Below are 144,179 nucleotides of genomic sequence, written 5' to 3'. Positions count from 1 at the left end.
TCCATGTAAGAGACAGGGACGGCGTCAGTGGCTCGACGGCAGCCGAAGACACAGCAGGCAGCCTTCGAGCTGCGAGGGAGGCTGAGGCTATTTGGCCAGGGGCAGGGAGAGGCAGTCAGATAGCCAGTTTGAAACTTAAATTTGTAATTGCAGAATGGGTGCTGCATTGTCAACACCACGGATTATGCAATGGTTCGCCAGCAATTCATTGCATAGGAGAGAATTGATTAGAGCTCACCGCACCAGGAACATCGTAGCCCCTCGGCTGATAGGAAGGAGACCTTACTCACGTCGGCAATATCGAACCAGGTGCTTGTACCTGGACATGAGCGAGGCTGATTGTGTCAAAAGGCTGCGTTTCCGCAGAGAAGTTGTCGTTGAGATCTGTGATATGCTGAGAGCAGATTTGCAGCCCAGAAGCAGAACGCCAACAGCCTTGTCTGTTGAAGTGAAGGTAACAGCTGCACTTGCTTTCTATGCCTCGGGATCGTTTCAGGCTACAACTGGAGATGTGTGTGCCATCTCTCAACGTGCAATACATGCCTGCATTTACCAGGTCACGGCTGCACTGTATGCGCGAAGGAATGACTTGATCAATTTCCCAATGACCGCGTAAGCGATCCATGAGAGGGCTGTGGGCTTCTTCAGGATTGCTGGCTTCCTAAAGGTACAGGGCTGCATTGATTGTACCCACATCGCCTTGCGAGCACCTGTGGAGGATTCTGAGCAGTACAGGAATAGAAAAGGTTTCCACTCCATCAATGTGCAGCTCGTGTGTGATGACATGCAGCGCATCATGTCAGTCGATGCGAGATACCCTGGCAGCACCCACGATGCGTTCAGCCTACGCGACAGCATTATATCTGACATGTTTGAGCAGCAGCCAGAAGAGCAGAGTCGGCTACTGGGAGACAAAGGGTACGGCCTGACCACCTGGCTCATGACGCCCCTACGCGTGACATGGACAGAAGCTGACCGTCAATACAACATGGCGCACATTGCGATGCGCAGCATCATTGAGAGCACCATTGGCATATTGAAACAGCGTTTCCGATGCCTGGACCATTCCGGAGGCCACTTGCAATACTCTCCTCAGATTGTCGGTCACTTCACTGTTGTGTGCTGCATGCTCCATACCTTAGCCATCATGAGACAGCAGGAGCTGGTAGTGGAACCAGAAGACCCACATGAGAGTCCAGTGCCCGATGATAGTATTTTGGAAGAGCAGGATGAGGATGATGACAATGATCAGGAAAGCATACAAGTGCCTGATGCCGGAGCACGAGGTCGGAGGAGGGCCGTCCATCGTGCTCCTTTAACGATTGCTCGAGCCCTGCGCCAGCAGCTCATCCGTGAACGCTTCAATTACTGATGCCTGAGGGCTGTGCGACAACTGTTGCGCATGGACATGTTTATTCTTTGCAGTTGTTCCTACGTTGTGTTGTGTTAATGGAAGATGATTCAGTTTTAATGAAAAAATATTTTATTGAAAAGTTAACGTCACTATAATAAAATATTTGTTGTATCAAACTTTACTTTTTAATATGACTCTTGAAGATCACTTAAAAACTTTAAGATCACTTATTAACTTGTAAAGTTACAGAACAAATTCAATGTGAAAAATCTTACACTCTTAAGATCACTTAAACTTCAAGATCACTTTTAGGTGCAAAATTTAATAAGTTACAAAAATTGAGAGCATTTACACTATAAGATCACTTAAAAACCCTAAGATCACTTATAAATTGTAAAGTTACAAAACTTACAAAACAAGTTCAATTTGAAAAACGCTACTACAGTTACATCAAGAACAAGAACAAAAGCAGCAAAGAAAGGCTGCAACCATGTCTCATCCATATCTCAGTTAATGTTCACTTCCTCATGGGGGTGTAATTTGATTGGCTGGGCTGTGTGCCCTTATTGCAGCAGCTATCTCCCTGATGGCCTGTGCCGTCGATTGCACTCTCTCGGACATTCCCTCCCTAAGTTCCCGTGTCATTACTGCTATTTCTCCCATCAGGACCGTCAACTCTTCACCCACTGCACTGACGCTACCGATGAGTGATCGGGTAAGCTCATTGGTCTCCATACCCAATGCCACAACCTGAGTCGCATCTGTTTCACGCTGCATCTCAGGAGAGCGTGTCTCCAATCTCCTTCTCCTCTGCCTGGGTCTGCCTCGCGGTACCACTGCACTGGGAGGCGCGGGCTGGGACGGTGGGACGCTCGGTGTTGCAGACGGCACCACTCGAGTGCGAGCCGTGGGCTGGGATGATGGGTGAATGGGTGTAAACTGCTCCATGATATCAGCAGCAGCACTGGGACCCGCAACGTCGGAATCAAAACCATGGAAGGTGGAACCAGAACCTATGCAAGGGGTTGAAACTCTGATGCCCCTTAATGGGGGCTCATAAACATTAATTTGGAAGTTCTCCCCTGTAGACATTTCAGTCATCGCCACCATCACCCAGACTGGATCGTCCGCATCTGGTTGTACTGGTTCTTGTTCTGTATCTTCAGGATCCTCAGGGTTGGCATCATCATCATAATCATCATCATGTTCTGCAAAATACATCAGAACAGTCAAATGCTTAACAGCAAGAGAGGGGGCCGGATGGGTGGCATGAGTACTCTCACACATAGCAGGCCAGATAGCAGGTTGATTTGAAGGGCCGCGGTGCATTTTCAGGACTTACTCTCTTCCTTGCGTGTGGGCCCAGCTTGTGCTGTACTAATTGCTTTTCTCCATGTACGACTCATCATAGCAGCTACCCTTTGTTCCAAGGGTGTCAGTGGATGCAGATTGGGCGTGCCTCCTCCTGTTCAAGTTGCTTCCCTTTTGTTGTGGGCCAATTTCTTCTGCAAAGAGTAAAATATAAATTTTTACAGAGTGCGTCTTTCGGCAGGGTGGGACATACAGATAGCCAGGTTACAATTACGATTATATTAAAAAATGAAAATATTACTTACACTAACTACTTGACCAAGGTCGTGCCATTTCTTTTTACACTGGCTTCCAGATCTCATGGTATGGACCACTGCGCAGTAATCTTCTGTAACTTGGTTCCAACGTTTCTTCATTTCTTTAGGTGGCACTTTTATGCGACCTCTGCTGCTAGTATCTAGCTCCTGCCATCTCTGTTCAATGACGTTGACTAATATTTCCACTTCCTCATGCAAGAAATTCTTTGTTCCTGGTGGACGTTGTTACATTGCTGTATTGAATTGACACTCTTATTTTTCAAAACACACAGTCTTTAATTTGCATGCACCTATGCAGCACCTGTTCTGGAAGTTTAGCAGTGAAAAGCAGCACTCACTGATTTCAGCAGATGATTTATTCAACAGTGCTGCTAAAAGCACTCCTTCAGACACCAAAAAATCACCAAAATTCAATCCCAAGCCTTTCCAGAGGTCCAAGAGACAAATCAGCACTTTTCTTTACGTTCCTTTAAAAATGGTCGAGTTCCAATGCTTCTAGGCTGCTGTGCGTGCGCGCGCGCTTCAACGCGCACGTGCAGGGCTGCCGGCACGACATTCCCACATTTGACATAGCCCCGCCCCCCTCCACTTGCAGAATCGGCGTGACTCTGTAGCTCCGTCCCCCGCTGCTGTCTGCGCGCCGCACCGAGCTCCCAGGGACCAGCAAGGAGCCCGAGAATTACGAGGTAGATTTTTGTCGCGCTTTTAGGTGCGAAAAACGGGCGTCCATGTCGGGGCTGCGCCATTCTAGGCGCGGTCCGAAACTTGACCTCATCATTTCTGCCCAGAGGTGTGACTCTATGAGCTGAATTTGAATTGTACAGTCTGAGCATGTACACTTTACTGAGATAAAATTCATACTTTTAAAAAAAACCCACATCATACCATCAACCACCTCCCACAATAAAGATAGAGACAGAAGCAGAATAGAACATACAGAGAAGCAAGAAGAAATATTAATGAGAGGAGATATAGCAGAGAAGAGAAAGAGAGAGTCAGAAGTGTTATGTACATTAAATGTAATAGTACAATGGTGCGCCACAGAGGGCGCTGTGGTGGGAGACCTGAAAGTACCTGCAAGACAGAGTATAAAAGGCTGCCCACCACACCTGAGAAGGCACTCTGGAGTTACCTAATAAAGGACTAAGGTCACAGCAGTTACTACAACACGAGACCGTGTGGAGTCAGTGAATTGAGTGCTACATACATCACATTGGCGACAAGGACACGGGTGAACTTCACGCTACTCTGGGCTCGTTAAAGGATTTTACGGTGGGCAATGATCGGGAGGCCTTCACGGAAAGGCTCGAGTACTACTTCACAGCAAACAACCTGACGGGGAACACTGACGCACTGAGAGAAGCGTAAAGCGATATTGCTTTCCAGTTGTGGCGATGAGGTTTACTGTCTCGTCAGGGATTTGCTGGCACCCGAGAGCACCAGGGACAAGTCATATGAGGAGCTGATTTGTGACCAACTGAAACCGAAGGAGAGCATCCTCACGGCCCGGCACAAATTCTACCACCACTGCAGACCTGAGGGCTAGGATGTCACCAAATATGCTGCGGACCTCAGGAGACTCGCGACGCCATGTGATTTTGGCACACAGGTTGACGCGATGTTGCGGGATGTTTTTGTTATGGGGATTGGCCATGAGGGTCTACTTCACAAGCTGGTGTCCACGGAACCTACAGTCACCCTGAAGCAAGCCATCACCATCAGCCGGGCGTTTATGACCTCGACTTACAGCACCAAGCAGATGATACACACAGTTTCAAACCTGGCAGGCACTGTCCACAAGATAGCGCCCACCATGGGCAAAACTGCAGAACGTGGCTGTGAGCAGGGCAGAGAGCATGGACCTCAGGGTCTGGGAACTCAGAGTCTGCCGAGAGGGGCTAATCGAGTAGCACCATGCTGGTGCTGCGGAGGAAGCCATGGGGCTCACCGGTGCAGGTTTGCGGAGTATACGTGCAATACCTGCCACACGAAAGGCCACTTTCAGCGTATGTGCAAAAGAAACCTGACTCACCGTCTGGCTGAGGAGATGGTAGATGATCCACCATCCAGTGAGGAGCAGGCAGAAGAAGATGAGGTGCTGGGACTGTATACGCGTACCGACGATTCGGCCCCAGTGATTATGGAAGTCAAGATCAACGGAGTCCCTGTGAGTATGGAAGTAGACACTGGATCGGGTCCATTGTTGATGAATCGGAGAACTTTTGATAAACTGTGGGTCAACCCAGCTGCACGACCCAAGCTGCTCCCGGTCACGGCAAAACTGCGTACCTACACCAGGGAACTGATGCCTGTCCTTGGCAGAGCGGATGTGCAGGTATCTCACGGGGGCGAGACGCATGGGTTACCATTGTGGGTCATTGCAGGTGATGGGCCAACGCTACTCAGCAGGAGATGGATGGGGAAGGTCCGTGGTAGCTGCGAAGACTTCATCCCTCCACAGACCGCTGTCCCCCGGGTCCCCAAAGAGCAGCGCCGACCGAGCTGGAGGAGAAAGAAGCCGTTCATTGGCATTCCAAATCCCCACACAGACAAGCAGACCTTGGAAGAGCAGGCATTGATCGGGAAATCCGCCGACGGGCGAGAAATCGGGGGGGGTCCACGCGGAGAGAAAGTCAGGCGGTTGTCGCGGCTACGGTGGAGGCCGGGACGGCGGCGGTGGTGGGGGCGACGGCAATGGCAGGAGAGGAGGCTACGGTGGCAGAGGAGGCAGCCAGCATAACTCGGGAGAATGCAGCAGCTACTCGGGTGGGTACAAGAGCCAGAGCGGCGGGGACGGCAGCAGTTATGGTAAGTAAGGAGACCACAGGGACTATGACTGATCGAATCGTTCTTGGCCATTTTTCCTCCCTCCTGCAGTTATCAGAATGTTCTGCACAGAGCTGCACCTACAGCTATATCAGTATTTTCTGCAAGATCTTGAAAATATATCCACCGCCAGCCATTATTGAATGCTGTGCGCTTCTCTGAATCAGTGGCACAAACGCCCTTATTCAGAACCGCCATTTCAATAAGAAACATCAATAGCTGTAGTTGAAGCATGGGGGAGGGTGCAGGGAGAACGGAAGGTTTCATATCATCCTGCTCATCGGCAGGCGCTAATCCTGACTCGACAAACACCTTGGGAATCAGTAACCTGGGTTAAGGTAGATGCTGAAATATCATGAACAAACTTCTGAAAAATTTTTTTTTAAATCTAATAATTTTTAATTTAATGGAGAAATAACAAAATAAAGTGATCTCACTGCCAGCGAGCTCAAGATGGTGGCGAGCCTCGGGCTGCAAAGAACAAAGGCAAGCAGTACAACTAAAATGGCAACGCCTAAGGAAAGCCTCGTGGTAATCTCAAGATGGCGTCTTAAAAGGGAAATGCACCCGGGAGCCTTAAAAGGGCCTTACACCGTTTGCGGTCCCCACAAAAAGATTTTTGCAAGGCAAGAGCGAGTCTAAATGTGTAATATGATTTGTATGATGTAGTGATTTAGGATAAGAGTTGATATTTTGATGCTGAATGGTTACTGTGTTTAAAATGTGATGGGAATGAATGATTTACGAAAAGAGTCAATACCACGAGGTACAATTAAAAGGGTTAATGGGTCCGTGACTAACATGCCTAAGGGGCCAATGTGATTTCCGATATTATGTGATTCATGCAATGGTTCAGCGGCTGCAGATGAGCCACTGAGGCGACTACTGAGAACAGAGGCAACGCACTAGTTGCGATACCCTGTCTCAGCACAGCCCATCACCTCGGGCAAAAAATGGGCAGTACACTGCCACCATATCTTACCCAGTGGAGCTGGGATTAAATAACTGTTCAGTGCACCTGCAACCTTTTGACATAACATCTGTACCACATATCATATATACCATACAAATGTACTGTCTATGTATACCTGCTTTCTGTTGGAGGTTATACTTGTGTACTTCATCACCCATGTAAGGACTGCAAATACCACATGCTTGCACCGGATCGCAAGCATAATCTCTACATGGGGGGGAAGAAGGAAGTGGATGGTCATGGACTCACACTCACAAATCAACCAGGCCGAACAAGGCCGAGGTTACCAGCAATGGCTTTTAGAACTGGGGGGGAGTGAGATGTTATGTATTGTCCAGGTACATTAAAAGTAATAGTACAATGGTGCGCCACAGAGGGCGCTGTGGTGGGAGACCTGAAAGTACCTGCAAGACAGAGTCTAAAAGGCTGCCCACCATACCTGAGAAGGCACTCTGGAGTTACCTAATAAAGGACTAAGGTCACAGCAGTTACTACAACACGAGACCGTGTGGAATCAGTGAATTGAGTGCTACATACATCACAAGAAGTGGAATAGGACAGTCAGAAAGAATCAACAATTCAAAGACATCAGAGACTAAAGAGAGGCAACATATTTTCCAACTTACCATGTGTAATGACACAGGAGATTGAGTAGTAAATTTAGTAAGCTTTTAAAAAAAGTCTTGTAGCACTGTCAATTGTAGTGTATGTCATCATCATCATCATAGACAGTCCCTCGAAATCGAGGAAGACTTGCTTCCACTCTTAAAATGAGTCCTTAGGTGGCTGAACAGTCCAATATGAGAACCACAGTCCCTGTCACAGGTGGAACAGATAGTCGTTGAGGGAAAGGGTGGGTGGGACTGGTTTGCCGCATGCTCTTTCCGCTGCCTGTGCTTGATTTCTGCATGCACTCGGCGATGAGACTCGAGGTGCTCAGCACCCTCCCGGATGCACTTCCTCCATTTAGAGCGGTCTTTGGCCAGGGGCTCCCAGATGTCAGTGGGGATGTTGCACTTTATCAGGGAGGCTTTGAGGGTGTCCTTGTAATGTTTTCTTTGCACACCTTTGGCTCGCTTGCCATGAAGGAGTTCCGAGTAAAGCGCTTGCTTTGGAAGTCACGTGTCTCGCATGCGAACAATGTGGCCTGCCCAACGAAACTGATCAAGTGTGATCAGTGCTTCAATGCTGGGGATGTTGGCCTGGTTGAGGATGCTAATTTTGGTGCGTCTGTCCTCCCAGGGGATTTGTAGGATCTTGTGGAGACAGCGTTGGTGGTATTTCTCCAGCGACTTGAGTCCTACTGTACATGGTCCATGTCTCTGAGCCAAACAGGAGGGCAGGTATTACTACAGCCTTGTAGACCATGAGCTTGGTGGCAGTTTTGAGGGCCTGGGCTTCAAACACTCTTTTCCTCAGGTGGCCGAAGGCTGCACTGGCGCACTGGAGGCGGTGTTGGATCGCGTCGTCATTGCCTGCTCTTGTTGATAAGAGGCTCCCGAGATATGGGAAATGGTCCACGTTGTTCAGGGCCACGCCGTGGATCTTGATGACTGGGGGGCAGTGCTGTACAGCGAGGACAGGCTGGCGGAGGACCTTTGACTTATGGATGTTTAGCGTAAGGCCCACGCTTTCGTAAGCCTCAATAAATACGTCGACTATGTCCTAGAGTTCAGTCTCTGTATGTGCGCAGACGCAGGCGTCGTCTGCGTACGGTAGCTTGACAACAGAGGTTGGGGTGATCTTGGACCTGGCCTGGAGACGGCGCAGGTTGAACAAGTTCTCACTGGTTCTGTAGTTTAGTTCCACTCCAGCCGGGATCTTGTTGACTGTGAGGTGAAGCATGGCAGCAAGGAAGATTGAGAAGAGGGTTGGGGCGATGACGCAGCCCTGTTTGACCCTGGTCCATACAGCAATGCCAGTCTAGTTATGAGAAACCATTTTGTCCTTCCTGATCTATTGCATGTAGTAAGGCATTATCATTAAAGAAACAGAGACAATATAATGATCTGAACGAACTGAGAAAATGAGTGTTAAATTTCAATGGGGGCTTCTCCATAGCTGTGAAAACCCCAGAAAATCGAGTTGAATGCCATTTTCACTTTTTTCTGAGGTTTCTATGGCTCGTCCACCAAAGTTACAGAAGATGAGCATGAATCCACTTTGAACTGCAAAGTAGGCAGCATGCAGCACAACACTCTGATACAAGACACCCTGGCTAGACTATAATTCAAAGCTCCCCCAGAAGCATTACTTCTGAACAGCAGTTGGCTGCATCATAAGCCTCAATGTATCAGTATTCACGTTGAGAGCCAAGGAATCAGACTGAAGTCATAAGATTTCAGAGTGGGCATTGGAGACAATGAAAGATAGTTTGACATTCCTGTAATCATTCACTTTCATTGCTGCTGCATCAATTCTATTCATTTGAACTCAGCAGGGATCATTGCCAAGTTAAGCTGGTGGATTCCACTCTTGAGGAAAAGGGGTAGTCAGTTTGACGAAGTGCTGACACTGGAGTCAAGCTTTTAAAAACAAGGAGAGCTGCAAAAAATGGGGAGTTTCAGCCAGAAAAGGGCTGTGAGAAAGATGGAACACAGGAACTAGAGGTTAGAATATTAGCTTTAATTCAAGCAAAACTGCCTACTGAAGTGGGGTATCATAACACATTCAGTACTTTTATATTATGCAATGCCAAGTTGGGGGTAATTTTCACTTCTGACAGGGGTAGAGAACTGATGATAAAGAATCGATGGCCCGTTACACATCTGCCTGAATTTCCTTTGCACTGACTTCAGTGGAATGGAAAATCAGATGGGGTGTAGAACAGGCAGCTGATCCACAACTGTCAGTTTTCTGGCCGCTGCCAAAGTGTAAATTACATACTGACATAAGTAAGTGAAACTGATCACAAATGTTGTTCTGCATGTTCACCTTAATGTGAATAAAGCAGCTCAACAAATTGGATCAATCTTCACCTCACCTAGTGGTCACTTAGTGTACCATTGGGGGAGATTAAAGAAATACATGTGTGAAAGAGATGGGAATCTGGTCCAGATCACAATCTATTACTGCATGGTCCAGAAGCAAAAAATGGTAGGAACTTACACTGCTGACATATTAACAGCATTTAAATATGATTCGTATTGTGGGAACAGCGGGGGAGTGGGGGTTCTCTGGCTGCTCTCATCACTTCCAGAGGAAAAATCTGTCATGCTTTTTGGGGGCGAGGATTCAGTCACAATGCATTTTACTGATTCATTTTTTTCTTCTGGCCATCCTGAAACCACACAAAATCAGGCAGCAAAACAAAGGAAAAGCCAAGACAGAAAGAAAAATATTGCAGATACTGGAAATCTGAAACAAAAACAGAAGATGCTGGGAACACTCAGCATGTTGAGCAGTATCTGTAGAGAGAACAGACAAGTTAGCGTTTCAGGTGTGGGCCCTTCATTAGAACTGGAAAATCCAGGCCAACAGTTTTTCATTCAAGCCAAAGACCTAAAGTAGATTTCATGAATTCCAGGTTTTTCAAATTCATGAAAGAACCAGCATACTTTGTGATTTGTGTAAGTTATCATTCATTTACTATATGTGTTAAAGATCTTTACCCGGAAATGTAATACTAACTATAGCTAAAATACAGATAACTAACTGCACTTTATTATCAATGAACAATTGATGGTCTACATCATGTGATGTGTTTTACTACAGATTACAACAGACACTGTATATTAAGTAAAACGTGGAATAGGTTTATCCAGACTTTTCACTCAATGAAAATACTAGACCTTACAGTAAAAACAAGGACATTTAGCCTTGAAAGAGTTAAATCATAAATTCCAGTGAACATTCTCTGCTACAGTATCTGACACTTCCATTTACTGTGTTTAACCTGGTCTCTCAGAGGTGAGATTTCAGAATTATTACACTGCGAGTTTATGCCTATTGAGGATTACATTGAAAATGGCAACTCAATTTATAAGACCTTTACCAGTCACAAGGTGAACTTGTACTTTCTCCTAGAAGGAATGTAACCTTAACCTTTTGTAAGATAGAATTTTCAATCAATGCACACTACATCATATATATAAGGGTTGATGGCAAACAAATACTGCTCATTTAAGATTCCATAAGGCTCTGTTTACATTTTCTCCAAAAGACATCACTTTTCAAATTTCCCGTTTATGTATCCAGAGTATAAGCTACACTTTTATGTTGCTGTTTATTTTTGTATTGATTTTATTTTGAAAGCTAGAACAATTAAAAATCAGCAGCTAGTACAGCCTGCTGCTGTGCTAGGTCATGGGTTCACACTATTGATTCCTCAATCATTGAATTTGGAATCTCAAGTGCATTATCAGTGAGCGATGTTGAGTGAGAAAAGATGTTTCCCCACATAAAGGGAGAGATAATCAACAAGAAGTCACTCTGAGTTGCACACCAGCACATCCTAGTGGATGGTTCGAGTGGTATTAGCAGGTTATCTGGCTGACCTCAATTGGAGAGTGCTATAGTGACATAAAGATATTTTTTTACAACTACATAGAAAATGACTAAAAAACAGGGTTTAAAATAATTGCCATTGCTTCTTATTTTGGAAAAAAAACAATTGTGCTATAAGCAATATATTGTATCTGTTCTTATGATATAGATAGTTCATTTGGAACCCAATGAAGCACCCCACCAAATTATGGCACTATGTATTGGTGCAACGCTCATCTATATTAACAGTTACTGCGATTAAGGGCTAGATTTTACACTTTTGTGAAAATCACCCAAAACATGGGCGTTATTTCCGTCGTGGGCAGTAAAAATGGGTTTTCAGATCACCGGCTTCTCGGCCATTCTCAAAGCACCTAGTCTCCATTTTTTAAATTGGGCGTTACCGCGAGCGATATGAAATGGGCGGTAGCATTAAATCTCGCTGACCTTCTGCCGTAAAGTCTCGCTGTCCTTAGCAACGGCATGGCAATGCTCAATTCCCGCGATTCAGGAGGTCAAGGGTCATCATGACCTGCGCAGAAGAAGAGACAGAGAGAGAGGGAGCTGAGAGGGACTGAATGCGTGTGTGGGTGTGGTGTGGCTGCTCTGGGAGGAAGGAGGGAGAGTTTAGAGCTTTACAGCAAATAGGGAAACAAAAATGAGCTGTTACCAGCCACATATTTGCCGAATTTGGCCTATAATGGAGGGAGAGGAGGAGGCATCACAGCAGGCTGTAGAGACTGATGCTGGAGAGAGCAATGAGGTGGGAGAGGAGCATATTGGAGGGCGCAAAAGAGCGAGGAGTTCTCAGACAAAGGCAAATGCCTCCCTCCTGCAGGAGGTCAAGTTACGCTGGGGTGATTTGACACAGGGAGGGCCAAAGGCCTACCAGAGGATATGGACTGAGATAGCAGAGGTGATCTCGTCGGCGACCAACAAGGTACGTGAGGGCAACCAATGCCGCAAACGATGGAACGGCCTTTTGTGGGATCCTCAAGAGTAAGTATTACATTGAGTTACATGTACTTATGTATTTATATAATTTGATTTGTAACAGTCATGAGTGACTATCAACAGATGTGAGGTCTTTCACATTTACCGGAATGTTTTACTCAAAGCCTGCGGTCACGGTGCAAGTCTTTAGGTAAAGCATGATAATTATCATAATAATCATGATTACATCTGTTGGTTATGTGTTGTATCAGTCTCTGTGACAGTACCTAGCAATGATATCACGCAATGATCTCATACCATGTCGTCCTGTCACCTTTTACAGAAGCTATCGATGATGAGGTCCATGCAGAGGCGAACGGGTGGGGGGGCCACCGATCCCCAGCGACATCACTGAGATGGAGGAGCGGGTGCCTGCACTCGTGGGGAAGCACACCCGGACAGCCACGGAAACATCTGCAGACTATGAAATGATGCCACGTGAGTAAAGCTTACACCATTGCATGATGTAAAGTCAATAGATGCCACACCCGCTCATATCCGAACAATCATATATGATAGATGATTTCTAAAATTGTCATAGAAATAATGCTGGCCTAATGAAAATCATTGTAATGCACAATGTGTTGATGGTCATGGAATGTGATGTATTTGATGATTTTGAGAGCGGTGGTACTTTTGTCATGCATATGCTGTGTGTAGTGCTGGACTCACCTTGTGACCCTAGCACCCCCCCTTCTCTAATAACCTAATTTGTGTTTTGCAGCTCAGCCAGCAGCACGGCCCCAGGCAAGACCACAGAGGCCAGAAGGTGGGGGCGGGGGATCCAACTCTCCGGGCAATTATACATCTGGTGCTGAGGAGCTCCGATTCTCACCCATCAATCAGCTGGATCTGTTCTCTATGGATGAGAGCGCGGACTTCGAGGAACCTGCATTGCCAGGCTCCAGAAGGCATTCGACTCGAAGGTCATCTAGTGGTCCTCCGGTCATTCCCGCCTCCACTCTGGAGGTACCGGCCCCAAGCACCTCGCCACAGGGCACCCCACTTGTCCCCAGGATGGCGCCGACCCCGCGGAGACCTCATGGACGCGGCAGGTCTGATCCATGAGCGCCACATGAGAGTGGTAAGATGGTACAGTTGTCCAGGTAGATTGTAGACATTGGTGACCAGCTCATTGAAGCATTGAGGGGCATATCCCGACAGCTGGCCACCACGACTGAGTACGTTCTGCGGATGGCGGAGGCCCTGGATGCAATAGCCAGGAACACTGCAGGCACAGGCCTCCCAATGATCCCAGAGTGCGGCACTCCATCCCCAGGTTCCGCACCACCACTGCAAACGACAGTTGAGAGCAAGAACCAAGATCTTGCTTCTGCATCAGAGAATGTTGCCCCCTCGGCACCCCCCGCATCTGCCTTCATCCCTCCCAATGAGGCACCGCCTAAGGAGCTCCTTGGCCAGGCACCGTGGAGTGAGGAGGGGAAGGGGTAGAGGTGGGGAGAAGAAGGAGAGGGGGGAAAGAAAGTGAGGTGCATGTCCGCAGGTGATGGCTGTGTTATATCTCCATCTGGGTGTATGCAATTTGTTGTAATGTATGGGGGCTGGGGACCACGCTCTTGCTTTGCATTTTTATTCTGTGTTGTTGGACATGTTGAACATGTGATTGATGTCAATGGTGGAAAAAATGGGGTGTGGGTGTGGGTTGGGTGTTTTTGCCCGTGATACTTATGATTTCAGGCCAATGTTGGTATAAAAAAAATGTTATTGAACATAACCTTGTTGTGCATTGTCTCAGATAGCTGGACTGTCACACACAGGTGATTCCTTAACATGAAAGGGTTAAATAAAACTTAACTTCAATCAACGTAAACTTTAACTGGCACCAAAGTGATGGGCACCATTGATTTTGGACCTGCACACATACAGCAATGTGTCAGCGTTGTCACTCACAGCAACGTTCTTTCAGGCAAATCGTTCAAATATCAGCTCCTTACAAGAGTCTTGCAGCTATGTAGCTACCACAAGCCATTTCCTGTGGTCTGGAGGGGTGGGCATGGTTGCATAGCCAGCCTGATTGTCTGGCCCTAGTTCAGCATCCAGCCCCTCGTCATCCTCTTCCTCTCTCTCCTGAGGTGGACCATCAGTCCCTTCTGGCAATTCTTGTCCCCTCCTGATAGCCAGGTTGTGCAGCATGGAGCATGTTGTAAGGCTGTCTTGCTCTTTTCGCTTCATTGCTTTAAACGTCGAATTACGCACACACTCAGTTGTACTAAAGGCAGGATCGGGTCTTTGATTTAGATATTCATACTAAAGAAACCAAGTATATTTCACAAGCCAACTCTCTGCTTGCAAAGGCAGCTCTCCAAGAAGTGACACACCTTTGGAGATTCCAGTGTCACTGGTGTCTGTGTGTGTGTGTGTGTGTGTGTGTGTGTGTGTGTGTGTGTGTGTGTGTGTGTGTGTGTGTGTGTGTGACAAAAGCCAGTTCTATCTCTTTATATCTAAAAAGCCTTGAACTCTTATTTCTTTGCATTTAGACAATCACGGCTAACTGCTTTCTGAATTACTTTACACAAACCAGGTTATTTAACTTACAGATGTCATCAAATAGTAACAAGTTGTACTCAAATACTTAACATCGTTTAACATACAGATGATGTCATCAAATAGTAACAAGGCACACTCAAATACTTAACATCGTTTAACATACAAATGATGTCATCAAATAGTAACAAGGAACACTCAAATACAGACATACAGACTGTTATATATGAAAACTTGTATTTACTCTGTACAGCCACCAGAGGGCTCATCCTATGGAGTCCCAAGGGATCACATAATCCCTTTGGAGCACAGGTATTCAAGGAGGTCTCACAGGTGGGAGAGGCACTCTGGAGACCTGAAATAAAAGACTCAGGTCACACTTTACTTTGAGCTCACTGTGTTCAGTCTAACTCTTTCTCCATACGTAACAACTGGTGACGAGATACAGACAGCGAACCCAAAGATGCAGAGAACAGTGGGTATCTTGCAGAAATTCTCGGGGGGGAGATGATTGGGAAACTTTTGTGGAGCGACTCGACCAATACTTCATAGCCAATGAGCGAGATGGAGAAGAGAACGCTGCCAAATGAAAGGCGATCTTCCTCACTGTCTGTGGGGCATCAACGTACGGCCTCATGAAAAATCTGCTTACTCCAGCGAAACCCATGGAAAAACCGTATGATGATTTGTGCACACTCGTCCGAGAGCATTTGAACCCAAAGGAAAGCGTTCTGATGGCGAGGTTACCGGTTCTACAACCACAAAAGTTCTGAAGGCCAGGAAGTGGTGAGTTATGTCACTGAGCTAAAACGCCTTGCAGGACATTGCAAATTTGAAGGACATTGGGAGCACGTGCTCAGAGACTTTTTCGTACTTGGCATTGGCCACGAAAACATAGTTCGCAAACTTTTGACTGTAGAGACCCCTATCTTGAGTAAGGCCATAGCAATAGCCCAGGCATTCATTGCCACCAGTGACAATACTAAGCAAATCTCTCAGCACACAAATGCTGCTACAAGTATCGTAAACAAAGTGGTTGGTTTCAAATCGCAATGTACAGGGCAGGTCACACATACCTGCAGCTGCATGTTCACAGATGTCTCAGAGTCCACCATCAAGGTCCTGTGCAGTCAGATGGCAGATTCAGGTGAATTTATAATGGGGAACAAAGAAATGGCAGACCAATTGAACAAATACTTTGGTCCTGACTTCATGAAGGAAGACACAAATAGCCTTCCGAATGTACTAGGGAACAGTGGGTCTAGTGAGAAGGAGGAACTGAAGGATATCCTTATAAAGTGGGAAATTGTGTTAGGGAAATTGATGGGATTGAAGGCCGATAAATCCCCGGGGCCTGATAGTCTGCATCCCAGAGTACTTAAGGAAGTGGCCCTAGAAATAGTGGATGCATTGGTGATCATTTTCCAACAGTCTATTGATTCTGGATCAGTGCCTAGGGACTGGAGGGTAGCTAATGTAACACCACTTTTTAAAAAAGGAGGGAGAAAGAAAACGGGTAATTATAGACTGGTTAGCCTGACATCAGTAGTGGGGAAAATGTTGGAATCAATCATTAAGGATGAAATAGCAGCGCATTTGGAAAGCAGTGAAAGGATCGGTTCAAGTCAGCATGGATTTATGAAAGGGAAATCATGCTTGACGAATCTTCTGAACTTTTTTGAGGATGTAACTAGCAGAGTGGACAAGGGAGAACCAGTAGATGTGGTGTATTTGGACTTTCAAAAGGCTTTTGACAAGGTCCCACACAAGAGATTGGTGTGCAAAATCAAAGCACATGGTATTGGGGATAATGTACTGACGTGGATAGAGAAATGGTTGGCAGACAGGAAGCAGAGAGTCGGGATAAACGGGTCCTTTTCAGAATGGCAGGCAGTGACTAGTGGAGTGCCGCAGGGCTCAGTGCTGGGACCCCAGCTCTTTACAATATACATTAACAATTTAGATGAAGGAATTGAGTGTAATATCTCCAAGTTTGCAGATGACAATAAACTGGGTGGCAGTGTGAGCTGTGAGGAGGACGCTAAGAGGCTGTAGGGTGACTTGGACAGATTAGGTGAATGGGCAAATGCATGGCAGATGCAGTATAATGTGGCTAAATATGAGGTTATCCATTTTGGTGGCAAAAACACGAAGGCAGAATATTATCTGAATGGCGGCAGATTAGGAAAAGGGGAGGTGCAACGAGACCTGGATGTCATGATTCATCAGTCATTGAAAGTTGGCATGCAGTTACAGCAGGCGGTGAAGAAGGCAAATGGTATATTGGCCTTCATAGCTAGGGGATTTGAGTATAGGAGCAAGGAGGTCTTACTGCAGTTGTACAGGGCCTTGGTGAGGCCTCACCTGGAATATTGTGTTCAGTTTTGGCCTCCTAATCTGAGGAAGGACGTTTTTGCTATTGAGGGAGTGCAGCGAAGGTTCACCAGACTGAATCCTGGGATGGCTGGACTGACATATGAGGAGAGACTGGATCAACTGGGCCTTTATTCACTGGAGTTTAGAAGGATGAGAGGGGATCTCATAGAAACGTGTAAGATTCTGACCGGACTGGACAGGTTATATGCGGGAAGAATGTTACCGATGTTGGGGAAGTCCAGAACCAGGGGACATAGTCTTAGGATAAGGGGTAGGCCATTTAGGACTGAGATGAGGAGAAACTTCTTCACTCAGAGAGTTGTTAACCTGTGGAATTCCCTGCTGCAGAGAGTTGTGATGCCAGTTCATTGGATATGCTCAAGAGGGAGTTAGATATGGCCCTTACGGCTAAAGAGATCAAGGGGTATGGAGATAAAGCAGGAAAGGGGTACTGAGGGAATGATCAGCCATGATCTTATTGAATGGCGGTGCAGGCTCGAAGGACCGAATGGCCTACTCCTGCACCTATTTTCTATGTTTCTATGATGAATGCAAGGCCAATAACACCTTGTTGACGCTTAGGGGATGATCATCATTTCCATTCATGCCGATTCAAAGGGTACGTTTAGAAGGGCTGTGGAACAATGGGACACCTCCAATGAGTGTGCAGGCGAGCTGTAAAACCTGTGAAACCTGCAAACCACCATGTTGCAGAGGAGGACAGATCCACGGACGATCATGATGAAACAGAGTCTCAGATAGAGGAGGCAGAGGTACATGGGATGCACATATTCACCACGAATTGTCCCCCGATAATGTTGAACTAAATGACTCCCGGTATCAATGGAGCTGGACAAGGGTGCGAGCCAGTCCATTGTGAGCTAAAAGACTTTTGAGAAATTGTGGTGCAGCAAGGACTCCAGGCCAGTCATAACTCCAATTCGCACGAAACTAAGAATTTACACAAAGGAACTGATTCCTGTAATCGGCAGTGCTACCGTAAGGGTCTCCTACGATGGAGCAATGCGCAAGCTACCATTCTGGGTCATATCCGGTGATGGTCCCACGCTACTCAGCAGGAGCTGACTGGGAAAGATACGCTGGAACTGGGATGACGTCCGAGCGCTATCGCCCGCTGATGACACTTCGTGTGCCCAGGTCTTAAACAAGTTCCCTTCGCTGTTCGAACCAGGCATTGGGAAATTCCAAGGAGCAAATGTGCAGATCCACCTAATTCCGGGAGCACGATCCATCCATCACAAGGCGAGAGCAGTACTGTCCATGATGAGAGAGTGTAGAGATCGAGATAGACCGGCTGCAAAGAGAGGGCATCATCTCACCGATCGACTTCAACGAGTGGGCCAGCCCGATCGTTCCTGTCCTCAAGGGAGATGGCACCGTCAGAATCTGTGCTGATTACAAAGCAACTATCAATCGTTTATCCCTGTAGGACCAATACCCACTACCAAAGGCTGACAACCTCTTTGCAACACTGGCAGAAGGAAAGACATTCACGAAGCTGGATTTGACTTCAGCCTACATGACGCAGGAACTGGAGGAATCATCGAAGGGCCTCACCTGCATCAATATGCACAAAGATCTTTTCATTTATAACAGATGCCCATTTGGAATTCGATCAGCGGTGGCGATATTCCAGAAAAACATGGAAAGCTTATTGAAGTCTGTCCTGCACACCATGGTCTTCCAGGATGACATCTTGGTTACAGGTCGGGACACAGTCGAGCATCTGCAGAACCTGGAGGAGGTTCTTAGTCGGCTCAACCGCATGGGGCTCAGGTTAAAATGCTCAAAGTGCATTTTCTTGGTGCCTGAAGTGGAGTTCCTGCGGATGAGGATCGCGGCGGATGGCACCAGGCCCACCGATTCGAAGATGGATGCAATCGAGAACGCACTGAGGCCACAGAACATGATGGAGCTGAGATTGTTTCTGGGACTCCTGAACTACTTTGCTAACTTCTTACCAGGTCTCAACACACTGTTAGAATCAGTGCACGTCTTACTACGTAAAGGGGATGAATGGGCATGAGGCAAAAGCCAAGAAAATGCCTTTGTAAAAGCTAGAAAATTGTTATGCTCAAACAAATTGCTTGTGTTGTGTGATCCATGTAAGCGTTTGGTGCTAGCATGTGATGCAACGTCATATGGCATCGGGTGTGTATTGCAACAAGCTAATGATTTTGGGAAATTGCAACCAGTTGCTTATGCATCCAGGAGTCTTTCTAAGGCTGAGAGAGCCTACGGCATGATTGAAAAAGAAGCGTTAGCATGTGTCTATGGGATAAAGAAAATGCATCAATATCTGTTTGGGCTAAAATTCGAATTGGAAACTGACCATAAGCCACTCATATCCCTGTTTTCCGAGCGTAAGGGGATAAATACTAATGCATCGGCCCACACTCAGAGATGGGCGCTCACGTTGTCCACACACAACTATGCCATCTGCCACAGGCCAGGCACAGAAAACTGTGCCGATGCTCTCAGTAAGCTGCTATTGCCCACCACTGCGGTGGAAATGGCGCAGCCCGCAGATCTAGCCATGGTTATGGAAGCATTTGGGAGTAAGCAAACACCCATCACTGCCCAGCAGATCAAAACCTGGATGAGCCAGGAATCCTTATTGTCCCGAGTCAAAAACTGTGTGCTTCATGGGAGTTGGTCCAGTGTCCCATTGGAAATGCAGGAAGAGGTAAAGTCATTTCAGTGGCACAAAGGTGAAATGTCTATACAGGCAGACTGCCTTCTGTGGGGCAATCGAGTAGTGGTTCCCAAGAAGGGCAGAGACACCTTCATCAGTGACCTCCACAGTACCCACCCGGGCATCATAATGATGAAAGCGATAGCCAGATCCCACGTGTGGTGGCCCGGTATCGATGCGGACTTCGATCACTGAGCGCACAGAAGTAATACATGCTCGCAGTTAAGCAATGTACCCAGGGAGGCGCCGCTAAGCTTATGGTCTTGGCCCTCCAAACCGTGGTCTAGGGTACATGTCGACTATGCAGGCCCATTCTTGGGTAAAATATTACTTGTGGTTGTAGATGCGTACTCCAAATGATTTGAATGTGATATAATGTTGGCTAGCACGTCCGCTGCCACTACTGAAAGCCTGCAGGCCATCTTTGCCACTCATGGCTTACTTGATGGCCTGGTGAGCAACAACGGGCCATGTTTTACCAGTGCTGAGTTCAAAGAATTTATGACCCACAACGGGATCAAACATGTCACATCTTCCCCGTTTAAACCAGCGTCCGATGGTCAGGCAGAGAGAGCAGTGCAAACCATCAAGCAGGGCTTGAAGAAGGTAACTGAAGGCTCACTGCAGATTCGCCTATCCCGAGTCCTGCTTAGCTATCGCACGAGACCACACACACTCACTGGGATCCCACCTGCTGAACTGCTCATGAAAAGAGCACTTAAGTCAAGGCTCTTGCTAGTTCACCCTAATCTACATGAACAGGTAGAGAGTAGGCGGCTTCAACAAAGTAGATACCATGACAGCGCAAATGTGTCACGCAAGATTGAAATCAATGATCCTGCATTTGTATTGAATTATGGACAAGGTCCCAAGTGGCTTCTCGGCACTGTCGTGGCCAAAGATGGAAGCAGGGTGTTTCGGGTCAAACTTTCAAATGCACTCATTCACCGGAAACACTTGGACCAAATCAAATTCAGATTCACGGACTATCCTGAGCAACCCACTTTGGATCCTACTGTCTTTGACCTTCCAGCACCAATGGCAACCGGCACTGCGGTTGGCCAAGAAGCAGAACACATCATCCACAGCGGCCCAGCAGGACCCATCACACCAGGCAGCCCAGCAAGGCCAGCTGTACAGCAGCCCAGCGAGGGCCCAACAGTTGATTCACCAAAAACAGCTTTCACACCGAGACGGTCAACCAGGACAAGATGGGCCCCAGATCCACTCACCTTGTAAATAGTTACATTGTTGACGTTGTGGGGCGGGGGGGGAGTGTTGTTATATGTGTAAACTTGGATTTATTCTGTACAGCCACCAGAGGGCTCATCCCCTGGAGTCCTAAGGGATCCCATAATCCCTTGGGAGCACAGGTATTTAAGGAGGCCTCACAGGTTGGAGAGGCACTCTGGAGACCTGCAATAAAAGACTAAGGTCACACCTTACTTTGAGCTCAGTGTTCAGTCTGACTCTTTCTCCATACATAACACAGACAATGACCAGCTACTCATTATCCCAAAGTCAATTTTCACTGTCATAAAGCGACTCCCACCATGAAGTACTGTAAACATCCAGATGATCAGAATGTCACATTTGAACGGCTAGGTGGCTCTGATCGTCTAGCAGCCTCTTTCGATCCAAACTTCTAATCTTCCTATTTTTTAATCCAAACTTCAATCTTCCAACTTTCAACCCTTCCGATCTCCAGACCGCGCTGAAGCAAAGAGTTCAGAAATGTGGGCTTGTGCTCCCACATTCCCCCACTTCTTCTCTTTGCCTCTCTGCAGGTGTTATCTGGATAACCTTTTCCAACGTTCTTACTTTCCACCGTGTGATGGTTAATGTCCACAATTGCTTAATTCAAACTCTGTAGCTGTTGAAATCTTGTACTCCATTTCCACACTTCCTTCTTCCAAATAGCAGCACGATTAGGTTCCAAGTGGGGTTGCTGCAGACTCAGATTCTGAGGATGCCATTTTAATGTCCATTGGTCTGTGATCACCATATCCATTTTCACTTAAAAATCAACTTTCAATTTTTGATGTTTTCGACTGAATTCCATGCTGTTTACATTCAGAAATGTAAACTCGCAATCGGTGTCTTCGACCAAGTCTGTTGTCCTCTGCGCATGTTTTAATAATTTTCTCTGCTTTATGGGAGAATTGTAACAACATAGAGTGAAGATGACGGAAATGCTGAATAGTCAGTCGAGAGTCCCAGTTCTTCTGCTGTATTTTCCTCTTTCAACATTTGCAACGCTCCAACTTCTATTTTGCATCATTTAAGATCATGTTTATAAATCCCACATTTGAGCTTTTCACTGAACATCTCACCAGTTCTGAGACAGCCCATTCTTGCAGAAATTTTAAATGCTTCTGAGCAAGCTTCTCCCACTGCTTTCATCTCTGACTGTTCAGTAACTGCTCCTCGTGCATCTGGGGTGTTGGGATACTGTCTTTGAAGAGGGGAATCCCTTTCCTCCAGAAGCACCTCAACATTCATTTGTCCAGCAGACCCTGTGTCCATTACCTGCTGCCCTTCCACACATGCCTCGATAAGGGTATGGGCACTATTATCCTGAAGTAAGGGTCCGAAAGAAATGAGGTGTGTGGTTGAGGCGCGGCATCCCTATAGGAATCCTCCCTCATCTGCGGAATCTACCTCCGACCTCAGCAACTGAACCGAGGTATCATTCCTGTCTGTGACTCTAGCTTCTCTTTCCTGATCCTTCAACTTCTCTTTTAACTTTTCTAATTCTTTAGCCAGACTATCCCTGTCCTCGATCAACTGCCAGGTCGGGATCCAGGCACCACCTGGTCCTGTTCCTTTTATGCACTCAAGCCCTTCTGCTTTCCATCGCTATAAGCCCTGTCTTATTTCCATGACTGAAGTTCCTCCAGCTCTGTGATACAAGCTTTCTAGCCTTGCCAACCATTTATCAAAGCTATCGTCCCCACCCCAGGTATTTACTTCCAGAACTACTGAAGTGGGTAGGAGAGTCAAAATGATCTCTCTATGTGTATCATCCCCGTAATGACTGATATCAATCCAATTACTTCCCAAACTTTTACACAACTGGAATATACATTCCCCCGCTTCCCTGAGTCCTTCCCCTGGTAATAATGCAAGCTACTTTATTAACTGTGGCCCTGAGTGAGCACCAAAAATTGCAGCTATTATTCTACCAAGCAGGGACCTGGAAGTTGTTTCAAAACCTACTACCTTTCCCCGGTGATTCCCTAAAGCTCGCAGAACCAAGTGAACCCTCTGTTTCTCTGATATGGTCCCTGACTGCCACCATCCCAGAATATTACACCACCACTGGGCAAATTTATTTAGATCCTGAAGCGGTGCCGGTCCCACTTCACTAAGGATAGCTCTCATGCCCTGTAACTTTACCCCTCCTCTCTCATACCAGGAATCTCCAAAACCACTTAAGGTACTGTTCCCTTCATAAGCACCATAGGGAGCAGAGGCATCATCCTACTCTTGCCTTGTCCGCCCGAAAGTGCTTCCCCCACTCTCCACATTACCGGAAGGTCTTGTGTAATGTTATGGAGTGTGAAGCGTCTGAGGAACTGAAGAGGCATCTAACTGCTCCGCCTCCGTACCTAACATTGCCACGCGAACCACACGGGTTCGAGGCTCCGAAGTCAGATAAGGCAAAAGAGCTGTGGAAGCGAACGGTGGGCATTCTCCATGTGTATTAATCCCCTTTTCAAATCTAAGACCAGGGGAATCCTCCGAATACCACCCAGTTTTATCAATTGCTGTCTCCACTGGGCAATCTAATACCACCAGCTGCTGCAGCTTAGATATTCCTTTCTCTAGATCTTGATTACTGTTTTGTTCATCAACAAGATACTGATCCAACGTCAGAACAGTCCTGGCTGCCCCGAATGCCTGAAATTGGCAATTCTCTACTTCTTTACTCACTGCTGTTAGCTGCTCTCTGAGACTTCCCTATTTCTACCGTCAGCCTCTTCTCCTAACTTTTGAATCCCCAGCATCAGACACTGCAACACGAACACTTTTCTCTTTTTATCACTTTTTAACCCAAACACTTTAATCTTTTTTAACTGGACACTCTCCACTAAGGACTGCCGTGTCTCTCTCCATCCTCTCTCTCCATCCTCCTGTCATCGTTTCCTGTCCCCCTTTCGACTCCATCCACTCATTAAGAAATGACCGAACCTCATCTGGAATATTCCCTAATCCTCCCATTACAAACTGGAGATCCCTTTAAGTCGCGTCAACTATGAGACTGCTCACCCCTCGAACTGATGTGTGGGAAACACTTCTTCGAACAACTCAACCAACGAAGTTTTGAAAATCACGTCGGGTTTAACAAAATGTTGTAAATGGCTGTCTTGCTCTTTACGCTTTGTTGCTTTAAATGTCGAATTATGCACACATTCAGTTGTAGTAAAGACAGGATCGGGTCTTTTATTCATACTAAAAAAAACAATTATATTCACAAGCCAACTCTCTGCTTGCAAAGGCAGCTCTCCAAGATGTGACACACCTTCCAGTGTCACTGGTGTGCGTGTGTGTGTGTGACAAAAACTAGTTCCATCTCTTTATACCTAAAAAGCCTTTGAACTCTTATTTCTTTGCATTAGGCAATCACAGCTAACTGCTTTCTGAATTACTTTACACAAACCAGGTTATTTAACATACAGATGATGTCATCAAATATTAACAAGGTTCACTCAAATACAGACATACAGACAATGTCCAGCTACTCATTATCCCAAAGTCAATTTTCACTGTCATAAAGCGACTCCCACCATGAAGTACTGTAAACATCCAGATGATCAGAACGTCACATTTGAATGGCTAGGAGGCTCCGATCATCTAGCAGCAACTTCCAATCTTCCTGTTTTTTAATCCAAACTTCAATCATCCAACTTTCAACACTTTTGAAAGCAAAGAGTTCAGAAATGTGGGCCTGTGCTCCCATATTCCCCCACTTCTTCTCTTTGCCTCTCTGCAGGTGTTATCTGGGTAACCTTTTCCAAAGTTGTGTGAACGTTCTCACTTTCCGCCGTGTGATGGTTAATGTCCACAATTGCTTAATTCAAACTCTGTAGCTGTTGAAATCTTGTACTCCATTTCCACACTTGCTTCTTCCAAATAGCAGCACGATTAGGTTCCAAGTGGGGTTGCTGCAGACTCAGATTCTGAGGATGCCATTTTAATGTCCATTGGTCTGTGATCACCATATCCATTTTCACTTAAAAATCAACTTTCAATTTTTGATGTTTTCGACTGAATTCCATGCTGTTTACATTCAGAAATGTAAACTCGCAATCGGTGTCTTCGACCAAGTCTGTTGTCCTCTGCGCATGTTTTAATAATTTTCTCTGCTTTATGGGAGAATTGTAACAACATAGAGTGAAGATGACAGAAATGCTGAATAGTCAGTCGAGAGTCCCAGTTCTTCTGCTGTATTTTCCTCTTTCAACATTTGCAACGCTCCAACTTCTATTTTGCATCATTTAAGATCATGTTTATAAATCCCACATTTGAGCTTTTCACTGAACATCTCACCAGTTCTGAGACAGCCCATTCTTGCAGAAATTTTAAATGCTTCTGAGCAAGCTTCTCCCACTGCTTTCATCTCTGACTGTTCAGTAACTGCTCCTCGTGCATCTGGGGTGTTGGGATACTGTCTCTGAAGAGGGGAATCCCTTTCCTCCAGAAGCACCTCAACATTCATTTGTCCAGCAGACCCTGTGTCCATTACCTGCTGCCCTTCCACACATGCCTCGATAAGGGTATGAGCACTATTATCCTGAAGTAAGGGTCCAAAAGAAATGAGGTGTGTGGTTGAGGCGCAGCATCCCTATAGGAATCCTCCCTCATCTGCGGAATCTACCTCCGACCTCAGCAACTGAACCGAGGTATCATTCCTGTCTGTGACTCTAGCTTCTCTTTCCTGATCCTTCAACTTTTCTTTTAACTTTTCTAATTCTTTAGCCAGTCTATCCCTGTCCTCTATGAACTGACGGGTCATGATCCATGCACCATCTCGTCCTGCTCCTTTTATGCGACTCCTCGTGGGATTCAGTTACTCAGGCCCTTCTGCCTTCCATTGCTATAACCCCTGTCTTGCTTCCATGACTGAAGTTCCTCCAGCTCTGTGATACAAGCTTTCTAGCCTTGCCAACCATTTATCAAAGCTATCGTCCCCACCCCAGGTATTTACTTCCAGAACTACTGAAGTGGGTAGGAGAGTCAAAATGATCTCTCTATGTGTATCATCCCCGTAATGACTGATGTGAATCCAATTACTTCCCAAACTTTTACACAACTGGAATATACATTCCCCCATGTTCCTGAGTCCTTCCCCTGGTAATAATGCAAGCTACTTTATTAACTGTGGCCCTGAGTGAGCACCAAAGATTGCAGCTATTATTCTACCAAGCAGGGACCTGGAAGTTGTTTCAAAACCTACTACCTTTCCCCGGTGATTCCCTAAAGCTCGCAGAACCAAGTGAACCCTCTGTTTCTAAGATATTTTCCATGACTGCCACCATCCCAGAATATTACACCAACACTGGGCAAACTTATTAAGATCCTTAAGTGGTGCAGGTCCCACTTCACTAGGATAGCTCTCATGTCCTGTAACTTTACCCCTCCTCTCTCATACCAGGAATCCCCAAAACCACTTAAGGTACTGTTCCCTTCACGAGCACCATAGGGAGCCTTTGTCTTTGCCTTGACCGCCCAAACGTGCTTTCTCCACTCTCCATATTACCGGAAAGTCGTGTGTAATGTTATGGAGTGTGAAGTGTCTGAGGAACTGAAGAGGCCTCTAACTGCTCCGCCTCCGTACCTAACATTGCCACGCGAACCACACGGGTTCGAGGCTCCGAAGTCAGATAAGGCAAAGGAGCTGTGGAAGGGAACGGTGGGTATTCTCCCTGTGCCTTAATCCCCTTTCCAAATCTCAGACCAGGGGAATCTTCCGAATACCACCCAGTTTTATCAATTGCTGTCTCCACTGGGCAACCTAATACCACCATCTGCTGCAGCTTAGATATTCCTTTCTCTAGATCTTGATTACAGTTCTGTTCATCAGCAAGATACTGATTCAACGTCAGAACAGTCCTGGCTGCCCCGAATGCCTGAAATTGGCAATTCTCTACTTCTTTACTCACTGCTGTTAGCTGCTCTGAGTTCTGAGACTTCCCTATTTCTACCGTCAGACTCTTCTCCTAACTTTTGAATCCCCAGCATCAGACACTGCAACACTAACGCTTTTCTCTTTTTATCACTTTTTAACCCAAACACTTTAATCTTTTTTAACTGGACACTCTCCACTCAGGACTGCCGTGTCTCTCTCCATCCTCCTGTCAGAGTTTCCTGCCTTATCCGATAAGGTCCCCCTTTCGACTCAATCCACTCTTAAGAAATGACTGGACCTCATCTGGAATATTCCCTAATCCTCCCATTACTAACTGGAGATCCCTTTAAGTCACATCAACTAAGAGACTGCTCACCCCTCGAACTGATGTGTGGGAAACACTTCTTCGAACAACTCAGCCGACGAACTTTTGAAAATCACGTCGGGGTTACCAAAATATTGTAAACGGCTGTCTTGCTCTTTACGCTTCATTGCTTTAAATGTCGAATTACGCATCCACTCAGTTGTAGTAAAGGCAGGATCGGGTCTTTGATTTAGACGTTCATACTAAAAAAAACAAGCATACTTCACAAGCCAACTCTCTGCTTGCAAAGGCAGCTCTCCAAGAAGTGAAACACCTTTCGAGATTCCTGTGTCACTGGTGTACGTGTGTGTGTGTGACAAAAGCTAGTTCCATCTCTTTATACCTAAAAAGCCTTTGAACTCTTATTTCTTTGTATTAGGCAATCACAGCTAACTGCTTTCTGAATTACTTTACACAAACCAGGTTATTTAACATACAGATGTCATCAAATAGTAACAAGTTACGCTCAAATACTTAACATCGTTTAACATACAGAAGATGTCATCAAATAGTAACAAGGTACACTCAAATACAGACATACAATGACCAGCTACTCATTATCCCAAAGTCAAGTCTCACTGTCATAAATCGACTCCCACCATGAAGTACTGGAAAAATACAGGTGATCAGAACGTCACATTTGAACGGCTAGGTGGCTCTGATCGTCTAGCAGCCTCTTTTAATCCAAACTTCAATCTTCCTGTTTTTTAATCCAAACTTCAATCTTCCAACTTTCAACCCTTTCGATCTCCAGACCGCACTGAAGAAAAGAGTTCAGAAATGCGGGCTTGTGCTTCCACAGAGCACACGACCACGAATTTACCTTTTGGATTGTATTGTAGCTCCCCTCCTGAGTGGTCCAGACATCTGAAGCGCTGCTTATGTCAAGTTATTGTTTTGTAAACCACATTGTATGTGTCTCTGTGGCTCTGGTTGTATCGCTTCTCAGCCTCGGTGTGGGAGTCACGCGGGGTGTCATCAGCCAGGTGGCTAGGCCATATCGGTTATCACCAAGCATCCAGCAATGTCCTTGCGGCTGACTCTTAAAGATGTCACAGACAGCGGTCTCACGCAGGATGTGAGCCTCATCGAAGGTGTCCGGACATTTGGCATTCACTGCCATGATGATCTGGTTGTGGTCGACAACTAGTTGGACCTTCAGGGAGTGAAATCCTTTTCTGTTACGAAAACGCTCTGGGTCCTGAGAAAGTGGCCACATTGCGATGTGAGTGCACTATATTGCTCCCTGCAACCTGGGGAACTTAGCAATGCGGCAGAATGCTCCAGCCCTATCACTCTGAGCCTCCGTGGTCATGGGGAAGCTGATAAAGTCCATCCTTCTCGCGTACAGGGCCTCCATGACCTGTCCAATGCAGCAATGGGTGACATGGTGAGACAGAGGGCAAATCTCGACTGCAGAGGGCCGAAAGGAACCGGATGCATAGAAAGACAGTGCCATGATAACCTTGATCTCAACTGACACTGATGTCCTGATAGCAGGCTGCATATGTGGCCTGATGAGCTCACATATTTCATTGATCACCACCTTGTGGAAGCGCAGTCTCCGAAGGCAGGTGTGGTCGGACACGTCAAAATAAGACCTCTTTTCCCTTGTAGGGGAGGACGAAAACACCCTCATTTTACCCAGAAGGAAAAGAGCTGTAGGATCTGATTGTGCTGCAATGTGAATTGAAACCGAGACAGTTTGACCTTGGCAGAGCAGTGATTGGACGGGGTAGGACACCGGAGGGCCAATGGTGGGATAAAGTCAGCCCAAAGCATGGGGCTTTCAAGCCAATGGGAGAGCACTTGCTCAAAACCTGTGGGACTGACTCATCGCCATTATCGTGCTATTGTCTTCCCCATGTTTACACTATGGAGGGAAATTATGCAGACCTTCAGAAAACTAGAGAACCCAAAACAACCCAAGGGCCTACTCAATGGCTACAGGAGACCAACGCAATCAACACCTACTCAAACCTTGAGTAGGTTAACATTAGTGGAAAAAAACCCGCAATAATCTAAAACTGCTGCATTTTTCAAAATCACAAAGCCCACCAATGGGAAGGATCGATTTCAGCATGAGAGGCGGACTGGATAATCTGGCTATAAAAAGGGGTTTCTGACCCAGTGTGTGTGTGTGTGTTCTGCTCTCGTGATCCAACAACCAGCAAGCCTCTCAACACTGAAGGAAAACCAGTGTCCGAAGACACCGAAGATAGAAGAAACAAACCACCAGACTGCAGAAGGCACAGTAGTGAGTATAACCTCTAGACCCCAGAACTCCCAACTCAGTTAGGCCAGGAAAGGTGGGAGGTTGGGCATTGTACTGCTAAACTTGGGTAAAAATTTTCGTTGTGTCCGTTTAGTGGGATTTAGGGGGATTGTTTTGTTGGTGTATTGCAGTTTATTGAGATACACCTTGTCAAATAAATTGGAAGCCTAAGTTCCTCTTGGAATCACCTTGTCTCAGTTCTATTGTATTACTTCTCCTGATCGTGAGTCTTATGTCAGAACAGTATAAGGGAAGCTAGGAGCGCCTCGACAACGCTCAACTGTGTGTCACAGGCTAGGGAAGAAGGGGTTAGGAGTGTTTGACACTCACAGGTGCCTCACAGGCTAGGCATAAGCTGTGGGGATGCACGAGTCTCAAAACCCCCTTCATAAGCTGTGGACACAGTCTCTCCAGGGATGCTCTTGCAGCACTCAGGGTACCTCACAGGCTAGGCATAAGCTGCGAGGGCAGAAGCCCAGAGAGAGACACCCAAGGCACAACAACACTCCCCGAGAACCCCTTACACCCTGTACATGCGGGGTGTGTATGTCTGGCCCTCCTCCTCATTCTTGCATGTCTTAAATTGGGGACATAATGATGTGCATCACACATTGCGCCATCTGCACTCTGCAGCATCTGTGTATTAATCGATGTAGGCTGAGAAATGGCTGCCCCCATTGCAATGAAAGTATAATAGCGATTGATCAGAAGCAATAATTTCCTCACTAAAGTATACCTAGAGTAAACCCCCAATAGTCCAGAGTCTGAAAAGATGTCTGTTGAGATTGTCACTTCACCTGAGAAGAACTCCAGCGTCAATGCAAACTCCCCCGAAGTTGAAGCAGCCTTTGGAATGAAGCGACCTGCGAATTTAAAAATGGCAGCCACACTGCTGGCTTTAGTTCAGAACAGTTTCACTTTTTCTGGGCATTTTTTTGGGCGAGCGATATTGTGGGCGATATGTGTGCGAGGTGGTGAAAGTGACAGTGGGTGATCTCCTGGGTGTTAGTTTCGCCGAATGTGCTCTTTACGACAAAAAAAAAATGGGCGGGTGGTATTTTTGAATCTTGGCGTTAATTCCGCGCGGAAAGTAACGCTGGGCGATATTATGGGCTTTGATTTCGCCCATTCTGATGATTCTGCCCAAAAAATGTGGGCGGGCGATATTATTTTTTCCCGCTTTGTGCACATTGGGAAAGTAACACTCGGCAATAAGTTTCCGAAAAATGCCCGTCAGTTTCCAATTTGTGGCTAAATGGGTGATATCTGGGCATTATACATCATTTCAGCGGTAAAATGGACGTTAAGTGGGCGCTAAGCATACGAAAAATGAGGAAACTCTAGCCCTTAGCTTCTGGGGGCATTTAAGCAGGCATAGCACGTAATTCATAATATCAATAGTATGCTGTGTGAATTCTCTGAATAGAAACACTGTAACAGCGGGAGCAGCGGGAAACTTCAGAAAGAGCGTCCGAGACCAGCGCCGAGAGCGGGAGCAGCGGCTGGGAGCAACGCAAATGCACCCGTGAAGGGGAAAAAAGAATCAAAGTGTGACATCACAAGAAAGAAGGTAAGTGATTGGTTGGTGAGTATTTCTCTCTTTTTTCTAACCTTGGGCATTGGTTTAAATTAAGACCCATGATTACAGATTAAAAACTATACATAGATAATTGATATTTCAAAATATGAAAACCTAATTAGTTAAATAAAGTGCAATCAAGATGGCAGGGCAGGCGATGTGTTGCAGCTGCACCATGTGGGAGCTGGTGGACACCAGTGTGATCCACGGCGACCACATCTGCAGTAAGTGTTGTGAAGAGATCGCAAAGTCTCTGTTTAAAGAATGGATTCAGTCGAGAATATTTTGTGGACTTTATGGGTTTTATTCTCTGAGGGTACTTTCGCGGTGATGGGGTCATTCACCCTATACAGATACGTGAAAAGGCTGGTTTGTTAAAACTCCAGAGACCACATGGCAGTTGGCTGTGACAAAGAACTGTCAGTCATCCAGAATGTACAGGTTCGCCTTAGCAAATGGAAAGGGGCTCAGATATCTGAGGCATGCATAAACTATTGGAAAATCTCTCTAATATGCAAAGTCACTTCTCACCTCCATCTCAGAAGAGAAGCAGAACAATGGACCCACGAGCCTGGCCAGACCAAGAGGGGCCAGTTCTTCCCTACACAAAAGCCGAGAGATGTCCCAGACCCAGGGCTATCAGTCCAATACACATGGGTCTGATGGCCCATCACCGACTAAGCACCACAGTACTTAGAAGCAAAAGGATTTCAAAGATCGGCGGGAGAGATAAGGGCAGCAGGACTCCTTTAAAGATAAACTCTTTTCCACCATTCTCTAGCGTTCTGGAGCGTTCTCGTGTCCGCCTCTCTCTCTCGCTCCACCAATACTGATGTAACAAGAAGAAGGACCAGCTGAGCAATCGAGACCAACTGGTGAGCATGGTCGCAAGTGTCCCAAGCCGGTAACCAGAGAACCAGGCGAGCTGTGTGGGGTGTAAAGGGCTTAGAGTTTTCTTGGAGGTGAAGCTTTCTCGGGCTATTCTGAGGAGGGAGCTTCATGTGACTGGGTAATTCGCTGGTAGCGGGGAGTTAGATTCCACCATAGCAACAAGGAAATTACTGAATGTCACTGGTCCTCAGTGTTGTACTGTATGTTGTTTTAACCTGGATCTTATTCTCCACAGAGACAGTGATTTTGTTTAGTAGTGCATGTTGTAGCCAGTGTATGTTAGACCAAATAAATAAGTGTGATTTTTTTCACCAAAGCATTCCTGTCCGTGACTTATCACAGTTACACTCTGAATAACAATCCCCGGGTATAGAATTCTCGTAAGGCGGGGCGATTCGAACCGTCCATCTAGCCATTGGGCTTCGATGAAAACCACTTACATCTCAAGGCGACCACGAATGGACCTGGGTTAAAAGAGTGTAAATCAGTCATGGATAGCGCTTCTGGCGAATAATCCCAAATGGAGGAAAGGATTTTTTCATCTGTATTTAAGAAGGTTAACATCACTAAGAAGTGAGTGCTAGGTTTGTTGTGTGCTGAGCGTCCAGCGGACGCATTGGCAGAATGGACAGAGGGCAAGGAGCATAGGCGCAGCATTGAAAAGGCGATATGGCTCGTCTGTCTACAAAGACAAGTCCAACTGCTAGATGAGCAAGTTGGTAAGTTAGAGACAGAGCTCAGGGAGTCCGAGGCACAGTCAGACGCAAGGGCTGTAATAGGGAGCAGGTTATGCACACAGCTAACAGCTACGGGATGAGAAGAGGGGAAGAATAAGCCAGAAGGAAACTTTCCGTAATCATAAGGAATTCCTGCAATGTCAGGTAACTGAGGCAAAGGGGAACGAGAGGGCGGTTAGGGAGGAGAACGTTTGTTTGTCGAGTGAGATAAAGGCGCTGGAAGAGCAGTTGAAGGATATTCAGGTGGCATAGAGTCGCCAGCACAAGAAGGTTTGATACGGGTAAGAGTGACTTCGTGGTCCCGTATACGACCCCCCAGCTGCAGGCAATGGTCTCTAACCTGACCAAACTGACCAGCAAATGGGACCCATCTGTCCATTTTACAGATGTGGAGCAGTTGGGGGGGATCAATAATTGTAACGAAGCTGAATCAGCCAAATTACTTTTGTTTTCCCTGGGTAGTCGGTTGTACCGGTCACTCTCAGCAGGTAGCAAGAGGCGGCAGGGTACTTTAGAGTGGATAAAGAATGACATCCTAGAGGCTATGGGCCTCAATGACGGAAGTTCCTTCTCCCGAGTGGAAAGGACACTGCAGTTAACTGGGGAGGCACCGCAGGCTTTCGCAGACAGGCTTTGGCCCATCTACCGGAGTGCCTGCACGGGGGTGCCTGACCGGGCGCAGCTGCAGGGGGACCCTAGGGCTCACTGGCTGAGGACCTTGGTGGCAAACAGTCTGCTCAGGCTCAAGGCCAAAGCAGAGAGGTGGTTCGATTCCAGGGATCCCCAGGCCACAGAAGAGGGGGGTGATCCGACAGTTAACTCTCTTTTAAGAATGGTGGGGATGAGGATGATAAACCAAAGGGCAGAGTACACGAATTAAAGTCAAATGGAGGCAACATTAGAAAAGAGTGGTGCCTGGAAGGGGGTAGCTCAGAGAAGAAGCAGGGTTGTTATGGGTGCGGGAGTAAAGGGCACTGGAGGAAAGACTGCCCAGTCCCTGACAAAGGCAGCGGGAAAGGGGATCCCCCAGCGCCAGCGTGGAAAGCCGCAGCTGTAGCGGGAAGCAGCACTGATCCATTCGCGGTATTAGTGGCTGCTCTCCGCGCAGTCTTTCCAGCAGGGCAGGGTAGGGTGGACGAGGCAGCAGGCAACGTACTCCCATCTGCCCTGAACAATCCTGACCCATGACTAGGGGCTTCTCAGCCCGTTTACCTGTGCCCACTATGTTATGATGCTTGGAAAAGACTGTGCGTGAAGATGGGGGTGGAGAAGGTGTAAGGGACCTACCTGCTGGACACTGGAGCTTCGAGCACTATTGTCTATACGGATACCCCGGCCACATCACCTCTATCGAATGGGGTCCCATGTAACTTACTAGGGTTCACCGGGAACGAACGAACTGGGTCTGTCTCCATCCCGTTAGCCATCGATCTGGGGACACTCCATACGGAGTGGAAATGTGTCCAGATGCGGTGGGAGCGGGAGGGAATAGGCATTTTGGGGGCAGACTTCTTACTGGCCCACAAGATATTGGTCGATTTCCGGAATTACTGACTATGGGGGGCAGTATGCACGGGAAAGGAGAAGGAGGTGGTAGTTATATCAGGGAAGCAAGGCAAGTGTGTACAATGAAGCCCAAAGGTAGTTATAACCTCGAACCTTTGGTCACTTCTACCCCGGCGGAGTACAGAGTGGATGTGCGAGCCAACCTCGCTGCATTGGCTACACACAAGCATGACTGTGGGAGGATAGCAGGGGTGGAGGTCAGAATAGAAGGAGACCCCATGGCCTGACCACAGAAACAGTACAACTTCCCCAGAGAGGTAGAGGTGGATTTAGAGACAGCGTTGGTATCACTGGTTGAGCAGGGTGTGTTGAGACCTATAGCGACACATGTGAACTCGCCGATTTGGCCGGTTAGGAAACCGGACAATTCGTGGAGAGCCACTTTGGACTATCGGGTTCGTAACAAGAACATCCCAGCCTGTTCCCCCAACGTCGCAGCCATAGCTGACCCGATCGGGAATATCCCAGCATCCGCGAGAACATTCACGGTGCTGGACATTTCGAACGGATTCTGGAATATACCTCTCAAAAGGGAGGACCAGTATAAGTTCGCATTCACTTTCAAGGGTTCAGCAGACCACAGCAACTTGTGTAGTACGCGGACGACCTGCTTTTGTTCTCCGACAAGGGGAGGAGCATGGCCCACTGCTGGCTGAGCTTCTGAGTCTGTTAAAGGAAGTTGGGTTCAAGGTTAATCCCAGGAAAGCACAGATCGGACAGCAGAAAGTAAAATTCCTCAAGCTGACCATGCGTGCTGGGGAGAGGGGCATCGATGAGGCGAGGAGGAAGGCGATACAGGAGCTACCTGACCCAACCACAGTAACGGGGGTAAGATCCTTCCTGGGACTCACAGGGTACTGCAGGGATTTCATAGAGGACTATGCCGCTATGGCAGCCCCTCTAGTCTGGCTCCTCCACAAGGGAGTGGGCTGGGAGTGGGATGAGGACTGCATGGCAGCTTTTAGTCATCTGAAGAGAGATCTGCAGACCGCACCGACTTTAGGAGCAATTGATGGAGGAGAGGAGTTCTTTTTGGAGGTAGGTGCAGTTATGTATGGAGAAAGAGTCAGACTGAACACTGTGAGCTCAAAGTAAGTTGTGATCTTAGTCTTTTATTGCAGTTCTCCAGAGTGCCTCTCCCACCTGTGAGGTCTCCTTAAATACCTGTGCTCCCAACGGATTATGTGATCCCTTGGGACTCCACGGGATGAGCCCTCTGGTGGCTGTACAGAGTAAATACAAATTTACATATATAACAACACACCCCCTCAAAGTCAGTAGTGTAATTATTTACAATGTGAGTCGATCTGGGGCCCTTCTTGCCCTGGTTGATTGTCTCAGTGTGAAAGCTGGTACTGTTGAATCATTTGTTAGGCCCTCGTTGGGCTGTTGTGCAGAGACCATGGTCCAGAACTTAAAGAAGGGTAACTTTGAAGGTATGAGGCGTGAATTGGCTAGGATAGATTGGCGAATGATACTTAAGGGGTTGACTGTGGATGGGCAATGTCAGACATTTAGAGACCGCATGGATGAACTACAACAATTGTGCATTCCTGTCTGGCGTAAAAATTAAAAAGGGAAGGTGGCTCAACTGTGGCTATCAAGGGAAATCAGGGATAGTATTAAAGCCAAGGAAGTGGCATACAAATTGGCCAGAAATAGCAGCGAACCCGGGGACTGGGAGAAATTTAGAACTCAGCAGAGGAGGACAAAGGGTTTGATTAGGGCAGGGAAAATGGAGTACGAGAAGAAGCTTGCAGGGAACATTAAGGCGGATTGCAAAAGCTTCTATACATATGTAAAGAGAAAAAGGTTAGTAAAGACAAACGTAGGTCCCCTGCAGTCAGAATCAGGGGAAGTCATAACGGGGAACAAAGAAATGGCAGACCAATTGAACAAGTACTTTGGTTCGGTATTCACTAAGGAGGACACAAACAACCTTCCGGATATAAAAGGGGTCGGAGGGTCTAGTAAGGAGGAGGAACTGAGGGAAATCCTTATTAGTCGGGAAATTGTGTTGGGGAAATTGATAGGATTGAAGGCCGATAAATCCCAGGGCCTGATGGACTGCATCCCAGAGTACTTAAGGAGGTGGCCTTCGAAATAGCGGATGCATTCACAGTCATTTTCCAACATTCCATTGACTCTGGATCAGTTCCTATGGAGTGGAGGGTAGCCAATGTAACCCCACTTTTTAAAAAAGGAGGGAGAGAGAAAACAGGGAATTATAGACCGGTCAGCCTGACGTCAGTAGTGGGTAAAATGGTGGAATCAATTATTAAGGATGTCATAGCAGCGCATTTGGAAAAAGGTGACATGATGGGTCCAAGTCAGCATGGATTTGTGAAAGGGAAATCATGCTTGACAAATCTTCTGGAATTTTTTGAGGATGTTTCCAGTAAAGTGGACAAGGGAGAACCAGTTGATGTGGTATATTTGGACTTTCAGAAGGCTTTCGACAAGGTCCCACACAAGAGATTAATGTGCAAAGTTAAAGCACATGGGATTGGGGGTAGTGTGCTGACGTGGATTGAGAACTGGTTGTCAGACAGGAAACAAAGAGTAGGAGTAAATGGGTACTTTTCAGAATGGCAAGCAGTGACTAGTGGGGTACCGCAAGGTTCTGTGCTGGGGCCCCAGCTGTTTACATTGTACATTAATGATTTAGACGAAGGGATTAAATGTAGTATCTCCAAATTTGCGGATGACACTATGTTGGGTGGCAGTGTGAGCTGCGAGGAGGATGCTATGAGGCTGCAGAGTGACTTGGATAGGTTAGGTGAGTGGGCAAATGCATGGCAGATGAAGTATAATGTGGATAAATGTGAGGTTATCCACTTTGGTGGTAAAACCGGAGAGACAGACTATTATCTGAATGGTGACAGATTAGGAAAAGGGGAGGTGCAACGAGACCTGGGTATCATGGTACATCAGTCATTGAAGGTTGGCATGCAGGTACAGCAGGCAGTTAAGAAAGCAAATGGCATGTTGGCCTTCATAGCGAGGGGATTTGAGTACAGGGGCAGGGAGGTGTTGCTACAGTTGTACAGGTGAGGCCACACCTGGAGTATTGTGTACAGTTTTGGTCTCCTAACCTGAGGAAGGACATTCTTGTTATTGAGGGAGTGCAGCGAAGGTTCACCAGACTGATTCCCGGGATGGTGGGACTGACCAATCAAGAAAGACTGGATCAACTGGGCTTGTATTCACTGGAGTTCAGAAGAATGAGAAGGGAGCTCATAGAAACGTTTAAAATTCTGATGGGTTTAGACAGGTTAGATGCAGGAAGAATGTTCCCAATGTTGGGGAAGTCCAAAACCAGGGGTCACAGTCTAAGGATAAGGGGTAGGCCATTTAGGACCGCGATGAGGAGAAACTTCTTCACCCAGAGAGTGGTGAACCTGTGGAATTCTCTACCACAGAAAGTAGTTGAGGCCAATTCACTAAATATATTCAAAAGGGAGTTAGATGAAGTCCTTACTACTAGGGGAATCAAGGGGTGTGTCGAGAAAGCAGGAATGGGGTACTGAAGTTGCATGTTCAGCCATGAACTCATTGAATGGCGGTGCAGGCTAGAAGGGCTGAATGGCCTACTTCTGCACCTATTTTCTATGTTTCTATGTTTCTATGGCCTTGCTGGGCTGCCTGGTATGTTGGGTCCTGCTGGGCTGCTGTGGATGATGGGTTCTGCTTCGTGGTCAACCGTGGTGCTGGTTGCCACTGGTATGTATGTTGGGGGATCCAAAAAGGTCGGGTCCATGATGGGTTGCTCAGGAGAGTCCGTGAATCTGAGTTTGATTTGGTCCAAGTGCTTCCGGTGAATGAGTCCATTTGAAAGTTTGACCCAAAACACCCTGCTCCCCTCTTTGGCCACGACAGTGCCGGGAAGCCACTTGGGACCTTGTCCATAATTCAATACAAATACAGGATCATTAATTTCAATCTCGTGTGACATATTTGCGCTGTCATGGTATGCACTTTGTTGAAGCCGCCTGCTCTCTACCTGTTCATGTAGATCAGGATGAGCTAACGAGAGCCTTGTCTTAAGTGCAATTTTCATGAGCAGTTCAGCAGGTAGGATCGTAGTGAGCGAGTGGGGTCTCGTGCGGTAGCTAAGCAGGACTCAGGATAGGCAAGTCTGCAGTGAGCCTTCAGTTACCCTCTTCAAGCCCTGCTTGATGGTTTGCACTGCTCTCTCTGCCTGACCATTGGACACTGGTTTAAACGGGGTAGATGTGACATGTTTATCCCATTACGGGTCATGAATTCTTTGAACTCAGCGCTGGTAAAACATGGCCCGTTGTCGCTCACCAGGACATCGAGTAAGCCATGAGTGGCAAACATGGCCCGCAGGCTTTGAGTTGTGGCAGCGGACGTGCTTCCCGACATTATCTCACATTCAATCTACTTGGAATACACTTCTTCAACCACAAGCAACAGTTTACCCAAGAACGGGCCTGCATAGTCGACGTGTACCCTAGACCACGGTTTGGAGGGTCAAGACCATAAACTTAGCGGCGCCTCTCTGGGTACATTGCTTAACTGCGAGCATGTATTACATCTGTGAATGCTGGACTTTAAGTCCGCATCGATACCCGGGCCACCACATGTGGGATCTGGCTATCGCTTTCATCATTACGATGTCTGGGTGGGTACTGTGGAGGTCATTGATGAAGGTGTCTCTGCCCTCCTTGGGGACCACTACTCGATTGCCCCACAGAAGGCAGTCTGCTTGTATAGACATTTCATCTTTGCGCCGCTGGAACGGCTTTATCTCTTCCTGCATTTCCATTAGGACACTGGACCAGTCCCATGAAGCACACAGATTTTGACTTGAGATAATAAGGGGTCCTGGCTTGTCCAGGTTTTGATCTGCCAGGCAATGGCAGGTGATTGCTCACTCTCAAAAGCTTCCATAACCATGGCTAGATGTGCGGGCAGCGCCATTTCCACCCCCGTGGTGGGCAATGGCAGCCTACTGAGAGCATCGACACAGTTTTCTGTGGCGGATGACGTAGTTGTATGCAGACAACTTGAGTGCCCATCTCTGGATGTGGGCCGATGCATTGTATTTATCCCTTTTCTCTCGGAAAACAGGGATATAAGTGGCTTATGGTCAGTTTCCAATTCGAATTTTAGCCCAAACAGGTATTGATACATTTTCTTTACCCCATAGACACATGCTAACGCTTCTTTCTCAATCATGCTATAGGTTCTCTCAGCCTTAGACAGACTCCAGAATGCATAAACAAGTGGTTGCAGTTTCCCGAAATCATTAGCTTGTTGCAATACACACCCGACGCCATATGACGACGTATCACATGCTAGTACCAAATGCTTACATGGATCATACAACACAAGCAATTTGTTTGAGCATGACAATTTTCTCACTTTTACAAAGGCATTTTCTTTGCTTTTACCCCAAACCCATTCGTCCCCTTTTCATAGTAATACATGCAGTGGTTCTAACAGTGTACTGAGACCCGGTAAGAAGTTACCAAAGTAGTTCAGGAGTCCCAAAAATGGCCACAGCTCCGTTATGTTCTGTGGCCTCGGTGCGTTCTCGATTGCCTCCGTCTTCACGTTGGTGGGCCTGATGCTGTCCGTCGCAATCCTCCTTCCCAAGAACTCCACTTCAGGCACCAGGAAAACGCACTTCAAGCGTTTTAACCAGAGCCCCACGCGGTTGAGCCGATTAAGAACCTCCTCCAGGTGTTGCAGATGCTCGATTGTGTTCCAACCTGTGAACAAGATGTCGTCCTGGAAGACCACGGTGTGCGGGACTGATTGCAGTAATCTTTCCATGTTTCTCTGGAATATCGCCGCCGCTGATCGGATTCCAAAGGGGCATCTGTTATAAACAAAAAGATCTTTGGGCGTGTTGATGCAGGTGAGGGCTTTTGATGATTCCTCCAGTCCCTGCGTCATGTAGGCTGAAGTTAGATCCAGCTTCGTGAATGTCTTTCCTCCCGCCAGCATTGGAAAGAGGTCGTCGACCTTTGGTAGTGTGTATTGGTCCTGCAGGGAGAAACGATTGATAGTTACTTTGTAATCGCTACAGATTCTGATGGTGCCGTCTCCCTTGAGGATTGGAATGATAGGACTGGCCCACTCGTTGAACTCGATCGGTGAAATTATGTCCTCTCTTTGCAGCCGGTCTAGTTCGATCTCTACCCTTTCCCTCATCATGTACGGTACTGCTCTCGCCTTGTGATGGATGGGTCACGCCCCGGAATTCGGTGGATCTGCACTTTTGCTCCTTGGAATCTCCCGATGCCTGGTTCAAACAGCGAAGGAAATTTGATAGCGCTCGGATGTTGTTGTAGTTCCAGCGTATCTTTCCCAGCCAGCTCCTGCCGAGCAGCGTGGGACTATCGCCCGGTATCACCCAGAGATGTAGCTAGTGCACCGCTCCATCGTAGGTGACCTTTATGGTAGCACTGCCGATACAGGAATCAGTTCTTTTGTGTAAGTTCTTAGTTTCGTGCGAACTGGACTTAAGATTGGCTTTGAGGCCTTGTTGCACCAAAATCTTTTGAAAGTCTTTTTGCCCATGATGGACTGGCTGATGCCCGTGTCCAGCTCCATTGACACCGGGAGTCCATTTAGTTCAACATTCAGCATTATCGGGGGAAATACGTGGTGAATGTGTGCACCCCATGTACCTCTGCCTCCTTGGTCTGAGGCTCTAGTTTGTCGTGATCTGTCCTCCTCAGCAACATGGTGGTTTGCAGGTTTAACAGGATTTGCAGCTCGCTTGCACACTCGTTGGAGGTGTCCCATTGTTCCACAGCCCTTGCAAACGTATCCTTTGAATCAGCATGAATGGAAACGATGATCACCCCCAGAGCGCTAACAAGGTGTTAATGGCCTTGCACCCTTGATGGTGGACTCTGAGACATCTGCGGACGTGCAGCTGGATGTATGTGTGACCTGCCCTGTACATTACGATTCGAAAACAATATCACTTTGTTCACATTACTTGTAGCAACACTTGTGTGCTGAGAGATTTGCTTCATATTGTCATTGATGGCAATGAATGCCTGGGCTATTGCTATGGTCTTACTCAAGGTTGGGGTCTCTACCCTCAAATGTTTGTGAAGTTTGGTTTTGTGGACAATGCCAAGTATGAAAAGGTCTCTGAGCATGTGCTCCAAATGTCCTTCAAATTCGCAATGTCCTGCAAGGTGTCTTAGCTCGGCGACATAACTCACCACTTCCTGGCCTTCAGACCTTTTGTAGGTGTAGAACCGGTACCTCGCCATCAGAACGCTTTCCTTCGGGTTCAAATGCTCTCAGACCAGTGTGCACAAATCGTCATACGATTTCTCTGTGGGTTTCGCTGGAGTGAGCAGATTCTTAATGAGGCCATACGTTGGTGCCCCACAGACAGTGAAGAGGCTCGCCCTTCATTTGGCAGCATTCTCTTCCCCATCGAGCTCATTGGCCACGAAGTATTGATCGAGTCGCTCCACGAAAGTTTCCCAATAATTTCCCTCCAAGAATTTCTTCAGGATGCCCACTGTTCTTTGGGTTCGCTTTCTGTATCTCGTCGCCAGTTGTTATGTATGGAGAAAGAGTCAGACTAAACACTGTGAGCTCAAAGTAAGGTGTGACCTTAGTCTTTTATTGCAGGTCTCCAGAGTGCCTCTCCAACCTGTGAGGTCTCCTTAAATACCTGTGCTCCCAAGGGATTATGGGATCCCTTGGCACTCCAGGGGATGAGCCCTCTGGTGGCTGTACAGAGTAAAAACAAGTTTACATATTTAACAGGTGCCACAGGGGACAGTTTAAGTGCAGTGCTGCTTCAGGAGTGGCATGGCAAGCTGTGGCCTGTGGTATACTCATCAAGAATCCCCACGGATGTAGAGAGCGGGTACTCCAATTGTGAGAGGCACCTGCTTGCCACACATTGGGCTGTGAAGAGATCACAAATCTTCATGGGGGTGTCCCTGATAACTCTCTTAACCTATCATACGCCCACTGAGATGCTTCTGGATGGGAGGATAAAGGACAGCACGGTGAGCAGTGCACACATTGCTCGGTGGACTTTATTGCTCTCGCAGTTGAATTTGAGCGTGAAAGGCCTCTCTGAGCCCAAGCTCACCGCAAATTTGATCTACCCAGGGGTGGCTCACAAATGTTCTGTTGAAGAAGTATGGGCCATAGACATAGGTTTTCGGGCTGGGATCCATCCCACGGGCTGCGAGATCTATGTAGACGGGTCCAGTACAGTGGTGGCAGGGGAGCGACTCATGGGATGTGGGATTTTTGACCCAAAGGCAGGCATTGCCAAGGCCATTAAACTCCCGAGCACTATGAGCGCCCAGCACGCTGAACTGTTGGCGGTGGTGTATGTGGTTACCCACCCCGAAGAGTTCCCTACACCCTACATGATTTGCTCGGACAGCATGTTCACTTGCAATTCATGTACAGAATATTTGGCCATTTGGTCTCGTCGCAGGTTCACATCTGCAGACGGGAAACCCCAAGCAACCAAGCCATTGTTGCAACAGATCACAACATCGATAGGAACCCAGGGGGATTTCTATATCCACAAAGTCAAGGCCCATTGTAAGACAGAACCCCATGCGGAGGGCAATCAGCAGGCCGACGTATGGCCAAGGAAGGTGCTCGAACGGGCACATTTTGGGATCCTTATGAGTCGAGTCTGGTAGCCGCGATCAGGGAGAGAGGTGGGACACAAAGGAGTGCAGGAGTAGCATTGGCCACAGACCTAAAGATGGTCCAGACACAGGATCCCATCCTAAAGACTGTTCTGGAGACGCTGGCTAAGGGAGTTAAGGTAGAGGGTCCATACAGAGTGGCAGGCATTATGGTAAAGGAAGGGATGGTTTTCAGAGGGGAACAGTAGGTCATCCCGCAGCAGCACCGGAGAGAATTCCTTCAGTTGGCCCACGAGGGTCCAGGAGCGGGGCACCCTGGGCCTGAGACCACCTGGCAACAGATGGAACAGGTAGTGTGGTGGCCGCAACTGAAGGAGGACGTCCGTGACTTCTGCGTGGATTGCTTGGTGTGCGCTGCTAACAACCCTGACCCCCAGAAAAGGAAGGTATCCATGGGACACACTCGGAGAGTGGAGGGACCATGGCAGTCCATACAGGTCGATTATATCGGGCCATTGCCCACTGCGCAGGGGGGGTTACAAGTACTGCCTGGTCCTGGTATATGTGTTCTCTAAATGGGTAGAAGCCTTCCCTTGCCGAACAGCCACAGCTTCAGGGACCGCAAGGATTCCAGTGAGAGAAGTGTTCTCTAAGTAGGGGTTACCACATTATGTGCAATCTGATCAGGGGAGTCACTTCACAGGGGCAGTCATGCAGGCGACTCTGAAGATGCTAGGCGTAGAAGGTAAATGGCACGTCACCCACAACCCGCAGTCATCGGGGATTGTGGAGCGAATGAATAGGACTATTCAATGAATAGGAAACAGCAGGGAGTGGTGAGCTGCGCTACAGGTGTGGGTCTCCAGCCCATAATCTGCGACTGTGAGGAGCCCACAGTGGGACCAGCCGTTCCGCCTGTGGGGGCAGGAGTGAGGAGGAGTGCTAGGATCCCACGGCCAAGGGCGTCGTGGAGGCCTCCTTACACACCGGTGAACCAAGGAAGCCGGGGTCGTAAGAGGCCCAGGATCAAGGAGACCTAGTGTAGCCACCCGGAGACGGGTGGCGCTGTACATAACTTCTTTCTTTCCTGTCTGTTGTCTTCGTTTGTCTGTATATTTCGGTTTCCAAAGGTAATTGTGTGTAGCTGCGTCTGGAAAGGTGAGGCATCACCCCAAGGACAACGCTGTCTTCTGTGTGTTTTCAGGGAACACCTAAGAACAAGATGAAGTCAGTCACAGTAATCCTGATCATCACGATTGAAGCCAGCACGAGTCGCAGGGGCGACACCGGGGAATCGGTTGTTTTCGGCTGCACCGGCGGAGACGGACCGACCATGACCACTGGAGGTGGCTCGAAGGATGGGGCGAGCGTCTATCTCCACAAGGAGAGATGGCCGGGATGGCTGGGGTCGAATTCCACCCAGTATTCCAGCCATGACAAGTTCACCTATGATGAAGCGTCCATCCCATGCCCGAGAATAGGGGTTAACACCTCCCGGGTTAGGGTAACGGAGGGTAAACGGGTGTGCCTTAATTGTAGGGACACATTCCACTGGGAAGGTGGTGGTGGCTCAGGAAACTGAGCACGGACACAGGAAACCAGACAGCTGACTGGGAAAGACTCAGTAACGACACGTACCGGACGATCACGGGTTCTCAGGGATGAGTGAATGTGTGTTGGGATAAGTGGTGGGATTCCGAGGAAGCAATTTATGTGTGTATGTGCAGGTCGGAAAAGATCCACCCAACTGGTGTGTCGATCGCGTTTAGCAGGCAGTGGCAGGACGCAGGGGGTGGGATTAGTTGGGATCGGAGTGTGGACTCCTGTGTGATCCCAAATCCCCCGAACACCATCAACGCCACAGAGCTCATCACATACAACAGGAAGCCCCACCCGCCCAGAGGCCCGACGGTACAGACGGCTGTGGATAGGTGTCCCACCACCACCAGGGGTCCAGGGAATGGGTTGGTGTTAATTCCCACTGACAAAGTTTTGTTTTAGAATGTGCACTACTCCGTGGCATCTGTGATCCTGAACCTGACTGAAGTCCACCTGCCTGTGTGGTGCCCGAAGAAGACCGAGAAGTTTTATGAAGCTCTGTTAAAAGTGATGTTTCAGGAGTTTTATGAACGGGACTATGAAAATGTAGATAATGAACAGCTTTATGATCTGAATGTTGAGAATAGTGTGGGGTCCGGGAGGCAGAGAAGAGGGACTTGGAACGATGTAGCCACAGCATTCAGTACAGGAACGGGTGTTGTTAATAGCATGGATAATGTACAACTCCAGATTCAGATCACTAGGTTAAAGAACCAACTGGGTAAGATTCTAGGGGAAGAGAACACAGTGGTGGGTTCAGAGCTTCATGAGGACCAGGCAATGACCGTTCATTTAAAGGAGGTCATTGCGGGGCTGGAGAGGCACGCTAAAGCTGTTAATGGTTTGATATGGGAGGATAGGAACGCCTCTGAGCAGGCTGCACGTAATGAGGTGTGCGTACTGTATGGAGCATGGTTGCTGGGCGAGGGCCGCAGTAACCTGGAGGACCTGAGGCAAGGTCGTGTCCCTTCATGGATAAGCAACAAGCATCTCACCCCACTGCACCCATATAGCAATTCGTTGAGCCCGTGTCAGTATTGTTTAGCCTCTGAAGCCTACCCTGTCCCTGTAGATTGCAGGCAGTCCAACCATACAGTGATGGGAATTGTAGTAAGGATGCCGGTAATGGGCGGGTCATCCCGACCAGCACCGATATACAGGGTTGAGCATATCGGGGTCATTCGTGGAGGAGTGCATGTTCGATTTAAAGCAGTCCCGCCGTATGTCAAAGTGGGAGCATGCTATGACAGGCACTGACCTCTCCAGATGCCAGAGCCGGGATGCACACGTAATACTGTCTTTTGTCCGATCAGAATGTGTGTTTGTTTCTGCAGGCGCGGAACCTACCAATTGCGCCATGGAAGTGATGGCGCCAGATCACGTACCTCCACAGGTAGCATACGTGGGAAGTGGGACATACTTGTCACCACAAGTGCGCTCCGCTACCGGTACAGCCAGGACATGTGGTGTCCGGTGAGTGACAGCAGTTTTTGATTTAAACCCAAGGTGGAGGTTCAAGTGGCACAAGAGCGAATTACTCCCATCCCCGATCCCTCGACCATTCACCTCACTGTGCACGACACCTTCACGCATCTCCAGGGCTATGTGGAACATTTCGGGTACCCGATTCCTTTTCTGCCGGAACACCTCACTGAGTTAATAAAGGCCATTGAGCTTTCCCAGAAACATTTGTACACTTTAGAGCAAAAGACAGTGGAAGTGGGGGAGGAGATCAAGGGGATTGTCTCGCCGCCGTGGTGGGACATCGGTCTGAGTGTAGAGATTCCCCCCTGGATCCGTGTCTTTTCCTATGCATTAGTCATCATACAATTGTTGCTTGTAAGCTATGTGTTGTACACCAGCTGCAGGCGACGGAGCCAGATGCTCCGAACGCAGTGGCAAGGGATGTTAGATCGACTCGGAGAGGTGTAATTGTTGATGATGGTTTCTCCCTGCCAAAACTTGTAATGTACCAAAGTTCTTTAAACAAGTGTATTATATTCTGGTTATAGTTTCACACTCTGTATTGCGCGATGTGCACTGTTGTTGTTTTTGTAATGTGTCACCACCTGTCAATGCTGTACTGTGTGATGTGCGCGGTGATTATTTTTTTTTGGTAACGTCTTGTGGGTCTTATGTGTGAAGAAGCCGTTTTCTTATGTTTTGACTCTGTAGAAGGGAACAGTGACATGCCGTAAGAGGTATAGTTCTGGGGTTTGAAAACGTAAAATCAGGGGAACAGCTTCACTTGTGGGAGACTTTGGCCTTTGCTCTCTCGTCGAGTGATGTTCCAATGAAAGAAAAAGCAACAAACGGGGGACTGAAGAGATTGCAAAGTCTCTGTTTATGAATGGACTCAGTCGAGAATATTTCGTGGACTTTGTTTTTTTTTAACCTGAGAGTACTTTCCCTGTGATGGGGTCACCCTGAGCAGATACGTGAAAAGGCTGGTTTGTTAAAACTCCAGAGACCGCATGGCAGTTGGCTGTGACAAAGAACTGTCAGTCATCCAGAATGTACGGGTTCGCCCTAGCAAAAGGGAAAGGGCTCAGATATGAGGCATGCATAAACTATTGGAAAATCTCTCTAATATGCAAAGTCACTTCTCACCTCCATCTCAGAAGAGAAGCAGAACAATGGACCCACGAGCCTGGCCAGACCAAGAGGGGCCAGTTTTTCCCGACACAAAAGCCGAGAGATGTCCCAGACTCAGGGCATGAGTCCAAAAAACATGGGTCTGATGGCCCTTCTCTAACTAAGCACTGGAGTACTTAGAAGCAAAAGGATTTCAAAGATTGGCGGGAGAGATAAGGGCAGCAGGATTCCTTTAAAGATAGACTCTTTTCCACTATTCTCGAGCATTCTGGAACGTTCTCCAGCATTCGAGCGTTCCCCCCCATCTCTCGCTCCACCAATACTGATGTAACAAGAAGAAGGACCAGCTGAGCAATCAAGACCAACTGGTGAGCATGGTCGCCAGTGTCCCAAGCCGGTAACCAGAGCACCAGGCGAGCTGTGTGGGGTGTAAAGGGCTCGGAAGTGAAGATTTTTCGGGCTATTCTGGGGAGGGAGCTTCATGCGACTGGGTAATTCACTAGAAGCGGGGAGTTAGATTTCACCATAGCAACAAGGAAATTACTGCCTATCACCGGTCCTCAGTGTTGTACTGTATGTTGTTTTAACCTGGATCCTATTCTCCACAGAGACAGTGATTTTGTTTAGTAGTGTATGTTTTAGCCAGTGTATGTTAGACCAAATAAATAAGTGCGATTTTTTCACCAAAGCATTCCTGTTCGTGACTTATTCCATTTACACTCTGAATAACAATCCCCGGGTATAGAATTCTCATAAGGCACGGGCGATTCGAACCGTCAATCTAGCCATTGGGCCAGGATCAAAACCGTTTACATTTTACAGTTGGTGGCTCGAGGAACTTCAGCTCAGAGTTGATGAGCTGGAGTCCGAGCTTCGGACACTGTGCTATTTCAGACAGGTGGAGAGTTACCTGGGCACTGTGTTCCAGGAGGAAGTCATACCCTTTAGGTTAAATAATTCAAATTTTGTCTGTGGTCAGTGACAGGAGGGTGTGACTATGAGTGAGGCAGGTATGGGGATCCAGAAAATAGCATTGGAGGAGGCTCAGCCAATGCATTTGTCCAACAGGTACGAGGTTCTTGCTCCCTGTGAACGAGAGCAGAGACTGCAAGGAGGATGAGCAAACTGACCACAGCACCATAGTACAGGGGGCCATTCAAATTGGGGGACCCTAACTATTTACAATCTATATTAACGACTTGGATGAAAGGATCGAGTATAATGTAGCCAAGTTTGCTGATGATACAAAGATGGGAAGAAAACCAATGTGTGAGGAGGACACAAAAAACCTGCAAAAGGACATAGACAGGCTGAGTGAGTGGGCAAAAATTTGGCAGATGGAGTATAATGTTGGAAAGTATGAGGTTATGCACTTTGGCAGAAAGAATGGAAGAGCAAGTTTTTAGTTAAATGGAGAAAAATTGCTGCAGTACAGCGGGACCTGGGGGTCCTGGTGCATGAAACACAAAAGGTTAGTGTAATATTGTATAATATATATAGCTCCATCTGGTGGACTCCTGTGGCACTGCAGCCAGTGCTGTTTTCATAAAGAAGGGAATCACCTGACTGGAGGTTCCAGAGTGTTCTGCCATCCTAAGGCTTGTGTGTCTCTGTGAGTTGTACTGAAGATATAACAGTGGTGATGAGGATGAGATAATCGGGGGAAAAAAGCTGCAATTTTTGTTGGTGGAGGATTCAGCCAACCAACAGAGAGACTTTGAGAGCTGCTCCATTTTGATTAACAGCTACAAATCCAAGGTAAATTACAGGCACACTTGTTTGAACTGCCAGAGTCCAGATGGCCACACCTATGGGAATAATAGGGTGCTTGGGGGAGTTTTAACGCGACCGTGAAAGTTTCGGAGCATCTGTGGAGCGGCTAGAAATGTTTTTCACCGCAAATAATATCATCGAAGTCCCCAATGATAAAAACCATAACCGGGTGGTGTTTGAAAGAAAATGGGTGATTTTTTTTAACTGAAGCTGGGCCCAAGGTGTATGACATCCTGAAAAAATTGCTTGTGCCTGTCAAGCCAAAGGACACAACTCTTAAGCACAGCACTAGAGTCCTGAGCCCCTGGAAATTGCTGAAATTTATCGTTTCGGAATACGAGGTCAGTTAACTGAAGAAAATATCAGTGAGTACATTGTAGCATTAAAAAAGCTATCTATTCACTGTAATTTTGGAAACTTTCAGGATCAAACATTGCCTGACCGCTTTGTTTGTGGGATGAAAAATGATGCGATCAGAAGAAAGTTATTGACAACGCCTAACTTGACTTTTGATTTAGCATGTCAGACAGCTATGTCAATGAACATGGCCGACCAATATTCCCGAGAATTTCATACTATATCCAGTCGTCAGACAACCGAGGTGAATCGCCTGCAGGTTAAAAGTAAAAGGCAGTTGGGCCCCAAGGTCTCAGAAACTGGCAATGGTAACAGAGCATTGAAGTCCTGCTATCGGTGCCTGGGACAACACATTGCTCAAAGTTGTCCATATGTGAAGGCAGAGTATTTTATCTGCAGGAAAACTGGGCATCTTGCGAAGGCATGCCGTCTGAAGGGTAAACCAGCTTTCAAAGCTATAAGTAGAAATCCCCAGAGACTACACATCATGGAAGAAAAACAACAGGACAAGGAAGTTTTAGAGTTACACCTCATCAGGAGCACGAGGTTAACTAACATCGATTCGAAAAGTATCATAATCCACATAGATGTTGCAGGAACCAAGGTACACATGGAAATCAACACTGGTGCATCTGTGAGTGTAGTACCGGAGTCGCTATACCTTGACAAATTGCGTGATTTACCACTGGAGAAATCCAAGCTAGAGCTTCGAGGCTACTCGGGAGAGAACATTCCTGTGGTAGGTCATATCACCGTACCGATGAAATACAAGGATCAAGTTCAGAGCTTGCCTCTATTAGTAGTGGCAGGAGACAAGCCTGCCTTACGAGGAAGAAATTGGTTGAGATCATTGAAGCTGGATTGGAGTGAGATTTTTCGTGTTGAAACAAGATTTGCATCAAAGGATGATGTCATCAAGAATTATTTGAAGGTGTTCTGCAAAACAGGCAGTCAGATCCAAGGCTTCAAGGCGAGTGTCAGGGTACAGAAGGACGCTGCAAGCCATGTCCCGTACCATATGCACTCAAGGAGAAAGTTGAGCAAGAACTCAAAAGACTAGAGACTGAGAACAGTATTTCTAAGAGAGATCTATGTAATTGGGCTACACCCATTGTTGTTGTACCTAAGTCCGATGGTAAGGTAAGATTGTGTGGTGATTATAAAGTTACCGTAAACCAGGTTCTAGAGGGTAATGTCCCCAATACATTGCCAAATGTAGAAGATATGTTCACAACACTGACAGGTGGTCAGATCTTCTCAAAGTTGAATCTTAAAAATGCCTACTTACAACTTGAACTAGATGAGGAGTCCAAGTCATGTTTGACTAGAAATACTCATCTAGGCCGATATCAATTTAATAGGCTATCATTTGGAGTGTCTTCCGCCCCTGCCATATTTTAAGAGGTGATGAACCAGATTTTGCAAGGTATTGAAGGAGTAGTATGTTATTTGGATGACATACTAATTTCAGCAGCAAATAGGCAAATTCATAATAACATATTGAATGAAGTTCTCAAATGGCTAGAGAAGCACAGAGTACGAGTGTCTGCTCGCATGTGTGAGTTATTTCAAAACTCCGTGGAGTACTTAGGGTACAGAGTAGACAAAGATTGTTTACATTCAACCAAGGGAAAGCTGGATGCAGTCAGAAATGCACACACTCCCAAGAATGTCACTGAACTTCGATCATTTTTGGGTCTTTTGAACTATTATGGGAAGTTCCTACCAAATTTGGCTACAGTATTACAGCCACTGAATGAACTATTGAAAAAACAGGTCCATTGGAAGTGGTCAGAAGAATGCGATACAGCAGTCAAGGAGTGTAAAAGCAAATTGGTAGAGAGCACCATGTTAGTTCACTATGGTGTATCTAAGGAGATCAAGCTAGCATGTGATGCCTCTCCATACGGGCAAAACTCATATGCACGTATGGAGAGGCATGACATGCTAGCTTGATCTCCAGTTGGGTCAGTGATCTCTCATATACTACATAGTGGGAAGGAGAGACCAATTGCTTTTGCTTCATGCACTCTCAGTGCCAGTGAGCGTAATTATGCGCAAATCAAAAGGGAACTTTGGCTTTAATTTCTGGGGTGAAGAAGTTCCACAACTAGTTGTATATTCATAAGTTTACCATCATTACAGAACATAAGCCCCTGACAGCAATCCTCCATCCAAAGTCCCTGGTTCCAACATTAGCTGCAGCCCGAATGCAGAGATGGGCTTTGATTTAGTCAGCATATACATATCAAATTGAATACAGACGATTAGCTGATCACAGTAATGCTGATGCTATGTCTAGATTGCCTTCCCCATCATAAGTTACACCGATAGGGAAGAAGTTTTCTATTTTTCATACATTGATGAGCTGCCAGTCATAGCTGAAGAGATTGGTAGAGCAACCAAATGTGACCCAGTGATGTCAAAGGTGTATGACTATATTGCAAATGGCTGGCCAAACCAGGTAACAGACAAAAATATTCATCCATTCTTCATTTGTAGGAATGAATTATCAGTCGATAAAGATTGTATCATGTAGGGTGCAAGAGTGGTTATACCAAATAAATTCAGGTCCAAATTGTTAGGAGACCTCCATGACCAGCACCTGGGAATGTGCTTGACCAAGAGTTTTGCACATAGTTACTTATGGTGGCCAGGTCTTGAAAGAGATATAGAGTACATTGTCAGTCAGTGTACGACATGTCAATCGGTAAGCAAGCAACCACCATCAGTACCATTACAGCCATGGAAATGGCCTCCCAGGGTGTGGCAAAGGCAGCATATCAATTTTACTGAGGTAGAAGTACAATAATTGTTCATTGTGATTGACAGCCATTTGAAGTGGGTTGTGGTGTTTCCAATGTGGTAAATAACAACAAGTAAAACACTAGACATTTTACGAAGATTATTTTCTTCATTTGGCCATGCAGAAGAAATTGTTTCTGATAATGGACCACAATTTCATTCAGAGAATTTGCACAGTTCACGAGCAAAAATGGTGTGAAACATACCAAAGGTTCCCCTGTACCATCCTGCTTCAAATGGTGCAGCAGAGCACACAGTACAAATTGTAAAACGTGCCCTCATCAAACAGATGTTGGAACCAAATCCAAAAAAACAACAGTTGTCATTGGACTACAAATTGGCTAATTTTCTAATTATGTATCGTAATACTCCTCATACAACTACTGGTAGAACAACAGCAGAGTTGTTTCTCGAACGACAGCCACGAACCAGATTCTCGTTGTTAAAACCAAATTTGGCACTGTCCATAGAAGAAAAACAATGAAGACAGAAAGAGAGAAGTGTGCAATTAAATCAGAAGGTGAGAGTGAAGAACCATCACCATACATGGTTAAAATGGTTACCAGGAAGTGTGGTGAAGATATGTGGTCCTCGCACATATTTGGTCAAGATGTTTGATCATGGACAAGTTAGGTTTTTCACATTAATCATATTTTATCGACAGACATGAAAGTAGTTGAAGGTGGGAATGATTTGATTATTTCTGACTCATCAGATAGTTTTGTCACTGTTGTGTATCTGTAAAGCATGCACTCCCATGTTCCACCACCGGGGAGTGCATCCCCTGAAGTCCCAAGGGATCCCAGCATCCCTTGGGAGCACTGTATATAAGCCAGCCCCTAAGGCCTGTACCTCACTCTGGAGTGTCGTATTAAAGACTGACGTCACTGTTACTTTAACCTGCCTGTGTGCGGCCACAACTGTGTTAGGAACACAATAACAGGCGATGAGAATATGAATCCAACGCAAAGATGCAGCAAACTGTGGGGAGAAGTTCTCGGAGGGTGAGGACTGGGAAGCCTATGTCGACTGGCTAGACCAGTACTTTGTAGCCAACGAGCTGCAAAAAGGAGAGCGGTCCTCCTCACAGACTGCAGGGCACCGACCTAAAGCCTCATGAAGAATCTTCTGGCTCCAGTGAAACCCACAGATAAGTCGTATGAGGAGCTGTGTACACTGGTTCGGGAGCATCTTAACCCAAGGGAGGGTGTGCTGATGGCGAGGTATCGGTTCTATACGTGCCAGCGATCTGAAGGTCAGGAAGTGGCGAGCTACGTTGCCGAGCTAAGGTGACTTGCAGGACAATGTGAGTTTGATGGCTACCTGGAGCAAATGCTCAGAGACCTTTTTGTACTGGGCATTGGCCACGAGACCATCCTACGAAAACTTTTGACTGTAGAGACACCGACCCTCAGTAAGGCCATTGCAATAGCACAGGCGTTTATGTCCACCAGTGATAACACCAAACAAATCTCTCAGCACACAAGTGCTAGCAATGTTCATAAATTAACTGGAACTGTGTTTGCGAGCAGAAATGTACAGGGCAGAGCCCACGAGTCTGCAACTGCCAGCAGGCCTCAGGTGACCCAGATGACTCAAGAGTCCCCAACAGAGGATGAATGCAAGGCATTTCACACCTTGTTGGCATTGTGGAGGCTTCCATTCAGCCTACTCATGCCGCTTCAAAGGGTATGTTTGCAAGAGCTGTGGAACAATGGGGCACCTCCAACGACCTGCAAACTCTGCAAAGCCTGCTCACCACCATGTGGCAGAGGAAGATCGGTCCATGGTGGATCAAAGCAATTTCGAGCCTCAGAGAGAGGAGGCAGATGCTGAAGTACACGGGGTGCACACATTTTCGATGAAATGTCCACCTATAATGCTAAATGTACAATTGAATGGCTTACCGGTAGCCATGGAACTGGACACTGGCACGAGCCAATCCGTCATGAGTAAAATTGTGTTTGAGAGACTGTGGTGCAACAAGGCATTCAGACCAGCCCTAAGTCCCATCCACACGAAACTGAGAACGTACACCAAAGAGGTTATCACTGTCCTGGGTAGCGCCATGGTCAAGGTCATCTACGAGAGCACGGTGCACAAACAGCCACTCTGGATTGTCCCGGGCGATGGCCCCACACTGCTTGGAAGGAGCTGGCTGGGCAAAATCCGCTGGAACTGGGATGACATCCAAGCGCTATCATGTGTCGATGAGGCCTCATGTACCCAAGTTCTTAACAAATGTCTTTCCCTTTTTGAGCAGGCTTTGGAAACATTTCCGGGGCAAGGTGCGGATCCACTTGGTCCCAGAGGCATGGCCCATTCACCACAAGGCGTGAGCGGTACCTCACATGATGAAGAAGAGAGTGGAAATCGAGCTGGACAGGCTGCAACGCGAGGGCATCATCTCCCCAGTGGAATTCAGTGAGTGGGCCAGCCCGATTGTTCCAGTGCTCAAAAGTGATGGCACGGTCAGGATTTGCGGCGATTATGAAGTAACTATTAATCGTTTCTCGCTACAGGACCAATACCCGCTACCGAAGGCAGACGACCTATTTGCGACGCTGGCAGGAGGCAAGACGTTCACCAAGCCCAACCTGACTTCGGCCTCCATGACACAGGAACTGGAGGAGTCTTCAAAGGGCCTCATCTGCATCAACACGCACAAGGGACTGTTACAAAGAAACATAGAAACATAGAAAATAGGTGTAGGAGTAGACCATTCTGCCCTTCTAGCCTGCACCGCCATTCAATGAGTTCATGGCTGAACATGCAACTTCAGTATCCCATTCCTGCTTTCTCGCCATACCCCTTGAACCCCTAGTAGTAAGGACTACATCTAACTCCTTTTTGAATATATTTAGTGAATTGGCCTCAACAACTTTCTGTGGCAGAGAATTCCACAGGTTCACCACTCTCTGGGTGAAGAAGTTTCTCCTCATCTCGGTCCTAAATCGCTTACCCCTTATCCTTAGACTGTGACCCCTGGTTCTGGACTTCCCCAACATTGGGAACATTCTTCCTGCATCTAACCTGTCTAAACCTGTCAGAATTTTAAACGTTTCTATGAGATCCCCTCTCATTCTTCTGAACTCCAGTGAATTCAAGCCCAGTTGATCCAGTCTTTCTTGATATGTCAGTCCTGCCATCCCGGGAATCAGTCTGGTGAACCTTCGCTGCATTCCCTCAATAGCAAGAATGTCCTTCCTCAAGTTAGGAGACCAAAACTGTACACAATACGCCTCACCTAGGCCCTGTACAACTGTAGTAACACCTCCCTGCCCCTGTACTCAAATCCCCTCGCTATGAAGGCCAACATGCCATTTGCTTTCTTAACCGCCTGCTGTACCTGCATGCCAACCTTCAATGACTGATGTACCATGACACCCAGGTCTGGTTGCACCTCCCCTTTTCCTAATCTGTCACCATTCAGATAATAGTCTGTCTCTCTGTTTTTACCACCAAAGTGGATAACTTCACATTTATCCACATTATACTTCATCTGCCATGCATTTGCCCACTCACCTAACCTATCCAAGTCACTCTGCAGCCTCATAGCATCCTCCTCGCAGTTCACACTGCCACCCAACTGTTCATCTACAACAGATGCCCATTTGGAATTCGGTCGGCTGCAGCGATCTTCCAGAGAAACATGGAGAGCCTACTCAAGTCGGTACCACACATAGTGATCTTTCAGGACGACATATTGGTCATAGGTCGGGACAGCAGTGAGCACCTACAAAACCTGGAGGAGGTCCTCCAGCGACTGGATCGCGTAGGGCTGCGGCTGAAGAGGTCGAAATTCAACTTCATGGCAACAAAAGTGGAGTTTTTGGGGAGAAAGGTCGCGGCAGACGGCATTCGCCCCACAGACGCCAAGACAGAGGCCATCAGGAACGCACTCAGGCCATAGACCGTCACGGAGCTGCGGTCGTTCCTGGGACTCCTCAACTATTTTGGTAACTTCCTACCGGGGTTAAGCACCCTTTTAGAGCCCCTATATATGTTATTGCACAAAGATGAGAGCTCGGTATGGGGAAAAAAACAAGTAATTGCTTTTGGGAAAGCCAGAAACATTTTATGCTCCAACAAGCTGATTGTATTGTATAACCCATGTAAAACACTTGTACTAGCATGTGACGCGTCGTCGTACGGAGTTGGGTGTGTATTACAACAAGTTAACGTTGCGGGGAAGTTGCAATTAATGCTTTCAAGAGCTTGTCTAAGGCTGAGAGGGCCTACAGCATGATTGAGAAAGAGGCATTAGTGTGTGTGTGTTCGGGATAAAGAAAATGCATCAGTACCTGTTTGGCCTCAAATTTGAGCTGGAAACCGATCACAAGCCCCTCATATCCCTGTTCGCTGAAAACAAGGGGATAAATACTAATGCCTCAGCCCGCATACAAAGGTGGGCACTCGCACTATCAGCGTAGAACTATACCATCCGCCATACGCCAAGCACCAAGAACTGTGCGGATGCTCTTAGTCGGCTACCATTGCTCACCACGGGGATGGAAATGGCGCAGCCTGCAAACTTGTTGATGGTGGTGCAGCCCACAGACTTGTTGATGGTCATGGAAGCATTTGAAAATGATAAATCACCTGTCACGGCCCACCAGATTAGGACTTGGACCAGTCAAGATCCTCTGCTGTGCCTAGTAAAAAAACTGTGTACTTCATGGGAGCTGGGCCAGCATCCCTGTTGAAATGCAAGAGCCATTCAAGCCGTTCCAGCAGCGAAAGGACGAGCTGTCGATTCAGGCAGACTGCCTGCTGTGGGGTAACCGCATAGTGCTACCCAAAAAGAACAGGGAGACGTTCATCTCGGAACTCCATAACACACACCCGGGTATAGTAATGATGAAAGCGATAGCCAGATCCCACGTGTGGTGGCCCGGTATTGACTCTGACTTAGAGTCCTGTGTACGGCAATGCAGCGTATGTGCTCAGTTAAGCAACACACCCAGAGAGGCACCACTAAGTTTGTGGTACTGGCCCTCCGGACCATGGTAGAGGATCCATGTCGACTATGCGGGCCCGTTTCTCGGTAAAATGTTCCTGGTGGTGGTGGATGCGTTCTCAAAATGGATTGAATGTGAAATAATGTCGGGAAGCACCGCCATCGCCACCATTGAATGCTTGAGGGCCATGTTTGCCACCCACGGCCTGCCTAACATACTGGTCAGTGACAACGGGCCATGTTTCACCAGTGCCGAATTTCAAGAATTCATGACCCGCAATGGGATCAAACATGTCACCATGGCCCCATTTAAACCAGCCTCCATTGGGCAGGCAGAACGGGCAGTACAAACCATTAAACAGAGCCTTAAACGAGTCACAGAAGGCTCACTCCAAACCCACCTGTCCCGAGTACTGCTCAGCTACCGCACGGGACCCTACGCACTCACAGGGGTGCCCCCGGCTGAGCTACTCATAAAAAGGACACTTAAAACCAGACTCTCGCTCGTTCACCCCAACCTGCATGATCAGGTAGAGAGCAGGCGGCAGCAACAAAATGTAAACGATGGTCGCGCCACTGTGTCACGGGAAATTGATCTGAATGACCCTGTGTATGTGCTAAACAATGGACATGGTTCCAAGTGGATCGCGGGCACGATGATAGCTAAAGAAGTGAATAGGGTGTTTTAGTCAAATTAGACAATGGACAAATTTGCAGAAAGCACCTGGACCAAACGAGGCTGCAGTTCACAGACTGCCCTGAACAAACCACAGCAGACAACAACACGCCAGCCCAACGAGGGCACAGCCAACACACCAGAACAGACATTTGTACCGAGGCGGTCCACCAGGGAAAGAAAGACTCCCGACCGCCTCACCTTGTAAATAGTTTTCACTTTGACTTTGGCGGGGGAGTTATGTTGTGTATCTGTAAAGCATGCACTCCCATATTCCGCCACAAGGGAGCTCATCCCCTGAAGTCCCAAGGGATCCCAAGCATTGGCAATCTCTCAGTCAGAGGAGGACGAGGAAGAAGACAGGGAAGATAAAGAGACAGTGTCACTCGATCTTACATTCCCAGCTATCAGCTCGGAGAGTGATACTGTGCATATTTTAGAAGCAAGGATAGCAGAGGGATTAGCACATGGTGAGACACCAGGCACAAGTGAACAGGAGCCAGAGTGGGAGAAAGGATAGCACAGGTGCCAGCCCACTGGAGAGCAAAGTTGCACACTAGTTCTGCTGCAAAGGAGTTAGATGAGGACTTTGATGGCCAGGCTACAGAAGAAGGCTGCTGGATGTATACAACAAAATGCATGGTGCACTTTAAAGCCTGCCAGAAAGCCTGCAAACAATATCAAGGAGCATGGAGGAGTCCAGCATCAATTTGGCACAGGGCTTTGCACAGAACTTGGAGCCCATTCTTTCTGGGACAGCTGTGGAACCCACTATGATGCAACGTCTGATGGCCGATATCACAGCTTCCATTGCAGCACAAACAGCTTTTATCACAAGTCCGCAGTGGAAGCTTAGACTACTATCTTGCAAACTCAGACTGCCACCATTGTGGCTCGGTATACGACTGTTCAAAGGGACTTACAGGTTGTCACATCAATCTGTTCTCCAACAGATCAGTATGATTGCTGAGGCGCCACCCAGAAGATTGGCAATGGCTCCATGGAATACAAACCTGTTGTCCTCTCTCAGGATGACAGCATTCCTGCTCCCACCCCGGCCACTTTGCACAGTGCCCTTGCTGATGCCTGCAGTCCAAAGCCAGGTCCTCTAGGCCCAGAGCTGCTCGAGGTTGCCCTCCAAGGCCATCTGTAGTCTCCTCAGTTGTAGGTTAACAGCCTTCCACGACACATGCTGCAGCCATTGGAGAAGCACCTTCTCAAGGCACTAGGACTGGCAAAGACACATGATAGATAGGCACTAAGAGAATGCACAAGGCTTTTTAGTTCAGTTTTGTATTATGGAATGAGTGGATTTAGAAAATTAGATTGGAATGTGCATTTTCTGATGGTTTCTATTGTTGTATTGTTGTAAAGAGGATAATGTGATGGTTAGTGATAGAGGAAAGGTAAGGAGTATGGGACTGAAATGAATAGGGAGGTGTGGTTGAGCCCAAGCAGAAAGTGGATGCTTACATTGTTGCCTCCCTTCCTCTTCCTGTTCCTCCACTTCCTGTTGCACACCCTCATTTTCCTCCTTTACTTCCTCCTCCTCATTCTCCTCATGCTCCTGCTCCTCAGCTTCTTGCCCGATAGGTGGTATCAAGGGCTGTTTTGTCATAATGGCCAGGTTGTGTGGCCTGCAGCATACTACCACAAATCTTGATACCTGCTCAACTGAGTAGTGTAGGGCTCTTCCAGAATGGTTCAGGCAATCGAAGCATTACTTGAGGACACCGATGATTTGTTCTATAATGTTCCTTGTGGCAGCATGGCTCTCATTATAGGCCTGCTGTGCATGTGTGCATGGGTTCAGGATCAGAGTCATGAGACATATCATGAGGAGATAACTCTTGTCACCCTGTAGCCAATCTTTGACTTGCCGTGGTGGTTCAAGATGCAAGATATTGCTTGTATCTCCAGCAGCAGCCTGGAAGGAACCAGATACATAAAAGTTAAGAGCTACAGTCACTTTGACAGCCACAGACAATGCTATCCTTGTCCTCATTTGAAGTTGCAGTTGTGGCAGCAACATAGAATCATAGAAAATAGGTGCAGGAGTAGGGCATTCGGCCTTTCGAGCTGCACCACCATTCAGCATGACCATGGCTGATCATGCAACTTCAGTACCACTTCCTGCTTTCTCCCCATACCCCTTGATCCCTTTAGCTGTTAGGGACACATCTAACTCCCTTTTGAATATATCTAATGAACTGGCCTCAACAACTTTCTGGGGTAGAGAATTCAACAGGTTCACAATTCTCTGAGTGAAGAAGTTTCTCCTCATCTCGGTCCCAAATGGCTTACCCCTTATCCTAAGACTGTGACCACTGGTTCTGGACTTCACCAACATCGGGAACATTCTTCCTGCATCTAACCTGTCCAATCCCATCAGAATTTTATATGTTTCCATGAGATCCCCTCTCATTCTTCTAAGTTCCAGTGAATATGAGCCTAGTAGATCCAGTCTTTCTTCATATGTCTGTCCTGCCAGCCCAGGAATCAGTCTGGTGAACCTTTGCTGCACTCCCTCAATAGCAAGAATGTCCTTCCTCAGATTAGGAGACCAAAGCTGTACACAATATTCAAGGTGTGGCCTCACCAAAGTCCTGTACAACTCGGTAAGACCTCCCTGCTCCTATACTTAAATTCTCTCACTATGAAGACCAACACGCCATTTGCCTTCTTCACCGCCTGCTGTACCTGCATGTCAATTTTCAACGACTGATGTGCCATGACATCCAGGTCTCATTGCACCTCCCCTTTTCCTAATCTGTTACCATTCAGATAATATTCTGCCTTCCTGTTTTTGCCACCAAAGTGGATAACCTCACATTTATTTACATTATACTGCATCTCCCATGCATTTGCCCACTGACCTAACCTGTTCAAGTCACCCTGATGCCTCTTAGCATCCTCCTCACAGCTCACACTGCCACCCAGTTTAGTGTCATCTGCAAACTTGGAGATATTACACTCAATTCCTCCATCTAAATCATTAATGTATATTGTAAATAGCTGGGGTCCCAGCACTGAGCCCTGCGGTATCCCACTAGTCACTGCCTGCCATTCTGAAAAGGACCCGTTTATTCCGACTCTTTGCTTCCTGTCTGCCAACCAGTTCTCTATTCACATCAATACATTACCCCTAATACCATGTGCTTTAATTTTGCACATAATCTCTTGTGTGGGACCTTGTCAAAAGCCTTTTGAAAGTCCAAATACACCACATCCACTGGTTCTCCCTTGTCCATTCTACTAGTTACATCCTCAAAAAATTCTAGAAGATTTATCAAGCATGATTTCCCTTTCATAAATCCATGCTGACTTGAACCGATCCTGTCACTCCTTTCCAAATGCGCTGCTATTTCATCTTTAATAATTGATTCCAACATTTTCCGCACTACTGATGTCAGGCTAACCGGTCTGCAATTCCCTGTTTTCTCTCTCCCTCCTTTTTTAAAAAATGGGGTTAAATTAGCTACCCTCAAATCCATAGGAACTGATCCAGATTCGATCGAATGTTGGAAAATGACCACCAATGCATCCACTATTTCTAGAGCCACTTCCTTAAGTAAACTGGGATGCAGACTATCAGGCCCTGGGGATTTATCGGCCTTCAATCCCATCAATTTTCCTAACACAATTTCCTGACTAATAAGGATTTTCTTCAGTTCCTCCTTCTCACTGGACCCTCGGTCCCCTAGTTTTTCTGGAAGGTTATTTGTGTCTTCCTTAGTGAAGATAGAACCAAAATATTTGTTCAATTGGTCTCCCATTTCTGTGTTCCCCATTATAAATTCACCTGATTCTGACTGCAAGGGACCTACATCTGACTTCACTAATCTTTTTCTCTTCACATATCTTTAGTTGGCAGATTTCATTCACAATCTCTTCAGTGAGGCAAAGATATTTCATGCATTGCTGCTCACTGAAGTTGAGGTTAGAAAACTCCTCCTTAAAGATCCTCAGCAGATATGGCCTCCTTCTAAGAGTTCTTCTCCCCATCCTTCTCCTCCTTCCTCCTCTAGCAACTTGTCCTACTCTGCGTGGCTATTTATTCTCCCAGTCATGTTCAATTCCCAAAGGAAGCCCTACTAGGCCACCAATGTCTGGAAGAAACTTGTTTTAGCTCAGGATTTTAAATGACCAAGAAACGACTTCCCTGTAGAGTATTCATGGGTCAAAATTCGGTTGTGGATGCCACCCGTTACCATCGGCGGTGGGCAGCTAATGGGTGGCAAAGGCCTACCATCGGCATTAAGCGGTGTCCACACCCTGGCTGAAATTAAGTAATCTCTTTGGCAGAGGCGCCAAGAGGCAATGCATTGGCTAACGCCATCCACGTGGTGATGTCATCCAGCGTACAACGCCTCTTTGATGCCTCTATCGCTATATTTGCTTTGTATGACTGCCATACCGGCAGGTGGCCATACAGCCTGCAAAATGTGATGGTTAAAGAACGGTTCTCGGACTGAATCACCTAGAAAGGAAGGTAAGTTTTTCTCTTTATTTATTTCTGCATGTTTCCACTTGTTTTAAGAGTGAGGAAGTGTGTGTGTGGATCGGAGAAAATTTAATTATTTTTTTTTCTTCCCTTTCCTTCCCGTTTTTTTTCCTAACATGGCAGCAGCCGCTCGTTGCGAAATTGAGTAGGCCTCCTGAGCTTCCGCCAGAGGATGAGTGTGCAACGCTACTTTTTAGCCTGCACCTAATGCTTGGCGGTAAAATCAGCACTCAGGCAGTAACACTGCCTCAAAAACAACAGTACCGAACTTTGACCCCTCAAATTTTAGCCAAGTATAAGAAAGCACTAAAAACACATACAATTGCACCAGCAGCCCGAAGAAATAATCCAGCAAATAATCTGTAAATAATTCATGATCCCTTTAATTAGTGGTGGTGAGGGGTCCTTCACTCCATTTAATGCCATGTTCAGCTGTGCAAGGTTCAGATGTTGGCTGGAATGTGGAGTTTGAAAATGGCAGTACTGGCGTTAAATCAGAGTTGTGTCATCATCTCGCTATTCTACATGTTTCTGGTGATCGTTAGGTGCATGCACGCAAACCCCTTTATCAAGATGGTGTCTTGTGCACTTCCCATCGGAAGTGTGCGCGAGTATCTCAGCCCCCATTTTAGCCCCTTATGTGGCCGAGTAGTGACTAAAAACAAGGGCTATACAGCTCAATTTAGCCCCCACAATATACAATAAGTTTGTGTAGATTTAATTCAAGTATATCTTCACACAGGTGCCAATTGGATAAACATTGGTTCGAGAATCGGACGAGTAGGCTGTATATTCTTTTCGCTCAATTAATCTAGTTCATGGTGGCAATTTTTACTTGCCGAAATTGGCATTAACAGGGCAGTAACTGCTTCAAAATTGGGTTGGTAGATTTACTTCCTTATTACCAACAATACTCCAGCTGCCACCATTTGAACAGAGGCCTATTTCTGGGTGGCCCAGGTCTCAAAATGGCTGTGGCCTCGTTTCTGCTAGTTAGTTGCCCAAAAGTTAAAATGTAGCCTATGGTTTCCCAATGACAGACATTAATGGAAGCAGAGTAGTCTTGCACAAAGTATACAAAAGCATTATCGAAGTACCAAATTGAAATTAACTTTATGCAATTAGTCATCCACCATAATTTCCCTTGTGTTTTGCTGGGAATACGCTGGGAATACTTTGTATGCACTTAATTTGGGTGCTGCAAGTAAATCAGGTTCTGGCATTTGAGAGTTTGATTCTCAAAGGTGCTGCATGTTGCAGTTGCATTTATTTATTAGTGCTTTTTGGATTGCGTTTGTTATATTTTTACTGTGCCATTACTTTCTGCTTTTGTTTTGCCTTTTTGAATTATGGATGTCAGAGGAAATCAGCCTTCACTGCCTATGCTTCATGAGGGAGGCAGTAACTGAGTTATGATGTCTCCTCAAACCAGACCATTAAACAGTGCTCACTTTCAATGATGACAGTCTTGAATTTCTACAGATCATTCCAAACCATCACATGGTATTTTCCACCGAATAAAACAGTCTACTGACTTACAAGTATCAAGCAGATGACAGAACCATTGCTTGCCAGGGAACATTTTCATCACTTTCTGCATGGAAAGGCATCAGTAATGCAAAAGGCCACAGCATTTTTACTGGCTGACAAGTTTTGCTAAAGTGCAGGACATTATCGATGACACTCATGTGACCATCTGGGCTGTTCAAGAAATTAAGAGGGTTTTATTCAATTAAAATATAGGTTATGTGTGATGATAAGCAGCAAATAATACAAGTCTATGCTTGATATCCTGTTAGTAGTTACAGGGCTGGACTTTCATCATTTAGCCCTACCATTGGTTTTCAAGTGATATTTCACTGCTCTTTAAAAATTGAGTTTTTTTTTACCACCGAAATACCACTCTCATTCAACAGATGCTATTTTCATCAAATAAAACTGATGGTAGGGCCAACTGTATTTCATTCTTATTTTTCAACGTGCAACACTGAAAGTAAATAGATGGTATTTTTGCGCATGCATCATCAGTACCCGCCCACTTCTCCTCTCCCCGACATGACCTTACCTTGGGCTGGCCGCTCCTCCTCTTCCCACCGCCTCTGGTGCCGACTACATCCTTGGGCTGGCCGCTCCACTGTTTCCCACCGCCTCCGGTGCTAATTGCGTCTGATGGTCGGCTGCTCCTCCTCTTCCTGCCGCCTCCGGTGCTCTCTCCGAGGCTGGGGTGGCGTGCTCACCACCAAGTTCCCCCAATCTCCCCCCCATCACCTACTTAAGGTGCTTATAAAGCCCACCCACCGGGTGCGTTGCTCCCCTGCACCCTTGCTGACTCGGTCCCTTCGGCCAGCCGGCCCGGCCCAGCGGCGTCCATGGCATCCCTTGGGGGATAGGGACATGGGGACATGGGACACTTTGGGGACATGGGACACGGGACACTGTGGGGACATGGGACACTGTGGGGACATGTGGACATGGGACACTGTGGGAACATGGGACACTGTGGGGACATGGGACATGGGACACTGTGGGGACATGGAGACATGGGACATGGGACATGGGGAAACTATGGGGATATGGGGACTGAGGGACATGGAACACTGTAGGGACATTGGGACTTGTGTGGACATACTCTTAAATAAACCTTCTTCCAGCTCTATTCTGCATCATATAAGTAGTCATCAATATTGGCAGAGATATTTTAGGCCCCATTCCTTTAAATGTCCTGCAAATGTTCTCAAAATGTCTTCAAATATTCTCCAATTTTCTTAAATATCCTTAAAATGTCCTCCAATTTACTCAAATAATCCACTGAAAGCCTCAAATAACCTTAAGATCTCACTCTGAACTCACATAAAGATGTCTGTGTAAAACTCAGCCTTCTCTCATGTGGAATGGACTGCAGCTCCGTTTTTTAAAATGGCGTCCGTAGCACTGGATTCAATCAGATAAGATGCACTTTTCTCAGTGGTAATTTAGGCCAGTGGTTAAAATGGTGGTATTGATGAATTCACCTCTGGTGGTAATTTTTGGTGGTATTTTGGTGTTGCACACTTAATGATGTCATAAAAATGGAAATAACATAAGATACCACTGGTGTTAAATTCATTAGTGATTTACCACCGGTATTTTTGGTAAATCACTAATGAATTTAACACCGGAGGTATTTCGGTGCTAAATTATGAAATCGGTGGTAATGTGTAATGAATTTACCACCAGTGGTATTTTCAATGGTAACTGAGTGGTAAATGGGTGGTAAATAATTGAAAAAATGACAGAAATCTAGCCCAAGGTGCCTTCATTTTATGCCATGTATAACCATGGCTGATGATCCCTATAAGACAGCTAATAACACTAATATAATGAGACATATTCTTCCAGCAGAATTCTCATGAAATACACAATCGGTTCTTGGCTGGAGGTTGCCATCTATTTCTTTGTGCTGGGTTATTAGATAGCCCTACAATTGCTCACACCTTATCTGATACTATGGTACTACCTGCACTTTTTCTGTCATTTGAGGGGGTGTTTGAATGGAACAGATGTGACTGCACCCTGCAAGGCAGCAGTCTCGTCGATACCTGCTTCTGCCACAATCCAGCCACTGGTTAGCATTAAGCAGTGTGAAGCCATGCCTCAAGATTTTCCCAATCCAATCTCCAGCATTTGAATCCAGACGTTGGAATCCAAAGGCTTTAAACTGGTTAGATGGGGAAGGGATCTACAAGAAACACAACCAGCCCAAATATATACAGAACAGGAAAAGAAAGCATGGGAAAAAATAAAGTAAGGGAGGACATTGACGGCCAGAGAATCAATAGAGTTATAGAACAGGAAACTAAAAAGATGTTTAAACATAAAGTGAGAGGAAATCCTATTAAAAATGAGCTAAGGGGGCTGAAATTGCGCCGCGTCGGAAACACAGCACACTTATTGTGTTTGAGCTGTTTTCACCACTGCGGTGGATGTGGTGGCCTCTTGCGCAAAATTATATTCTTTGGCTTTTTTTTCCGAGCGGCCCGGAAGTCAGTTATAATGGGGGCGGAGGTGCAGTAGAGAGCAGAAGTTCGCGCACTAGATGGGCGCAAGTTGGAGGCGGGCGGATGTCTGCCGCTGTGAGTCATCAGCGTAGCGCTGACGACGTCATCATGTTGACGCGTCACCACGTCTCTCCCCTTCATTGAAAGGGGAGGGCCGCTGCGAGCTCTGTGATTATTTTAGTTAGGTCCACTGGGCTACCAGGGAAGGTTTCAGCTGGGCCAGCGGCCTGGCACCCAAGAGGAGGTGCTAGGCTACATGTTGGCGGCCCGGCCGAACTCAGGGTCATAATTGTCGGGCCGACGTGGCAGTCAGCCAACAAAAAAAAGTAAGATGTTGGCCGTGGTAGTGCTCCCTCCCTTTTAATGGTGGCTGCACCACCATTTTGAACACAATGCAAGCACAGTGCACCGCTGTTGGTGGTACCGAGTGGCAGCAGCAACATTTTCTCGGTGGAATTTCGCATTCAGTGGGGAACATCGGTGCGCGATCTGATGACGCACTTAGAATGGATTGGCAGCAGTGGGGCAGAAGTGGGATGAGTGGGTCATCATTGGGATAATGCAGGAGGATAATTTTCCACGAAAAATCAGTGGCCGTTCCATTCTTCAGTCTGGCCGCCAACTTCCGGCGGTAACAGGACTTAAGGGAAGGGACTATTTTGGCCTCAAACTGTCTTTCCACAATGTACACAGTGTCCATAATAAAAAAGGGGAGCTGGAGGCAAGCATGCATTGCGAGGAATCAGACATAGCAAGGATTACTGAGATATGGCTAAAGAAAAATCAGGACTGGGAATTAAACATTGCAGGGTATAACATATTTAAAAAAGATAGATTGGGAAAAAGGGGAGGTGGAGTAGCTGTACTTATTAGGGATAACATAATGGCAATAGAAAAAAGTGTTGCAGCTATCAGCAAGACATAAATAGAATCCAGATTCATAGAGATAAAAGATAATAAAGGATCAATCACACTAATAGGTGTCGTCTAGAGACCACCTAATAGTGGAAGGGAGTTGGAGGAAGAAATATGTAGACAAATTAAGAAAATAAGTAAAAAACATAAAATAATAATCATGAGGGATTTCAACTATCCTGATATTATTTTGACAGAAGAGGTAGGTAAAGGTGATAAAGGAATGGAGTTCCTACAATGTGTAAAGGACTCCTTTCTAATCCAATATGTAAAACGCTCAACAAGGGAGGATTTGTTGTTGGATCAAATAATGGGAATGAATCAGAGCAGATAAGAGAAGTAAAATAGGGGAACATCCAGGCAATAGTGACTATAATATTGTCATATATGTAACCTCTATGTAACTCCACTGCAATACTGTATATACTTCAGCAATGCACACCTTGACGACAGGGGGTGAACTTGTGGGAGATACTCCTTACCTGGTCATCCAGGTATATAAAGGGAGGTCCCACGCAGGGTCATCACTTCTTGGTCCTGTGAATAAAGGTTCAGGTCATAGCGTGAACTTGTCCATAGAATGTGCCTCATGTGGGTTTTGTGCCATTGAATAAGGACATTACATTGGCGATGAGAAACGGGAATCAATGACCCACGAGAATGGCCACCGGTAACACAGAGGAACAGTACTGTGTTGGTGAGGACTAGGATGATTTCATTGAGAGGCTCCAGCAAAGCTTTTTCACGAAAGAATGGCTGGGAGATGAAGCGGCCAACAAACGAAGGGCCCATCTGCTGCGGACCTAAGACTTATGCGCTCATGAAGGACCTACTAGCACCAGAAAAGCCGGCAGACAAAACCTTTGAAGAGCTCAGCAAACTAATCGGTGAGCACCTCAAACTGGCGAGCAGCATACTCATGGCCCGACACAGATTCTATACCCACCAACGTCGTGAAAGACAGAGCATACCGGACTTCGTTGCGGACCTCCGGTGTTTGGCCAGCCTCTGTAAGTTCACAGATGCCTGCAGGGGGGCAGATGTTACGGGACTTCTTTATTGAGGGCATCGATCATGTGGGGATTTTCCAAAATTTAATTGACACCAAGGACTTGACTTTGGAAGTGGCGGCGTTGATGGCTCAGACTTTCATGGCGGGGGAGGAGGAAACCAAAATAATATACACGCGCAATTCTGCCTCCAACGGGGATCAGGGAGCAATATCATAAATGGGACTCAGAGCCCCGCAGGCAGGCAAGGGCAGGTCGACACATCCCAGGCAGCAATACAACCCAGAGTAGGTTTTCAACAGAGACATTGGCAGGCTGAATGGACATTTACGCCATTACAGTGGACAATGCGGTCCGGGATGAGGCCATTGACACCCACTAACAGGATACTCAAGAGCAGTCAAAGGGACAATCAGCAGGGAATGCCGGGTCATAGCTCCTTTGTTCACAACAATGGGAATCTCAGCTCATGCTGGAGGTGTGGGGGCAAACACTCTGCCAGGACTTGCAGGTTTCAACAATTTGTCTGCAGAATTTGTAACCTCAGTGGCCAATAGGCTTGAATGTGCAGGAAGCCTGTAACCAGGCTAATTTATGAGGCGGATGGACCAGAAGAGGGGTCTGTAAGGCAGGATGACTTTTGGGGCAAATCAATGGACGCTGAAGTTCAGCGGATTCATGTGGCAAACATTCACAGCTCATATGCCAAAACGCCACCAATGATGATGAAGGTTTTATTAAACGGCATCCCTGTACACATGGAGCTGGACACGGGGGCCAGCCAGTCACTCATGAGCGTTCAACAATTTGAAAAGCTATGGCCACTCAAAGCCAGTAGACCCAAACTAGAACGCATTGAGACACAACTACGGACGTATACCAAAGAAATCATTCCAGTGCTAGGCAGTGCAATGTTGGCGGTCACACACAATGGATCAGTGAACCGGCTGCCGCTCTGGATTGTCCCGGGCAATGGTCCCGCACTGTTGGGGAGGAGCTGGTTAGCTGAGATGAACTGGAAATAGGGGGATGTGCACGCAATGTCATCTGTGGAGCGAAGTTCGTGCTCACAAATCCTACAACAATTTGATTCACTATTCCAACCTGGCGTCGGGACGTTCAAAGGTATCAAAGTAGTGATACGCATCACTCCGGACGCCAGACCAGTGCACCACAAAACCAGAGCTGTGCCGCATGTGATGCGGGAGAAAATTGAGAGCGAATTGGCCCGTTTGCTGAGAGAGGGCATCATCTCGCCCATTGAATTCAGCGACTAGACGAGCCCCATCGTTCCCATCCTAAAAGCGGATGGTTCTGTCAGGATCTGTGGCGACGACAAGGCCACTATCAATCGAGTGTCCCTACAAGAGCAATACCCGCTCCCAAGAGCGGAGGATCTTTTAGCCACACTGGCAGGCGGCAAGCTGTTTACCAAGTTGGATCTCACTTCAGCCTACATGACCCAAGAACTGGCCGACGAATCTAAACTACTGACCACCATCACTACGCATAAGGGACTGTTCGTTTACAACAGGTGCCCATTTGGCATTCGATCAGCGGCCGCGATTTTTCAAAGAAACATTGAAAGCCTGCTCAAATCCATTCCTGGATGTCGTATTTCAGGACGACATCCTCATCACGGGTCGTGATATCGAGGAACATCTTCACAACCTGGAGGAGGTGCTGGACCGGGTAGGCCTGCGACTCAAGAAGTCTAAATATGTGTTTTTGGCTCCTGAGGTTGAGTTCCTGGGCAGGAGGGTTGCTGCAGATGGGATTCGACCTACCGAATCCAAAACTGAGGCGATTCGACGAGCGCCCAGGCCCGGCAACACATCGGAGTTGCGTTCATTTCTGGGACTTTTGAACTATTTCGGGAACTTTCTGCCGAACTTAAGCACGTTGTTGGAGCCGCTTCATGTGCTGCTGCATAAGGGTTGTGATTGGTTTTGGAGGGACTGTCAAGAATGGACTTTCAATCAGGCGCAGAACCTACTTTGTTCAAATAAGCTATTGACCCTGTACGACCCCTGTAGGAAATTGGTTCTGACATGTGGTGCATCGTCCTATGGGGTTGGGTGCGTGTTGCAGCAGAGTAATGCTGAGGGCCAACTACAACCTGTGGCTTATGCTTCCAGGTCGCTCTCTCAAGCAGAACGGGGATATGGGATGGTTGAGAAGGAGGCACTCGCATGTGTCTATGGTGTAAAAAAAATGCATCAGTACCTTTTTGGCAGGAGGTTCAAATTCGAAACAGACCACAAGCCGTTAACATCCCTGTTGTCAGACAGCAAGGCTGTCAATGCCAACGCGTCAGCTCGCATGCAGCGATGGGCTCTCACGCTGGCTGCTTATGACTACTCCATCCAGCACCGGCCTGGCAGCGAAAATTGCACTGACGCGCTCAGCAGGTTTCCACTGGACACCACCGAGGGGGCAGCGGAACAAAGCACTGAGATGGTCATGGCCGTTGATACCTTTGACAGTGCAGGCTTCCCCATCACAGCCCGCCAGATCAAAATTTGGACAAACAGAGATCCCCTCCTATCTCTGATTAAGAAATGTGTCCTGACTGGTGATTGGGCGCCCGCACACGGAGCATGCCCTGAGGAGGTCAGACTGTTTCACAGGCGGATAGATGAGCTCTCCAACCAAGCTGACTGCCTACTATGGGGCAGTTGGGTAGTCATGCCCCAGAGGGGCAGGGAGGCATTCATCAGGGAACTCCACAGCGAGCATCCAGGCATCATGCTGATGAAGGCCATTGCCCGGTCACATGTTTGATGACCTGGAATTGATTCAGACATGGAACACTGTGTTCGCAGGTGCATGACGTGTGCCCAGCTGGGTAATGCCCCAGGGAGGCCCCGCTCAACCCGTGGCCCTGGCCCACCAGGCCATGGGCACGTATTCATGTAGACTACGCGGGCCCGTTCATGGGAAAAATGTTTCTCATTGTGGTAGATGCGTATTCAAAATGGATCAAGTGCATCATTCGTGCACGACATTCACCACTGTGGAGAGTCTACGTGCGGTCTTTGCAACCCACGGCTTGCCGGACATCCTTGTTAGTGATAATGGCCCATATTTCATGAGCTACGAATTCCGGGAGTTCATGTTGGGCAATGGCATCCACCATGTCAGAACAGCACCGTTCAAGCCGGCCTCCAATGGCCAGGCGGAACGTATGGTCCAAATCATTAAACAAGACATGCTCAGGATTCAAGGACCCTCCCTACAATGCCGCCTATTGCGCCTCCTGCTGGCCTATAGATCCCGACAGCTCTCGCTCACGGGGGTCCCGCCCGCAGAGCTACTAATGAAACGGACACTCAAAACTCGGACACTCATTCACCCAGTGCTGACCGACATAGTTGAGGGCAAGCACCAGTCCCAAAACGAGTACCATGACCAAAATTCAAGGGGGAGATGTAAATGACCCCGTATTTGTCCTCAATCACGCCATGGGGCCCAAATAGCTTGAGGGTACTGTAATAGACAAAGAGGGGAACAGGGTCATCGTGGTTAAACTTAACAATGGGCAGATATGCCGTGAGCATCTGAACCAAGTAAAAAAAAGGTTCAGCATGGACACTGAGGAACCCGAGGAAGATCATGAGATGGTGCTCACACCACCGCCAGTGAACGAACAACAAGAACATTCAGCAGCATGCACAGTCCCTGCGGTCAGCCCGGACAGGCCGGAATCACTACAGGTGACAGGCACTCACGCCAAGGCTCAACAACCAGAGCCCCAACTGCGGCGCTCCACGAGGGAGCGTAGACCACCTGAAAGACTTAACCTATGATCCCAATAAGACTTTGGGGGGGGCGAGATGATGTCATGTATGTAACCTCTATGTAACACCACTGCAATACTGTATATACTTCAGCAATGCACACCTTGACCACAGGGGTTGAACTTGTGGGAGACACCCCTTACCTGGTCATCCAGGTATATAAAGGGAGGTCCCACGCAGTGTCATCACTTCTTGGTCCTGTGAATAAAGGTTCAGGTCATAGAGTGACCGTGTCCATAGAATGTGTCTCGTGTGGGTTTTGTGCCATTGAGTAAGGACATTACAAATATAATACACTTTAAGATTATAATTGAGAAGGACATAAGTATGATGAAAACAAGGGTAATAGACTGGAAAAAAGCACTTTTTGAGGGGCTAAGAATAGAACTTGGGAAAATAAAATGGGCAACAATATTGGCAAACAACAAAGTAGAACAACAATAGGAAACATTTACAATGGTGTTCAACAGAGAGCAGGAAAAATATATTCCGCTAAAAGGAATGAGCAAATTAACACAAATGAGACTCCATGGATGAATAAAGCCATAAGGGAACAATTAAGGGTAAGGAAAGAGGCATACATTAATACATAGACAGCAGGGGAGTGCCCCTAAAAGTTCGTCACCATCCTCTGCCTGCTCCATGAAGACATGCAGGCCGTGATCCTTAATAACAGATCCATCACAGACCCAATCCACATCCGGACCGGGGTCAAGCAGGGCTGTGTCATCGCCCCAACCTTATTCTTAATCTTCCTCACTGCCATGCTCCACCTCAGAGTCAACAAGCTCCCTGCTGGAGTGGAACTAAACTACAGAATCAGTGGGAACCTGTTCAAGCTTTGCCATCTCCAGGCCAGGTCCAAGACCACCCCAACCTCTGTCGTCGAGCTACAGTACGCAGACGATGCCTGCGTCTGCGCACATACAGAAGCTGAATTCGAGGACATAGTCGACGTATGAGGCGTACGAAAGCATGGGCCTTACGTTAGTAGGCCTGTGATTGGTTTAACACCATTATACATGCAACTCTCCAACCTTTTAAGGTGACAGCCAATGTTTTAACCTATGTGCCAGCATTTTGAGAAGAATCAGCTTTTTTCACTGGAATTGTAGGTTGTCAGTATCAACCAATCAGATTGGTTGGATGACAGGCCCAAGGTTGTTAGGAGCAATCAATGAATCCTTATGATCTCTATTTTAAACTTAACTCCTTGCAACCTGTATCACACCACCACCAGAGGGCCTACCTGTTGGAACACTGTATAAAAGCAGGCCACCCACGAGGTACCTGCACTCTGGAGTGTTATTAAAGGAGCTTAGGTCACACTTGCTAATTGTTCACAGTACTCAGTTTCATCCTTTATTATGAGTGTACCAATTGGCGACGAGGTAACGAACAACCGCGCGAAAAAGCAAAGAACAGTCGGTATCCTGGAGAAGTTCTCAGAAGGGGATGATTGGGAAGCCTTCTTGGAGCGACTCGACTAATACTTTGTGGCCAACGAGCTGGAAGAGGATGAGAACGCTGCCAAACGAAGGGCGATCCTCCTTACTGTTTGTGGGGCAACAACCTATGCCCTCATGAAGAATCTTCTAGTTCCAGTAAAACCAACTATTAAATCCTATGAAGAATTGTGTACGCTAGTCCGGGAGCACCTAAATCCTAAGGAAAGTGTTTTGATGGCAAGATATCGGTTCTACATGTGTCAACGGTCGGAGGGCCAGGAAGTGGCAAGCTATGTCGCCGAACTAAGGACATTGCGAATTTGAGGGATTCCTAGAACAAATGCTTAGAGACTTTCTTGTACTGGGCATTGGCCATGAGGTAACCCTTTGCAAACATTTGACTGTTGAAACTCCGAGTCTAAGCAAAGCCATAACGATAGCCCAGGCATTTATGTCCACCAGCGACAACACCAAACAGATTTCGCAGAGTAAAGGGATTTCAGCCAGTACTGTGCACAACGTAGTTTTTGAGCAGGAATATACATGGCAGAACGTACATGGCGGCTGCTGCTGCACGACCTCAGATGACCCAGAGTCCGCCATCAATCGTTAATGCGAGGCAGTTAACACCCTGTTGGCGCTGTGAAGGTGATCATCGGGCCCATCAATGCTGCTTTAAGCACTATGCTTGCAATGGCTGCAGAACAATGGGACACCTCCAGCGAATGTGCAGGCGAGCTGCAAACCCTGCAAACCACCACGTTGCAGAGGAAGATCGATCCACTGTGGATCAGGCTGAATTGGAGATTCGTAACGAGGAGGCAGAAGTGTATGGGGTACACACATTCACCACGAAATGTCCACCAAAAATGTTGAAAGTTGAACTGAATGGAATTCCAGTATCTATGGAACTGGACACGGGTGCGAGTCAGTCCATAATGAGTAAAAAGGCCTTCGACAGGCTGTGGTGCAACAAGACACACAGGCCCAAGCTCAGCCCCATTCACACCAAACTAAGGACTTACCCAAGGAATTAATCCATGTAATTGGCAGTGCAGAATTCAAAGTCTCCTATGATGGAGCAGTACACGAACTCCCCTCACTATTTGGCAGAAGCTGGCTGGGAAAAATCCACTGGAACTGGGACGACATCCGAGCGCTTTCGTCCATCGACGACGCTTCATGTGCTCAGGTTCTGAGCAGATTTCCATCGTTTTTCGAGCCAGGCATTGGAAGCTTCTCGGGGGTGAAAGTGCAGATCCAATTGGTTCCCGGTGTGAGACCCATTCACCACAAGGCACGGGCGGTATCATATATGATGCGTGAGAAAGTGGAAATTGAGCTGGACAGACTGCAGCGCGAAAGCATCATCGCGCCGGTGGAATTCAACGAGTGAGCCAATCTGATTTTCCCGGTACGTAAAGAGGACGGCATGGTCAGGATTTGTGGGGACTATAAAGAAACGATTAACCGTTTCTCACTACAGGACCATAGAAATATAGAAATATAGAAAATAGGTGCAGGAGCAGGCCATTCGGCCCTTCGAGCGTGCACCTCAATTCAACATGATCATGGCTGATCATTCAACCTCAGTACCTGCTACCCAAGGCAGACAACCTATTTGTGACCCTGGCTGGAGGGAAGACATTCACCAAGTTGGACCTGAACTCGGCCTACATGACTCAGGAGCTGGAGGAGTCTTCGAAAGGCCTCACCTGTATCAACACGCACGAATGTCTGTTCATCTATAACAGATGCCTGTTCGGAATTCGGTTAGCCACGGCAATCTTCCAACGGAACAAGGAGAGACTGCTAAAGTCGGTTCCTTGCACCGTAGTTTTCCAGGACGACATACTGGTTACAGGTCGGGACACCATTGAGCACGTGAAGAATCTGGAAGAGGTTCTTAGTCGGTTGGATCACGTGGGACTCATGTTGAAACACTCGATGTGTGTTTTCCTGGTGCGGGAGGTCGAGTTCTTGGGAAGAAGAATCGTAGCAGATGGCATCAGACCCACCGATGCCAAGATGGAGGCCATTAAGAACGCGCCGAGACCACAGAACGTGACGGAGCTGCGGTTGTTCCTGGGACTCCTTAACTATTTTGGTAATTTCCTACTTGGGTTAAGCACCCTGCTAGAACCCCTACATGCTCTACTGTGCAAGGGAGATGACTGGCTATGGGGGAATTCACAAAAGGCTGTCTTTGAGAAAGCCAGAAATCTGTTGTGTTCAAACAAACTGCTTGTCCTGTTTAAGCCTTGTAAACGCTTCGTGCTAGCTTGAGATGCGTCGTCATACAGGGTCGGGTGTGTGTTACAACAGGCTAACGAATCGGGGATTTTGCAACCGGTGGCTTCTGTGTCCAGAAGTTTGTCCAAGGCCGAAAGAGCCTACAGCATGATTGAAAAACAGGCTCTGGCATGCGTTTATGGGGTAAAAAAAAGCACCAGTACTTGTTTGGCCTCAAGTTTGAGCTTGAAACTGACCACAAGCTGCTCATATCATCGTTCTCTGAGAGCAAAGGGATTAACACCAATGCCTCTGCCCGCATCCAAAGATGGGCGCTCATGCTGTTGGCATACACCTATATAATCCGCCACAGACCGGGCACAGAGAACTGCGTTGATGCTCTCAGTCGGCTACCATTGCCCACCATCGGGGTGGAAATGGCACAGCCTGCGGACTTGCTCATGGTAATGGATGCATTCGAAAATGAAAAGTCACCTGTTACGGTCCACCAGATCAGGACCTGGACCAGCCAGGATCCTTTACTGTCCTTGGTAAAAAAACTGTGTCCTCCATGGGAGCTGGCCCAGTGCCTGTGGAACGGTTTAATCGCCACCTGCAGGTGGCGATTAAGCTGTTCCACAGGCGCAAAGATGAACTGTCCCTGCAGGCGGACTGTCTGTTGTGGGGTAATCGCATCGTCTTGCCCAAGAAAGGCAGAGATACGCTCATTTGTGAACTGCACAGCACCCACCCAGGCATTGTAATGATGAAAGCCATAGCCAGATCCCATGTGTGGTGGCCTGGCATCGATTCAGATTTAGAGTCATGCCTGCATCAGTGCAACACTTGCTCTCAGCTGAGCAATGCACCCAAAGAGGCAGCGCTAAGTTGCGGTCGTGGCCCTCCAAACCGTGGTTGAGGATCCACGTGGACTATGTGGGCCCATTTCTAGGCAAAATGATCTTGGTTGTCGTGGATGCTTATGCAAAATGGATTGAATGTGCAATAATGTCTAGAAGCACGTCCATGGCCACCATCGAAAGCCTACGAGCCATGTTTGCCACACACGGCCTGCCTGATGTCCTAGTCAGCGACAATCGGCCGTGTTTCACCAGTACTGAATTCAAGGAATTCATGACCCGCAATGGAATCAAGCACGTCACATCTGCCCCGTTGAAGCCCGCATCCAACGGCCAGGCAGAACAGGCAGTTCAGACCATCAAGCAAAGCTTGAAATGCATGTCGGAAGGCTCTCTGCAGACCCGACTGTCCCGAGTGCTGCTCAGCTACCGCACCAGACCCCACTCACTCACTGGGGTTCCCCCAGCCGAGCTGCTCAAGAAAAGGGCGCTCAAAACAAGGCTCTCTCTTGTCCACCCTGATCTCCATGATCACATGGAGGGCAGGCGGCATCAACAAAGTGTGTACCATGACCGCTCAAATTTGTCACGCGATATTGAGGTCAATGACCCTGTGTTTGTGCTCAATTATGGACATGGTCCTAAATGGCTTGCTGGCACGGTCATAGCCAAAGAGGGGAGTAGGATGTTTCAGGTCAAATTGGCCAATGGACTAACGTGCAGGAAACATTTGGACCAAATCAAATGCGGTTCACCAACAGCTACGAACAGCCCGAAGAAGACACCACCAACTTTGACCCTCCAACACACACAGAAGTGGCAACCGGCCTCATGGTTGACATTGAAGCTGAACTCACCATCCCCAGCAGCCTGGCAAGGCCGGCTGCCCAGCAGCCCAGTGAAGAACTAACCAACTCACCCACACCCGCATTTGTACCGAGACGATCGACAAGGGAGCAAAAAGCCCCAGATTATCTCATATTGTAAATAAGAGTACTATTAACTTTACAAGGGAGTGATGTTATGTATTTAACCCCTTTGCAATCTGTATCACACCACCACCAGAGGCCCTACCTGTTGGAGTCCCAAAAGATCCCAGCATCCCTTGGGAGCACTGTATAAAAGCAGGCCACCCACGAGGTACCTGCACTCTGGAGTGTTATTAAAGGAGCTAAGGTCACACTTGCTGATTGTTCACAGTACTCAGTTTCATCCTTTATTATGAATGTATCAATCTCCAACTGACTCCCAAAGACGTAAGGCAGAATTTTAAAAAAATGATCTATTTTGAGTTTCAATTACCAGATATGTTTATTTAGTGTTTGTCCCTGAAGAAGTTATGTTTAATAAATGCAGAGCTAAAATATCATCTTCCTCAAAGGAACTTTATGGAACATGTTTGGCTTTTCACACGTTAAGTTTTTTTTTCCCCCAAGACTAGTTGCAGATGTTATTTTGAGATCGGGAGGATTTTCCTTGATGTGAATGCAATAACTGGGTTTTCTTTGACCAATTGTGTCACCTCACTTTGCAATATTGTCAGATGTTAGAAATAAAGTAGGAAGTGGGGTTGGATTAATGAAGAGTATTACTTAATTTAAAGAACACACTGAGATTCCCATAGTAGAATTTTACTATAGTGTATTACTGTGATGTATGATGTTGAGTGTTGGCCTGATTGGATGTGCGTTTTACGCCTAGTTTTGTTCTGTAGCATTGAAAGCAATTTTCACTTTGCTTACACACTCATAGTGGAGATTCTTTTGCTACTCTGCAGTAGCTGAGGAAATTGCACACATCATCCATATTAGAGCAATCAACATCCATAGGTAATTGTGAGGAGTGACATTTACAGTCGACAGTGTAATGGATTACAGAGCCCAGGCAATTAGTCTTATCCGCCTAAAAGCAGAAGATTCAAACACCATTCTTACAAGCCATGTTTTCATACATTTGTGCATTTTAGTCTTTTTAATCATTTTTATGTATAACCATTCTTATTTCATGAAAATATATGCACTGCTCAAATGAATTTGAAGAAGGTGTCTTGTAGCCAACAAATCTATAAGGCTTTCACCTGCAGCTGGATTCAAACCCAGGTCTCAGAGCAGATAAAATAGTGTGTGAGGCCTCTGCACCATCCATTTCCCCAAATTGCTATTATAAATAATGGAAAAGAGTTAATGATGGTAATTTGTAATCACATTGCCATTGGAATTTTTTGAATTGATAATAGTTCATTACTGCCTGATTCATTAAAGAGAGAAGAAAGACCTTGGCTTATCAATCAGATAAGGCCCGAAAATGGGCAGTGCCACCGTGGGGCACTTAAAAAGATCGCGGGCAGTACTGTTATTTTAGTGCTGTCTGGTGATTTGAATGATAACAGTGCACATTCTAGCATGGAAAACGCTGCTTCAGGCTGTGCGCTCAGCAGGTGGCCCAATGTAGCGTGGCTGTAGCATCCTTGGAGCGAGGCAGCCTTTTCTTAAAGCAAGACTGTCATTTTAGGAAGCAGTCTCTTAAAGTGGAACTGCTTTAAAAAAAAATTAAAATAATTTAAAAATAGACAGTCTTTAGCCCTTAGAGCTCAACTGCCTTCTAAAAAAAAAACCATTAAAAATTCTAAAATGGCTGTCTTCATCTTTTCAAGCTGAACTTAAAAGATGACTGCACAAGATAAAAGATCACGGGTTGGGGTTAATATATTAGCATGGATAGAGAATTGGCTAATGACCAGAGAACAGAGAATAGTGATAAATGGTTAATTCTCGGGTTGGCAATCAGTAACCAGTGGGGTGCCGCAGGGATCAGTGCTGGGACCCGAACTATTTACAATCTATATTAATGACTTGGAGGAAGGGACTGAGTGTAACGTAGCCAAGTTTGCCAACGATATAAAGATGGGAGGAAAAGCAATATGTGAGGAGGACACACAAAGTCTGCAAAACGACAGAGACAGGCTAAGTGAGTGGACAAAAATTTTGCAGATGGAGGAAAATGTTGGAAAGTGTGAGGTCATGCACTATGGCAGAAAAAAATCAAAGAGCAAGTAATTATTTAAATGGAGAAAGATTGCAAAGTGCTGCAGTACAGCAGGACCTGGGGGTACTTGTGCATGAAACACAAAAGGCTAGTATGCAGGTACAGCAAGTGATCAGGAAGACATAGAAACATAGAAAATAGATGCAGGAGTAGGCCATTCGGCCCTTTGAGCCTGCACCACCATTCAATAAGATCATGGCTGATCATTCCCTCAGTACCCCTTTCGTGCTTTCTCCCCATACCCCTTGATTCCTTTAGCTGTAAGGGCCATATCTAACTCCCTCTTGAACATATCCAATGAACTGACATCAACAACTCTCTGAGGCAGGGAATTCCACAGGTTAACAACTCTCTGATTGAAGAAGTTTCTCGTCATCTCAGTCCTAAATGGCCTACCACTTATCCTAAGACTGCGTCCCCTGGTTCTGGACTTCCCCAACATCGGGAACATTCTACCCGCATCTAACCTGTCCCGTCCCGTCAGAATCTTATATATTTCTATGGGATCCTCCCCCCTCATCCTTCTAAACTCCAATGTATAAAGGCCCAGTTGATCCAGTCTCTCCACATATGTCAGTCCTGCCAGCCCAGGAATCAGTCTGGTGAACCTTCGCTGCACTCCCTCAATAGCAAGAACATCCTTCCTCAGATTAGGAGACCAAAACTGAACACAATATTCCAGGTGAGGCCTCACCAAGGTCCTGTACAACTGCAGTAAGACCTCACTGCTCCTATACTCAAATCGCCTAGCTATGAAGGCCAACATACCATTTATCTTCTTCACCGCCTGCTGTACCTGTATGCCAACTTTCAATGACTGATAAACTATGACACCCAGGTCTCGTTGCACCTCCCCTTTTCCTAATCTGCCGCCATTCAGATAATATTCTGTCTTCGCGATTTTGCCCCCCAAGTGGATAACCTCACATTTATCCACATTATACTGCAACTGCCATGCATTTGCCCACTCACCTAACCTGTCCAAGCCTCCTAGCATCCCCCTCACAGCTCACACCGCCACCCAGTTTAGTGTCATCTGCAAACTTGGAGATATTACACTCAATTCCTTCCTCCAAATCATTGATGTATATTGTAAAGAGCTGGGGTCCCAGCACTGAGCACTGCGGCACTCCACTAGTCACTGCCTGCCATTCTGAAAAGGACCCATTTATCCCGACTCTCTGATTCCTGTCTGCCAACCAGTTCTCTATCCACGTCAGTGTATTACCCCCAATACCATGTGCTTTGATTTTGCACACCAATCTCTTGTGTGGGACCTTGTCAAAAGCCTTTTGAAATTCTAAATACACCACATCCACTGGCTCTCCCTTGTTCACTCTACTAGTTACATCCTCAAAAAATTCCAGAAGATTTGTCAGGCATGATTTCCCCTTCATAACATTCATGCTGACTTGGAGCGATCCTGTCACTGCTTTCCAAATGCACTGCTATTTCATCCTTAATAATTGATTCCAACATTTTCCCCACTACTGATATCAGACTAATCAGTCTATAATTACCCGCTTTCTCTCTCCCTCCCTTTTTAAAAAGTGGTATTACATTAGCTACCCTTCAGTCCATAGGAACTGATCCAGAGTCGATAGACTGTTGGAAAATGATCACTAATGCATCAGGTGCAGCAGGTAATCAGGAAGGCGAATGGAATGTTGGCCTTCATTGCGAGAGGGATGGAGTACAAAAGCAGGGAAATCCTGCTGCAACTGTATAGGGTATTAGTGAGGCCACACCTGGAGTACTGCGTGCAGTTTTGGTCACCTTACATGAGGAAGGATATACTAGCTTTGGAGGGGGTACAGAGACGATTCACTAGGCTGATTCCGGAGATGAGAGGGTTACCTTATGATGATAGATTGAGCAGACTGGGTCTTTACTCGTTGGAGTTCAGAAGGATGAGGGGTGATCTTATAGAAACATTTAAAATAATGAAAGGGATAGACAAGATAGAGGCAGAGAGGTTGTTTCCACTAGTCGGGGAGACTAGAACTAGGGGGCACAGCCTCAAAATACGGGGGAGCCAATTTAAAACAGAGTTGAGAAGGAATTTCTTCTCCCAGAGGGTTGTGAATCTGTGGAATTCTCTGCCCAAGGAAGCAGTTGAGGCTAGCTCATTGAATGTATTCAAATCACAGAGATAGATTTTTAACCAATAAGGGAATTAAGGGTTACGGGGAGCGGGCAGGTAAGTGGAGCTGAGTCCACGGCCAGATCAGCCATGATCTTGTTGAATGGCAGAGCAGGCTCGAGGGGCTAGATGGCCTACTCCTGTACCTAATTCTTATGTTCTTATGTTCTTATGTTCACTATTTCTAGGGCCACTTCCTTAAGTACTCTGGGATGCAGACTATCAGGCCCCAGGGATTTATCGGCCTTCAATCCCATCAATTTCCCTAACACAATTTCCCGCGAATAAGGATATCCTTCAGTTCCTCCTTCTCATTAGACCCTCGGTCCCCTAGTACTTCCGGAAGGTAATTTGTGTCTTCCTTCGTGAAGACAGAACCAAAGTATTTATTCAATTGGTCTGCCATTTCTTTGTTCTCCATTATAAATTCACATGAATCCGACTGCAAGGGATCTACGTTTGTCTTCACTAATCTTTTTCTTTTCACATATCTAAAGAAGCTTTTGCAGTCAGTTTTTATGTTCCTGGCAAGCTTCTTCTCGTACTCTATTTTCCCCTTCTTAATTAAACCCTTTGTCCTCCTCTGCTGAATTCTAAATTTCTCCCAATCCTCAGGCTTGTTGCTTTTTCTGGCCAATTTATATGCCTCTTCCTTAGATTTAACACTATCCGTAATTTCCCTTGTTAGCCACGGTTGAGCCACCTTCCCCGTTTTATTTTTACTCCAGACAGGGATGTACATTTGCTGAAGTTCATCCATGTGATCTTTAAATGGTTGCCATTGCCTATCCACTGTCAACCTTTTAAGTATCAATGGAATCTTGGCCTTTATTGCAAAGGGGATGGAGTATTAAAGCAGGGAAGTCTTGCTACAGTTACACAGAGTATTGGTGAGGCCACACCTGGAATACTGCACGCAGTTTTGTTTCCATATTTACGAAAGGATATAGTTGCTTTGGAGGCAGTTCAGAGAAGCTTCACTAGGTTGATTCCAGAGATGAGGGGGTTGACTTTTGAGGAAAGGTTGAGTAGGTTGGGCCTCTACTCATTGGAATTCAGAAGAATGAGAGGTGATCTTATTGAAACGTTAAAGCTTATGAGGGGGCTTGACAAGGTGGATGTAGAGAGGATGTTTCCGCTGATAGTGGAGTCTAGAACTAGAGGGCATAGTCTTAGAATAAAGGGCCGCCCTGAAACTGATATGATATGAGGAGAAATTTCTTCTCTCAGAGGTTTGTGGACCTGTGGAATTCGCTGCCTCAGAGAGCTGTGGAAGCTGGGACATTGAATCAATTTAAGACAGAAATAAACAGTTTCTTAAATGATAAGGAAATAAGGGGTTGTGGAGAGTGGGCAGGGAAGTGGACCTGAGTCCGTGATCGGATCAGCCACGATCGTATTAAATGGCGGAGCAGGCTCGAGGGGCCGTATGGCCTAATCCTGCTCCTATTTCTTATGTTCTTATGTTCTAACTGCCATCTGCACGTAAGAAAATGATAAATGTTCTTCAGCACTAACACAAATGACAAGCCAGAGAAGGGGCACCCAGGGTCTCACATGCAGTACTACAGCTTTGTGCAGGGGGTCAAAATTGAAAGAGAGATCCTCGACTCACCATGGACCAGTAGGGCCTCCAGAAAGAAGGACGTGGCATCAGATCACCAAGGCCGTCACTGCCAGCAGTTTCACACTCACCAACTGGCTCCTGTGCCCAAAGAAGTTTCATGACCTCAGACCAGTGGTCAAGGTCAGTGAATGCATCTTCAAAAGCCGTCCACTACCAACTGCACCACTAGCCTCATACACTGCTCAATGCACGACACCCAACCCCATCACTCATCTACCAAAAATTTCTGCCAAACACGAGGCACACTTCATATTCCTAGCTTCATTTCCCCCTCTTTGTGGAGATTTTTCTGGCCATTCTAGGCAGGGGTATGGCTGAGCCCTTGGCCAGTGGTGGGGCTGAAAGAATACAAGATGCTGGTATCCTCATACATTATTCTCTTTCTCACATCCCACTTCCCCCTCATCCCACAGTCTTTTCTCATATACAAGCTATGCGTGGTGTAAGAATGCATCTCTTGCTTTTCTGCCTTCCCCGCACCACAACCATACCATTGTGCCTTCCTCACTTCATGCACGCAGGAAATCCAGCCTGCACAGCCATTGGTTGACTAAGAAGAGGGAGAGGAGAGTGAAGAAAAAGAAACACTGTCACTCGATTTCACACTCCGAGCCATCAGTTCCTGGAAGTCATCCTGTGAGGCCATCTGCAGTGCCCCCACTGAAAGTCAGCAGCCTTCCACCAGCCATGCTGCAGTCACTAGGGTAGCATTGTGTAAAAGAAAGGATAGGAAAAGAGAGATGCAAGAGAATGCACAAGGATGATTAGTTGATTTTTTGATGTCATATATGGATGGATATATGGATAAAATTGGATTGGAAAGTTTGCTTTGCGGTGGCTTTTATTGCAACATTGTGGCCAAGCTGTGATTGCCAGTATTTGAGGCAAGGAAAGGGGTGGGACAAATCTTGAAAGGGGAATTAAGGTTGTGGTCACCGCTGCAGCAGGCAGATAATTCCATCCCGGATATCCAGGCCAGAAAGGGGCTGTCTGGGTTGCATCCTTCCGCTTCCTCCTCTGCTGCTTCTTCCTCTTCTGCTTCTTCCTCTTCGCTCTGTGAGCAGCTTTTCCCCTTTGCTGACTGCTTCATCGCCATGTGTGCCCTAGAAATGTGAGCAAGTGGTCTTCTCAGAGGCAAAATACTGCGGATTCTGGAAATTTGAAATAAAATCAGAAAATGCAGGAAATACTCAGCAGGTCAGGCAGCATCTCAACCTGAAATGTTAACTTTGTTTCTTTCTCCATGGATGCTGCCTGACCTGCTGAGTATTTCCAGCAGTTTCTGCCTTCTCAGTGGTCTTCCTTTACCATCCAAAACCTTGCAAGCATCCAGCAGCCACTCCTTGCACACATTAACAACTTTTTTTAATGTATTGCACTAAGCCACTACTTTAATAATATAAAAAAACACTCCAAAACCTGAAAGGTATGTGTGTCCTTTAAAGAAGCTCTGTCAGCATTTCTGCCACATGCATGTTCTTCCGTGCATGTTTTAGAGAGGGTGTTATGGCATGTGGCAACGGCGAAAATAACAGTCATGTGTCAAATCAGGCATTGCACATCGAATTACGTCACAATCTGCTCATTTGTATTGGAGAGGCCAGCACTGTCAATGGCTGTGTTATGAAGTTCACCAAAATGGCGGCCGCCATTTCCCATGCCAGAAACAGGCGGAAGCAATGCGGCCGCCATTTTTTGCAGAAATAAGGCACAAATACACGACCGTAAGGTAAGAAATTTCTCCCTCCTTGCATTTATATAGCACCTTTCACAACCTCAGGACATGCCAAATTGCTTCACAGCTAAAGAAATACTTTTGAAGTGTAATTACTGTTGTATTGTCGGGAAATGTAGCAGCCAATTTGTGCACAGCAAGGTCCCATAAACAGTGGTGAGATAAATAATAAAGAACTGCATTTATGTTGCATCTTTCATGACCTTGCATGTCCCACAGTGATTTACAGCCAATGAAGCATGTTTGAAATGTAGGCACTGCTTGCGCACGGCAAGGTCTCTTAAAAAGTAGGAGATAAATGGGCAGATAACCTGATGTTGGTTGAGGGATAAACATTAGCCAAAACACCAGGAAAACTCCCTACTCTTCTTTGAATAGTTCCTGCGGATCTTTTAAATGCGCATGGAAGGGTAACCGGAAACTCAGTTTAACGTCTCATCCGAAGGACCAAATAATTGGTTTGTGATGGTCTTGGTTGAGGGATAAATGTTGACCAGTTCACCAGGAAAACTCTATGCTATTGTTTATATGCTGGTACTTTTGGATCTTTTATAGGAGGTATCAGGCTGGAGGTGCTCTGGGATCTTTTACATAGGAACATGGGAACTGGAGTAGGCCATTGAGCCGCTCAAGCCTGATCTGCCTTTCAATGAGATCATGGTTAATAAAAATCTATTATGCTCAGATATAAAATGAACACTTGATCTAGTGTCAATTGTCATTTGCAGAAGAGAATGCCAAGCTTCTACCACCTTTGTGTGGAAAAGTGTGTCCTAATTTTACTCCTGAAAGGTTTGGCTCTAACTTTTAGACAATGCCTCCCCTAGTCCTAGATTCCCCAACGAGTGGAAATAATTGCTCCCCATCTACCTTATCTGTTTCCCTTAATATCTTGAAAACTCCAATCAGATTACCCCTTAACCTTCCAGATTCTAGGGAATACAAGTCTAATTTGTGTGATCTCTCCTTGTAATTTAACCCTTGGAGTCCAGGTATCATTCTGCTAAATCTACACTGCACTCCCACTAAGGCCAATATATCCTTCCAAAGGTGTGGTGTCCAGAACTGCTCACAGTACTCCAGGTGTGGTCTAACCAGGGCTTTGTATAGCTGCAGCATGACTTCTACTCCTTTGTATTCTAGTCCTCTAGATATAAAAGCCAGCATTCTATTAGTCTTTTTGATTCATTTCTTTACCTGTTCATGGCATTTTAATGATCTATGTACCTGGAACCCCAAGTCTCTTTGGAACTCCACTGTTTTTAGCTTTTCATCATTTAGAAAATACCCTTTCTATACTTTATAGGTCCAAAGTGGATTATCTCACATTTGCCTACCTTGAAATCCATTCTCCACAGTTTTGCTCATTCACTTAATCTATCAATATCCCTTTGTAATGTTATGCTTTCATCTACACTGCCTACAATGCCACATATCTTTGTGTCATTGGCAAATTTGGAGATATGTTTTTCTATACCATCAGCTAAGTCATTAATAAATATTGTGAATGGTTGAGGCTCTAACACAGGTCCCTGCAGGGCACCACTAGTCACATCCTGCCAATTAGAGTACCTATCCATTATCCCTGCTCTCTGTCTCCTGCCGCTCAGCCAATGTCCTAACCAGGTCATGGACTTCTACCTTCTCATCCTTGTTTTCAAATCCTTCCACGGCCTCACCCCTCTCTATCTCTGTAATCTCCTCCAACCCCGCTTTGGTGGCAAAAGCACGAAGGCAGAATATTATCTGAATGGCGGCAGATTAGGAAAAGGGGACATGCAATGAGACCTGGGTGCCATGGTACATCAGTTATTGAAAGTTGGCATGCAAGTACAGCAGGCGGTGAAGAAGGCAAATGGTATGTTGGCCTTCATAGCTAGGGGATTTGAGTATAGGAGCAGGGAGGTCTTACTGCAGTTGTACAGGACCTTAGTGTGGCCTCACCTGGAATATTGTGTTCAGTTTTGGTCTCCTAATCTGAGGAAGGACATTCTTGCTATTGAGGGAGTGCAGCGAAGGTTCACCAGACTGATTCCCGGGATGGCAGGACCGACATATAAGAAGGGACTGGATCGACTGGGCCTGTATTCACTGGAGTTTAGAAGGATGAGAGGGGATCTCATAGAAACATATAAAATTCTGACGGGATTGGACAGGTTAGATGCAGAAAGAATGTTCCCGATATTGGGGAAGTCTAGAACCAGGGGGACATAGTCTAAGGATAAGGGGTAAGCCATTTAGGACCGAGATGAGGAGAAACTTCTTCACTCAGAGAGTTGTTAACCTGTGGAATTCTCTACCGCAGAGAGTTATTGATGCCAGTTCATTGGATATATTCAAGAGGGAGTTAGATATGGCCCTTACGGCTAAAGGGATCAAGGGGTATGGAGAGAAAGCAGGAAAGGGGGACTGAGGTGAATGATCAGCCATGATCTTATTGAATGGTGGTGCAGGCTCGAAGGCCAAATGGCCTACTCCTGCACCTATTTTCTATGTTTCTATGTTTCTAACCCCCCGAGATGTCTGCACTCCTTTACTTCTGCCCTCTTGAGCATCCCTGATTATAATCGGTGGCCTTGCCTTATGTTGCCTAGGCCCAGTTTCAGAACTCCTTGCCTAAGCCTCTTTACCTCTCTTTCCTCCTTTAACATGCTGCCTAAAACCTACCTCGTTGACAAAACTTTTGGTCACCTGCCTTAATTTCTCCTTATGTGGCTTGGTGTCAAATTTTTTATCTCATAATACTCCTATGAAGCGCCTTGGGATGTTTCACTATATTAAAGGCAATATATAAATACAAGTTCTTATTGTTGTTGTTAGTTAACAGTCTCTTATGTAAGATTTGATCAAATGCCTTCTGGAAGTGTATATAAATAACATCCATAGACATTCCCCTGTCTACTACTTTAGTCACCTCCTCAAAAAATTCAATCAGGTTTATCAGGAATGACCTATCTTTCACAAATCCATGCTGGCTCTCTCTGATCAACTGAACATTTTTGAGGTGATCATTCACCCTATTCTTAATTATAGACTCTAGTAATTTCCCAACAACAGATGTTAGCCTTACTGGTCTATAATTCCCTGATTTCCCACTCTCGTTATTCTTGAAAAGCAGAGTGACATGCGCAATTTTGCAATCTAAAGGAATGGTTCCTGAATCACGAGAACTTTGAAAGATTATAGTTAGGGCATCTGCAATATGCACACCTACTTCCTTTAAACCCTGGGATGGAAACCATCTGGTCCTGGGGATTTGTCACTCTTTAGTGCCATTAATTTCTTCATTACTGTTATTTTACTTACATTAATTTTATTGAGACCTTGTTCCTGATTCAATATTAATTTCCTTATATCTACACGAGAGGGTCTCAATTTAATGTCTCATTCTAAAGGCAGCACCTCCAATACTGCAGCAATCTCTCAGTACTGCACTAAAGTGTCAGCCTAGATTATGTGCTCAATCACTCCGGCATAGATTATAGAGTGGGGTTTGAACCCATAACCATCTGACTCTGAGAGTGGCATCACTGAGCCAAGTCTGCCACATTAGTGCACTGCTGCTCTTTTGTTTATGAAGGTATTCTGATAAAAGCACTGTGCTCGCCCACTGTTATGAAATATATGTTTGATACAATTGTAATCTAACATGTTACATACTTTTATGACTGAGACAACCTAAGGCTAATTTGGATCTAATGGGTTCAGCTTCTGAATACTAACAGATGTCACTCCTGACTGCAATATGCGCTCTATTCCATTAATTCAAGTGTCACAGCAATTTGCCTTCCAGTCAGAAACACCAAACAGACCTTTCACTACAAACACTATGGGCCCAAACTTGGTCAAAGCCAAGGCCCGCCCAAGTACCGCCCAAAGGACCGCCGATGGTCGCTGAGAGACCAGGTGGTACTTTGCCAGGAAGATCCCCTAAAAGAGGTGGCAGTACCGCCCGGCGGCAAAATAATGGCTTTCGCCGTCAATCTGGGTGGCAGCTGACGGGAGCACATAATCTCAGCGGCACAGGAGCTTGCCGCCCAAGTGCCGCTGAGGATGGAGTTGGGCCCAGGGAGGGTGGAGGAGCAGAAAATAAAAACATTACCAAAAAAGAAACACCAGAACACCTTCAGGGGACCCCATCCAGGTAAGACGCTGTAAAACATTTTTTTTAAAGATGTTCACTAACCTTTTTTTGCAGGTCTTCGTACTTACCGTCGAGGTTAGAACTGCCTCCATGCAGCAGACCTTCCCCCTGCTGGCACCGACTCCCACCGACACCCGCCCACACCAATCTGGCAGCTCAGCGGGTGGGAGGACACTTGCGCCACTTGGCTGCCAGCGGGTGGTTCCAGGCGGTACTCCCCTCCTGCCCTTTGCAGCCTGAGTGGAAACTGGCACAGAGGGGAGACCGATGACAAAACTCGGCGGCAGTCGGTGGCAGTGGGCAGCAGTGGGCAGTAAGGTCACCAATATCGGGGCCTATAACACTATTCCGAACTAACTTTTGACAATGATGCTAATCCAACAAATGTTTTGGTTGAGGAGCACTGTCAGCAATGCTGCCCATGCAGTGATAGGACAGTTTGCTCTGGCAATTTCACACATATTGAGCTCCTAACTTTACAATTACAACAACTTGTATTTATATAGCGCCTTTAATGTAGTAAAACATCCCAAGGGGCTTCACAGGAGCTACATCAAACAAAATTTGACACCGAGTCACATAGGGCAGATGATCAAAAGCTTGGTCAAACAGGTAGGTTTTAAATGGAGTCATAATGGAGGAAAGAGAGGTAGAGAGACGGAGAAGTTTCGGGAGAGAATTCCAGAGCTTAGGGCCTTGGCAGCTGAAGGCACATTTCCTCACAGGAAGCAAAAATAATATAGTATCCGTAATTCTATTAAATGGCCACGAATTAATAGAGCACTTTCATGTGGTCTATGGAAGCTGGGAGAGCCGTTCTCCTGTTGGCATTTCCTTTGTTAGAGAGAAAGCAAAGACAGTAAACAATACTGAGTCACAGCTCAGACAACATGCCAAAGCCAGGTAAGCCTTTAATGGAGCCCAGTGGCACTTGGAGCAAGAAATTTGCTACAAATTACAGTTAAAGAGGAATTATAATGGAAATAGTATGGCAATATTTGTGGTTAGGATAACTTTATTGCTCTATACTTTACTAGTTTACATAGAGTGCATAAGGGACGGGTTCCTTGAGCAGTATGTAACGGAACCAACCAGGGGGCAGGCTATCTTAGATCTGGTCTTGTGTAATGAGACAGGATTAATAAACAATCTCCTAGTAAAGGATCCCCTTAGAATGAGTGATCATAGCATGGTTCAATTTCAAATTCAGATGGAGGGTGAGAAAGTTGGATCTCAAAGCAGCATACTAAGCTTAAATAAAGGAGACTATGAAAGTATGAGGGCAGAGTTGGCGAAAGTGGACTGGGAAAATAGATTAAAGTGTAGGACGGCTGATGAACAGTGAAATACATTTAAGGAGATATTTCACAACTCTCAAGAAAAATATATTCCAGTGAGGAGAAAAGGGTGTAAAAGAAAAGATAGCCATCTGTGGCTAACTAAAGAAATAAAGGATGGTATCCAATTAAAAACAAGGGCATACAAAATGGACAAAACTACTGGGAGCACAGAAGATTGGGAAGCTTTTAAAAGCCAGCAAAGAATGACTAAAAAATGATTAAGAAAGGGAAGATAGACTATGAAAGTAAACGAGCACGAAATATAAAAAGAGATAGCAAGAGTTTCTACGGGTATATAAAAAGAAAAAGAGTGGCTAAAGTAAATGTTGGTCCATTAGAGGATGAGACCGGAGAATTAATAATGGGGAACATGGAGATGGCAGAAACTCTGAACAAATATTTTGTATCAGTCTTTACAGTAGAGGACACAAACAATATCCCAACAGTGGATAGTCAAGAGGCTACAGCGGGGAGGAACTTAACACAATCACAATCATCATCATCATTATCATCATCATAGGCAGTCCCTCAGAATCGAGGAAGACTTGCTTCCACTCTTAGCATGAGTTCTTAGGTGGCTGTAAAGTACAATACAAGAACCACAGTCTCTATCACAGATGCGACAGACAGTGGTTGAGGGGAATGGTGGGCGGTGAGCCTGGTTTGCCGTAAGCTCCTTCCGCTGCCTGCACTTGATTTCTGCATGCTCTCGGCGATGATACTCGAGAAGCTCAGCGCCCTCCCAGATGCACTTCCTCCACTTAGGACGGTCTTTGGCCAGGGACTCCCAGGTGTCAGTGGGGATGTCGCACTTTATCAGGGAGGCTTTGAGGGTGTCCTTGTAACGTTTCCTCTGCCCACCTTTGGCTCGTTTGCCGTGGACGAGTTCCGAGTAGAGCGCTTGCTTTGGAAGTCTCGTGACTGGCATGTGAACTATATGCTGCCCAGCGGAGCTGATCAATGCTGGGGATGTTGGCCTAGATGAGGATGCTAATGTTGGTGCATCTGTCCTCCCAGGGGATTTGTAGGATCTTGCGGAGATACCGCTGATGGTATTTCTCCAGCGACTTGAGGTGTCTACTGTACATGGTCCACGTCTCTGAGCCATACAGGAGGGCGGGTATTACTATGACCCTGTAGACCATGACAGCTTTGAGGGCCTGATCTTCAAACACTCTTTTCCTCGGGCGGCTGAAGGCTGCACTGGCTCACTGGAGGCGGTGTTGGATCTCGTCGTCAATGCCTGCTCTTGTTGATAGGAGGCTCCCGAGATAAGGGAAGTGGTCCATGTTGTCCAGGGCCGTGCTGTGGATCGTGATGTCCGGGGGACAATGCTGTGCGGCGAGGACAGGCTGGGGGAGGACCTTTGTCTTCCTGATGTTTAGCGTAAGGCCCATGCTTTCATTCACATCTGTAAATACGTCGACTATGTCCTGGAGTTCAGCCTCTGTGTGTGCACAATCACTAAGGAGGTGGTACTCAGTAAGATAATGAAACTAAAGGCGGATAAATCCCCTGTACCTGATGGCTTACATCCTAGGGTCTTCAGAGAAGTAGCAGCAGGAATAGTGGATGCACTGGTCGTAATTTACAAAAATTCCATGGATTCTGGGGAGGTCCCAGCAGATTGGAAAACTGCAAATGTAACACCCCTATTTAAAAAAGGAGGCAGACAAAAAGCAGGACAGCATAGACCAGTTAGCCTAACATCATTTTTTGGGAAAATGTTGGAGTCCATTATTAAAAAAGCAGTAGCAGGACATTTGGAAAAGCATAATTCGGTCAGGCAGAGTCAGCATGGATTTATGAAGGGGAAGTCATGTTTGACAAATTTGCTGGATTTCTTTGAGGATATAATGAACAGGATGGATAAAGGGGAACCAGTGGATGTGGTATATTTGGACTTCTAGAAGGCATTTGATAAGGTGCCACATAAAAGGTTATTGCACAAGATAAAAGTTCACGGGGTTGGGGGTAATATATTAGCATGGATAGAGGATTGGCTAACTAACAGAAGACAGAGAGTCAGGATAAATGGTTCATTCTTGGGCTGGCAATCAGTAACTAGTGGGGTGTCGCAGGGATCATTGCTGGGACCCCAACTATTTACAATCTATATTAACGACTTGAAAGAAAGGACCGAGTGTAACATAGCCAAGTTTGTTGATAATACAAAGATTGGAGGAAAAGCAATGTGTGAGGAGGACACAAAAAATCTGCAGAAGGACATAGACAGGCTAAGTGATGGGCACAAATTTGGCAGATGGAGTATAATGTTGGAAACTGTGAGGTCATGCATTTTGGCAGAAAAAAATCAAAGAATAAGTTATTATTTAAATGGAGAAAAATTGCAAAGTGCTGCAGTACAACGGGACCTGGGGGTACTTGTACATGAAATACAAAAGTTTATTATGCAGATATAGCAAGTGATCAGGAAGGCCAATGGAATCTTGGCCTTTATTGCAAAGGGAATGGAGTATAAAAGCAGAGAAGTCTTGCCATAGTTATATAGGGTATTGGTGAGGCCACACCTGGAATACTGCGTACAGTTTTGGTTTCCATATTTACGAAAGGATATACTTGCTTTGGAGGGAGTTCAGAGAAGGTTCACTAGGTTGATTCCGGAGATGAGGGGGTTGAATTATGAGGAAATGTTGAAGAGGTTGGGCCTCTACTCATTGGAATTCAGAAGAATGAGAGGTGATCTTATTGAAACGTATAAGATTATGAGGGGGCTTGACAAGGTGGATGCAGAGAGGATGATTCCACTGATAGGGGAGACTAGAACTAGGGGGCATAATCTTAGAAAAAGGGGCCGCCCATTTAAAATTGAGATGAGGAGGAATTTCTTCTCTCAGAGGGTTGTAAATCTGTGGAGTTCGCTGCCTCAGAGAGCTATGGAAGCTGGGACATTGAATAAATTTAAGACAGAAATATACAGTTTCTTAACTAATAAGGGATTAAGGGGTTATGGGGAGTGGGCAGGGAAGTGAACCTGAGTCCATGATCGGATCAGCCATGATCGAATTAAATGGCAGAGCAGGCTAGCGGGGCCGTATGGCCTACTCCTGCTCCTATTTCTTATGTTCTTACGTTTAATAAAAAGCCATTTAGTCAACAGTTACAAAGCTATTCCTGTGAAACGAAACTCTCATTAAGTTCAACTATCTTTCTATCTCAACCTTTTAGAACAGAATTCTATAGTATGCCAAGTATTGCCTTCTTGAAATATTTACAATGTAAGCTAACAAAAGCCATCAGATTTTTTAAGTGCCTTTGATGGCACATAAAACAGTACAACTCAATCATGTAGCAGTAATTTTAATTTTTTTCTTCTGACACACAAATAGAAAATTGCACATGTAGTGACAACTTTTTTAAAAGCACACACTTGTTCTTTGTCCCACATTTATATTTAAATCCCATAAATTCTTTATTGCAATTCTTAAATTGTTTCAGAGATAATGCTGAATAGAGACACTGTAAACTGCAGACCTCATACAACTGCTGCACTTTGATTCATGCAATTATAATTTGACAGAATGTCAGGAATAAGTTTCAAGAGAGCTTGCATGTAGCCAATAATTGAGGCAGCTGCAGTAGTTTATTTGATTCAGTTCTTCTTTGACTGCTGTCCAAGCGACTAAAGCAAGGTGGGAATATAATTTTCTACATTTTTAGCTGATTTTCATGCAGCACATAGATACACCTAAAATAAATTATTCAAAGAAGTGCATCTTTATATTAATAATAATGCCTTTATACTGTGAGTGCTGCCACACAATCCAATGAAAGAGACAAAAGCTAGGTAGAATAATCCTCCCAATCATAACGCATAGCATCAAATCTCGATTGCTGCAGATAGTTACATCTTTGCAACATTCTGTATCAATGATTTGCTTCTAGTGCCATTGTCTAGCATAATTATTTACAGTTGAGCTCACTCTTTGTTGAAGTGAGTACACTGATACCAAACAGCTTCTGGAGCATAGCACTGTAAAATGTTCAAGTCCCATTCCACATGGTCTTTGCAAACCAAATGCTGTCCATTCAGGCTGCTCGTTGAATATTATCATATTCTACTTATAAAATGTTTGTGAATTACTTTTACTTTGGGTAGCCAGATAATGTGAGCTATTGAGAAAATAAAATTTTGATCTGAAATTCAGGAAGCATTCATAAAAACATCAATGTTCCAATGATGTAATATGAAGAATTCCTATACAATAAAGTATAAAAATTCTTTTTCAAATTATTTAGGGTTAAAATGTTGCAAATGATGTGTGCCATTAGTCTGATGTTTAAATTTAAACATACTGAATCTTTAATTTTGTATGGTTACATTATAAATTATTCTCTTCGATTTTTCCCAGTGCTGTTTGTAAAGTCTCCATTTGTACAATATGTGATCTGGTTACAATAGCAGAGCAAGGCTGTCAGCTAAAGCTTCAAAAGTCTCTAAGAATCTCAATTAAAGTAAAGTTGACAAGTGATTAAATTGAGATGTGGCAAGTACTTTGTCACTAATACAATAGCAGAAAATGCTATTGTCACTTTCATCTGCCTTCACCAAGGAAGAAGATGCTGCCAAAGTCATAGTGAAAGAGGAGATTGAGGAGATACAAATTGATAAAGAGGAGGTACTTGAATGGCTGGCTGTATTTAAAGTAAAAAAAAGCTCACCAGGATTGGTTGAGATGCATCCTAGAATGCTGAGGGTAGTTAAGGAGGAAATTGCGGAATACTGGCCATAGTTTTCCAAACCTTCTAGAAACAGGAGTGGTACTAGAGAACTGGAGAATTGCAAATGTTACACCCTTGTTCAAAAAAGGGTGTAAGGATAAACCCAGCAACTACAGAACAGTCAGTTTAACCTTGGTAGTGGGAAAGCTTTTAGAAACGATAATCAGGGACAAAGTTAACAGTCACTTGGACATGTATGGATTAATCAACGAAAGCCAGCACGGATTTATTGAAAGCAAATCCTCCCACCCCACATCCTGTAAGGGCTCCATTCCATTCTCCCAGTTTCTCCGTCACATCTGCTCTGAGGATGCCACATTTCACACTAGAGCCTCTGATATGTCTTCCTTTTTCCTCAGCAGAGGATTCCCCTTCACCGTGGTTAACATGGCCCTCGACTGTGTCCGTTCTATTTCCCGCACCTCTACCTTCACCCCTTCCCCTCCCTCTCAGAACCACGACAGGGTTCCCATTGTCGTCACCTTTCACCACACCAGTCTCCACGTTCAACGGATCATCCTCTGCCATTTCTGCCACCTCCAGAGTGATCACACCACCAATCACATCTTCCCCTCCCCTCCCTTCTCAGTGTTCCGAAGGGACCACTCCCTCCGCGACACCCTGGTCCATTCCACAGTCACCCACAGCACCCCCTCCCCTTCCCATGGCACCTTCCCGTACAAGCACAGAAGATGAAACACCTGCCCTTTTACCTCCCCACTTCCCATTATCCAGAGCCTCAAATACTCCTTCCAGGTGAAACAGCGATTTAATGTACTTCTTTCAATTTATTATTAATGTATTCGCTGCTTACGATTTGGTCTCCTCTACATTGGGGAGACCAAACGTAGATTGGGTGATTGCTTTGCTGAACATCTGCATTCAGTCCGTAAGTGTGACCCTGAGTTTCCTGTCACTTTAATTCTCCACTCCACTCCCACTCTGATATCTCCATCCTCGGAATCCTCCACTGTTCCAATGAAGCTCAATGCAAGCTCGAGGAACAGCACCTCATCTTTCGTTTAGGCACTTTACAGCCTTCTAGACTCAACATCGAGTTCAACAATTTCAGAGCATAACCTCTGGCCATCTTTGGTTCCCTTTCCCCTCCTAAAACATAAAATCTTATGTTTTTTTTCTTCTTTCTTCTCTTTTTTTCTCTTTTCTCTAATGGCAGCTGGTCATTACTCCACCATTCGCACCCTATCCAGATTAACCTTTTTCTAACTACTCCCATTACCATTTCAATTCTGCCCATCATCCCTTTTGTCTCTCTAATCTCTCCTGCCTTCCACCCTATCACAGACCTTCCCTTTTTTTCTTTCTTCTCCTCCCCCTTTCAGTGCTTAAGAATATGCTCTTTTTGAACATTCGGCAGTTCTGACGAAGGGTTGTCGACCTGAAACGTTAACTTTGTTTTTCTCTCCGCAGATGTTGCCTGGCCCGTTGAGATTTCCGGCATTCCTGTTTTTATTTCAGATTCCAGCATCCACAGTATTTTGCTTTTATATTCATGTTTAACTAGCTTGATTCATTTTTCTGATGCGGTAACAGTGAGGATTGATGAGGGTTGATGAGGTGTACATGGAGTTTGATAAAGACATTTGATAAAGTTCCACATAATAGACCTGCCAGCAAAGCTGAAGTCTTGGGAATAAAAGGGACAGTAGCGTGGATAGGAAATTGACTACGTGATAGGAAACAGAGAGTAATGGTGAATGGTTGTTTTTCAGACTGGAGGAAGGTAAACAGTGGTGTTCCTCAGAGGTCGGTACAAGAACCACTACTTTTCTTGATATATATTAATGACTTGGACTTGGGTGTACAGGGCACAATTTCAAAATTTGCAGATGACACAAATCTTGGAAGTATAGTGAACAGTGGGGAGGATAGTGATAGACTTCAAGAAGACATAGACAGCCTGATGAAATGGGCAGGCATGTGGTAGATGACATTTAATGCAGAAAAGTGCGAAGTGATACATTTTGGTAGGAAGAATGAGGAGAGGAAATATAAACTAAAGGGGGTGCATGAACAGAGAGACCTGGGTGTATGTGCACACATCGTTGAAGATGGCAGGGCAGGTTCAGAAAGTGGTTAAAAAAGCATACGGAATCCTGGGCTTCATACATAGAGGCATAGAGTAGAAAAGCGTGGAAACTGTGATGAACCTTTATAAAACACTGGTTCGGCCTCAACTGGAGTATTGTGTCCCATTCTGGCACTGCAATTGAGGAAGGATGTGAAGGTCTTAAAGACATTGCACAAAAGAGTTACGAGAATGATTTCAGGGATGAGGGACTTCAGTTATGTGAATAGACTGGAGAAGCTGGGGTTGTTCTCCTTAGAGCAGAGAAGGTTGAGAGGAGAATTGATAAAGATGTTCTATGTGCAAACCTTTAATCACTATCAGACTGTGAATTAAAAGCGCCATGCACACTGGAGCAATACAAATTTAAATCCAGAGAAACAATGCAGTTTTAAGCCCTACTGCCTTTCAAAAAAAATAATATTAAAAAGAAGTCTCAAAAGCAAATATTCAGCTCTTAAAGTTGAATTCCCTTCCTAACCTCAAAAAATGGGAAAAATGTCTCAGCCATCCCTCATAAATGGCTCAGCAAGCCACAAAAAGGCATCCAGGGTTTCACTTGCAGCACTCCAGCTTTGTGCAGGGGGTCAACAATCCAATACAGGCCCTCTACCCATCGGGGCCAAGAGACCCTCCAAAAAGAACGACATGGGAGTACATCACCGAGGTCATCACTGCCAGCAATGTCTCCCCCACCACCTGGCTCCAGTGCCAAAAGAAGCTTCATGACCTCAGACTACTGTTCAAGGTCAGTGAATGCATCTTCAAAGGCAGTCTTCTAACAACTACACCAAAAGCCACATACACTGCTCAATGCATGGCCCCCAATTACTCACCTACCAACAATCTGCACCAATCACAAAGCATATCTCACATTCCTAGCCTCACTTTGCCCTCTTGGAGGAGATGGTGCAGGCCATTCTTGGCAGCGGCATGGTGGAGCCCTTGGCCAGCAGTGGGGCTGAAAGGATACATGACGCTGGTATCCTCATAGGTTATCCTCCTTCTGGCATGTACCTCATGCTTTCCTGTCCTCCCATCACCACAGGCACCCTTGTGCCTTCCTCATTTCACACAGCCTGCTCAGCCAGTGGGTGACCAAGAAGAGTGAGAGGAGAGTGAAGAACAAGAAGATTGATTTGAAACTCCCTGCCACCAATTTCTCAAGGTCAACCTGCAAGGCCATTCACTGTGTCCACCAGCCATGCTGCAGCCATTGTGTTAGCACTGCATGATATCAGTAGGATCGGCAAAAGCACATACAAAACAGTCACTAAAAGAATGCATATGCATGATAAGTTGTCTTCTTGATGTTACATTGGATGGATAGATGTATATAATTGGATTGGAAAGTTTGCTTTGTGATAGCTTTTATTTCAGCATCGTGGCTGTAAGTGGTTTCCCTTAGGTGTTTTCGATGCACCCCCACATTACAATAGTTCTAGACCTAGGAATGATTACTGTACTTAACAGATGAATGAGTCATGGACAAATACACCGGGGTCTCAACCGGCAATGTTTTATTCAAGTTAAAATACACCTGCACCCTGTAAGAACACACCCTAGTAGTGTAATACAAACACAGTACAACACACAGTCTGGCCTGCCTAGACAGGCCCCTATCGTGAAGTACCCAACGTCTAAATCCTCCCCCTTAACACCCTTACTAAGATTTGGTTGGGAGAACACATGACTGGTAGGGTCATGCGCACGCCCACCTATGTTCTAGCACCGGATCTCACAGCGGGGCAGGTGAGAGAGGCAAACCAGGACAAGTTTGTAAACAATCTGTTCGAGCACTTGAAACAGATTCATTGGCAAGCTGCCAGCAACATGGGGAAGCAGCGCCGCAGCGATCGGTTGTTGCTCGAGCCCCGGAGAACGCACGAGTGGAAGGTAGGAGATCAGGTCATGGTCCGCAATTACGCTCGGGTGGGCACATTTGAGCCTTTGTACATGGGACCCTACAGCATTGTAGATAAGGCCAGTCCCATGGTGTATGCGGTTAAGCTTCCAAAGCGCACAAAGTAGTTCCATGTTAACCAGTGCAAGTTGTTTAACCCGGGGGAAAGAGCGAGAAACAGAAAGAAGCACCAAGGCGCTGTAAACAGCATGGTGGACACGAGTCTTCTTCCCATAGTTTGGGACAGTGAGGAGCCCGTGATGGTGGTGGATCGGAGGAGTAGCAGGATCCCACGGCCGAGAACGCCGTGGTCGTCTCCTTATACACCGCCGAGGAGCCATAAAAGGCCCAGGGTCGTAGAGACCGAGCGTGGCCACCCAGAGATGGGTGGATGTGTATATAGTTTCCTTCTCAGTTTCGTGTTTTTACAGAGTGTGTTTTGATGAAGCCAGACCTGTGGAGGTATACCCTCTCACAGAAAGGCTGTTGTTTCTTTGTATCTTCACAAGGAGCCGAGAGAGAGATGGAGACAATCCTGGTAATTGTTCTTTGGAGCTTGGCCAGAACAGGGTACAGCAGGAGGGGGAGCACCGAGTTGTCCTTCCTCTACGGATGTACTGGGGGGAACGGACCCACCATGACACAGGAGGGTAGGACAGGAGACACGGATGGGATGGCAGCCTACTTCCACGAGGGAAGGTGGCCACGGTGGCTGGGGTCGAATTCGACAAAATACTCCAGTCACGCCGGGTGCACATACGGGGAGGCTTCCATACCGTGTCCCAGACCGAAGGTCACAGCCAAACGGGTTGGGGTGACTGAGGGCAAGTGCATATGCGTGAAGTGCAAGGGACACATTCCCCTGGGATGGTGGTGGTGGTTCAGGAAATTGACTCAGGACACGGGGAACCAGACAGCGGACTGGGAATGACAGGGGAACGATACGTACCAACAGATCACGGGGTCAAAGGGGGGAGTGGAAGTGTGCTGGGACAAGTGATGGAAGGAGGAACAGAGAATTTATGTGGGTATGTGAGGGTCAGAGCGGATCTGCCCAGCAGGTGTGTCAATTGCCTTTTCATGGCAATGGCAGGACCCCAGGGCTGGGATCAGATGGGGTCGGAGTATGGACTCCTGCGTGATCCCAGATCCTCCCAGTATTATATGGAGAAAGTGTCAGACTGAACACTGTGAGCTCAAAGTAAAGTGTGACAGTCTTTTATTGCAGGTCTCCAAAGTGCCTCTCCAACCTGGGAAGTCTCCTTAAATACCTGTGCTCCCAAGGGATTATGGGATCCGTTGTGACTCCAGGGGATGAGCCCTCTTGTGGCTGTACAGAATAAATACAAGTTTACATATATAACAACACTCCCCCGCAAAGTCAACAGTGTAACTATTTACAATGTGAGTCGATCTGGGGCCCTCCTTGCCCTGGTTGAGGGCATTTACTAAAGTAAATGCTGGTCCCTGAGAAGATGAGAAGGGGGATTTAATAATGGGAAATGTGGAAATGGCTGAGACCTTAAACAATTATTTTGCTTCGGTCTTCACAGTGGAAGACACAAAAACCATGCCAAAAATTGCTGGTCACAGGAATGTGGGAAGGGAAGACCTTGAGACAATCACTATCACTAGGGGGGTAGTGCTGGACAGGCTAATGGGACTCAAGGTAGTCAAGTCCTCTGGTCCTGATGAAATGCATCCCAGGGTATTAAAAGAGATGGCGGGAGTTATAGCAGATGCATTCGTTATAATCTACCAAAATTCTATGGACTCTGGGGAGGTACCAGCGGATTGGAGAGCAACTAATGTAACGACTCTGTTTAAAAAAGGGGGCAAGCAAAAGGCAGGTAACTATAGGCCGGTTAGTTTAACATCTGTAGTGGGGAAAATGCTTGAAACTATCATTAAGGAAGAAATAGCGGGACATCTGGATAGGAATAGTGCAATCAAGCAGACGCAGCATGGATTCATGAAAGGGAAATCACGTTTAACTAACTTACTGGAATTCTTTGAGAATATAACGAGCATGGTGGATAGAGGTGTACCGATGGATGTGGTGTATTTAGATTTCCAAAAGGCATTCGATAAGGTGCCACACAAAAGGTTACTACAGAAGATAAAGGTACGCGGAGTCAGAGGAAATGTATTAGCATGGATAGAGAATTGGCTGGCGAACAGAAAGCAGAGAGTCGGGATAAATGGGTCCTTTTCTGGTTGGAAATCAGTGGTTAGTGGTGTGCCACAGGGATCAGTGCTGGGACCACAACTGTTTACAATATACATAGATGACACTGGAAGAGGGGACAGAGTGTAGTGCAACAAAAATTGCAGATGACACTAAGATTAGTGGGAAAGCGGGTTGTGTAGAGGACGCAGAGAGGCAGCAAAGAGATTTGGATAGGTTAAGCGAATGGGCTAAGGTTTGGCAGATGGAATACAATGTCGGAAAGTGTGAGGTCATCCAACTTGGGAAAAAAACACAGTAAAAGGGAATATTATTTGAATGGGAAGAAATTACAACATGCTGCGGTGCAGAGGGACCTGGTTGGTAACCACTTCGTGCGCTTCGGAAGCTTAACCGCATACACCATGGGACTGGCCTTATCTACAATGCTGTAGGGTCCCATGTACAAAGGCTCAAATGTGCCCACCCGAGCGTAATTGCGGACCATGACCTGATCTCCTATCTTCCACTCGTGCGTTCTCCGGGGCTCGAGCAACAACCGATCGCTGCGGCGCTGCTTCCCCATGTTGCTGGCAGCTTGCCAATGAATCTGTTTCAAGTGCTCGAACAGATTGTTTACAAACTTGTCCTGGTTTGCCTCTCTCACCTGCCCCGCTGTGAGATCCGGTGCTAGAACATAGGTGGGCGTGCGCATGACCCTACCAGTCATGAGCTCATACGGGGAATACCCTGTGCTTCTGGAGAGGCTGGCTCGGACCCCCATCAGGACAAACGGCAGGACCTCAACCCACTTTTTTGCGGACTATCCTGTTTCCTTCCGCACCCTTTCTGTGATGGTCCCGTTAAGTCGCATCACAATCCCCAATGACTGTCGGTTGTGAGCCACATGCCATTTCCCTTCTATTCCTAGCACTTTCAAGGTAGCCTGCATGACCTGCCCTGTGAAGTGTCTCCCCAGGTCGGACTCCACAATCTATGGCAGTCCCCATCTAGAGAACACTTTCCTCACCAAGATCCGTGCCATCGCCAGTGCCGTGGCTGATCGGCAAGGGAAGGTTTCAACCCACTGCGAGATAAAGTACATTAGGACCAAACAATATTGTAGCCCCCCTTTGCAGTGAGCAGTGCCTGATGTAATCGACCTGTATCGACTGCCATGGTCCCTCTACCCTTCTCGTGTGTCCTATGGGAACCTTTCTTTTCTGCGGATCGGGGTTGTTTGCTGCGCACACGAGACAATCTGCGCAAAAATTGCGGACATCCTCCCTCAGTTGCCTGTTCTACCCTCTGCCAGGTAGTCTCCAGCCCTGGGCGTCCCGCTCCTGTGACCCCGTGGGCTATCTGAAGAAATTCCCTCTGGTGCTGTTCTAGGACCACCCACTGATCTCCCCTGAAAAGCATTCCCTCCTTTAAAGTAATGCCCACTATCCCGAACAGGCCTTCTTTTCTCCCCCAGCCAGCTGCTCCAGGACATCCTTGAGGATGGGATCCTGTGCCTGGACTTTCCTCAAGTCCGTGGTCAATGCTACCCCTACACGCCTTTGTGTTCCCCCTTTGTCCCGGATCGCTGCTACTTGGCTGGACCCCTATTGGTCCCAAAAGTCTCCTGTTTTGGCTCCCTCCTTGGCTAACTCATCAGCCTTTTGGTTGCCTTCCCCTCTGGGCTCTGTCTTGAAATGGGCTTTTACTTTATGAATGTAATTGCTTCCCTGGCCTCTAAGATCCTTTGCAACAGTGGTTTGGTTGGTAAGGGCTTCCCGTCTGCAGATGTGAAACCACGATGAGACCAGATGGCCAAGTATTCGGTGCACGAATTGCATGTGAACATAGAATCTGAGCAGATGGTGTATGGGGTCAGGAATTCATCGGCGTGGGTAACGATATACACCACTGCCAACAGTTCGAGCGTGCTGAGCGTTCAGGGTGCTCGGGAGTTTAATGGCTCTTGCAATGCCCACCGTCAGGTCATAAATCCCACACCCAGTGAAACGCTCCCCTGCTACCACTGAACTGGATCCATCGACATATATTTCTTGGCCCGTGGGGTGTTACCTGGCCCGAAATCCTATGTCTACGTCCCATACTCCCTCTACCGAACACTTATGGGCCGCCCCTGCATAGATCATGTTAGCTGCCAGCTTGGGCTCACACAGGCCTTGCACTTTCAGATTCATCTGTGAGAGCAATAATGTCCAGCGAGCAATGCGAGCACTGCTCACCGTGCCATCCTTTATTCTCCCATCTCGCAACATCTGAGTGGGGATATGGGGGATTAAAGAATGATCAGGTATGATCCCGTAAAGAGCTGTGAGCGCTTCACGGCCCAATAACATAAGAACATAAGAAATAGGAACAGGAATAGGCCATATGGCCTCTCTAGCCTGCTCCACTATTCAATAAGATCATGGCTGTTATGATCATGGACTCAGCTCCATTTCTCCGCCTGCTCCCAATAACCCATATCCCCTTATCGCTCAAGAAATTGTCTATTTCTGTCTTAAATTTATTCAATGTCCCAACTTCCACAGCTCTCCGAGGCAGCAAATTCGACAGATTTACAACAATCTGAGAGAAGAAATTCCTCCTCATCTCTGTTTTAAATGGGCGGCCCCTTATTCTAAGATCATGTCCTCTAGTTCTCGTCTCATCCATCAGCGGAAACATCCACTCAGCATCCACCCTGTCAAGCCACCTCATAATCTTATACGTTTCGATAAGATCACCTCTCATTCTTCTGAATTCCAATGCGTAGAGGCCCAACCTACTCAACCTTTCCTCAAAAGTCAACCCCCTCATCCCCAGAATCAACCTCGTGAACTTTCCCTGAACTGCCTCCAAAGCAAGTATATCCTTTCGTAAATATGGAAACCAAAACTGCACGCAGTATTCCAGGGGTGGCCTCACCAATACCCTGTATAGCTGTAGCAAGACTTCCCTGCTTCTATACTCCATCCCCTTTGCAATAAAGGCCAAGATACCATTGGCCTTCCTAATCACTTGCTGTACCTGCATACTATCCTTTTGTATTTCATGCACAAGTACCCCCAGGTCCCGCTGTACTGCATTCCCTTTGCATTCTTTCTCCATTTAAATAATAATTTGCTCTTTGATTTTTTTTCTGCCAAAGTGCATGACCTCACACTTTCCAACATTATACTCCATCTGCCAAATTTTTGCCCACTCACTTAACCTGTCTATGTCCTTTTGCAGATTTTTTGTGTCCTCCTCACACATTGCTTTTTCTCCCATCTTTATATCGTCAGCAAACTTGGCTACATTACACTCAGTCCCTTCTTCCAAGTCGTTAATATAGATTGTAAATAGTTGGGGTCCCAGCATTGATCCCTGCGGCACCCCACTAGTTACTGATTGCCAACCAGAGAATGAACCATTTATCCCGACTCTCTGTTTTCTGTTAGTTAGCCAACCCTCTATCCATGCTAATATATTACCCCAACCCTGTGAACTTTTATCTTGTGCAGTAACCTTTTATGTGGCACCTTGTCAAATGCCTACTGGAAGTCCAAATACACCACATCCACTGGTTCCCCTTTATCCACTGGTTCCCCTTTATCCACCTTGTTCATTACATCCTCAAAGAATTGCAGCAAATTTGTCAAACATGACTTCCCCTTCATAAATCCATGCTGACCAAATTTTGTTTATCCAAATGTCCTGTAATTGCTTCTTTAATAATGGACTCCAACATTTTCCCAATTACAGATGTTAGGCTAACTGCTCTATAGTTTCCTGCTTTTTGTCTGCCTCCTTTTTTAAATAGGGGCGTTACATTTGCAGTTTTCCAATCTGCTGGGATCTCCACAGAATCCAGGGAATTTTGTTAAATTACAACCAATGCATCCACAATCCCTGCCGCTACTTCTCTTAAGACCCTCGGATGCAAGCCATCAGGTCCAGGGGATTTATCTGCCTTTAGTTCCATTATCTTACTGAGTACCACCTCCTTAGTGATTGTGATTGCGTTAAGTTCCTACCCCCTCTTGGCTATCCACTGTTGGAATATTGTTAGTGAAATCTACTGTAAAGACTGATACAAAATATTTGTTCAGAGTTTCTGCCATCTCCATGTTCCCATTACTAGTTCCCCATGGCTAGGAGATACCTCTCGTAATTGGAATATCCCCATTCTACATTCGTGAGGACTCTTGACAAGTACAGCACGGGCCTCAGTTTGCCGTGCCGCTCCTGGAGCAGCACTACACTCAAACGATCCCCGCTGGCTGCTACTTCCAAAAAATAGTCCTCCCCACCATTAATCGCCCCCGCCTGCTCCTTTCCGGTGAACTCCACGAGACTGAATGGGACCTTGCTGCACCAGGGTGAATTGGTCAGGTTACTCGCTTTGATCACCCTGCTCAAAGCCCCGGTGTCCACCAAGCACTTCCCCTCTACCTTCTCCACCCCCATCCTCACGCATGGTCTACTCCACTCATCGTACGTGAGTGAACACAGGTACTCAGGCTGGGTGCGTGCTAGTCAGGGTGTTGGGTTTACCGGAGCGGTCGGGACTTCTCTGCTCACCGTAGCGTCTACCCTTCCCTGCTCCGGCATGAAAACTGTTCAAAGGGCGGCCACCAAAACATTGAATTGTTCGGTGTTCGGCCCCTTCACCTCAACAGGTTTTGCCACGGGCTTTGGTGCATCCTCTTTCCCTTGTCCCTTCCTCAGGGCCGGGCAGTCTTTCCTCCAGTGGCCCGGCTTCCCATACCCGAAACATGTCCTAACCCTCTCTGAGCTACCTCCTTCCTGGCACCATTCCCTTTTACTACCCCCACTGGGCTTCATCTCGTGAACCTTCCCTTTAACTGGTTTGACCTCCTCCTCCATGCCGGCCTTAAATGCCAGACTCATGTGACGGAGCACATCGGCCTCCATGTTCTGGAGATTCTCAGGGTCAAACCAGTTCTCAGACTTTACCCTAATCCAGGGCAAACTCTTTGACACTAGGGGCCTGAGTCAATGGTTCCTTGGCTCCCCCTGCAACTACACTCAGTCCAGCACTCCATTACAGGCTTTATTATATACTGGCCAGAGCTGGTCCGCAAAAGCCTGAGGTGCTTCCCCAGCCAGTTGCAGCATCCTTTCCACCCTGGAGAATGGACTACTTTGGGTGTCACCCATGGCTCTTAGGATTTCCTCCTTTATGCCCTCTATGGTTCCCTGCCCCCTCTTGCTTTCAGCAGATAGGGCCTGATACATCTTCCCCTCCAGGGAAAACAATAGCAGCTTGTGAACCTCTGCTTCGTTACACCCATTAATCCCTCCCACCTGTTCCACCTCCGTGAAGTGGACCGATGGGTTTCCTTCGTTGGTAAGCTTGGGCACCCCTGAAATCATATTTTGCAGCTGTGGGGTTGTGAATCGGACCACAAAATCACTTTGCAGTGCTCCCTGACCAAGGATGTCTACGGGCGCACCGTAGTTCTGCTGCCATATGGGATACATGGGTCCCAGCGCCTCTGGTGGAGGTCGTGTGTCTCTGTCCAGCTCCCAATCCTCACCTTCTTCCCCTTCCTCTTCCCAGACCATCCAGGCTCCCCCCGGGGCCATTAGGCAGACCATTCCTTTGGTCTTCGATAGAGCGTGGGTCAAGCTTTGGATTTTCTCTTGATAGGGCCCGTGATTCCCACTCTCAAAACCCATACTGATGGCTACCCTATACACTGTCTTCATATCCTTCAGTTGCCCCTCCAGCCCGTCTACTTTACCCGCTAGATGAGCGGTCTCCTCCCGTGCGACCTGCTCATTGAGCTTGGCCTCTGTTACCTGACACTGCAGGTACTCCCCGGTGTTACAGGAGGTTTCCTTCTGAGTGTGCCTCTCCTGCTTTTCTTCACGCAACTCATCTAAAAGCCTCGTTCCTACCACGGCCCTTGCGGCTGACTGCTCCTCGGACTCCTTGAGCTCTGCCTTAAGCCTATCAACCTGCTCCCTAAGCAATTGAATTTGCTTCTGCAGACACAGGGGCCAGATGGCCTTTTCTTTTGCCTTTCTATGCTCCTTGTTCTTCGTCCACTCAGCGGCCTTGTCCTCTGGACTTTCAGCCCGCAAAAGGTCTAGTACCCACTGTTGTGGTACGTTAACTTTCCCAAAGATATATGAGGAAATCCTAGCCCCCATTGCCGATCTCTTGGCCTTAATATCTTCCATAACTCTCTGTTCAGTACATCCAGAATCCTGCCGCGGTCACGAAATTCTGTAAGTGGTTTCCCTTAGGTGTTTTCGATGCACCCTCACATTACAATAGTTCTAGACCTGGGAGTGATTACTGTACTGAACAGATGAATGAGTCATGGACAAATACCCAAGTCTCAACCGACAATGCTTTATTCAAGTTAAAACATACCTGCACCCAGTAAGAACACACCCTGGTAGTGTAATGCAAACAAACACAGTACACCACACAGTCTGGCCTGTCTAGACAGGCCCTATCGCGAAGTATCCAACATCTAAAACCTTACCCTAAAACCCTTACTAAGGTTTGGTTGGGAGAAAACACGATACCCCCTCACACCGTGGCTGTGATCTTAAAATTGTGTGGGCAGAGATGATGCTCACCGCTGCTTCTCCTGGTGAAAACGTGTCTCTTCTGGTTTCTTCTCTCGGTCCCACGTGGAGTGCTCGGTTCTTGTAGAGGCGAAGCAGCGAGAGCAAGAGCGAGAGAGCTGTGACCACACGGCCCCTTTTATATCCCCACACTGTTTGCCTTTTCAGGCTGAATAAAGTTTGTTCTTGTTTCGAAGCTTCCTGTTTGCGTGGCTTCTGGGTATTCCACTGATGGCTGGTGATGGGGTTTTGCTTCCAACCGGACTGGGACTTAATGGCTTTCTATTCTTCTGGTATTCCCGCCTCTCGGGGTTATCTCATCCAGGTAATGGCTTGCTGACGGATCAATTTGTATCTGATCTAATTCTGTCGAGTTCACATTGCTTAACAATGGACCTTCCATGCCCATCACCTGTGATGAATTGCCTTATCCTGGCCATTGTCTTCCCAGACCACCCCTGGCCATTATTTCAAATCCAAAATGGAAAAGTACCTGGGCCCCTCCCACAAACAGGCTTCCAGTTTTTTCTGCAGTGAGAAAATATTAAAAAGCAATGTCCAGATAATGTCCAATAATTCTTGGCGACCCGATGACTACATCGCCAAGAGGACATTATGATGGTCAGTAACAGAGGGAAGGTAAGGTGTGGGACTAATGTTGAAAGGAGAATTAGGGTTGTGGTCTCTGGGTCCGCAGACAGACGATTCCATCCAGATATCCCGGCCAAAAAGGAGCTGTCTGGGATGCATCCTCTGTCGGCTTTTTCCTCTTTGGCTTCTTCCTCTTCTGTGTCTTTCTTTTCCTTCTGCTAGTGGATGCTGTAAATGTGAAATGACAGCATAAAATCCTGATAATATTCAGCTGGTCAGGCAGCATCTCGACCTGAGACATGAACTCTGTTTTTCTCTTCGCGGATGCTGCCTGACCTGCTGAGTATTTGCAGCCTTTTCTGTCTTCTCAAAGCCCTTCATTTGACATCCGAGCTCTTGCAAGCATCCAGCAGCACTCCCTACACACTTAAACACTTTTCACATCATGTGCAGCAAGCCACTACTTCAATAAAATTTTAAAAAACGGTCCAGAAGCTTAAATACAAACTTACCTGAAAGATGTGTGTGTTCCTTTAAGAGGTGCTGACTTCGCCACTGTCAGCCTGTTTGCACATTTGGTTAATCTAACATGCTTAGGGCCCAGCGCTGGGGTCGAAGTTCGCGTTTGTGATGTTAATTTGGCGATGCATGCCGATTGACATCACAACAAGCCATTTTGTTCTGGATGGCGTTTTCAGTTAACAGCAGCACAAAGGTAGGCACCAAAACGGCATCCGCCGCGGGACCCGCTACCAGCCGGTGAAAGAGCGGTGGCTGATGTTTTAGCGCCATTTAATGGTGCTATGGAGTTGCACCAAGGCCTTGAATTTCTAGCCCCTTGAATAAATCTGAAAAGGGTTTCCTGCGATGCAAAATATAGTCGAGGTTTTTTTTAAGTGTATGTTACTAAAATCGACTTACTTCTAAAAGTAACTGTTTTGGAATTATACATTTTTCTAATAAATGAGAAGCAAATATGGAGAGCAAATACTGAGAGTACGCCATCGTACCAACTGCAATTTCAGCGCCATTGTAATTGCACCATTGGTGCAAAGCAAAACCACTTCACATTCAAAGGTACAGTTATGCAATGGATGTATCTTCATTTGTCCAGGCCTTGAGGCTTCTTAGGCTAAAAAGTCGGATATTTAATGCCACCCATTACCTGTATAACATGGTGAAGAAATGACGGCTGCCGCTCCTCCACCAGTTGGTGGAGGTTCCCTCGGTGGCCACCATTTTACGAGAGCTGGCACTGCTGCCGATAAACACGACCACTGGATGAATTGAAATTAAGGTGATTGCGACGACAGGCAAAGCAAGTGTTCAAAATCAGGAAGGAGGCCACAATGACAATATTTAAAGTGATCATCAACAATCAGTTGCATCTGACATGGTTATGTAGTTTCTTTGACTCTGTGCTACTTTCTGCAACTTCTTTCAAGATTCTAAGGTTTTGTTGCAAGTTCAGAACGCCTTAGTTATTTTTTAAAGGCTTCTGCTCACAATACATGCTCACAATCATGGTGGCTTCACAGGCAGTCGACCTCACACTCCAGGTTCTTCAGCAGAGGGTGCTGAGGTTGTGAGGAAGATGGGAACATGCATGCAGAGGGAGGAGGGCTATGAGGGTTCTCAGCAGGAGACCTTACCCACCAAGGGTTTTCTGACAACACTTCTCCTACCTTCACTTAAGTACACTTGGATGTCTATGAGAATGTTTGAAGGGGTTTTGTGGGTACATTGATGTGTTGGTGCTGAAGTTGTTGTCTTGTGCTTGTTTTCAGCACACATGATTTATATTTGTAATAAACCAATTTTGGATGATCACACTGATTATTTAAGATGTAGGGCTGCAGAGTGTGCAGCGATGTGCTAAGTTGATGTCCACATGTATAGGCTGGCCACCCTGAAAGCTCCGCTTCACAGTGGTAAACCTAGCCACAATGGCATCAGCCTGAGCTTGGGTGGCATCACATTAAGACTGTATGAGAGCAGTCTGAGCTTCCGCTGCAACACTAAAACTAAGGTCATCCATCGCTCCATCCACTAGCACGCACATCTTTAGCGGGTCTTTAGGAGTGCTTTCCCACCCCTACTTCCCACTCCCACACCTACTGCTCCTCCTCCTGAATGGGGTCTCAGTGCCTGCAGCAAGGCTGATAAAAGGTCACTCTGTTGGCACCGCTGCCCCACCAACTAAGGCCTGGAAGGCCTGGCTGCAGACTGCATCACTCAAGCGTGAGTGGCAGTACTTTGTGGTGGATGGGTTGCAGAGAGCAGCAGGGGCAAGGGCAGAATGGTGTCGTCCTGAGAGAGGACATCACATTCCAACAGGTCCAACACACTGCTACATCCTCGGGGAAGAGGCTCAGCAAAGTGTGATAGTGGTCAGATTTGCCATGATATTATTGAATGGTTGAGCAGGCTCTAGGGGACAAATGGCCTACTCCTGCTTCTATTTCTTATGTTCTTATGGAGCAATCTGGGTCAGCACAGATTGCTGCCCTGCTTCGGTAACGTTAGGTCCCTGGTGAACTGATGGGGCCTCAGGCACAGTGGCAGTGATCAGTGCCTGCATGGCATCAAGTTGGCTCTGCATCAGGGCAGACTGTGTCTGCAGCACACCACTAGAGCTGATTGATGCAACCACGCACTGACGACATGACAGTCTGCAGGCCTACCATAGCGTCGGCCTGGTGCTCAATGACTACTGCCACTTCAGCCATAGCTCGTGCCGCCATGTCTGGGACCCTATGGTCACTTGAAGCATCCAACATCCGTTGGTATCTACCAAGGATGGGCTCCATGGGCTGCTGAGAGGCATGTGAAATAGTTGAGGCAGACTACTCCATCCTCACAGTTAGTGCATCGAGATTCTTGGGCACCCTTGACAATGTACCCAGTATATCACTGTGCATCTGCAAGGACTGTCTGTGACATCTTCTAATTCAGGCTCATCTTCAGAGTGCTGCTTACTTCACTCAAGCGCGCACTCACCCTCCGGGGAGCTGGCCCCCTGCTTTCCCCTTCCCCATGACGTTGCTGCAGACCACTGGGTCCCGGAGCATCACCCACCTCCATCTCCCCGACCACACCGTCTGCCACAAAGCTGCTGGTCCCTCACTCTGAGGCCACTGGATCCTCTGTGAAGTCCAGAGAGGTGGCCTCTGCCTCCTCCTCCTCTCCACTGTCACCTGCAGTGGAAGGCTGACATGCAGGCCCCTGACAGTCTGAGTCATAATCTGAAAGCACAAAGCCAGAGAATAGTGGTTACCTGCAGGGGAGGGGGCCAGGACTGGGAAAGGCGTTCAGAAATGCCAGTCTCATGGAAAGTGGTGAAGTATTATGGTGTCAGGGCTAAGTGGCCCGCTAGAGGCTGCAAACTCCACATACCTTCATTGTCCCAGGGGGGATCGGCCTGACTCACTGCCACCACACCCACTTGTGCGCCTATCAGGGCCAATATGTGTTCCTCCACAGGAGTTAGGGGTTGCACCTCAGAGGCCCCTCCTCCAGTCTGCATCTGGTCTCTTCTGATCTGTGCGAGCTTGGCTTGCAAGATTAAAGAGGATGTCAGAGTTAATGCCTTTCTATCTGCCTGTCCGAAGTGCCTTACATAGTTTAGAACATGTTAGTGTATGTGAGTCTTTAAAGGTTGATATAATGTCCATTAGCTGCGAGTACTTAGTGTGGCAATGCTACAGTTACTGTGAGGCTAGCATTATCCAGATACTTATGAAGACTGAGGAGGTAACAAGATGGGTGTCCACGATGTCGTAGGAGGGTTAACAGAACATGCAGGCCCTTGGTGTGGGTGAGGCTTCAAATGCGAACCTTGCATCTGGACTCACCCACATAGAGCATGGAGTCAGACACATTCACATTGAGCAGAGATTGCACATTGAGCTCAGAGCATGGCATGCTCAGGTTAATGTAAAATATACTCACCCTCAGCAACCGAGTCATGTGGTTCCACTTCTTGTGTCATTGGGTCGCTGTCCTGGGCATCGTGTCACTCACTGACACTATTTCAGCAACTTCCCACCAGACCCTTCAAAATGTTTGGGGCTGTGTCCTCTTTCCTGCCTCCGTCCTCACTGGTTCTCGACGCCTCTCCAGAGCATCAAGCAGTGCAGTAACAGTGGCGTCTGAGAAGCGGTGAGCGTGCTGGCGAGCTGCTGCTGCATCTGCCATCTTCACCCTGTGAGTGAGTGCGTAGGAAGCGAATATACACACGAGGCGGTGCCTCGCCCAATCACTGCCTCAATTGAATCCAGGTGGCGGCAGTATATCTGTGGCGCAGTTACAAATGGTGATTGCTGCCTGGATGTTGCTGCCCTATTTGCCGCCCCACTTATCGTCGTTTACTGCCTCCAGAGTACAGTGCAACACCTGATCTAACGTTGCAATCCCCTTTTCAGGCGGCAAAACTGAATTTCGCGGTTGGTGGCGGCAACTGCCGCATGACGGTAAAATCTCCAATAAGACGGGACCGATTTTCGATCACTTAAAATTTCATTAGGGTGAATACAATTTTTATTGATGCACTCCTTCATTACTTAAATTATAAATCTTACACACTATTTGTTCTCATGCTGTTGCTGTCTCTGAGAACTCCGTGGGTTGCCTCCTAAAATGCATGACAGATAGGTAGGCTTAGTGTGGCACCCTATTTGCCATGTCTTTACACATTAAGATTGCTTTCTGAGATCTCAAAACACATCTCCGCACTTCGATGTCCTCCTGATGAACCACGTGCAACTTCCAAAGTCATTAAACAGAGGACTGTATTGCATTCCCACAGTATGGTATAAGTGCTTTGGTGGCTATCTGTGTGTGCCACAAGAGCCTCTGGTAACCATTCCTATTTTCATCCTTGCAGGCAAAGAAGTCCCATAACTGCCGGGAGCAGGTGCGAACAGGTGGTGGTCCACTTCGGTCCTTGCCACTCACCGACCTAGAAGAGCGAGTGGCAGGTCTCATCGGTGTCTCAGGTCGGGCAACTGCCCATAGGGGTGCTGACCCCCCACCCCCCTCTTGGATACTGATGGTAAGTCCTGCATACTCCCTGGGCTGGGATGGGGCAATGTGATGTAGTGTTTATGAACTAGGGTTGAGGCAATGTGATGCAGTGTCTCTGGATTACATGTAATGGAGTAGCGGCGGTCCTTCAAATGAGCCTGTGCTATTTGACCATCCCCATGTCACCCTGCCCCTCCCCTGTTGCTTACCACTGGTCTGTTGCTTTCTGCTTCCAGATGAGGAGTCACAGATGCCGAATCCCTCATAGCTAACCTCCACCTCATGTGGGGGAGGAGGAGGAGGATGAATTTGAGGAAGAGGAGCTGACGGAGCAGCCTACTCCAAGGGCAGTTGACCTCACACTCCAGGTTCTTCAGCAGAGGGTGCTGAGGCTGTGAAGAAGATGGGAACATGAATGCAGAGGGAGGAGGGCTATGAGGGCTCTCAGCAGGAGACCTTACTCACCGAGGGTCTTCTGACAACACTTCTCCTACCTTCACTTAAGTGAGGAGCCGTGTATTAGGAGGCTCCACTTCACCAAGGAGGTGCTCACAGAACTCTGACACCTCCTGCAACCAGACCTGCAGCCTCAGCACAGGACAAACACGACTCTTCCAGTGACAATCAAGGTCACGGTGACCCACAATTTCTTTGCCCGCAGATCCTTCTAATTTGCAGCAGGAGACATAGCTAACCATCTCCCAGTTTGCCATCCTTCGCTGCATCCTGAAGCTCTCTACAGCAGGACAAAGGACTCCCTTGTTTTCGTTCTGAGCAGAGAGAAGCAACATGAGCGTGCATGTGGCTTTTCCAGGATAGCGGGCTTCCCCATGGTTCAGGGCGCCATCGACTACACACACATGGCTTTGTGGGCACTACATAACAATCCTGAGATCTTCCATAACCGCAAAGGCTACCACTCACTGAATGTGCAGGTGGTGGACGACCACGCACATTGATTTCTCAATGTCAATGCCCAATATCCTGGTAGCAGCCTTCATCCTGCATCAGTCCAGTGTGCCAGCAATCTTCCAGCCATCACAGCAAACTTGAGGGTAACTGCTCGGAGATTAGGGCTATCCTCTCTACACTTGGCTCATGACTCCCCTCTGCAACACCAGCACTCATGCCCAGCATTCATATAATGAGAGCTATGCTTCCACATCATCGGGCTACTGAAGTAACAGTTCTGCTGCTTTGACCGCTCGGGAGGAGTCCAGTACTCAGCAGAGTGGGTGTCCCATTTTGTGGCAGTCTGTTGCATGCTTCTCAACTTGGTCACCATGAGGGTGCAGCCCCTGCCAGCACGGATTGCACCACTTCGTCAGGATGAGGATGAGGGAGAGGAGGAGGTAGAGCAGGAGGAAGAGGACAAGGAGAAAGAGAACGAGGAGGAAAAGGACAAGGAGGAAGAGAACGAGGAGGAAGAGGAGGAAGAGGAAGAGGAAGAGGGAGGGAGGAGGAAGGCAGCCAATCGTCCTTCCAAATGGGCTCTCCATAAATGGCTCATCAGACTCTGATTCCAATGAATGAAATTCCAGATTCCTGTTGCTCACCACATCCCCATCATACCATCCCTGTCTCATGGAATAACACAGCATCCTCCTAGCCACAAAGCTGAAATGAGAGACACCACAAAAGATTCCAAACAAAATTAATACATTTACCACAAATCAATTCTCACATAGTTACATGAAAAATATTAACCAATCACCCTTCTGTAAATCTTTAGGATTCAAAATTTGGTACCGCCAATTTTTAGGCGTTGTCAGCGCAAGCGAGAAATTTTTAACGCCTCGCTTCAGGCGCAGTCCCAAAATGCGGAATTCAGTGTTGATGCCTAAAGAATTGATAGCAGCATAAAATCATGGAATTGCACACTTACCTGGATGTGCTAAGTGGGCCGTTAAGTGTGGGTTCAACATCCAGGAGTTCGGCAGCATTTGGAGCTCCGCCACAGATATAGTGGTGCCACCTGGATTGCATAGAGGCATTGATTGGGCGTCTCAATGCCTCGTGGGTATATTTGCTTTCTACGCACTCACTCAGATGGTGAGCATGGCAGACCTTGTAGCAGCAGCTCGTCAGCGTGACCATCGGTTCACAGACGCAGCAGTGAATGCACTACTTGATGCACTGGAGCGGCGTCAGCAAATGCTGAGGACAGAGGCTGGGAGGAGACCCCAACCCCAAACATCCCGAAGGCTATGGAGGGAAATAGCAGAGCAAGTGTCTGTGAGTGACACGGTGCCAGGGACAGCAATGCAATGTAGAAAAAAGTGGAATGATCTGTCACGGCTGGTGAGGGTGGGTATCTTTAATTTCAACATGCAATGCTCTGACCTCAATGTGCACACTCCGCTCAATGTACTTATTGTGTTCCTAACACAGATGAGGCTGCACACAGGGAGGTTAAAGTAACAGTGACCTCAGTCTTTAATAACACATTCCAGAGTGAGGAACAGGCCTTAGGGGCCGGCTTATATACAGTGCTCCCAAGGGATGCTGGGATCCCTTGGGACTTCAGGGGATGTGCATGCTTTACAGATACACAACATCACTCCCCCGCCAAAGTCAAAGTGAAAACTATTTACAAGGTGAGGCGGTCGGGAGCATTTCTTCCCCTGGTGGACCGCCTCGGTACAAATGTGTGTTCTGGTGTGTTGGCTGTGCCCTTGCTGGGCTGGCGTGTTGTTGGCTCTGCAGGGCTGCTAGGTGAGCCTGGCCTTGCTGGGCTGTTGGACGTGATGGGTTAGATTTCCTGGTCCGGCGTGGTGTCGTTGATCCTTTGGGTGTGTGTTTATTGTGGGCTCAAAAAAGGTGGTTTCTGCTGTGGGTTGTTCAGGGCAGTCTGTGAACCGCAGCCTAGTTTGGTCCAGGTGCTTTCTGTAAATTTGCCCATTGTCTAGTTTGACGACAAACACCCTACTCCCTTCTTTAGCTATCACCATACCCGCGATCCACTTGGGACCATGTCCATAGTTTAGCACATACACAGGGTCATTCAGATCAATTTCCTGTGACACAGTGGCGCGACCATCGTTTACATTTTGTTGCTGCCGTCTACTCTCTACCTGATCATGCAGGTTGGGATGAACCAGCGAGAGTCTGGTTTTAAGTGTCCTTTTCATGAGTAGCTCAGCCGGGCCACCCCTGTGAGCGAGTGGGGGCTTGCGCGATAGCTGAGCAGTACTCGAGACAGGCGGGTTTGCAGTGAGCCTTCTGTGACTCGGTTAAGGCTCTGTTTGATGGTTTGTACTGCCCGCTCTGCCTGCCCATTGGAGACTGGTTTAAATGGGGCCGAGGTGACATGTTTGATCCCATTGCAGGTCATGCATTCTTTAAATTCGGCACTGGTGAAACATGGCCCGTTGTCACTGACCAGTATGTCAGGCAGGCCGTGGGTGGCAAACATAGCCCTCAGGCTTTCAATGGTGGCGGTAGCGGTGCTTCCCGACATTATTTCACATTCAATCCATTTTGAAAAAGCATCAACCACCACCAGGAGTATTTTACTGAAAAACGGGCCCGCATAGTCGACATGGATCCTCGACCATGGTCTGGAGGGCCAGGATCACAAACTTATTGGTGCCTCTCTGGGCACATTGCTCAACTGAGCACATACGCTGCATTGCCGTACACAGGACTCTAAATCAGAGTCGATACCGGGCCACCACATGTGGGATCTGGCTATCGCTTTCATCATTACTTTACCCAGCTTTGTGCTGTGGAGATCCGAGATGAACGTCTCCCTGCCCTTTTTTGGTAGCACTACGCGGTTACCGCACAACAGGCAGTCTGCCTGAATGGACAGCTCGTCCTTTCGCCGCTGGAATGGCTTGATTAGCTCTTGCATTTCAATGGGGATGCTGGCCCAGCTCCCATGCAGTACACAGTTTTTTACTAGGGACAGCAGAGGATCTTGGCTGGTCCAAGTCCTAATCTGGCGGGCCGTGACAGGCGAGTTATCATTTTCAAACGCTTCCATGACCATCAACAAGTCTGCGGACTGCGCCACTATCAACAAGTTTGCAGGCTGCGCCATTTCCGCCGTCGTGGTGGGCAATGGTAGCCGACTGAGAGCATCCGCACAGTTCTCGGTACCTGGCCTCTGGCGGATGATATAGTTATACGCTGATAACGCAAGTGCCCACCTTTGTATGCGGGCTGAGGGATTAGTATTTATCCCCTTGTTTTCAGTGAACAGGGATGTGAGGGGCTTGTGATCGGTTTCCAGCTCAAATTTGAGGCCAAACAGGTATTGATGCATTTTCTTTACCCCGAACACACACGCCAATGCCTCTTTCTCAATCATGCTGTAGGCCCTCTCGGCCTTAGACAAGCTCCTGGAAGCCTAGGCGACAGGTTGCAACTTCCCCACAACATTAGCTTGTAATACACACCCGACTCTGTACGACGACATGTCACATGCTGGCACAAGTATTTTACACGGGTTATACAATACAAGCAGCTAGTTAGAGCATAAAATGTTTCTGGCTTTCTCAAAAGCAATTACTTGCTTTTTTTCCCCATACCCAGTTCTCACTTTTGCGCAATAACACATGTAGGGGTTCTGAAAAGGGTACTTAACCCCAGTAGGAAGTTATAAATTGTTGAGGAGTCCCAGGAACGACCGCAGCTTCATGACGTTCTGTGGCCTGGGCGCGTTCCTGATAGCCTCTGTCTTGGCGTCTGTGGGCCGAATGCTGTCCGCCGCGATCTTTCTCCCCAAAAACTCTACTTCTGTTGCCATAAAGACGCATTTCGACCTCTTCAGCTGCAGCCCTACGTGATCCAGTCGCTGGAGGATCTCCTCCAGGTTTTGTAGGTGCTCGGCAGTGTCCCGACCCGTGACCAATATGTCGTCCTGAAAGACCACCGTGTGTGGTACCGACTTGAGAAGGCTCTCCATGTTTCTCTGGAAGATCGCTGCAGCCGACCGAATTCCAAACGGGCATCCGTTGTAGATGAACAGTCCCTTGTGCATGTGGATGCAGGTGAGGCACTTCGAAGACTCCTCCAGCTCCTGTGTCATGCAGGCCGAAGTCAGGTCGAGCTTGGTGAACATCTTGCCTCCTGCCAGTGTCGCAAATAGGTCGTCTGCCTTAGCTAGCGGGTATTGGTCCTGTAGCGAGAAACGATTAATAGTTACTTTATAATCTCCGCAAATTCTGACCGTGCCATCACTTTTGAGTACTGGAACAATGGGCTGGCCCACTCGCTGAATTCCACTGGGGAGATGATGCCCTCGCGTTGCAGCCTGTCCAGCTCGATTTCCACTCTCTCCCCCATCATGTGAGATACCGCTCGCACCTTGTGGTGAATGGGTCGTGCCTCTGGGACCAAGTGGATCCGCACCTTCGTCCCAGAAAAGTTTTCAATGCCTGGCTCAAAAAGGGAAGGAAATTTGTCAAGAACCTGGGTACATGAGGCCTCATCAACATGTGATAGCAATCGGATGTCATCACAGTTCCAGCGGATTTTGCCCAGCCAGCTCCTTCCAAGCAATGTGGGGCCATCGCCCGGGACAATCCAGAGTGGCAGTTCATGCACCGAGCCCTCGTAGGTGACCTTGACCATGGCACTGCCGAGAACAGTGATAAGCTCTTTGGTGTATGTCCTCAGTTTCATGTGGATGGGGCTCAGTGCTGGTCTGAGTGCCTTGTTGCACCTCAGTCTCTCAAACATCTTTTTACACATGATGGATTGGCTAGCGCCAGTGTCCAGTTCCATGGCTACGGTTAAGCCATTCAATTTTACGTTTAGCATTATAGGTGGACATTTCTTCAAAAATGTGTGCACCCCGTGTACTTCAGCATTTACTCCTCTCTAAGGCTCGAAATTGCTTTGATCCACCATGGACCGATCTTCCTCTGCCACGTGGTGGTTAGCAGGTTTTGCAGAGCTTGCAGCTCGTTTGCAAGCTCATTAGAGGTGCCCCAGCTCTTGCAAACATATCCTTTGAAGCAGCATGAATAGGCTGAATGGAAGCCTCCACAACGCCAACAAGGTGTGAATTGCCTTGCATTCATCCTTTGTTGGGGACTCTGAGTCATCTGGGTCACCTGAGGCCTGCTGGCAGTTGCATACTCGTGCATTCAATTGCATACTCGTGTACATTTCTACTTGCAAACAAAGTTCCAGTTAATTTATGAACATTGCTAGCACTTGTGTGCTGAGAGATTTGTTTGGTGTTATCACTGGTGGACATAAACGCCTGTGCTATCGCAATGGCCTTACTGAGGGTCGGTGTCTCTCCAGTCAAAAGTTTTCATAGGATGGTCTCGTGGCCAATGCCCAGGACAAAAACGTCTCTGAGCATTTGCTCCAGGTAGCCATCAAACTCACAATTTCCTGCAAGTCGCCTTAGCTTGGCAATGTAGCTCGCCACTTCCTGAACTTTAGATCGCTGGCACGTGTAGAATCAATACCTCGCCATCGGCATGCTCTCTCTCGGATTAAGATGCTCCAAAACCACTGTACACAGCTCCTCATACAACTTATCTGTGGTTTTCACTGGAGCCAGAAGATTCTTCAAGAGGCTGTAAGTCGTAGCCCCGCAGACTGTGAGGAGGATCACTCTCCTTTTTGCAGCGCTTTCTTCTCCGTCCAACTCATTGGCTACAAAGTACTGGTCTAGCCGTTCAACATAGGCTCCCCAGTCCTCACCCTCCGAGACTTTCCCCAGGATGCCCACAGTTTGCTACATCTTTGCGTTGGATTCGTATTCTCATCGGCAGTTATTGTGTTCCTAACACAAATGAGGCTGCACACAGGGAGGTTAAAGAACAGTGACCTCAGTCTTTAATAAGACACTCCAGAGTGAGGAACAGGCCTTAGGGGCCGGCGTATATACAGTGCTCCCAAGGGATGCTGGGATCCCTTGGGACTTCAGGGGATGAGCTCCCTGGTTTAGGAACATGGGAGTGCATGCTTTACAGATACACAACAGTACTGTTTCACACTCCATGCTCTCAGTGGGTGAGGCCACAGTCAAGATTCCCATTTGCAGCCTTACCCACTGCAAGGACCTGCATGCGCTGTTAACCTTGCTACTCGGTTCTGTAGACCCACCTTCATGTTGTTGACTCCTCAGCCTTCATATGCGTCTTGAAGATGATAACCCCCCCCCATTATGGTTAGGTCCTGGCACCCTAATTCGCGCATTGCCACAGCAAGTCTACGCCGCGAATGATAGTTACATCGAGCTGTGAATACTGTCAAAGAGTAAAATGTACTAAACATCGAGCTGTGAAAAATATCATAGAGTAAAATGTAATAAAGTATGTAAGGCACTTGGGACACACTGATTGAAGGCCTCTGACTCCGACTTTACATTTAATGTTACAGCCGAATCTCGCACACAACCGACGGGAGCAAATGCGGACTGGTGGAGGGGAGCCAGAGTTCTAAGTGCTCACTCCGTTGGAGGAACAGATAGCTGCCCTGATGGGTGTGCAAGTTGATGTAATGGCGGTGGGTGTGGCCGACCCCTTTCGGGACAGTGACAATATGTTGACCTGCAGGACACTTGGCCCTCACACCATCAACGTGCAGCTATTTCCATGTGACTGGCATTCACGAATGCCTTTCCTGCTCCTGGCCCCCTCCCCTGCAGATAACCGTGGTTCCGTCTTTGTGCTTTCAGATGACAAGCCAGATCCACTGTGGCCTTCTCGGGCACCTTCCACAGGTGCAGATGGTGGCGACAACCAAGAGAATAAGGAGGAGCAGGAGGACGACAACTCTTTCAATCTCATGCAGGAGGCTGCGCCCTCTTAGAGCAGGTCCAGCAGTTCTGGTGACCAAGGGGTGGTGGGGGAAATGGAGGTGGGACCCAGTGGCCTCCAACAATGCCACAGGAATGGGGAAGCCCGGGGACCAACTCACCGGAGGGTGAATGCGCACCTGAGTGATGCTCAGCAGCACTCTGATGAGGAGCCCAAACTAGAGGTCATCGCAAGACCATTCCTGCAGTTGCACAGCAATCTGCTGGGTGCACTAGCAAGGGTACCACAGAGTCTTGATACTAGCTGTGAGGATGGAGGAGTCCGCCTCAACTATTGCTCATGCCTCTCAGCAGCCCATGAGCCCATCCTTGGTGGATACCAACTGATGCTGGATGCAAACAATGACCATGGGGTCCCAGACATGGTGGCACAGGATATTTGATGTTGCAGTGGCCATTGAGCACCACGCCAATGCTATTGTAGGCCTCCATATTAAATGTCATCAGTAAGTGGTATCCTGAGTCAACTCTCTGGTGTACTGCAGTCATAGACACAATTGATGCAGAGGCAAATAGATTCAACGGATGTACTGACCGCTAACATTTGGTCTGGAGCCCCATCAGTTGAATGGGGACCGAACCTTGTCGAACCAGGGTAGGAATTTGACCTCACCCAGATTTCTGCAGATGATAATGCTCTGCTCCGGGGGAGTAGCAGCCTATTGGAACAATTGGACCATGATGTCGTTTCTCAGGATTACATAATTCCACCTTTGCAGCTGCCGCCCTCTGCACCCCATCCATGCATGCTGAGGTTATGTAGTCCACAGCCTGGTTTTCCAGGGCCCGAACTGGTCAGGGATGACCTGCTAGGCTATCGTGTGTGGTTGCGGATCCAAGTCAGCAACCGACTACCAGCCTTGCTGAAGGCCCTGAGACCATATTGAGAAGAAGCAGTAGGCGGGGAGGGAACGGGTGGTAAAGCCCTCTTTAAGACAAAGTAAAGACCTGTGGGAAGGTGGCCGCATATGCTGACCGTGTGAAGATATGGGGCTCGACTTTCCCGAGAGCCCCTCAACGCCCGATTGCCCACCCAGAAAAACCGCTAACATTTGGTAAGTAACGCTGGCGAAAATGTCCAGTTTTAAGTTAAAAGTAATTAAAACTAATCGCTCGGTGAGAAAATGGGTCTTGCACTATTATTTGCGGCGGTTTTCTTGGTGGTTAAGGGGAAACTAAATAAAATCGCCGAGAACCCACCGAAAATGAATGGAAAGTTTAGCCCGTGAGCTTTTAAAACTTGTATGACGCACCAAACACTTGCTTGATAGTCAACAGCGATGATTAGATTGTTGCAAAGTGAGCTAATGTAAGTTGTTGCACTTGGATGAACGATGCAACAATTGTTTGGTACTCACCAGAGATGGCTACTTTTTTACAAAATGAACTGATGTCAATAGGTACACTTGGATGTCTATGAGAATGTTTGAAGGGGTTTTGTGGGTACGATGATGTGTTGGTGCTGAAGTTGTCTTGTGCTTGTTTTCAGCACACATGATTTATATTTGTAATAAACCAATTTTGGATGATCACACTGATTATTTAAGATGTAGGGCTGCAGAGTGTGCAGCGATGTGCTAAGCTGATGCCCACATGTATAGGCTGGCCACCCTGAAAGCTCCGCTTCACAGTGGTAAACCTAGCCACAATGGCATCAGCCTGAGCTTGGGTGGCATCACATTAAGACTGTATGAGAGCAGTCTGAGCTTCCGCTGCAACACTAAAACTAAGGTCATCCATCGCTCCATCCACTAGCACGCACATCTTTAGTGGGTCTTTAGGAGTGCTTTCCCACCCCTACTTCCCACTCCCACACCTACTGCTCCTCCTCCTGAATGGGGTCTCGGTGCCTGCAGCAAGGCTGATAAAAGGTCACTCTGTTGGCACCGCTGCCCCACCAACTAAGGCCTGGAAGGCCTGGCTGCAGACTGCATCACTCAAGCGTGAGTGGCAGTACTTTGTGGTGGATGGGTTGCAGAGAGCAGCAGGGGCAAGGGCAGAATGGTGTCGTCCTGAGAGAGAACATCACATTCCAACAGGTCCAACACACTGCTACATCCTCGGGGAAGAGGCTCAGCAAAGTGTGATAGTGGTCAGATTTGCCATGATATTATTGAATGGTTGAGCAGGCTCTCGGGGACAAATGGCCTACTCCTGCTTCTATTTCTTATGTTCTTATGGAGCAATCTGGGTCAGCACAGATTGCTGCCCTGCTTCGGTAACGTTAGGTCCCTGGTGAACTGATGGGGCCTCAGGCACAGTGGCAGTGATCAGTGCCTGCATGGCATCAAGTTGGCTCTGCATCAGGGCAGACTGTGTCTGCAGCACACCACTAGAGCTGACTGATGCAACCACGCACTGACGACATGACAGTCTGCAGGCCTACCATAGCGTCGGCCTGGTGCTCAATGACTACTGCCACTTCAGCCATAGCTCGTGCCGCCATGTCTGGGACCCCATGGTCACTTGAAGCATCCAACATCTGTTGGTATCTACCAAGGATGAGTTCCATGGGCTGCTGAGAGGCATGTGAAATAGTTGAGGCAGACTACTCCATCCTCACAGTTAGTGCATCGAGATCCTTGGGCACCCTTGACAATGTACCCAGTATATCACTGTGCATCTGCAAGGACTGTCTGTGACATCTTCTAATTCAGGCTCATCTTCAGAGTGCTGCTTACTTCACTCAGGCGCGCACTCACCCTCCGGGGAGCTGGCCCCCTGCTTTCCCCTTCCCCATGACGTTGCTGCAGACCACTGGGTCCCGGAGCATCACCCACCTCCATCTCCCCGACCACACCGTCTGCCACAAAGCTGCTGGTCCCTCACTCTGAGGCCACTGGATCCTCTGTGAAATCCAGAGAGGTGGCCTCTGCCTCCTCCTCCTCTCCACTGTCACCTGCAGTGGAAGGCTGACATGCAGGCCCCTGACAGTCTGAGTCATAATCTGAAAGCACAAAGCCAGAGAATAGTGGTTACCTGCAGGGGAGGGGGCCAGGACTGGGAAAGGCATTCAGAAATGCCAGTCTCATGGAAAGTGGTGAAGTATTATGGTGTCAGGGCTAAGTGGCCCGCTAGAGGCTGCAAACTCCACATACCTTCATTGTTCTAGGGGGGATCGGCCTGACTCACTGCCACCACACCCACTTGTGCGCCTATCAGGGCCAATATGTGTTCCTCCACAGGAGTTAGGGGTTGCACCTCAGAGGCCCCTCCTCCAGTCTGCATCTGGTCTCTTCTGATCTGTGCGAGCTTGGCTTGCAAGATTAAAGAGGATGTCAGAGTTAATGCCTTTCTATCTGCCTGTCCGAAGTGCCTTACATAGTTTAGAACATGTTAGTGTATGTGAGTCTTTAAAGGTTGATATAATGTCCATTAGCTGCGAGTACTTAGTGTGGCAATGCTACAGTTACTGTGAGGCTAGCATTATCCAGACACTTATGAAGACTGAGGAGGTAACAAGATGGGTGTCCACGATGTCGTAGGAGGGTTAACAGAACATGCAGGCCCTTGGTGTGGGTGAGGCTTCAAATGCGAACCTTGCATCTGGACTCACCCACATAGAGCATGGAGTCAGACACATTCACATTGAGCAGAGATTGCACATTGAGCTCAGAGCATGGCATGCTCAGGTTAATGTAAAATATACTCACCCTCAGCAACCGAGTCATGTGGTTCCACTTCTTGTGTCATTGGGTCGCTGTCCTGGGCATCGTGTCACTCACTGACACTATTTCAGCAACTTCCCACCAGACCCTTCAAAATGTTTGGGGCTGTGTCCTCCTTCCTGCCTCCGTCCTCACTGGTTCTCGACGCCTCTCCAGGGCATCAAGCAGTGCAGTAACAGTGGCATCTGAGAAGCGGTGAGCGTGCTGGCGAGCTGCTGCTGCATCTGCCATCTTCACCCTGTGAGTGAGTGCGTAGGAAGCGAATATACACACGAGGCGGTGCCTCGCCCAATCACTGCCTCAATTGAATCCAGGTGGCGGCAGTATATCTGTGGCACAGTTACAAATGGTGATTGCCGCCTGGATGTTGCTGCCTCATTTGCCGCCCCACTTATCGTCGTTTACTGCCTCCAGAGTACAGTGCAACACCTGATCTAACGTTGCAATCCCCTTTTCAGGCGGCATAACTGAATTTCGCGGTTGGTGGCGGCAACTGCCGCATGACGGTAAAATCTCCAATAAGACGGGACCGATTTTCGATCACTTAAAATTTCATTAGGGTGAGTACAATTTTTATTGATGCACTCCTTCATTACTTAAATTATAAATCTTACACACTATTTGTTCTCATGCTATTGCTGTCTCTGAGAACTCCGTGGGTTGCCTCCTAAAATGCATGACAGATAGGTAGGCTTAGTGTGGCACCCTATTTGCCATGTCTTTACACATTAAGATTGCTTTCTGAGATCTCAAAACACATCTCTGCACTTCGATGTCCTCCTGATGAACCACGTGCAACTTCCAAAGTCATTAAACAGAGGACTGTATTGCATTCCTACAGTATGGTATAAGTGCTTTGGTGGCTATCTGTGTGTGCCACAAGAGCCTCTGGTAACCATTCCCATTTTCATCCTTGCAGGCAAAGAAGTCCCATAACTGCCGGAAGCAGGTGCGAACAGGTGGTGGTCCACTTCGGTCCTTGCCACTCACCGACCTAGAAGAGCGAGTGGCAGGTCTCATCGGTGTCTCAGGTCGGGCAACTGCCCATAGGGGTGCTGACTCCCCCACCCCCCTCTTGGATACTGATGGTAAGTCCTGCATACTCCCTGGGCTGGGATGGGGCAATGTGATGTAGTGTATGTGGACTTGGGTTGAGACAATGTGATGCAGTGTCTCTGGATTACATGTAATGGAGTAGCGGCGGTCCTTCAAATGAGCCTGTGCTATGTGACCATCCCCATGTCACCCTGCCCCTCCCCTGTTGCTTACCACTCGTCTGTTGCTTTCTGCTTCCAGATGAGGAGTCACAGATGCCGAATCCCTCATAGCTAACCTCCACCTCCTGTGGGGGAGGAGGAGGAGGATGAATTTGAGGAAGAGGAACTGACGGAGCAGCCTACTCCGAGGGAGGGTGGGGAGGGGGCACTTGCACTTGACACCTCTTTTGCCACCGGCAAATACCTTGTCTGAGGATGATCAAACATTCTCAGGCTTTGAGATCTCTGAGGCTACTGGGACTAGTAGCGTGCGGCAATGTAGTTTTGGGATTGAATCCCGTATCCCATCTCTCCAGAGGATGAGTCGACGAAGTCAGTCTACTGACAGACAGGAAGACGCAGAACTGGACATGGTGGCACTGTCCAGGAGGAGCATCCAGCTCACCCATCAGCTCATTGATGTCCTGGGGAGTATTCCCACGAGCATCGACAGTCTGAAGTAGGATCGCAGATTGTCGGTGCGAGCTGCAAAACCTGAGAGGCCATCAATGCCCACATGAGACTGGTGGCCTCCACCAGACACACTGCCACACCAGCTGTGACTGGCAATGCCAATCAAGAGGCTCGCCAGTCAGAAGCCGGACCTTCCATGCCTCAGGCAGATCCAGTGCATCCCCAGACAGCGTCTCCAATCCCCCCCACCCTTCCCCAATTCAGCAGGTCTCTGGCGACCTTGCTGCACAAACTCTTGGTGCAACTTTGGGTAGGGCAGCAGGCGAGGGAATGGGGTAGGGGTAAGGGTAAGGGGGGAAGAGCCGGTGCTGAAAGACAGTTGGGGCAGGGTTGTTGTTGTTGTTGTTGTTATTTTATAAAAGTTTTCAAAGTTTCCCAATTCTGTTCATAAAGTTATAAAAGTTCACAATGTTTAATAAATTTTATTCAAGTTTATCAATTACATTTACAATGTTTAATAAATTATTTTGTTCACCTTAACCATTCCTGTGTAGTGTCTCATTTGCAGAATAAGAGGGGGAATAGTCAACATGGTGGTATAGAGTGGCCAGGCAACGGTCAAACAGTGCTGTTCACTCTTCAAGCAAAGTGTTGAATTATAACTGCTGACGTAAGGCTTTTGCAGTGGCGAAAGCTCCACAAGGCCTCCCCTGTGGTTGTGGTGGTGGTGGTGGCATGGGTTCCTCGCCAGGCTCCTCTTCCCTGCATTCCTCCTCCTCCTCCTCTTCCTCCTCCTCCTCATCCCCTCCTGAGGTGCTTCTGCAATCCCCACTGGCAAAACCTGTCCCCTCATAATGGCTATGTTTTGTAGCATGCAGCACAACACAATGAACTCAGAGACCTGCTGAGGAGAGTATTGCAGGCAGCCTCCAAAGTGGTCCAGGCATTGGAAGCACTGCTTGAGCACTCCAATTGTCTGTTCGACGATGTTACCTTTGGCTGCATAGCTCTCATTATAGCGATGCTCGGCTTTTGACTGAGGGTTCTGGAGGGAGGTCATGAGCCAGGTGGCAAGGCCGTAACCTTTGTCCCCCACCATCCAGCTCTAGCCTTGTGATTGACTCTGGAACAGGCCTGAGACAGTGCTCTCACGCAAGATGAAAACATCATGGATGCTTCCTGGATATTGGGCATTGATTGCCTTGACGCGCTGAGTATGGTCGCAGACAATCTGTATGTGGAATCCCATTTGGTTTTAATAAACCTCTGGATTGTGTAAAGGTGCTAGCAGGGCAATGTGCGTATAGCCAATGGCAGTCTGAACCTTGGGGAAGCCAACAACTCGTCCAAAACCTACAGCCGTTTCATTCTGGCCCTCCTTGATCATTGGGAAGTTTATGAAGTCCATACTGCGTGTTTACAGTGCAGTAGTCACCTGGTGAATGTTGCAATGTGTAGCGTGCTGTGAGATGGAGCATATGTCCCCTGCTGAAACTTGAAAGGAGCCGGAGGCATAGAAGGCAAGTGCCGCAGTCACCTTTACCTCGACAAGCAGTGCCGTCCTGTTGCCGCTGGTAGGCTGTATGTCTGCCTGTATGAGCTGGCATATCTCTGTCAGCACTACTTTTCAGAAGTGCAGTCTTCTAATGCACTGTGCCTAAGAGAGCTGCAGGTACGAGCGCTGTTCCCTGTAAACTCGTTGGGGGTAAGGCCTCCTCCCCATATGACCTCTACGATTATGTTACTACAGTAATCGTAGGTGACTTTAATCTACATATAGATTGGCCAAACCAAATTAGTAATAATACTATGGCAGATGAATTCTTGGAGTGTGTACGAGATGGTTTTTTAGACCAGTATGTTGAGGAGCCTACTAGGGAACAGGCTGTCCGAGATTGGGTATTGTCCAATGAGAATTGATTAACTAACAGTCTTATTGTGCGGGGTCCTTTAGGGCAGAGTGACCATAACTTGATTGAATTCTTTATTAAGATGGAAAGTGAAGTAGTCCAATCCGAAACTAGGGTCCTAAATCTAAACAAAGAAAACTGTGAAGGAATGAGGAATGAATTGGCTTTAATAGATGGGAAGATTCATTAAAAGGCATGACGGTGGATAGGCAATGGCTAACATTTAAGGAATGAATGCATGAATTGCAACAGTTATACATTCCTTTCTGGCGTAAAAACACAAAAGGAATAGTGGCCCAATTATAGCTGACAAAAGAAATTAAGGATAGTTTTAGATTCAAAGAGGAGTTATACAACATAGCCAGAAAAAGTAGGAAGCCTTGATGATCTGCATCCCAGAGTACTAAAAGAGGTAGCCATGGAAATAATAGATGCATTGGTTGCCATCTTCCAAAATTCTATAGATTATTGAACAGTTCCTGCAGATTTGAGGGTGACAAATGTAACCCACTATTTAAAAAAGGAGGGAGAGAGAAAACAGGGAACTACAGATCGGTTAGCCTAACATCAGTATTAGAGAAAATGCTAGAGTCTATTATAAAGGATGTGATAACGGCACACTTAGATAATATCAGCGGAATTAGACGAAGTCAACATGGATTTATGAAAGGAAAATCATGTTTAACACACCTACTGGAGTTTGTTGAGGATGTAACTGATAGAATAGTTAAGGGAGAACCAGTGGATGTAGTGCATTTGGATTTTCCGAAGGCCTTTGATAAAGTCCCACATAAGTTAGTGTACAAAATTAAAGCACATAGGATTGGGGGTTATTGTACTGGCATGGATTGAAAATTGGTTAACTGACAGGAAACAGAGAGTAGGAATAAACGGGTCTTTTTTGGGGTGGCGGGCAGTGACTAGTGACTAGTGGGATACCACAGGGATCAGTCCTTGGGGCCCAGCTATTCACAATATATATAAATGATTTGGATGAGGGAACCAAATGTAATATTTCCAAGTTTGCTGACGACACAAAACTAGGTGGGATTATGAGTTGTGAGGAGGATGTAAAGACGCTGCAAGGCGATTTAGATAGGTTGAGTGAGTGGGCAAACACATGGCAGATGCAGTATAACGTGGATAAATGTGAAGTCAACCACTTTAGTAGCAAAAACATGAGGACAAAATATTATTTAAATGGTGATGGCTTGAGAAGTGTCGATGTACAGAGGGACCTGGTGTTCTTGTACACCAGTCATTGAAAACAAACATGCAGGTGCAGCAAGCAGTTAGGAAGGCAAATGGTATGTTGGCCTTCATTGCAAGAGGATTTGAGTACAGGAGCAAGGATGTTGTACTACAATTATACGGGGCCTTGGTGAGACCGCACCTGGAGTATTGTGTGCAGTTTTGGTCTCCTTTCCTAAGAAAGGATATACTTGCCATAGAGGGAGTGCAGCGAAGGTTCACCAGACTGATTCCTGGGATGGCAGGACTGTCATATGAGGAGAGATTGGGTTGACTAGGTCTGTCTTCACCAGAGTTTAGAAGAATGAAAGGGGATCACATTGAAACGTATAAAATTCTGACGAGGTTGGATATACTGGATGTGGGGAGGATGTTTCCCGTGGCTGGGAAGTCTAGAACAATGGATCACAGTCTCAGAATACGGGGTAGGAAATTTAGGACCGAGATGAGGAGAAATGTTTTCACTCAGAGGGTGGTGAACCTGTGGAATTCTCTACCACAGAGGCCTGTGGAGACCAAGCACTGAATATATTTAAGAGGGAGATAGGTAGATTTCTAGACACAAAAGGCATCAAGGAGTATGGGGAGAAAACAGGAATATGGTGTTGAGATAGAGGATCAGCCATGATCATATAGAATGGCAGTGCAGACTCAAAGGACCGAATGGAGAACTACTGCTCCTATTTTCTATGTTCAAAATGATCATCAATAAGCATTCTTGCAGCTCGATGCCTTATAAATATAGCAGCCAGGAATAATGTCTGACATAGTATAACCCCCATCTTTTAAAATGTCTTTTAAAATAAACTATAAACTCACATAAAACTACAGTATGAAAAATGCAGCCTTCTTCTCCCAATCCTTTTATGCAATGAACTTCTGCTCCGTGTTCAAGATGGCACCGTTAGCGCCGGGTGTGCCCTGGGTCTGACCTGGATGCGACTGCTTTTTGTTGGTGGCTTCCCGGGCGGATCCTAAATCGGACGATATGTTTAAAATTCCACCCAGGGCGCTAGCGCAGCATTGCACGCTGATTGCCAACATCCAACCAATGAAAACATCGGGCGGGCGCTAAGTTTTAGAGTGGAGCATCCGCGATGCAGAGGATGTCGTGAATAGCACGTTTAGTGAGTTGGTCACACCGCAGGCAAAGGTTACTCAGACAGATAAGGAATGGGTGACCATCAGGCAGAGCAGTGGAAGGAAGGTAGTGCAGGGGTCCCCTGCGGTCATCCCCCTCCAAAACAGATACACCATTTTGGGTACTGTTGCAGGGGGAGGACTCATCAGGGGAAGGTAGCAGCAGCCAAGTTCATGGCACCGTGGGTGGCTCTGCTGCTCAGAAGGGCAGAAAGAAAAGTGGAAGAGCTATAGTGATAGGGGATTCCATTGTAAGGAGAATAGATAGGCGTTTCTGCGGCCGCAATCGAGACTCCAGGATGGTATGTTGCCTCTCTGGTGCAAGGATCAAGGATGTCTCAGAGCAGCTGCAGGACATGTTGGAGGGGGAGGGTGAACAGCCAGTTGTGGTGGTGCATATAGGTACCAACGATATAGGTAAAAAAACGGGATGAGGTCCTACAAGCTGAATTTAGGGAGCTAGGAGTTAAATTAAAAAGCAGGACCTCAAAAGGTAGTAATCTCAGGATTGCTACCAGTGCCATGTGCTAGTCAGAGTAGGAATTACATGATAGCTAAGAAGAATACATGGCTTGAGGAATGGTGCAAGAGGGAGAGATTCAAATTCATGGGACATTGGAACCGGTTCTGGGGGAGGTGGGACCAGTACAAACTGGATGGTCTACACCTGGGCAGGACTGGAACCAATGTCCTAGGGGGAGTGTTTGTTAGTGCTGTTGGGCAGGGGGATGGGAACCGATGCAGGGAGACAGAGGGAAGTAAAATGGGGGCAGAAGCAAAAGATAGAAAGAAGAAAAGTAAAAGTGGAGGGCAGAGAAACCCAATCCAAAAATCAAAAAGGGCCACATTACAGCAAAAGTCTAAAGGGACAAAGTGTGTTAAAAAGACAAGCCTGAAGGCTCTGTGCCTCAATGTGAGGAGAATTCGTAATAAGGTTGACGAATTAACTGCGCAGGCAGCTATTAACAGATATGATATAATTGGGATTACATAGATATGGCTCCCGGGTGACCAAGGCTCTGAACTCAACATCCAGGGGTATTCAACACTCAGGAAGGATGGACAGAAAGGAAAAGGAGGTGGGGTAGCGTTGCTGGTAAAAGAAGAAATTAATGCAATGGTAAGAAAGGACATTAGTTTGGATGATGTGGAATCTGTATGGGTAGAGCTGCGGAATACCAAAGGGCAGAAAACGCTAGTGGGAGTTTTGTACAGACCACCAAACAGTAGTAGTGAGGTTGAGGACAGCATCAAACAAGAAATTAGGGATGCATGCAATAAAGGTACAGCAGTTATCATGGGCGACTTGATAAATGATGTTTCTGGGTGTAACGCTTTGCATCCAGGTTTTGCGCCCGGCCTGATTTGTTGCGGTGCAAAAACTTACCGCCCCGCAGTCATTTTGACTGAGATTGTGACGTCAATTGTCGTGCAATGCTCCGCTGGTGCCCCGGATGGAAAATTCGGCCTTTATGCCTCATTTAACGTCTGCCCCAGGAAACTTCTGAAAAAAACTGCATTCCCAGGGTGGTATTGGTGGGGTATTTAAATGGAGGGAGGAGGATCCTACATCGCAGGTCACATTGACTGCAACAGTTGCGCACAGCATGCTGCGTGAAGCTCCGACTTGCAAACGACACTTTTATCTGCCATTACAGTATCATTACAAGGTCAGTGAGAGAATTTAATGGGGCCAGTACCAGTTCACCAGCGTATCATGCTGGTTGCTATTGGCAGGCGGCGTCAATCTAGAAGAAGGGCTGCTGGCCATGTTGGGCCACAGATGAGGAGAGACCAAAGATGCCTGGGGAGAAGGTCTTACCCACCCCCCCCCCCGCCACGGGTTGACAGGGATCATCGCTCATCCCTCCAGCTCTCTGAGGAGCAGTGTGTGAGAAAGCTGTGCTTCCGAAAGGAAGTGCTGCTCTGTATGCCCACAGAATGGACTTCATTAAGTTCCCAATGAGAATTGCAGGCTTCCTGAGATTTCAAGGAGTCATTGACTGCACACACATTGCCTTGCGAGCATCATTCGACAACACAGAGGTATTCAGAAATCGAAAGGCATACCACTTCTTAAACATCCAGCTGGCGTGTGACCACACTCAGCGCATCCTTGCAGTGAATGCCTGCTATCCAGAGAGCACACATGATGCTTTCATCTTGCATGAGAGCAGTGTCTCACGAATGTTTCAGTGACAAAGAGAAGACAGGGCTGGCTGATCGAAGACAAAGGATACGGCCTGGCCACCTGGCTCATGACCCCACTTCTGCAACCCCAACACAGAAGCCGAGCAGCGCTACAGTGACAGCCATGCAGCCACCCGCAACATCATCGAACAGACATTTGGGGTGCTCAAGCAGCGCTTCCGATGCCTGGACCGCTCTGGAGGCAGCCTTCACTATTCCCCACAAATGGTCTCCGAATTCATTGTGGTGTGTTGCATGCTACACAACTTGGCCATCATGAGGAGCCAAGCATTGCCAGTGGGGATTGCAGGCCCACCTCAGGGGGAGGAGGACGACGAAGAGGAGCCTGGTGAGGTCCCAGTTGCACAGCCATCCCATCCATGGGGGAGGCAGCATCCGGATGATGCTGCTGGAGCAAGAGCTTCTGATGAAGCTCAGAATGGACTGGTTTGGTTGAATGGATGAAGCTGAGGGATGCATCTAATACTGGCCATGCTATGTGCTACCATACAGGCACATCTACACTGAGCTTTGGAATTATACACACACCACCAACGGCAAAGGGTCAAAGTAACATTTTTATCAATAAAAGTTACAAACAATCCACCCCACAACAAAACCAAATGAGACAATAAACCATCATAACCAAACAATACAATAAATAACGTTCTGCTGCAAGTAACTTAGCAAGTGCATTATTAAAAAACAACTATTTACAGGCTTTCTCATAAAATAGCAAGGCATCTGCAGAAGGCTGTCCTACCCCTTAATGACCTGAGATTTCCGCACACCCTCCCTGCCCCCCCCCCCCCACCCCCTTCCCTTCATCCCCCTCCCACACCTGCTGCTCCACCTCAATGAAGCCTCAGTGTCTACAGCAAGGCTGCTTGAGGGCAGCTGTGTTAGGGGGGCAGACAGTACAGTTGGTGAATGAGGACACCTTGGACCAGCTTTGGGCCTGGAAGGCCCTGCTGCAGACTGATGCGCCTCATCATTGGCAGAAGCTGTCGCGAGTGGCTGGGGTGTGTACTGTGTATGGAGCATGGTTGGAGAGTCAGTGGTGGGAGCCAGAATGCTGTCATCCTGAGGAAGGACAGCACCTTCCACTTTCTGGGAGCCACTGAGATTCTGACGGGGCTGGGCCTCAACATCTACAGCATGATGTGTCTCCACACCTGCTTCGGCACCATCCCTTCCCTGTTGGACTGTGGGGAACACAGAGAGGATGGCACCAATCATCGACCGCATCTCATCACCAAGCTACAGCGTAGCTTGTGCCTGCGATCCGATCGATGCTGCAACATGAATAAGGGCATGTGCCACACACTCAAGAACACCACAATTACTGATGGAGGCCACCAGCCTCTGTGAGTGGTCAATGATGGCCTTACTGAAGTCCAGAGTTGCACTGCAACAGTTGCAGAAAGTTTGTCTATGCTCTCTGGGACCCAACCCAATGCAGCCATGAGCGCACGGTGCATGTCGATGTTTTCCCTGGACATTTCTCCCAAGAACAGTTCCATTTCTGCCTGTTGTTGAGCAGACCTACTTTGCCACTCATCCTCCGGAGAGCTGGCCTCTGAGATACCCCTCTCGCTGCGTGTTGCTATAGATGATTCTGTAGGGGGTGGTTTTGGGGGTCAGGTTCATCTCTGACCTTCTGAGCAGTTAGAATCACTCCCACTCCCTGGGTTCTAGACTTTGGATTTATTTGGGGATGTGACAAAGTGCAAGAGACACTGGTTTTGGTGCAAAGAACTTTGATTTTATTAAAGACAAGAACATACAATGTCAAGCTTGTAATTACTATAATAAAGAACACTTTATCACACATTCAATGGGGTTACAGAAAAATAATACACCTCACATCTCCCAATGCCTAACTCTGACTAGGTTGAACTCCAGGGCAAACAGGGATTAAGCTCACCAATCCTTTTATTGTCAGTTGGCGGTGGTTCGCGATTTTGGCGTTCGCTGGACTCTGTAGGTTCTGCTTGCCGTACCCCGAACTTCGTGGAAGACTTCTTGCTGCGTAGTCTTCAGTTGGGTGGTGTCCGCTGATGCGGTAGGGCGCGTATTGGATTTATGGGATGAGTACCCACTTTCTTCCGTCAGCAGTAGGTTTCAAAGTCTCTTTAGGTAATGTTTCACCTGTTGGTAACTAGGAACAGATTGTAGAGTGGAAACTTTCGAATCTTTGGTTTCTTCTTGAGGAGTTTTGTTCTTAGAATTTGTCGATCGCGGTGTTTTCGATGTTACCATGTTGGCTGTGGTCAGGTGCTGCCGCGATGATGATGTCCGAAGTTACTGGGAACTGCTTTCTCCGCCGTGATGATGTTCTTCCTTCTTCTTCAATAGCAGGGCAGTGTGGCCCAGGAGTGTCGTCGAGGCTGGCGATGTTGGTGCTCAGAAGAGTTGCATCGGAGGCTATGTGGCAAGCTCTCTGGAAGGCTTGTTAAAAACTGCTGCGGCATTCTCTCTCATTTTTCCCTCCTTCCCTTCCTCCTTTCGTTAAAAAAAAGGGCCCCAGTTATACTTTGGGAGCCGTTCTAATCTGCGTGCCAAATCAGCCCCGATTCTTTGTTTTAATTTTGGCGGGCTTGATATCTCTTTGTTATATTTTGGCGGGCCCATTAATGGTAACATGTCATGGATGTGTCGCTCTTTCGAATTTGTTTCTTGATCGGGAAAATTAGCTTTTTGGTAATTGCGATGTCTGCCTCGGCCTGGGTTTTCCATGTGGGCTGGATGGGCCATTATCATTAGGTATGCACTGGATGGATTTCCTGCTCAGAGTGATGGTTGGCTATCTCTGGGTTGATTGTTGCTATGTTAATGTCTCCTGGGGAGAATGGTTTTCGAGTTTACACCATTCCCCAGACAACTTGTTTAGCTTCAATACCCCAGACAGCTTCAATACCCAAAACTGATTTCCTTGAAGGATAGTTATCCTTTAGTTCTCAGCCCTTTCCACACGGACTCAATCTGCCTATAATATCCAAAATTCGATTAAAACTCGTAATTTCTTCAATGTGCACTTTAGGATCCCAATTTTTCTGGTTGATAGTTCCAAATTAAATTTCCTTTCCAATGAGTCCAAACACTGGGGGCATGGGGTGGGGGGGAGGGGGCGGTCCCACGAATTTTGCAATCCTGCAACTCGGGCCAGGAGCCTCCAACAACTCAAAGCCAGGGAAATTGGCCTCGTCCTCAGATGTGCTTTGTTGCGACGATCCAACTGGTGGGCTCTGCAGCTCAGGCATTGCAGTCTCATCGCACACCTCATCATCTCCTGCATGACTAGATGTCGATGGCCCCTGGATGCCTGTCCCGATTGTGGCTGTTCATTTTCAAGCAGAAAACAATACTTGTGGTCAGCAGCAGGGTGGTGGGGCAAGGTGATAGCAGGAACATGGCATTGTACATGTACATGTGAAGGCCCTACGCCACTTCATAATACATCTCAATGAAGTCACAGCAGTCGCGTGATCCATTTCATACCCTCACTACCCGAAGGGGGCTCAGCATCGCCCCCGGCAACTGTCCGAGCTGGTGCTCCAAAGAGTGTGGACATCCGTTCCTCCACATCTGTTAAGTCAAGGATCTGAGGCGGACCCCCACCTGTCCGGCACTGCTCATGCCTGTTGTGTGAGAGCTTCATCTGCATTGAGAAAAATAGGAAGGGTTCAGAAAGGGTTCACCTCCTGTTGTGCCACATAGGCCTACCATAGTTCAATAACTGAAACTGTGTGGATGTGCGCATTTCTTCACATCAATCTGTGTGGATGTTGCATGATCTTTGTGACCAATTGGTAGGAGGTGAGAGGGAGTTAGCATAGAGGCTGCATGTGATCTTTATGGAACCCATATCAGCAGAGGGAGTGTATTGTGAGGAAGGTTTTCAATGATTAGGGAACAAGAGGGTATGTGCATCCTTCATTAAGAGGCAATGGCTGGAGAAGTCAGCCTTCAGTTTTCTGATGCATTGTGAAACCCACACCATAGGCTGCAAGACTTTGAGAATGGGAAGGTACATGAAAGACTTCACATAGTGTCTGACATTCATGTTGGATGGATAGCAGGCATACATAAATGTGAAGGGTACTCACCCTGACAATCCTAGTAAGGTTGTTGAACTTTTTGCAGCATTGGGTGCCAGTTCGGGCTATCGTGTCTGCAGCAGACACCTCCTGGGCAATTTCACGCCATATCCTTTTGAAAATTGTTGGCAACAGTCTCTCTCCCCCAGCCAGATGGAATGATGTCCACCTCCTCTCCACTGCGTGGACTAAGGCCTCATCAGTCTCTGTTGAAAAATGTCTGGCACACTGCCTGCTCCCTGCTGCATCATCTCTGTGATAAGGTGCTATATAAAAGCTTACTCCACAAAATAAGAGCTCAAAGGATTGGGGGTAATATATTTGCATGCATAGAGGATTGGCTAACCAACAGAAAACAGTGAGTCGGGATAAATGGGTCATTTTCTGGATGGCAAACTTTAACAGGTGGAGTGCTATAGGGATCTGTGCTGGGGCCTCAACTATTTACAATCTATGTTAATGACTTGGATGAAGGGACCGAGTGTAATGTAGTCAAATTTGCTGATGATACAAAGATAGGTGGGAAAGCAAGTCATGAAGTGGACATAAATAATCTGCAAATGGATATAGATAGGTTAAGTGAGTGAGCAAACATTTGGCAGATGGAGTATAATGTGGGAAAATGTGAGGTTGTCCACTTTGGTAGGAAGAATAAACAAGCAAATTATTATTTAAATGGAGACTACAAAATGCTACGGTTCAGAGAGATCTGCGTGTCTTTGTACATGAAACACAAAAAGTTAGCATGCAGGTACAGCCGGTAATTAGGAAGGCAAATGGAATGTTGGCCTTTATTGCAAGGGAGATGGAGTATAAAAGTAGAGAAGTCTTGCATTGGTGAGAGCACACCTAGAATACTGCGTTCAGTTCTGGTCTCCTTATTTAAGGAGGGATATACTTGCATTGGAGGCAGTTCAGAAAAGGTTCACTAGGTTGACTCTTGAGATGAAGAGGTTGTCTTATGAAATAAGATTGAGCATGTTGGGCCTATACTCATTGGAGTTTAGAGAAATGTGAGATGATATTGAAACATATAAGATTCTGAGTGGGCTTGACAAGGTAATGCAGAGAGAATGTTTCCCTTTGTGGGGAAATCTAGAACTAGGGGGCATAGTTTCAGAATGATGGGGTCGCACATTTAAAACAGAGATGAGGAGGAATTTCTTCTCTCAGAGTTATGAATCTTTAGAATTCTCTACCCCAGAGAGCTGTTCAGGATGGTCATTGAATATATTTAAGGTAGAGAAAGACAGATTTTTGAATGATAGGGGAGTTAAGGGGAGTGAGCAGGAAAGTGGAATTGAGGCCAAGATCAGATCAGCTATGATCTTATTGAATGGTGGAGCAGGTTCGAGGGGCAAAATGGCCTACTCCTGCACCTATATCTTATGTTCTTATAAATGCCGGAAGTCGGGCGGGTCATCTGCGCATGCATGGAGGAAGCTGCTACACCCTGAAACAATGTCTGTGCCCGAGAAAAAAAAACGCCACTGCGCATGTGCAAAATATCCGTCTCATATAACGCCGCGATTTTTGGCTCAGGCACACACATTCTATTTTGTAACGCCTGATTTAACGCCCCTGATCGTGGATCCTCATTTTTTGCCAAAATTTCCAGTCGACGGGGCAAACCTTTTCGGGTGGTCTCGGGACCACCCCATCGCGATTAGCATCGCGAAATTGGGAATGCCGAAAAACAGCCCCAGGCATTCTCAGGGTCCACTAGGCGGTATTGGCAGTGTTGTAAAGTTCCAAAATTCATGGAAACCCCCCCAGTGTTTGAACTCACTGAAAAGGAAATTTGATTTCGGCCTATTAAACAGAAAGTTTCGGATCCTAAAATGCATATGGAAGAAATCTACGAATCTTAACCAAGTTTGGGATTTTAAAAGACATGTTTGGGCCTGTGGGAAAAAGCTGCAGAAACAGAGGGGTGGAATCAACCTTTACCTTGAGAATTTGGATATTGTAGCTAATCAGTTTGTCTGGGGGAGCTGTTTAACCATAGTCGGGCTCCCAGAAAACATTAGCATTTAAACAATCGACCATGGAAGAAACATTATCCACCCCACTCACAGGACCCAAACATTACATATTCCAACACTCTTTCAACATGCATAGAAATATTTGACTCAGCCCAGACTTCCGAAGCCAAAGCAGTGCTGTTACAATGGACAAGAGCTCATAAATAAGGAGTACCGTGATCCCAAAGTCTATCAACGCCAGATTAAAACATTTAATCAAGTTTCAGTTAGCTAGCCCCCAAAACTTATAGAACGAAGACCACTTAAAATCAATGGGCAGCAAAACTTAAACAAAAGAAACGTTAGATTTGGTGCGAAGATTAAGCAGCCTCTCAGAGTATAATTGAGGGCCTATCGTAACAAGAGAACTATTCTGACCATCACAGGAGGAAACTTCTCTGACCATCACTTCGGAACAACAAGACCAAGATCGAAAGCACACGGCGAGAAAACACAGGAAGGAAACATCGTGACATCGGAGAAAACCAATCAGTGGAACAACAATACCAACTGACTTGGTATCAGCCATCAACCGGACCGCCGCGATTGACGAAACAAATCAGGAAAATCAACCACCAAGAAAACCGGGGTCCTTGCAAGTTTTCCACTCTACAATTTTGGCCTAGACTATCCAGCTGGTAAAAATTACCTAAAGAACTTAAAACCCTATTGCTAACAAAGGAAATTGGGTACTCACCAGAGATAAATCCAAAACGCATCTAACCGCATCAGCAGACTCACCCCAACTGGCTTCAATACACAGCAGAGGCCTTCTACCACGTCCGGGGTATGGCAAGGCAAACTGGCTATAATCAAAGAACCCCAAAACTGCGAAACAGCCCGAGCTGTCAAAGGAAGGATCTGGTGAGCATGAATCCCTGGAGCCCTAGAGTTTGACCTAGTTAGAGAGTAAGTGGGAGGTGGGAGGTATTTCTGTTGTGTTTATTACCTGTAATAAAGTATTCCCCATTGTTTAGAAACTTTTTGTAAGATTTTACAGGTTTATTGGAGTGTATTTGTGTTATTTGCTTTTTTGAATAAAACCCAAACCTTCTTTGTACAAAACAGTTGTCTGCTGCACTTTATAGAAACATAGAAACATAGAAAATAGATGCAGGAGTAGGCCATTCAGCCCTTCGAGCCTGCACCACCATTCAATAAGATCATGGCTGATCATTCCCTCAGTACCCCTGTCCTGCTTTTGTAAGGGGTGGTTTGCAGGGGGCCATCTTTCCCTTCTGACCTTATATGAGCAGTTCCAAATCACTCCCACATCCTTGGTTTTAGACACTGGAATTATGAAGGGACTGTGACAGACTTGGACAGACAATTGGTTTCAAGGTAGGAAGCAGGTATGGCTTCATTGTGTTTAAAAAGAAGTAAAAGGCACACCTTTAATAGCACACACAGACCAATACACACTGAAGGGTACAACACATTGAATAAAATGTCAAATTACAGCCTGTGGGGAAAAGAATACAGCTTAAACTCTAAATGAGGTAAAGAGGAGAATGCAGATACATTTACACAAGATATCCCAGCCTCCCCCCTCCCAATTCCCTTAACTAACTAAGTTATAGCTCTGAGGGTTCAGGGGCTATGCTCACCAATCCCTTTAGACAGTTGCCGGTGAATCACGGTTTCGGGGCTCGCTGCACTTGGCATTCTAGGCGAGCCGTACCCCGAACGGAGGAGAGGACTTCGGACTGCGTAGTCTTCAGTTGGGGTGCATCCGTTGATGCGCTAAGTTGCGTTTTGGATGTATGGGGTAAGTACCCACTTTCTTTGGTTAGGAATAGTTTTAGTTAGTCCCTTTTGGTACTTTCTCTCCTGTTGGGTCGTTCAGAAGTAGATTGTAGAGTGGTTGTCAATTTGGTTGCCGACAACCTTCTGTTTCGTGGGCCTCGTGCTCGGTCAGTTCCTGATGAGTTCTGGTAGTTTCCTTCACTATTCCATTTCTTCACTGTAGAGGAAGCAGGCTGCTTGTCTCTGTGTCTGTGTTCCAGTCTGTGCGAGTTCCAGTCTGTGTTCTCCCTCGTTCTTCCTTGTAAAACTGGGGGATAGATATATCCCAAAAAAAGGCTCCGTTGTCTCCCATCAAATCTCTTGGGCTCTGTTTAAACTGTTCTGTCCATTGATTTTCAAATGTCTCCTTTGTCAGCAGTAACTCGATTAGGGTGTGAGAATGTGCTATCACTGGTTTTGCATTGTTTTAGGATTGTCCAGTTTCTTGACCATGATTTCCATTGTGCTTGATTGGGTAATTCAATTATCTCTTAGAGGGTGAATAGCCTGGACCCTTAATACACGAATTTGCTTCAGAGGTTGGCCCCACCTCCTGTATTTGGTAACTCTTTTTCGCAGTCAAAATGTTGTAGAATCTTAAAATTGATATGCTCCTTCCCATAGATGTTTAGGGGATCTCAAGCTTCTGTAATTTAGGTCCATTTTGAATTCCCTTTCCTATGAGTCCAAACACTGGGGGGGGGGGGGGGGTATCCATGAATGCATCCCCTTTTTTCCCCCCGCAGGCTTCGTCTGCCCCTTTAAACTCATTTTAAAAGCCCAGAAAGGGGTTCTTCTCCTCTGCAGAGGAAAGGTACCTGGAATCTTTGCGAGATATTGGTAAATTCTACACTTTCTCTCCATACCCCTTGATCCCCTTAGCCATAAGGGGCATATCTGACTCACTCTTAAATATATCCAATGAACTGGAATCAACAACTCTCTGCGGCAGGGAATTCCACAGGTTAACAACTCTCTGAATGAAGAAATTTCTCCTCATCTCAGTCCTAAATGGCCGACCGCTTATCCTAAGACTGTGTCCACTGGTTCTGGACTTCCCCAACATCGGGAACATTCTACCCGCATCTAACCTGTCCCGTCTCATCAGAATCTTATATGTTTCTATGAGATCCCCCCCCCTCATCCTTCTAAACTCCAACGTATAAAGGCCCAGTTGATCCAGTCTCTCCTCATATGTCAGTCCAGCCATCCAGGGAATCAGTCCGGTGAACCTTCACTGCACTCCCTCAATAGCAAGAGCATCCTTCCTCAGATTAGGAGACCAAAACTGAACACAATATTCCAGGTGAGGCCTCACCAAGGCCCTTCACAACTGCAGTAAGACCTCCCTGCTCCTATACTCAAATCCCCTAGCCATGAATGCCAACATACCATTTGCCTTCTTCACCGCCTGCTGTACCTGTATGCCAACTTTCAATGACTGATGAACCATGACACACAGGTCTCATTGCACCTCCCCTTTTCCTAATCTGACACCATTCAGATAATATTCTGTCTTCGCGTTTTTGCTCCCAAAGTGGATAACCTCACATTTATCCACATTATGCTGCATCTGCCATGCATTTGCCCACTCACCTAACCTGTCCAAGTCACCCTGCAGCCTATTAGCGTCCCCTCATAGCTCACACCGCCAGCCAGTTTAGTGTCATCTGCAAACTTGGATAAATTACACTCAATTCCTTCATCTAAATCATTGATGTATATTGTAAAGAGCTGGGGTCCGAGCACTGAGCCCTGTGGCACTCCACTAAACACTGCCTGCCATTCTGAAAAAGACCTGTTTATCCCGACTCTCTGCTTCCTGTCTGCCAACCAGTTCTCTATCCACATCAGTACATTACGCCCAATACCATGTGCTTTGATTTTGCACACCAATCTCTTGTGTGGGACCTTGTCAAAAGCCTTTTGAAAGTCCAAATATACCACATCCACTGGTTCTCCCTTGTCCACTCTACTAGTTACACCCTCAAAAAATTCCAGAAGAGTTGTCAAGTGTGATTTCCCTTTCATGAATCCATGCTGACTTGGACCGATCCTGTCAGTGCTTTCCAAATACGCTGCTATTTCATCCTTAATAATTGATTCCAACATTTTTCCCACTACTGATGTCAGGCTAACCGATCTATAATTACCCGCTTTCTCTTTCTCTGGGCTTGTATTCACTGGAGTTCAGAAGAATGAGAGGGGACCTCATAGAAACGTTTAAAATTCTGACGGGTTTAGACAGATGAGATGCAGGAAGAATGTTCCCAATGTTGGGGAAGTCCAGAACCAGGGGTCACAGTCTGAGGATAAGGGGTAAGCCATTTAGGACCGAGATGAGGAGAAACTTCTTCACCCAGAGAGTGGTGAACCTGTGGAATTCTCTACCACAGAAAGTAGTTGAGGCCAATTCACTAAATATATTCAAAAGGGAGTTAGATGAAGTCCTTACTACTCGGGGGATCAAGGGTTATGGCGAGAAAGCAGGAAGGGGGTACTGAAGTTTCATGTTCAGCCATGAACTCATTGAATGGCGGTGCAGGCTAGAAGGGCTGAATGGCCTGCTCCTGCACCTATTTTCTATGTTTCTATGTTTCTATGTTTCCCTCCCTTTTTAAAAAGTGGTGTTACATTAGCTACCATCCAGTCCATAGGAACTGATCCAGTGTCGATAGACTGTTGGAAAATGATCACCAATGCATCCACTATTTCTCGGACCACTTCCTTAAGTACTCTGGGATTCAGACTATCAGGCCCCGGGGAATTATTGGCCTTCAATCCCATCAATTTCTCCAACACAATTTCCCACCTAATAAGGATATCCTTTAGTTCCTCCTTCTCACTAGAACCTTGGTCCCCTAGAACTACCGGAAGGTTATTTGTGTCTTCCTTCATGAAGACAGAACGAAAG

The sequence above is a fragment of the Pristiophorus japonicus genome, chromosome 10 (genome assembly GCF_044704955.1).
Source record: "Pristiophorus japonicus isolate sPriJap1 chromosome 10, sPriJap1.hap1, whole genome shotgun sequence".
Lineage (NCBI taxonomy): Eukaryota > Metazoa > Chordata > Chondrichthyes > Pristiophoridae > Pristiophorus > Pristiophorus japonicus.
The sequence above is the reverse complement of the archived record's forward strand: the minus strand, read 5'-3'. Positions refer to the sequence as shown.